This window comes from Pelobates fuscus, chromosome 6 (genome assembly GCF_036172605.1).
Source record: "Pelobates fuscus isolate aPelFus1 chromosome 6, aPelFus1.pri, whole genome shotgun sequence".
In the NCBI taxonomy this organism is placed as follows: Eukaryota; Metazoa; Chordata; class Amphibia; order Anura; family Pelobatidae; genus Pelobates; species Pelobates fuscus.
Genome location: NC_086322.1, coordinates 3,390,005 through 3,534,183, shown reverse-complemented (window position 1 = coordinate 3,534,183; position 144,179 = coordinate 3,390,005). Strand labels below are relative to the sequence as shown.

At 47.8% G+C, this 144,179-nt stretch overlaps 1 protein-coding gene across 3 annotated transcripts; it reads right to left on the bottom strand.

Annotated features, from left to right (window-relative positions):
* Positions 1-40,875: 40,875 nt before the first annotated feature.
* On the bottom strand, positions 40,876-113,505 carry LOC134614088 (programmed cell death protein 4-like). 3 transcript variants are annotated; one of them, XM_063457509.1, is made up of 11 exons: positions 113,436-113,505; positions 97,165-97,438; positions 90,326-90,429; positions 89,738-89,851; positions 85,611-85,832; positions 75,524-75,621; positions 71,750-71,864; positions 44,286-44,393; positions 42,541-42,651; positions 42,314-42,453; positions 40,876-41,062 (listed from the first exon to the last, which is right to left on the bottom strand). In XM_063457509.1, exons 2-11 carry the CDS (start codon positions 97,430-97,432, stop codon positions 41,011-41,013), a joined length of 1,332 nt encoding a protein of 443 aa, XP_063313579.1. In that variant the 5' UTR covers positions 97,433-97,438; positions 113,436-113,505; the 3' UTR covers positions 40,876-41,010. The 3 variants fall into 3 exon arrangements, with proteins under 3 accessions (XP_063313579.1, XP_063313580.1, XP_063313581.1); XM_063457510.1 differs by having other exon boundaries at positions 90,332-90,429; XM_063457511.1 differs by lacking the exon at positions 85,611-85,832.
* Positions 113,506-144,179: the final 30,674 nt, after the last annotated feature.

Below are 144,179 nucleotides of genomic sequence, written 5' to 3'. Positions count from 1 at the left end.
TCAACCACTGCTGTCCTCCTTGCCCCCTCTCAACCATCCGCTACTCCGTCTCTTGCCTTGAGCAGTTCCCGCTCATCTGCCCACAGTCAGGTGTCTGTCAAGGACATGTTTGAGCGTAAGAAGCCAATGTCAGAAAGTCACCCCCTTGCCCAGCGTCTGACAGCTGGCTTATCTGAACTATTAGCCCGCCAGCTTTTACCATACAAGCTGATGGAGTCTGAGGCGTTCAAAAAAATTTGTAGCTATTGGGACACCGCAGTGGAAGGTACCCGGACGAAATTTATTTTCACAAAAGGCAATCCCCAACCTGTACTCGATTGTGCAAAAGGAAGTAATGGCATGTCTGGCACACAGTGTTGGGGCAAGGGTCCATCTGACCACTGATACCTGGTCTGCAAAGCATGATCAGGGCTGGTATATCACCTACACTGCGCATTGGGTAAACCTGCTGACGGCTGCCAAGCATGGAATGCGTGGCTCTGCAGAGGAGTTTGTGACACCGCCACGACTTTCAGGCAGGCCTGCTGCCACCTCCTCTACTCCTCCTCCATCCTCTTCCATAACCTCCTCGGCTGAGTCCTCTTCTGCTGCTGCGTCTTGCAGCACATCAACTGAACCCCCCCAGCTCCCCAGGTACTATTCCACATCCCGGATACGGCAGTGTCACGCCGTCTTGGGTTTGACTTGCTTGAAAGCAGAGTCACACCGGACAAGCACTCCTGTCCGCCCTGAACGCACAGTTGGAAAAGTGGCTGACTCCGCAGTAACTGGATATCGGCAAAGTGGTTTGTGACAACGGAACAAATTTGTTGGCGGCATTGAAGTTGGGCAAGTTGACACATGTGCTGTGCATGGCACATGTGTGTAATCTGATCGTACAACGCTTTGTGCATAAGTACACAGGCTTACAGGACGTCCTGAAGCAGGCCAGAAAGGTGTGTGGCCATTTCAGGCATTCCTACACGGCCATGGCGCACTTTGCAGATATCCAGCGGCGAAACCACATGCCAGTGAGGCGCTTGATTTGCGACAGCCCGACACGTTGGAATTCAACACTCCTAATGTTCGACCGCCTGCTCCAACAAGAAAAAGCCGTTAATGAATATTTGTATGACTCGGGTGCTAGGACAGCCTCTGGGGAGCTGGGAATTTTTTTGTCACGTTACTGGACGCTCATGCGCAATGCCTGTAGGCTCATGCGTCCTTTTGAAGAGGTGACAAACCTAGTCAGTCGCACCGAAGGCACCATCAGCGACATCATATCATTTGTTTTCTTCCTGGAGCGTGCCCTGCAAAGAGTGCTGGATCAGGCCGTAGATGAGCGTGAAGAGCAAGAGGAAGAGTTGTGGTCACCATCACCACCAGAAACAGCCTTATCAGCATCGCTTGCTGGACCTGCGGCAACGCTGGAAGAGGATTGTGAGGAAGAGGAGTCAGAGGAGGAATGTGGCTTTGAGGAGGAGGAGGAAGACCAAGCACAACAGGCATCCCAGGGTGCTCGTTGTCACCTATCTGGTACCCGTGGTGTTGTACGTGGCTGGGGGGAAGAACATACCTTCATTGAGATCACTGAGGAGGAGGAACGGGAAATGAGTAGCTCGGCATCCAACCTTGTGCAAATGGAGTCTTTCATGCTGTCGTGCCTGTTGAGGGACCCTCGTATAAAAAGGCTGAAGGATAACGACCTGTACTGGGTGTCCACGCTACTAGACCCCCGGTATAAGCAGAAAGTGGCTGAAATGTTACCAAAGTCGGAAAGGATGCAGCATTTGCAAAATAAATTAAAAAGTATGCTTTACACAGCGTATAAGGGTGATGTCACAGCACAACGGGAATCTAACAGGGGAAGAGGTGAAAGTAATCCTTCTCCTCCCACGCCGGCAAGGACAGGACGCTTTAAAGACGTGTTGTTGATGGAGGACATGCAGATCTTTTTAAGTCCTACGCATCGCCACAGCCCTTCGGGATCCACCATCAGAGAACGACTCGACCGACAGGTAGCAGACTACCTCGCCTTAACTGCAGATATCGACACTCTGAGGAGCGATGAACCCCTTGACTACTGGGTGTGCAGGCTTGACCTGTGGCCTGAGCTATCCCAATTTGCGATAGAACTTCCGGCCTGCCCCGCTTTAAGTGTCCTGTCAGAAAGGACCTTCAGTGCAGCAGGAGGTATTGTCACTGAGAAGAGAAGTCGCCTAGGTCAAAAAAGTCTAGATTACCTCACCTTTATTAAGATGAATGAGGGATGGATCCCGAAGGGACTGACAGTGGGCGATACATTCGACTAAAAAAGGCCTGATGAGATGAGCTGCCTTGGGCTAAAAATGGTCCACACGCTGCTGTATTTTAGCTCTGAATGCCGGTTGACTTGCGTGACTTATCCGCCACCAAATAGGGTTCAAGCCGCAATATTTTAGGGCACTTTCTGCCTGGGAAACAAACATCAATTTTTATGGCCGCTGCTACAGCAGCGGCTGCAACAATACCTAATTTTTCAGGCATGTGTACATGCCTAATTTTTCGGGCCTCTGGTGCTGCACTGTGGCTTCAAAAAACAAACCAAAAAAAAGGCACATAACAGGGATTAAACTGATAGGAATAGTACTACTTAACACACCACTCCTATCTGGTGGCACATTAGATTGCACGCGCAGTGCCCCAAATTTGAAGAAGAAGGACCGACCAAGCATCTTTTTCCATCTCCCGGTTCCTAAAATCAATGCCATATACACGTCCCCTGATAGGGCGCCAGCTCGTTATTCTCTTGGGCGCCAGCTCGTTATTCTCTTTTTCACTTCACTAGGGACACTTTACTGCACTATGGGCACTTAGACCCACTATTTGTCTTGCACAGTGTTATTCCTAGCCAGCATCTGTGATGGGAAATCAGGCAGTCCTCTAAACGTTTAGATTGAGCTTTAGCTTAGAACACCCTTGAAGGTGTTTAAGGAGATTAGGGCTAGTTTAGAGGATTCTTCTTAGACCTCTCTGAGTCTTTATAGCCCTTCTACCTATCCAGCATTTCTGGAAACTAGCTAAGAGAAAGGGTGTCTGTGTGTCTGTGATACATTTAACTTTATATCACCTTATTGACACTTTTTATGACAGCATCACTCCGGTCTCCATACTCTCTGCCTATACCCATCTATTTAGAGGGAATTTCCTTGCCCCTGGCAATATTATATAATAGGTAATAGTATTACCATTATTACACAATTAGCCACTAAAGGGGAATGAGTATAGTATCCCTTTGTTATTTATAAATGATACAATAAAGACTTTTGTCCATTACTCAATTTACTTTAACAAAAGGTACTAACCACGGTATTAGGAAGCATTACTCTACTTTCCCTTTCTCCCTCTATTATACACCTATGCTCACTAGGATTTGTAGGTATCACTTTATTATAGTTGTCTAACCTTTTCCTATGCCAGTTTTAGATCTCCTTCTTGGGAGATTTTTTCTTTTTTCAGTTTATTAGCATACCTGGGTACAAGCCCTTGGTGGGGCTGGCACCACCACCTGACCACATTTCCTCGTTTCTTCCACTCATACCGCTTTTTCCATCTTTGAAGGGGTTTGGCGAAACAAGGAAATAGTCCTCTACTCGTAACAGGGATTAAACTGATAAGAATAGTACTACTTAACACACCTTATAATAACGCAGAGAGAGGCAACGCAGAGAGAGGAGTCTGAAGAAGAGGAGTCAGAGGAGGAAGGTGGCTTTGAGGAGGTGGAAGACCAAACACAGCAGGCGTCCCAGGGGGCTTGTTGTCACCTTTCGGGGACCCTTGGTGTTGTACGTGGCTGGGTGGAGGAAGAGACCTTCAATGACATCAGTGAGGACAAGGAACGGACATGGCTAGCTTGGTATCCAATCTTGTGCAAATGGGGCGTTTTCGGTTGTGCAAATGGACTGTTTGCGGTTGTTTGCGGTGCGTTAAACGGGGAGTTTGGTCTGTCACTGTGAAGCGGGCGTAACCCTTACACTACCTGATCGATACAACATCATACAGTAGGTCCCCCCCTCATTATTTTTATGGCCCCCACCCACCGCTCACGGGTGGGGGCGGGCGGGAGGACAGTAGGTCCCCCCATTGTGATTTATGGCCCCCACCCACCGCGCAGGGGTGGGGGCCGAGGGGGAGGACAGTAGGTATATTGAATATTCCCCTGTATAACAATGTTTGGCATTTAGTGAATATTCCCTATTCTGCTCTGTGTCAGTGTGTATCAGGGTCTCTGAGGACAGGTGTGAATCAATATCTGCCAAGTGACCCTATGTAGGAGGAACAGTCCCTATTCTGCTCTGTGTCAGTGTGTACCAGGGTCTCTGAGGACAGGTGTCAATACATATCTGCCAAGTGACCCTATGTAGGGGAAACAGCCCCTATTCTGCTCTGTGTCAGTGTGTATCAGGAACTCTGAGGACAGGTGTCAATCCATATCTGCCAGGTGACCCTATGTAGGGGGAACAGTCCCTATTCTGCTCTGTGTCAGTGTGTATCAGGGTCCCTGAGGACAGGTGTCAATCCATATCTGCCAAGTGACCCTATGTAGGAGGAACAGTCCCTATTCTGCTCTGTGTCAGTGTGTATCAGGGTCTCTGAGGACAGGTGTCAATCCATATGTCAAGGTGTCAATATGTCATATGTCAGGTGTCAATCCATATCCATTGTGATTTAGGAATGTTAGGTGATTTATGCCCTTTATGGATTAAGACCAGACTCTGCATCAACTGTGTAATTTTCCATGGGAGTTTTGCCATGGATCCCCCTTCGGCATGCCACAGTCCAGGTGTTATTCCCTTTGAAACAACTTTTCCATCACTATTGTGGCCAGAAAGAGTCTCTGTGGGTTTTAAAATTTGCCTGCCCATTGAAGTCTATGGCGGTTCGCCCGGTTTGCGAACATTTGCGGAAGTTCGCGTTCGCCGTTCGGAAACCGAAAATTTTATGTTCGCAACATCACTAGCCCACGAATTGACATGTGAGGAAAAGTCTGGAGCCCAGATATGATGTTCCTTTCCAAGTACTGTTGACTACTGCCACATCCATAAAGCTAGAAGGAAAATCTACTTGGATTCATGCCAGTCACTGTAAATTGGTGCCTGATCCAGAATAAAGTTACCTTTCATATCGTTGTCTGCTATACTGACCTTGACCTTCCTTATTATCCCTGGGACTAAATTAACAGACCATTCAAACGACCCTACAATTTTTTTTTAGCTGGAACAGAACAAATTTTAACAGAACTCAGCTCAGGACAATTGACAATTACACCTGCTTTGCCAACACTAACAGGTCCTTCCCCAGCTGCAGACTGTCTCGTATCAGAAAAAATAATAGACATTTGTATAGTGGGGAACAGGGTTGACTATACCTAGGCAAAGACATGACTACTTTCAATGTGACATGGCTCCAAAATGTCTATTTCTTGTGGGTTCCTCAACAGCTCATGCATGAAAGAGTTGGATTGGGGAGACCGTGATGGAAAGACAGTGACTAAGGTATTGAGATGTTTGAAAGAGCGACCTGTGAATGTGAGTTCTAGTATGGTGGTGAATATGACTGACCGCAACACCTTTGCATATACTAACACTTCAGTAATACATGAAAGGCAGATATTGTTGTCATGCCAAATCTTAGGCATGTGGAGTGTGACGAGGAAAATGTGGAAGCTTTATGGGTAGATATCTGCTTGGGGCAAACAAAGGGAAATACGTTATTGGTTGGGATATGTTATAAACCACCAAATGTAAATATTAATGAGGAAGAACTGCTGTTAGAGCAAATTGGTAAAGCTGCAAATCGGGGTAACACGTTAATTATTGGAGATTTTAATTACCCGGACATAAATTGGGATAGAGGGACTAGTACTTCAGCTAGGGGAATCTGTTTTTTCAATGTGTTAAATGACACCTTTATGTCACAACTGGTACAAGCACCAACTAGAAAGGATGCTTGTCTGGATCTCGTTATAACAAACAATGTTAATCTTTTAACCAACATTCAAGTAGGGGAGCATTTGGGAAATAGTGATCACAATATGGTCACTTTTGAAATAAACTCAAAAAAGCAAAAGCACTTGGGGTATATTAAAACGTATAATTTTAAAAAAGCCAATTTTAATAAGATTAGGGCAGCTCTACAACATATCGACTGGCATAAACTCCTTAGTGATAAAAACACTGAGGAAAAATGGAAACTATTCAAACAAATATTAGAAAGGTACATTTCTCAGTATGTACCATTGGGTAATAAATATAAAAGAAACTAATTAAAACCAATGTGGCTTAGTAGAGAAGTAAAACAAGAGATTAAAAATAAGAAAAGGGCATTTAAAGCATTTAAATCGGACAAATCAGAGGCATCCTATATAAGATATAAGGAAGCCAATAACGCTTGCAAAAAGGCAATTAAAGGGGCTAAACTAGAAAATGAGAAATTGATAGCCAAAGAATGCAAAACCAACCCCCAATTTTTTTTCAAGTACATTAATTCTAAAAAAACAAAAAATGAAAGTGTAGGTACACTGAAAACAGAGATGGGTATGTTAGTCAATGAAGACCAGGAAAAGGCAGAAATTTTAAATAACTATTTTTCTTCAGTATATATTAATGAGGATCCTATGGCAAGAGATATGCAAATGATTGCTGCAACAAACTTGCAGATAACTTGTGATTGGATAACTCGAGACAAGGTGCTACAGCTATTAAAGAAAATTAATGTAAATAAAGCTCCGGGGCCTGACGGTATCCACCCACGAGTACTTAAGGAGCTAAGTGGGGAAATAAGTGAACCTCTGTATTTAATTTTTCAAGATTCTTTTGTTTCAGGTATTGTACCGGAGGATTGGAGGAAGGCAGATGTTGTTCCTATATTTAAAAAGGGTTCAAAATCCTTGCCTGGAAATTATAGACCAGTGAGCTTAACTTCTGTGACTGGGAAATTATTTGAACTGCTATTAAGTAATAATATTTAGGAATTCATTGGGAAGAACTGTGTTATTAGCAATAATCAGCATGGTTTTATGAAACAGAGGTCATGTCAAACTAACCTAATTGCATTCTACGAAGAAGTAAGCAGAAATATAGATCAGGGTGTTGCAGTGGATGTGATCTACTTGGATTTTGCCAAGGCATTTGATACGGTTCCTCACAATAGGTTAGTCTTCAAACTAAAAGAAATTGGTCTAGATGAATATTCTTGTTCTTGGGTAGAACATTGGCTTAAGGATAGAGTACAACGAGTTGTCATAAATGGTAAATTTTCAAGCTGGACAAAAGTGGTAAGTGGTGTCCCTCAGGGTTCTGTTTTGGGACCGCTTCTATTTAACATATTTATAAATGATCTTAAAATGGGCATTGAAAGCCATGTATCAGTGTTTGCAGATGACACAAAACTTTGTAAAGTAATAAAATGTGAGCAGGATATTGCCTTGCTGCAGAGGGATTTGGATAGATTGGGGGACTGGGCACTAAAATGGCAGATGAAGTTTAACGTAGAAAAATGCAAAGTTATGCACTTCGGGGTTAAGAATGCACAAGCAACTTACACCCTAAATGGTAGTGAACTAGGGATAACCACACACGAGAAGGATTTGGGAATTGTTATAGACAATAAATTAGGTAGCAATATGCAATGTCAATCTGCCATTGCTAAGGCCAGTAAGGTTTTGTCATGTATAAATAGGGGCATAAATTCTCGAGATGAAAATATAATATTGCCTCTTTATAAATCGCTGGTAAGACCACACCTTGAATATGCTGTGCAATTTTGGGCACCTGTTCTAAAGAAAGATATCATGGCACTAGAAAAAGTGCAGAGACAAGCTACAAAATTGATAAAAGGAATGGAGCATTTTCGTTATGAATAAAGGTTAAAAAATTTAAATCTCTTTAGTTTGGAAAAACAGCGCCTGAGAGGGGATATGATAACATTATATAAATATATTCGGGGCCAGTACAAACCATTATCTGGAAATCTATTCATAAACAGGGCTATACATAGGACACGAGGTCACACATTCAGGCTTGAAGAAAGGAGATTTCATCTAAGGCAAAGAAAAGGTTTTTTTACAGTAAGAGCAATACGGATATGGAATTCTTTGCCTGAAGAGGTGGTTTTGTCAGAGTCTATACAGATGTTTAAACTGCAATTGGATAAATACTTGCAAAAACATAACATACAGGGATATAATTTCTAATTAGTGGGGTAATAGCTGCTTGATCCAAGGAGACATCTGACTGCTATTTTGGGGTCAAGAAGGAATTTTTTCCTAGTTTGTTGCAAAATTGGAAGCGCTTCAGACTGAGTTTTTTGCCTTCTTTTGGATCAACAGTAAAAACAGATGTGAGGAAGGCTGAACTTGATGGACGCCAGTCTCTTTTCAGCTATGTAACTATGTAACTATGTAACTATGTAACTATGTAACTAATATTGGAGGAAGCCAAGGGCATCTGCTGACAATCTGGTCCGTCTGCCAGCTACATGTCAGAATGTTTCTACCAGAGCGGGCCTCATCCATGTGAGATATCAAATACTGTTCCCAGAAATACCTAAATGTAAGCCCTGTTCCAGACCAAAAAGTGAATGGCATGATACTTTGTTGGGGGCTACAGGAACAGCTACAGGGTTTCTAAATGCTATGGATCTAGAGGTAGTGAGACATAAAATAGCAGGTACAGACAGAGGTGTAGACAGTGCACTCAAGTTAGAAGCTCAATGGATGCCCTCCATATTTCTCCCTCAAGCCTATACCCCATCCTACAACAACTATTTAACATGAGTGTGTACGCAACCCAGAAAATATTAACCAGTCTCACCGAATACATTAAGTACACTGCTTGTAGTCTGCAATACATATACATGCTTCAGCAGAAAGACACTGCACAAATGAACTTCCTGAATCTAAAGGCTTCCTCTGCACATAATATGTTTGGTAAACGTATTAACCTGGATATGTGGCTTAGAATTGATGCTAACCAACAAAGCTGTACTGATACAAAGCTGTGAAAGAATGTACTTTGATTCCAAGGCTCAAGCTTGTAGATGGGTTTTGTGGCTCTGCTATATTAAAAATGGCTAACTTGGACCCAGGAAATGCTTAATGCTTAAAACGACACTTAAGACCATATATGTCTAGTTCCGGGAACAGATAGCCCCCACCTGAGCTGTCTCTCCTAAATCAGTCTGTTCTTTCTCTTTCCCGGAACCTGTTATATGTATGTATGACGTTTATCCCTATGTCTTATCTGTACTCCTTTCACCATTTACTCCCTTCCTCCTACTGTCCTATGAGAATTTGCACGTAAGCACTTCCTTTTTTTTTTTTTTATTAAATTCTTTATTTTTGATGTGCATGAGGGTAACAAGCGGTCTCGCTATGCCACAACAGGATAAGCGAGATGAGAATAAACAGTGAAGTTAACAATACAGGCATATTGACATGAATGCACACATTTTTTTATATGAAACAAGAGTGGTACACGTTTAAGTTTATCGAGTAATTTAAGAAACATTCTGAACCAGGAGCATGTGCGAGTTGAACACCGCCTGAACCTACGTGATTAGTGTTGCTAGGGCTGAACCAGTGTATGTATCCTCATTTTGTTAATATGTTGAAACAGGCCGGCGACAATTATGGCATATAGTGAAAATAATACTTGAAAAACATATAACAGTAAAAGCATGCTATGGTAGCAGGCGAAGCTTTGATTACACTTACAGCATGGGTGTGATTAGCCCAGGGTTTTTGGCACGTTGCTTAATATTATTCTATGGAGGCATGTGTTGGGGTTGCCCCAGGTAGGTAGGAGCTGCACTACGGTACAGGGTAGGTTAAACTGATATTTGCGTTGCTCTGTGGTTCGGTGCCTAGAGCGAGGGTGTTGAACCTTTGCAGTAAAACATGCGCCCAAAGTACAATAGCCTAAACCACGCTGTTATGGTTGTTTGGTAAGTTGGCAGCCAGTACACTATTACTTCTTGGGTTTGGTCTGAGGTTGGTGCTTTAGTGCCCCAATCTAGCGTTGTTTGACATTCTTTGTTGTGTCAGTGCAGAGTAAAAATTACACGCTTTGTGTATACATTTCAATAAAGGAATATACGGCTGTGTACGGTTAATACACGTGAGCTGTCAAATACACTGCACCTATTGTTAGATAGTAGGAACTAGCAAGTAAGCCAAACCAAACACGTCTGTTCAAAATGTCCTATATAGGCAACAAGCAGAGTGCGTAACTGAGACACATTATAGGGTTATAACACCCCAGAAACGCATGGAGGAACAATCACATACAATTGCACAAAATTAACAGACCTGAATATGCACGCCATAGATTGAATAAAGCATTGAGATGTCACTGTTAGATAGTACAGGTTACACAATATAACGTAAAGAGGAACATGCAGGTCTATGAGTGTTACTTGTGTTATGCGAGGTAGCTGCAGTGTGTGGAGGTACATGTGTTCACTAAGCAGTTTGAACTATCAGTGTAGGTGCTGAAATGTGTCTGCATGGGCGTCAGGTCATGCTGTGTGTTTCACTCTGTGACCTGTGCGTAGTGAGGTGCTGCAGGTTAGGGTTTGTTGTTCCGTGCCAGCGTGTGGATGTCTGCATGTGGAAGGAGTGTGCTCTGTTTTATTTTGTGCCGGTGAGACTGTGCGTGCAGGTAAGTATGTAGGGGATCGGTGGGGTAGTCCAACGTGTTGTGCTGGGGAGTATACCCCAGTTCATCCGATACCCTGGTTCGGAAGCCGGCATGTCCACGAGAGGCAGAGTCCAGGCAAGTCCTCCTCATAGCCCCGGGCCAATGCAGATTCCCGCTGATGGAGGTAGCAAGATGTTTCTCGCTCGTAGGAGGCAGCGGTTTCTCCTGGATGGGGTCGGTTGCGGGTCCGGTTAGGATGGCGTCTTCCGCGGTGACAATTATGCCGTGTCGGAGGTCTCGGTTTCTGATTTTCCTCACCGGTGTGCTTCCGCTTGAGTAGGCCCTCCATGTACAGCTGTGTGTCCGTGTGATGAAAAATGTCCATATGGGTCCCGCTCTTTTTCCGCCTCGCTTTTCTCTGTTCGCTACAGGTAAGCTCTATCAGTAGCTTCGTAGGGATGGCAGTTGCCTGGTCCCAGGAGCTGTCTGTCATGGTGGCTAGATGCTGCGGCAAGGCTCCCTCTGTGCGCGGCCTTACTTTGCTCATTAGGTTAGCACGTGGCTGGTCTACGGCGGCCATCTTGAGGGGAGCTGCCCGGGAACCGCTCCACGGCAGGGCGGCTGTTCGGACCCCGCTCAGTGTAGTAGGAGCTGCTTGTGGGGACCGGGATAACCCCCACCGGTCCAGAGGGGGGGGGGAGACAGCGAGTCGCCGGTCGGAGACCTTGGAGAGCGGCCGTCTCGTCCCAGCTCAAGCTCCATCAGGCCTCAGGCTTTTGTCGGGTTACTTCAAGTCCAAACAGGTCGTGTGTGCTATCCCCGTGTGCACCAGCAGCTGGGGAGCAATGTGGTTGCCAATGTGTGTCAGTGGCTGCTTTTGGCTTTCAGTTGGCACCGATTTTCCGAGTTCTGATGCGGGAGCTCAGACAGAGTGTGTCTGATCCGAGTGTGTCTGATCCCAGCACTTACTTTTTAATGTATAAAAACACATACTAATAAAACGAGAGAGGCTTGTTTTGATAACCAACACGTGTCTGGTGTCTAATTCACGCTTCTACAAGTGCACTTGTAACAATTTGGGTTCCTCTGAATATAACAAAGATCAAATTGATATAACACTGCCTACAGTATTAAACAAGACGATTTGATGTGTAAATTCCTTGTGCTTCCAGTTATCTTTGGTCCACCCCTTTATCCTGCCCAGTATTGGACACCTACGTTTTCAGGGGATCCAATTGACACCAAGAATGTTACCCACCATAGTTCCCATGTGTATGTGATTGGACAGTGTCCCCTGGTCTGATAGAAATGTATATGGAATATAAAATATGATGAAAAAAATTTAAATATAACCACACTTTTTCTAACTTTGACCCCGAAATTCTGTTACCCATCTACAACCGCCAAAAAACACCCATGCTAAATAGTTTCTAAAATTTTGTCCTGAGTTTAGAAATGCCCAATGTTAGCATGTTCTTAGCTTTGTTTTTGGAAAGTTATAGAGCTATAAGTACAAGTAGGACTTTGCTATTTCCAAACCTTTTTTTTTTTTTAAATTAATGAAAGTTACATTGTAACCCTGATATCTGTCAGGAATCCCCGAATAACCCTTCACATGTATATATTTTTTTTAAAAGAAGACAGCCCAAGGTATTAAACTTGGGGTATTTTGACTCTTTTCATGCAACCATTTTACCACCAATCTATGCCAAATTAAAAAAAATATATATGTTTTATGATTTTTTGACAAACATAGCAATTTAAGAATACATATACGGAGAACTTTGAGGGTTACTGCCAAAGAACACCCCAATATGTGTTCAGCAACATCTCCTGAGTACAGTGATACCCCCCATGTATAAGTCTGTTGGGTTCTCTGGGGGCTCCTTATTTGGAGGGTGCGCATTCCAGTTTTCCAACTTGGAGTTTTCACAGCCGGACATCATGCACCCAGGTCCTATTTGGGACATTTTTGAAGTCGGCCAATGTAATATACCCCCCCATCAAACCATATATTTTTAAAAAGTAGACACCCTAGGATATTTCAAATGGTAGTATTTAAACACGTTCCATGCACTAATTCTACCACCAGTCTTAATCAACCTTTTGGGTAGTCATTTTTTTGTGTTATTTTTCACACACACTGTACTTTAGGCATGGATTCTCAGCTCCTGTTATGTGTTACTGACAAAGAACACCCCAATATGTGTTCAGCAACATCTCCTGAGTACAACAGTGCCCCCAATGTACAGGTTTTATGTGTTTTTGCAAACTTGCAGGGGTCAAATGTAGGGCTTTCTCCTTTTCCTGATGAAAGTCCCAAATGTGGACTGAAACGTTGGTCATTTTTTAACATGGAATATTATTAAAGTCTATAACTTTTAACCTTCGAAAAAAACGTGAGTGCTGGTCATCCTTCTACTTCATCTATATATATATTTAAGGCTGGGTCTGTAGTTGTGGGAGGGGCTTGAATCCCCTTTAAAAGGGCTGCCAATCCTCTCCCACTTTACTGTTGTTGGTCTGGCGAGTTGAAAAGGGTTACTTCTGGTCAAGTCACCGTCTTGTTTGTTTCTTACCGGCTTTCCCTCGTGGTCCTGGTTCCTGGCTCCTGTTTATCCACTTACCTGACCGCTCACCAAACGCTACAAACCCGCTGCCTCCTCCAGCTTCCTCGGAGCCCAGTCTCGTTACGGCTCAGGGTATCAACCGTAAGTCTGACCCTTACAGTAAGGCCGCGGTGGCATCCGTTACATGTAGGGGTCTATTCATGTTTTCTTACATTCGTATGGTTATAAGCATTTGCATGGTGCTAGGCACTTTTCGTTTCGTTTCGTTTCCTCGCATTTCGTTTGTGCGTTTAGTCAGTCACCTACTTCATACAGACCTTCCTATATTGTGTGTCGGTGTGAAACAGGCGAACGATGGTGGTGAAGGCATACATTCTGTTCGTAGAATTCTCCCCATCGTCAGACGTGTACTGAATTCCTTTAGTTCACGAATTTAGTCGATTGCTCATTTTGTTTCATATGCCCCTACTGGTTACACAGGTTATTACAGGTCTACACATACTTGATATAATTTGTTGCTATTTAGATTGCTGACTTGGGCTATATCATCATGTTCATTTTAGCTGACATTTGTCATCATGATGTTGTTCCCACAGGTTCGCTGCAGGAAGATTAAGCTTAAGAATTGTGACAGCTTTGTCAAAACTTGGCTTTATTAGGTTGGTAATTTGGTTCAAGGTTGGCTTAATTAAAAACGCCTTTTGATAAGGCATTAACATCTCACATTCCTTTAGGTGCCTTGGTCACACAAGACTGTAGCATTTATACAAGCACTACCATTCCGTATCAGCCTCTGTCAATGTCACTCTTTGCCTCTAGGTTTGTGGTATTTATTATTTCCTTTATTATTATTTGGGCCCATGATCTGGCCCACTCACATATCAATACGCACAGATACTTATCACATTTTATCTGTAGGTCGCAGCACGTATCTACTGCCACCCTATTTTCCCAATAATTCTGCAAAGAATCTTTTCCTGACTCAAACTTTATCAGGTACGATTTTCACAATCCCGTACCTTTTCCTATTAACAGATTAGTACCGGCAATTAAAGATTTAGGTGTCCAACTAGGTTCTGTTTTCTGGTCTTAATCCCTAAGCTAGTGCTCCCGTGAGGCCAACACCCATCCTCATACTCAGAGATATACCCCCCTCGGCCCAAAACATAGTTATTCGCCTCGCATGGTCACCTAGAGGGCCTCCAATGTCACTCCCATACTATCTTATGCTTAAGTTACCACCGAGAGGCCAACACCCCGCCACAACTTTTCGGTAGCCTCAAATTCCCCTCGGGCAAACGCATAGTTAGTGCCTTTCATTCCGCTTGGCAACTCGTAGAGACTCATCTGTCACGTTGTGATAGTATAATTCTTCGCCACTTGGCATCTAGCTAGCCAGCCAGTACCAGATCACATTGTCTCACTCATGGTAATTACAGTGCATGTATATATTTTCAGTATGTCTCAAGTTCCTGAAGTACCTGAGGAGCTGTCCCTTCCCATCACCCCCGCTAGATCTGGTACCCCTGCCCAAGGAGCTGATGTGACTAGTCCATCTTCCCTGAGGTCATGGACTATCCCAAGCCTCAAAGCAAAACTACGAAGAAGATGTATTCCTTTCCCAGCTACTGCTAGGAAAGCAGAGTTGTTCAGACTACTAAATACTAATACTGACAACTCTGATGCAGGGGAAAGGCCTAGTGGGTCTCTAGATGCCGGCTCTTCATGCCATGATGACTTCATTAATGTCTTCCATTGGAACTATTAGTGATAGACTGGAGAAATTGGAAGCAGTTTGTTCTTCCCAGGTGCCTGCAGGCCCGGGTTATTCCTGATGCCGCAGGAGCAGCTATCACGCACGGTAATTCTCTTACCACATTGAAGGTCCTTGAGAACATCAACCCACCGCACATGGTCCCAGCTCATCTCAAAAAGGACATTCTGGAAGGCAAGGACGTTAACCTGGTGTAACGGACCGTTTCACTTACAAGAGGATAAAACCCAGTTTAGGCGATAATCCCCTTTTCCATAGACCAGCAGCTACTATAAGCACCAATTTCCCGAACTCCCAAACTGCACGGATTCACCAACTCTCGAACAGCAGACACACGAACCCTGGAAGCAGCCGAACAGGAAAAGCAATACGAACAGCTTACACTCCTGGCAATCGGCATACAGTCCCCTTCCCCCAAGAAAGAGACAACACTTCAGCTTCAGGGTTAAGCAGGAACTGAGGACTGGCTCATCCAGCCTGGCTTTTATTTCCAACTCACACATACAGGCCACACCCAGGGGGAGGCATAAAAGAACCAATGACATAGATGTTACCTCCCACACATCCCCTCCCCTTAGTGTGACACATAATCCCATTATGCATACAGTTTAAAATATACTTTTACACAACTTTCCTAACTCTAAAACCATACATCACATTCACATAAAAATACATATCCACAATCAATCCATTCAGGGGAACAACATATTAAAAAATGGCATGGATCAGACCAGGGGTTCAAAAGTTAGTAAAGTATCTTTTCAAACCCCTAGCTTCCCAGCTCAGACTGTTTTTTACAGAGCCTGCTCTGTGCTGGAGAAGTAATCTAAGTAATCTCCAGCACAGAGACAGACTCCATTAACCACATGGTTACAGAAAGACATAAAACACTTTAAAATACAGAAAGTTACTTTTTAACCATAACACACAGACATTTCACATATCCCCAGATAGCTGGGATCGGAGCGCACAAAACTACCGAATAGCGCGCAGATTCTATTCACACAGTACAATTGCCATGGAGCTAAAGTCTTTCCCATAGTCTTTCATTATATGAATAGGCTCCATGGTATAGCTATCTGGGTTAACACATTCACATAAAGTCTGGTCCATAGTCCAAAGGTAAGAGGCAGGCAAGCAGCCCCCTCCAAGGACACGTGGCGAGGTCGGTTTCGCCACACTTCTCCCCTTTTCCAAATAGACTAACAGGGTATCTGACCTCCTGCCGGTCAGTGCCCTGGTTAGTCCAGCAGCCCACCCACAAAACAGAAACAGCAGTACAGCCCACCCACAATAAACGGTTACTACACCTGGGTAAGGGAGAATCTGGTCCATGTCCAGGTGCCTTACCACGGCTGGGTGAGAGACTGGTAGGCTGCCTTGGTGGGTTGCTGAGGGGGCAGAGACTCTGTCCTGGTGCCCGCACTACCACGGGAGTAGTCTGGTTGGAGCCTGGTTGCTGGAGACTGACTGTCTCCCCTTTAGGTGCATAGCTCGGCTGCCGGAGGGAGAGACCGACTGTCTCCCCTTTGGATACACCGTTCTGTGGCTGGGGGACAGGACCGACCGTCCCTACCCCTGGTGCTGTAAGTGCAGAGACTACGGTCCCATCTGCACAGTTGTGGGGCTTAACATCTCCCCTTGGTGGGTTAGGCTGCCGTTGGAGAGAGGGTGTAACAAGCTCCTCTCTCTGGACGGTGAACTGCCGCTGGGGAGAGGGGTTAACAGGCTCCTCTCCCTGCCACTCTCTCTGCTGGTGGAAAGGGAGACCAGCTGTCTCCCCTTTCATTCTCTTGCCCTGCTGCTGGGGTGCGAGACTGACTGTCTCTGCTCCCTGCAGGACACGCTGCCGCTGGGGAGGATGGACGACACCATCAGCTCCCTGGGGTACACACTGCCGCTGGGGAGGGAGGACGGCACCATCAGCTCCCTGGGGTACACACTGCCGCTTGGGAGGAAGGACAGCACCTTCTGCTCCCTGGGTTACACACTGCCGCTGGGGAGGAAGGACTGCACCTTCTGCTCCCTGGGACACACACTGCCGCTGGGGAGGACGGACGACACCATCAGCTCCCTGGGTTACACACTGCCGCTGGGGAGGAAGGACTGCACCTTCTGCTCCCTGGGACACACACTGCCGCTGGGGAGGACGGACGACACCATCAGCTCCCTGGGGTACACACTGCCACTGGGGAGGAAGGACTACACCTTCTGCTCCCTGGGGTACACACTGCCGCTGGGGAGGAAGGACTACACCTTCTGCTCCCTGGGGTACACACTGCCGCTGGGGAGGAAGGACTGTACCTTCTGCTCCCTGGGACACACACAGCCGCTGGGGAGGAAGGACGGTACCTTCTGCTCCCTGGGGTACACACTGCCGCTGGGGAGGAAGGACGGCACCTTCTGCTCCCTGGGTTACACACTGCCGCTGGGTAGGATGGACGACACCATCAGCTCCCTGGTGTACACACTGCCGCTGGGGAGGAAGGGCTGCACCTTCAGCTCCCTGGGATTCCTTTTTGGCCAAATCTACTAGGGATTGCAGGTACTCTCCTACTAGTTTCCTGGCGAGCTGCACGGCTCTCTCCGGGGGGTTGGGTCCATAGCCAGACAGCACCTCATTGACCTCTCTGTCAAACTCCTCCTGAGTGTAGTCATATGCCATGCTTGCTCTGCTGAAGTTGATTCTTTTGTAGATAGGGTCGCTGTACGGGTACTAGCGTTGCCCTCAATTTGTAATCCACGGAAATGGTGTTTCCTGTAGCTGTCCTTCTGGCTGTAGGAACGATCCCGCCGCTTGCCACCAATTGTAACGGACCGTTTCACTTACAAGAGGATAAAACCCAGTTTAGGCGATAATCCCCTTTTCCATAGACCAGCAGCTACTATAAGCACCAATTTCCCGAACTCCCAAACTGCACGGATTCACCAACTCTCGAACAGCAGACACACGAACCCTGGAAGCAGCCGAACAGGAAAAGCAATACGAACAGCATACACTCCTGGCAATCGGCATACAGTCCCCTTCCCACAAGAAAGAGACAACACTTCAGCTTCAGGGTTAAGCAGGAACTGAGGACTGGCTCATCCCGCCTGGCTTTTATTTCCAACTCACACATACAGGCCACACCCAGGGGGAGGCATAAAAGAACCAATGACATAGATGTTACCTCCCACACATCCCCTCCCCTTAGTGTGACACATAATCCCATTATGCATACAGTTTAAAATATACTTTTACACAACTTTCCTAACTCTAAAACCATACATCACATTCACATAAAAATACATATCCACAATCAATCCATTCAGGGGAACAACATATTAAAAAATGGCATGGATCAGACCAGGGGTTCAAAAGTTAGTAAAGTATCTTTTAAAACCCCTGGCTTTCCAGCTCAGACTGTGTTTTACAGAGCCTTCTCTGTGCTGGAGAAGTAATCTAATTATCTTCAGCACAGAGACAGACTCCATTAACCACATGGTTACAGAAAGACATAAAACACTTTAAAATACAGAAAGTTACTTTTTATCCATAACACACAGACATTTCACATATCCCCAGATAGCTGGGATCGGAGCGCACAAAACTACCGAATAGCGCGCAGATCCTATTCACACAGTACAATTGCCATGGAGCTAAAGTCTTTCCCATAGTCTTTCATTATATGAATAGGCTCCATGGTATAGCTATCTGGGTTAACACATTCACATAAAGTCTGGTCCATAGTCCAAAGGTAAGAGGCAGGCAAGAAGCCCCCTCCAAGGACACGTGGCGAGGTCGGTTTCGCCACACCTGGTCTCGCTCCTCATTGCCTCCCAGGATGTTCTTGAGAACAGGACATTTGCATATGGGGACATTTCTGTGGTACTGAGGGCAAACAAGAAACTATCCATAAATTAATTAGTGTTGGGTTTTGGGATTTATAGGGATGTATATTACTTGGTATATCCTGAGAAAAGAGAAGAATTTGACGTTTATATGCACAAGCTGGTGGATCTGGGGCACAAATGCAATGGTACTGCCTTTTATGACTACCACCGTTCCTTCTCTGCAAACGTGGCTGCAGCTCTGACTCGGTTCAATTACAGCATTAATTGGAGTAAGCTGGACACCGAGTTATTCTGCAGACACTTTGCAGGCCTCAGGAATCCGGCTTGTGCATCCACAGCGCACAGTACAAACTTTTGCCCTAATACAGCAAAAGTTGAGCAGGGCCACTCTGTCCCAAACTCGGCAAGACCAACCAGAATCCTGAAGGATAAGCTGGGTAGGGACATTGTCTTCCTGGGCAAATCACAAATTTGCAACAATTTTAATGCGGGCACTTGTGGTTTTAGTTCATGTAGATTGTTACACGTGTGTACTCTTTGTTTCCGGGCTCATGCTAAATCCATGTGTCCGAATAAAATTTGCCTAAACCAAACCACACTTGCACCAACGTCACGTGATTGGCCGCGCTGTTATAACACCACCCCTCACATCACTTGGTTAAATTTCTCACCGAAGGGTTGTATGAGGGGTATCATACACTTGCCATCTGGAGCACTGGAATGTAACAATTTAGAAACTGCTTTAACAGACCCAGAGTTAGTGAGTGCTCTCATAAGGATTGAACTAGAACAGGGTTTTTTGTTAGGGCCATTTCTTTCCCCACCTTTTACTTGATGGAGAACTAACCCCATAGGGGTCGTCACGGTGAAAACTTCACATTAACCCAAACTGATCATAGATTTATCAGCACCACATTCCTCCACTATTCACAGCCTTAATTCCCTCATACCCTCCGAAGAATTGTCCTTACAATATCCCACTATCGACAATGCCATTTGGGACATTTTGGTGGCCGGGACAGGAGCATTGCTCAGTAAAACGGACATGGTCAACGCTTTTAAACTACTTCCCATTCACCCTTCACAGTGGCATCTGCACGGCATTAAGTGCCAAGTGCTTTATTTTTTTCTCCCGGCTCACTTTTGGCTCCAAGAGCAGCCCAAAAATATTTGATATTTTTGCGGAAACTTTGAGTTGGTTATTGCTTAATGTGTGCAGATGTCCATCCATAATTACTATTTAGATGATTTTCTCACGATTGTAAACAACGCACTACCCCCTAGCAGCCCTAAACACATGTTGGCTCTCTGAGTCTCTGGCTATACCAGTCTCCCCACAAAAAACCTTAGGAGGTCCATATATGATTATGCATTTCCTGGGGATTCAACTAGACTCGATTAACATGCCAGCTAGCCTTTCCCAGGATGAGACTGAGCGCACCCTATCAAGCAGTGAGTTGTACTTCAATCGCTGCTGGGGTCGCTCAATTTTGGCATGAGGATCATTCCACAGGGTAGATCCTTCATTTCCATTTACTTTCTTTATTCCCGAAACTCACTTCAGACGAATTACGTAATTTTATTCTAACTGTATTTTGATATTAATACATATATATCAAAATACACTTAGAATGAAATTATATATATATCTATGTATATTGCCTTAACGACCGTACTACTAAAAAACGGTTGTTAAGGACCGTGGACATACCGAGTACGACTGCGGCAAAAAAGGAGCCCTGGACTTACCTGGAACGGCGATCTGCGGCGATTACAGTCGAGGGGGGCAATGCCGGAGACCCCAGCGGTCCTCCTGCAGCAGCTTCGGCCACCCCGGCACTCCAGGGCCATGTGATCACCATGATCACATCGCCGCAATAAGAGTCTAGGAGCTGCCATCAGGGGGACTGTCTGAGCTGCTAAAAAGTAAAAAAAATATATATATATTACACATATATCTCAAAACACAATCATAAAAAATAAAATAAAAATCATAGATATGCATTATATATGTAGAATATATTATAAAATGCTTTAATTATAATATATTATACATATATAGGAAAGTGTGTGTGTGTGTGTGTGTGTGTGTGTATATATATATATATATGGAAAAAAAACATTTGTAGTCGGTTAATTAGTGACTGTGACAATACCATATGATTGGTTAAAGTCGGTGAGGTGTGCCGGAACCGACGTAGGGGGTTGGCCTGTAAAAAAGAGGGCCCCCCCAAAGGTATTGTGTGAATATGAGAGGGTGCGGTGGGTGGGGTGAACAGCAGACGTCATGGCAAAGGTAAGGAGAGAGGAGTAGCGTTTTATAGGAACGCTAACTCCTCCCACAAATACAGGCCTACGGCCTTAAACTTGTGGTCGGTTAATTAGTGACTGTGACAATACCATATGATTGGTTAAAGTCGGTTAGGTGTGCCGGAACAGACGTAGGGGGTAATCCTGTAAAAAAGAGGGCAAAAAAGTTTGCAGAGAAACACACTTTATTCTTAACATGATTATGATACAAGGTTCTTAAATGCTTGTCTTAACTCTGGGTGTGGTATGTATCTGTGGTATATGGCAGATTCCCAACGCCCTCGTTTCTTAATTATGTGAACTGGCGTATTGGTACTGGATGCGGCTGATGCGGCCCCTATCCTGAATGAATGTCCCGAATGAGATGCGGGGTCCCAGCCTAATTTGATGCACAGTGTACGAATGTAAAACATGAACTTGGTAGTAGTTAGGGCATTGCCTAGAAGTGTAAAAAGTGGAGAGTGGCTGGGATTATCTTTGATCTTTGCTAAGTAAGTGTCTAGGACTTTAACCGGGCACCAGTTATTTCCAGTCGCGTAGAAGGGTATTTCTACCGGATGGCCTGTTTGTCTGGTCTTTGAATGTCGGAGCGGCAGGATGTAATGGTCATTTACCTTTTTTTAAATCCTCTTTGGTGAGACATAATTAAATGTCTGATAGTGTTGCAATCGTGAATTCTCTAGGCCTTAGGAACCTATAAAATGCTATATACATAGTGTTTTTTATAACAAGGTTTGTGCAAGGTTCAAACTGCATTGTGTCCAGTAAGTCAGATAATGCCCAGAATTTCTCCCCATCTATGGGTAGACGTTTGTTTGTAGTCTGATGATGAAGTTTATTTATGCCTTTTAATATATTTTTATCGGGTAAGTACTGAGGAAAGGAGTATGGTTTGGAATGGCGGTCAAGGCGTGGGGCTGTATGCCAGACAGGTAAAGTTTAATCATATTGTATGAGAGTTTGAGTTGAAGGTGGCAAAAAGCAGCAAATGCGACCATGGTTTGAACTGAATAGTCGTGTAAGTCAAATTCTACTGAGAACCTTTGGAAGACGGTCATGGCTCTGTCGTATGTTCTCTTGGTATCTGCGGATAAGACTACCTGAGCCAATTCGTAACTGTGTGCCAAAACCTGGGCTAATCCAGGATTAACTTGTCGAAATCCGGGGTCTGGGTTGGGTATTTGTCAGCAGTTGGGTGGAGGGGAGACTTGACTGCATTGTGTCAGAATCCAGAGTGATGCCTAGGAAGTCGATTCTGGTGGTGGGTTCAGTTGTTTTGTCCAGAGATAGAGGGACGCCTAATGTTGTAAATAGTGCTAGTGCTCTTTAGACTGATCTGAGTGCAATTGCTAAATTCTACCAACAAGAAGTCGTCTAAATGATGTATCACCGTGGGGCACCTAGCGATATTGAGGAGGATCCAACAGAGAGTCTCAGCAAATGTGTCGAATATTTTTGGGCTATTTTGGGCCCCGAAAGTAAGCCTAGTCGCAAAATAATATTTCTCTCTCCACTTGACCCCGTGAACATGCCATAATGAAGGATGAATGTGTAATAACTTAAAGGCATTGGTGATATCGGTCTTACTGAGCCATGCGGCTTTACCTGCCCTCAAGATTGCTTGTATGGCATTATCCACGGTGGCATAGTGAAGAGAGAATTTGGTAGAATGAATGAGGGAGTTTAGGCTTGGGTTTGCGGACGAGTGAGGAGCAGACAGATCGATGATTAGACGTTTTTTATTGGAATATTTACTGGTGGCTATCCCGATCGGATTTGTGCGCCAGGAGGTGAAGGGGGGGAGGGAGGAAAATGGGCCTATCATGAAGCCTTTTTGGATTTCTTTACTGATTAGTTTGTCTACTGTTTGTGGATCATTCCTAGCTGAAAGGAGGTTGGGACATTCTAATGTGCCTGCGGGGAGTGACACCAAGCCGGTGTGAAAACCTTCAGAGAACCCAAGTAATAAGTGTTGTGCTATTTGGTGCCCCATAATTCTTAATATTAAAAGAAAAACAATATGGATGCTGGTGAGCTTGGCCTGGACATTACGTAATGCTGTTTCAACACAGGTCAAAGGAATTTTGTATTTGGATTTCGGAATGCATGCGATGTTACATGCCATTCATAAATAAAGAATTTTATTAAAATAAAAAAGTAAAATAAAAAATAAGGAATTTAGATAATGTAGCTATATAAAAACACAAAATGCTCGATGGGGGGCTAGTTTCATGGAATTTATGAAGAGGCTTGTCATATGGGCTGATATCAATTATTGTGTATATAAGACTGCTCTTTTGTATTTTGGCTTCTGCGCAAGCCTTCAAGTTGTATTGTTCTTGCCTTGCCTATCGAGTGCAAAAATAAAGAATAAAAAAAAAAAAAGGAACTTTGTATTTTGTAACCTTAAGAAGTAAACAGGAGGAATACTTATCTACAGTTTAATTTGTGAGCTGTAGGTGTACAAGGGTAACGGGAACAATGGTTTATTACTCAATGGGATTTTACAATCCGAGATACTTAAACTCACAGAGCTCCAAAGGGGTATACAAACTATGCAATTGTTTGTGCATTAACATCACAGGCAATCCAGAGTGTTTGTCAGCCATACAAACCCAAAGTCTGAGGTCGCTTCCATATTTTCAGGATATTAGAACTTAAATGAATCTATTGGAATCATGCATGATATACAAACGCAAACTAAATGTGTGATTGCTACAGTAATGTCTAAAACTGCATCCTTGACTGATTCAGGGGTAAAAGGCAATATAGATATACTAATATAATTAGATTCAATTTTTCTTTGTAAAGATGAATGTATCAATCAGTTATTCATACAGGTTAGATGGATACAGTATATAGACATATTGCATGATGATTAATATAACCAACCCTGTTTCAATTAAAGAATATACATAACCAAAGACAGATATTTAACGTAATTTGAAATATCCCCATATAGGTGAATTAAAGGTCAATTCATTTCTTTAACCAGGTCATCAATGATCTAATTCAGGTCTTCATCCCTAGGGAAATAGAGCCATCTATTGATGAAAGTCCCTAAGGGCCACATTAATAATTAAATATTAAGATACGCCCATAACCAATCAAAAGCCAGATTTAAGTCCCAGGTACCGCCCATTTACAAACAAGGGGCAGGAACTGAGAAGGGGGAAATAATGGTTAAATAGGGAGAAAAATAAGAGAGAAAAAAATATCTTCAGATCATCTTAAAAAAGATCAAAGAGGGCTAAGAAAGGAGGAGATTGACTGAGGGCAATAGACTGAGTTACAGACCAGAGCACCCAGAGAGGAGAATCCCAAATTGAATGCCTTCACCCTAGACTCTTGGTAATGTATAAAGGTTTCTCTTTACTTTATATTAAATAAACTGGACGATTGAATGCCCTATGTGTCTATATTGTGAACTGATCCCTATCGATAGAACAGTTATCTCATTCTACCTGCAGCCTGAGTCCGATATAACTTCCCAAGTCGGAACCTTCTTCATTCCTTCATTAGAAGTAGATCAGTTCAATATATATATATTGTTACGGACCGTTTCAGCAGACAAGGGGTTAAAATCCGTTTAGGCGATAATCACAGACAGGCACAGCTACTGTAAAATCACCAAAACTCACGAATTGGATATAAGTGAATGCACCAAACTCCCGAACTGCATACAAGGGAATAAGGTAGCACTCCAAACTCCCGAACTGGAACCTCACGAATAGCTGCTAGCAGACGAACAGGAAAAGCTCCCAAGCGGCTTACACTCCTGGCAGTCAGTCCCTATCAGCATACAGTGAATCCCCCCAAGAATGAGACAAGGCTCCGTGTTGAGGGTCAAGCAGTGGTCTGTTTATTGAGGGCTACCTGCCCCTGTATTTATGCAGGTCTCCCACCTGGTGGACACTCCCCTAGGGGACCAGATGGAAGACTGTAACAACGAACAGACAAGTACCAATTACAGACATACAGCAGTAAAACATCCCCACAATGCATCCTGGCTTCCTCCTCTCTGCCCTGGAGAAGTAATTCAATTATCTCCCAGGACAAAGGCAAAACTCCATTACACACGTGGGGACACAAAGACAGACGATCACTTTAAAATAAATAAAGACACATTTTATACATAAAACACAGACATGTAACATATCCCCAGATAGCTCAGGTCTGAGTGCACATTATTAGATGGATGGCACTCAGACCACACGAATACAGATTAATTGCCATGGAGTTAGAGTCTTTAATTACACGAATTGGCTCCATGGCAGGCTATCTGGGTTAACATTCACATAAAATAAACTACCGAATTTCCCTGCATTCACCAAATCCATACGAATTAGAACCAGGGGCTGGAGGTTCAGCGGTGCCTGCACGTAAAAGTGTCCGATTTTGGTGCATGAAAGCCGGGCAGAAAAGCGCTGGCTGCCCGGGGAGCTCCAGAACACCGCCATCTAGTGGCCGCTAAGTGTAACCACGGCCACCCAGTAACAATCAATTAAGCTGCGGTTAACCGCAGCTTCAGGGAGGTAAATTGGCAGCACACTCCAGCTTCTGGGTGGCCAATTAACAGCGCCGGCCGGCTTCCCACGGCTCTGGGGAGGCTGAAAAACGGCTGTTTGTTCGGTAGATAGAATCTACCGAACGGCTGTGCAGAAAGGGAAAAATAAATCTTTCTGCACAGTAAAATTAACCATTTAGCTGCCGTTCCATAATCCAAAGGCAGCAGGCGGGCAACCAGGCTCCTCCAATGCAATGTGGCGAGATTGGTCTCGTCACATATATACTAAGTGTAGCGGATTGTATTAAGGCGGTCCTCAGGAATTCGTATTGAAAATGAATTTGTATAATTGTTTCCCTGTATATCTGTAAAGTGTATGTAGCTTTCGTATGATTGTTCGGTAGTTTCATACGAATGAAACTACCAAACCATCAGACCACCCCAGTGAGAGGTGTGCGCCTCGTTAAGTGTTCACACTCTATAAACCGCAGCTTAATTGATACATTGTATGTGCCTGTGTGGTCGTCGTTCGGCATGCGAAACACGCGCGGCGGCCATCTTACGCACAGACATCTCAGCGGTGTTTGGTCGTCGAGTGTCTGGAACTCAAATCGGACATTCAAACAACCGAACACCGCTGAAACCTCCAGAGCTCCATAACTCCCGAATGGAGGGACTAGTCAGCCCCTCGTTAGGTAAAATCAATGTCCCGAACAAGGGAATTAATACGAATGGAAGATTAGCTGTGAATGGCAGGTATTTCTATGCATTTTAACTCCCGAACAGAGACCGACCGCAAGGCCAAAACACATGGAGCCTTTTTCGAATAGCACCTCGTGTGCGGTCGGTCAAATTACACCCTCCACCTAACTCCCGAAATTTTTTTGATATGTTAGTCACCCAGACCAGGGCTACCAGGGGGTACCCAAAGTAGTATTCTAACTGCTTGTTTTGGGGTACATCCAGAATTCGGGGAAAACTACAGTATGTTTAATGGGATTATGTGTCACACTGAGGGGAGGAGATGTTACATTATTGGCTACTGTACTAATTATTGTGAATTCCTCCCTTGCATAGGAGAATGCTTTAAAAGGAGGTTGTGTGGATTAAAAGTTAGTTCTGCTCCTGATGCTGTGTGTCGTCCAGTCATTGGGATCCGTATTGGGATATTCGTGGATTACCTTGCTTGCTGTGATTATTACTCTATGGTATTTTTATTACTTGTTCCTGAGCCTCACTGGGATCTTTAGTTTAGCTCTCCACTACATTGGTGGCAGCGGTGGGATCCAGACTCACAGAGGAACAAGTACCAATGGAGTACGGATGGAGATTGATTATTCTACGCTAAAACGCTCCACGCTAAAAGACCTCCTGGAAGCAAGGGGTATTCAAGCCAGCAATAAAACTAAAGCTGTTCTCATCGCTGAAGTTATGGCGGAATACCGAACAGATGGCGGTTCAGTTCCTGAACATAGTGATTCGGCGGAAAGACAAGAACAAATGGAGTTTCAAAGGCAGCTGCAATTTAGTTTGTCCTTTTATGGGGAGAATCCACCGGCAGAGATCATCTCCAGGACTATGACAGATGTCCAGGAGTTTGTACTGAGGCAAAGGATAACAGCAACCCCAGAACGCAGCTCAGCAGTAACCATGGTACAAGAGGGTAAGCCAAAAATAAGAAAGAGAGAAAAGGTAGAACCACAATGTCACAGTAACATGTGAAGTTGTAGAATCTATCTTATAAATAGCCTACCTCAGAGCTACAAGGTAGGGGGTAACCCAAACAATAATAAATACAACGAGGAGACCCTTGAAACAAGGGAATCCCAAAAAGTAGCTCTGAACACACAGAAAAAGCATATGTAGTACCAGATAAAGAAAGGAGAAATGGGGGTCACATATAAATGGGTATAGGGATGGAAAGGGTGGAAGGGAAAAGACGAAGGAGACCCTATCTTCACCCTCTACCACCCACAGCTTCCTATATAAGGGCTAATAACCCAAAATGATATATAAGGTGTCCCCACTAACATAAGACAGACAAGAAATCCTGTAGACAAGTATAAACAACCCTATGCCAGGTCCAGAGAAACCACACAGGGCTAAAACTGCCTGCCTAAAAATCCTTATCAATCTGGTAATCTAACTTATCCCAACATACTGACTAACTAAGTGCTACCTAATGTGAAGATAAAAAATAAATAGAGCAAGCATTTAAAATGTATGTAGAGGCAGAGGAAGATATAGATGCATTTCTCCAGGATTTTGAAAGACTGTGTGCCTTGCATAAAATCAGCTCGGAAGATTGGGTACCCATTTTAGCTGGGCGAACCGGGAGAGCAGCAGAAGCTTACCGTACTGTACCCGACAAAGAAATTTGTGACTACAGTCGGGTAAAAGAAATGATATTGGCTCTGTATGCAATCACACCAGAGGCATACCGAAGGCAGTTCAGGGAACTAAAGAAAGATTCACATGCAGAATGGGCTTGTAGACTACAACGGGCGGCCCTCGGATGGGTACAGGCCAAGAAAGCACGGTCCATGGAGGACATATTGCAAATGTTGCTGTTGGAACAATATTATTATGGGGTACCAGCAGATGTCCAGGAGTGGGTAAGGGACCGCAACCCTACATCCCTCACAGAGGTAGCTAGGAAAACAGATGACTACATGGATGCGCGCAGACAACAAAAACCTGTAGTCATTAAGACCGCTGTAAGACCCCTAGGGGGGGTCGAGCTACCCCACCAGCACAACAGCACCACCCCGACAACTACCACCCCCACCAACCGCTGCCCAACCGAGATTCCGCCAGCCTAGCTCTGTCCACTGCCAGAGGTGGGGACACTACAAGCGAGAATGTCCTCAACTACGAGACCGATCCACCTGGATCCGACCAGGACCACCACCACCACTGAGAGCAGCAGCCCACTATTACCAGGACGAGATCACGACACCCTATGGCTCGGCAGTTCCAATCACCACCGTGGAACAGTGGGAAGTGCTACACGAAGCAGATCCCTTACAGGCCAATGCAGATAACTGTCAGCATCACAGACAAACCGTATACCTGGAGGGCAAAGCTGTGCAAGGGCTCCGCGACTCAGGAGCCACTATAAGTCTGGTCAAAAGTCACCTAGTATCAGACAAAGCCAAGACCAGCAAGACTATAGCCATCAGGGTAGCCAGGGGAGCAGTATACCGGCTACCTACAGCAAGGGTTCACCTACATTGGGGAGTGGGTTCAGGGAATGTGGAAGTGGGGTTGATGCCGCAATTGCCCGCGGAAATTTTGCTGGGGAACGATCTGGGAAGGCTCACTTCTGCTTTTGAGCCCCAGACCCCAACCACAGGGGAAGCTCATCCCGTGGTCATCAGACAACAGGCCCGCACCCAGGACCACAACACACTACCGGAGGTTCAGGTAAGAGATCCTTCCCCTTCCTTAGACTGTGTTCCCTGGGCCCCCCCTAACGAATTTGCAGCAGAGGTGATAACTGACCCTACTTTACAAATATATAGGGACAATGTCGCAGCTGACCAACCCCGGGGGGGGAGGGCGAGAGATTTATCTGGGATAAACAGCTCTTATACAGAGAGTCCGACAAACAGATAGCCGGGTCCGACCCAATAGTTATGAGGCAGCTAGTGGTGCCGCAGCGGTACCGAGCGGAGTTGCTCCGAATAGCACACGATATTCCGCTATCCGGACATTTTGGGGTCAGTCGCACCAAATACCGACTGACCCAAAGTTTCTTCTGGACAGGAATCAGCCAGGAGGTCCGCAAGTATTGCAGTACTTGTGATACGTGCCAGAGGGTAGGGAAAAGGGGAGACCGGCGGAAGGCAAAACTGCACCCGCTACCCATAACTGAAGAACCTTTTAGTAGAATAGCAGTGGATTTAATAGGTCCCCTCCGGAAACCTAGCCCTTCTGGCAGGAAATATATTTTAACTGTTGTAGACTATGCCACTAGATATAAAGAGGCGGTGGCTTTGACCAATATCCACACAAACGGTGTCCGAGGCCCTCATGCAGATCTTATCCCAGATGGGGTTACCCAGGGAGATCATCTCGGATCAGGGTACTCAATTTACCGCGGAGGTCACCCAGCACCTCTGGAAGTTCTGTGACATTAAGCCTTTCATCAGTGCCCCTTACCATCCCCAGACTAATGGGCTCTGTGAATGGTTCAATGGTACATTGAAACAAATGCTCCGAACCTTCGCTGAGACCCACAGGGACTGGGAGCGATACCTACCCCACCTCCTCTTCGCTTATCCGGAGGTGCCGCAGGAGTCAACCGGGTTTTCCCCATTTGAATTGCAATTTGGGAGGAGAGTAAGAGGGCCTCTAGACCTTATTAGAGAGCATTGGGAGGGAGACCGGAGCGCAGACGGCACCCCTATCATACCATATGTGTTGGCATTCCGAGACCGCCTAGAAGCATTGACTAAGACAGTAAAGGAAAACCTTCAAGCGGCTCAGACCCGCCAGCGCACATAGTATGATCGGGGCACCAGGGAGCTTCCAGGTTGGGCAGAAAGTTTTAATTTTAAAACCTGTCCGACATGATAAGTTACAGGCCGCCTGGCAGGGCCCTTATAGAGTGGTGGAACAGAGATGTGACACCACTTATATAATTGGCCCCTGCGCAGGAACTGGAGGGCGACGCATGCTCCATGTGAACATGATGAAGCCCTACCAGGAACGCTCAGAGGAGATGACCGCTATATGTGCGCCCAACTCTGACATGTTTGACAGCCTTCCTCTCCCCAACCTGCTGGGGGACGGTCAGCTGTCTGGGGATTTAGGAGAAGTTGCGCTGGGAGACCGGCTGAGCCCCCAGGAGCGTATCGAGGCACAGCAACTGCTAAAAGAGAAGCAAGATACCTTCTCTAACGTACCTGGATAAACTCCTCTGGCCACTCACCGGGTGGAAACCCCAGGACAACTACCCATGCGCCAGACCCCCTACCGCATCCCTGCAGCGGTGCGGGAGAATATGCGCAAGGAGCTCGACAAGATGCTCCAACTAGGGGTGATTGAGCCATCGGACAGCCCCTGGGCTTCCCCAATAGTCTCGTACCTAAGCGGGACGGTACGACCCGCTTCTGCGTGGACTACCGTAGGTTGAACGAGAAAACAGTGTCCGACGCCTATCCTATGCCCAGGATAGACGAACTGCTAGACCGGATGGCCAGGGGCCAATACCTCACTACTATTGACTTGTGTAAGTGGTATTGACAGATTCCTTGGGCCCGGACGCCATCCCTAAGTCAGCCTTTGTCACCCCATTCGGCTTGTACCAATTTAAGGTTATGCCGTTTGGGATGAAAAATGCCCCGGCTACCTTCCAGCGGATGGTGGACCGACTCCTAGATGGGTTCCAGGACTACACCTGAGCATATCTAGATGATATTGCCTGTAATGGATCGACGGGCACCCGGACTGAGTAGCTCCGTTGATGGACGCTCCTAGTGCTTCCCGAGGGCTACAAGTACTCCACCAGACACCATAAGCACCGCAGACCCCACGAACCGCCGCAGCTTGGTTGGGGTCTCGCCGTCTCCTGCCTACCCTAGATCTACGACAAGGCTCCAGGGGGTAAACCTCTCCTCCAAGATAGTGAAGCAGGAACATGCTCTTACAAGAGCTTAGTGTAGATTACAGCAAGGGAATATGCAGAGCATAGCAATCCCTTGTAGCAGATTCCCCCAATAAGAGACGACATTTCAAATTGAGGGTGAAGAAAAACTGTTTTTTATTACGGTCTTGCACATACAGGACCGCCCACAGGGAGGTATAAAATAACCAAGAAAATAACAGTTACAACCCACAGTAAAGTCCTTCCCTCTGCCTGTGATACAATTATCTTACACAATGGGAAATCTAATTATCACAGGCAGAGAAATACAGTTTTTACAAATATACTATAACTTTAAAACTATACATCACATTCACATAAATTACATATTCACAATCAATCCATTCAGGGGAACAACATATTAAAAAAATGGCACGAATCAGACCAGGGGTTCAAAAGTTAGCAAAAGTATTAATAAAACCCACTGCCAGCATGGCTTTCCGGACCAAACCAGTTTCACAAGAGTCCTCTATCCTGGAGACAATGGAGAGGTAATCCAATTATATCCAGGGATAAAGGCCGTTCGGCATACGAACCACGTGCGGCGGCCATCTTACGCAAGAAAATCTCAGAAGTGTTTGGTCGTTGAGTGTCTGGAACTCAAATCGGACACTCAAACAACCAAACACCACTGAGACCTCCAGAGCTCCATAACTCCCGAACGGAGAGACTAGTCAGCCCCTAGTTCGGTAAAATCAATGTCCCAAACAAGGGAATTAATACGAATGGAAGATTAGCTGTGAATGGCAGGTATTTCTATGCATTTTAACTCCCGAACAGAGACCGACCGCAAGGCCAAAACACATGGAGCCTTTTTCGGATACCACCTCGTGTGCGGTCGGTCAAATTACACCCTCCACCTAACTCCCGAACCCCTGGTCCGATCTAGATGAATTTTGGATATGTTAGTCACCCAGATCAAGGCTACCAGGGGGTACCCAAAGTAGTATTCTAACTGCTTGTTTTGGGGTACATCCAGAATTCGGGGAAAACTACAGTATGTTTAATGGGATTATGTGTCACACTGAGGGGAGGAGATGTATGGGAGGTAACTTTTACATTATTGGATACTGTATTGATTAATGTGAATCCCTCCCTTGCATGGGAGAATGCTTTAAAAGGAAGTTGTGTGGATTAAAAGTTAGTTCTGCTCCTGATGCTGTGTGTCGTCCAGCCATTGGGATCTGTATGGGGATATTCGTGGATTACCTTGCTTGCTGGGATTATTGTTCTATGGTATTTTATTACTTGTTCCTGAGCCTCACTGGGATCTTTAGTGGAGTTAACCTGTGAAAGACCAGCTCTCCGCTACACTTAGGCTATCAGAAACCTTATATAAACGTACTGTAGTTAAACTGATGGTATATACTTGGCAGGGTTGGTTGATATTTAACTAATTAATAAAATGACAATCGTATCATTAACGCAAGGGGTATCATATGAATAATTCTGTATACTGGTAACACGATTAGCAACACGATTAACATGAATAAGTCAATTAACTATTTAGCCGAACGGCGGGAATAGCCGAAATGAAACGAATAAACAAATGAAATAGTTAGCAGAAATTCGTATGTTTGTAAAGAGTAAGTGATGAATAATAAAGGTTGAACGGCGGAAATAGCCCGAACTCTGCTATTCCCGCCGATTACCTGGCGTTCGGTAGTTGTGATTTTTTTACGACGGTGCTGCTTGACGGGAAGGCAGCAAAGGAATAACGGGACCGGAAGTGTGCTGACAGGAACCGGATGTCCGGCTAGATGAGGAGAGGTGAACAGCAGACGTCACAGCAAAGGTAAGGAGAGAGGAGTAGTGTTTTATAGGAACGCTAACTCCTCCCACAAATACAGGCCTACGGGCTTAAACTTATAAAAAAACAAATAAAAACGCTAACTTTGGCCAGCGTTTGTGGCTAAGTGGCTACTACAAAAGACTGAAAATATCACATTTTGAATACCGTGGTTTTTCTACTTTTACAAATGGTATGCCAGGATGGGGTTAATTTTCATTCCTCGGCTGCTATATGGTCTCAAAGGCAACATAGGCCCAGCAAAACAATCTGGCAAATTTCAATGTGCAAACATGGAAAAGGAGAAAGCCCTACATTTGACCCTGTAAGTTTGCAAAAACTCATAAAACCTGTACATTGGGGGCACTGTTTTACTCAGATGTTGCTGAACATATATTGGGGTGCTCTTTGTCAGTAACACATAAGAGGAGATGAGAATCCATGCCTAAAGTACAATGTGTGTGGAAAATAACACGAAAAAATTACTACCCAAAAGGTTGATTAAGACTGGTGGTAGAATTAGTGCATGGAAAGTTAAAATACCACCATTTGAAATATCCTAGGGTGTCTAATTTTCAAAAATATATGGTTTGATGGAGGTAAATTACATTGGCAGGCTTCAAAAATGTCCCAAATAGGACATGGGTGCATAGAAACATAGAATGTGACGGCAGATAAGAACCATTCGGTCCATCTAGTCTGCCCAATTTTCTAAATACTTTCATTAGTCCCTGGCCTTATCTTATAGTTAGGATAGCCTTATGCCTAACCCATGCATACCTTAACTCCTTTACTGTGTTAACCTCTACCACTTCAGCTGGAAGGCTATTCCATGCATCCACTACCCTCTCAGTAAAGTAATACTTCCTGGTATGATTTTTAAACCTTTGTCCCTCTAATTTAAGACTATGTCCTCTTGTTGTGGTAGTTTTTCTTCTTTTAAATATAGTCTCCTCCTTTACTGTGTTGATTCCCTGTGGCAGACCCCCCTGCCTCTGGATTATTATTTGAGACTGTTTTGTCTGTTTGTTCGCCAGTCCCTGCTTGTTCGTGTGTTTCCCTGGTTGCATTCCCTAAAAGACAAACTGACTACCGAATGGCAGGCCACCCAGCAGGGAAGTGTGCTGCTTGTTAACCTTTTTGACCTTTTTAACACTGGTTAACCGCAGCCACTTCCAACTCCCGAACGGTCGGCTGGGTGGTCGTCATTCGTATGAACGAACACGTGGCGGCGGCCATCTTGGACAATCATATGCCCAGCGGTGTTCGTCAACCACCACATGGAACTAATTTCAGACACTGTTTCCCACAAACACCACACTGGACATCACAACCACCGCAGAGTCCGCAACTGCCGTACCTTAACTGGAATCTCGCCGTCTTCCTTCCACCCTGGATCAACATCTGACATCCAGGACCGTGTGGGGAAGACATCTCCTCCAGTAGAGCGGAACAGAAACAGCTCTTAAAAGAGCTAAGTGATTAGAACCCAGGGGAGCATATAGAGGATAGCAATCCTCAGTATGATTATAGCAGTTCCCCTCCAATCACAAGACAAGACTACGTGTTGAGGGTCAAGTAGGAACTCTAGGTTTAATGGGGCACACTGCCCTTTTATACAAGTTTTACAACAAAGGTGACGCCCAGGTGGACCTAGTTGGGCACTGGGACACAAGATTAACAAGCCAATAGAAACAGAGTAACAATGAACAACACGCCCACATACATTACACAATACCTCCCCTCGGCCTGTGATACCATTAAAGTAGATAATACAATAACCCAATTATCCAAAGGCAGAAAAACACACATTTTTCCACAAAGTACAGGAAACACCCCAAAACACAACATATCCCCATATACATCCCCTGATAGCCCTGATCTGGGTGAACAACATATCCAAAAATCACCCAGATCAGAAGAGGGGTTCAGGAAATTCCTGGAAGTCTCTTTTGACCGACCGCACACATGATCTCAGTTCCAGAGAATCAGGGCCTGCGGCCGGACTAGTTCGTTAGTTTGCAAACGAACAAATATACGAACAAACTACAGAACGGAGTCAATCTTACCTTGGAACTTGTTCCCTTCATCCAGATAAATGATGTTACCGAACAGTGCTCTTCTAAGCTGAATAGAAACGAACGCAGGCGATGATGGAAGTCCAGTGGTGTTCGGGAGTTTCTGTATCCGATTTTAGTTCCAGGAGATTCATGCCCAAACACCGCTGCCTGCATTCATGCAAACAAGAGGGCCGCCACCTCGTGGTTGTTCATAGGAATCGCGCACACGCAGACGAACAATTAGAACACTGCAGTGAGAAATGTTCCAAGTTGTTAATAGGTGTTAACAAGCTCCAGGGTGGTCTCTGTTCGTGCGGTTGTTTGGTAAATGAACCATATAGTACCAATTGCACGAAAAGAGCCTGTTTAAAGTATATTAACCAGTTCTATTGCAGGGGCCATAGTCACAAGGTAAAATGCTGGTCATTAGTCCTCTCCAAAAACCAGTGGCGAAGTTGCTTTCGTCACAATTGTCATTTTAGCCATTTCCTCAACTAGTAGATTATCTAACTCTTCTATTTGTCCTGGGGGCCTATAAATCACACCTACACAAATTACTGTGTGATTACCAAATTTGAACGTAACCCAAACGGACTCTAGGTTCGTCTCACTAACCTTTATTAGGCTAGATTTTATGCTATCCTTCACATACAGGGCCACCCCTCCCCCTTTCTTGCCATCCCTGTCTTTTCTATATAAAGAGTACCCTGGTATTGCTATGTCCCAGTCATTTTTCTCATTATACCATGTCTCAGTAACAGCGACTAAATCTACACTATCAGTTGCCATTATTGCCACAAGTTCATGGATCTTATTCCCTAAACTGCGAGCATTTGTAGACATGACTCTAAGCTTATCATTTTTTAACACACTTGCTACAGGCACCTTCTGTCCTTGTTTTGGGGGGCAATTGGATTGATGTTTTATCACCCTTTTGCCCCCCCCCCTCCTAGTTTAAATACATCCTAGCAGGGGCGGACTGACCAGTCGGGCACTTCGGACATGGTCCGAGGGCCCGGCTGGGAGGGGGGCCCGCCGCCAGAGCCGCCATCAGGGGGCCCGGCGGCAGGGCCGGATTGCCCCACCGCGGCCTCGGCATCTGCGCATGTAAGTGCCACCGGGTGGCCGGTCCGGTGGCACACTGAAGGGGCCGGGTACATGCTGGAGCCGCCGGGCCGGGTGGCAGTCTCGCCGGTCCGGCGGCACTCCTGTCAGGCTGTCAGTAACGCTGAGGACGGAAGGAGGGGAGGAGCATGTCTCTCTCACATGCTCCTTTGCGGTTCCCACAATTCCCAGCACAGGATGTGGGAACCGCAAAGGAGCATGTGAGAGAGACATGCTCCTCCCCTCCTTCCGTCCTCAGCGTTACTGACAGCCTGACAGGAGTGCCGCCGGACCGGCGAGGCTGCCACCCGGCCCGGCGGCTCCAGCATGTACCCGGCCCCTTCAGTCTTCTCTTGGTAAATGGGAGGGGGAAAAATAAAACAGAGAGGGGGAAAAGATAGAGGCAGGGGAAGAAACAGACAGTGGGAAAATAGAGAGACAGGCGGAGGGGAAGGAAAGAGACAGAGGGGGGGAGAGAGTGACACAGGGAAAGGAGGGAGAAATAGACAGGGGGGAGAGTGAGACACAGGGGGAGAAAGAAGGGGAATAGAGAGATGGTGGAGGGGGGAGAAAGAGACAGAGGGGAAGAGAGATGTGGGGTAGGGAGAGACACAGGGAAAGGGGGGAGAAAGAGACAGGGGACGAGAGATGTGGGGTAGAGAGAGACACAGGGAAATGGGGGAGAAAAAGACAGGGGATGAGAGATGTGGGGTAGAGAGAGCCACAGGGAAAGGGGGGAGAAAGAGACAGAGGGGAAGAGATATGTGGGGTAGAGAGAGACACAGGGAAAGGGGGAGAAAGAGACAGGGGACGAGAGATGTGGGGTAGAGAGAGACACAGGGAAAGGGGGGAGAAAGAGACAGGGGACGAGAGATGTGGGGTAGAGAGAGACACAGGGAAAGGGGGAGAAAGAGACAGAGGGGACGAGAGATGTGGGGTAGAGAGAGACACAGGGAAAGGGGGAGAAAGATAGAGGGGATGAGAGATGTGGGGTAGAGAGAGACACAGGGAAAGGGGGGGAGAAAGAGACAGAGGGGACGAGAGATGTGGGGTAGAGAGAGACACAGGGAAAGGGAGGAGAAAGAGACAGAGGGGACTAGAGATGTGGGGTAGAGAGAGACACAGGGAAAGGGGGGAGAAAGAGACAGAGGGGACGAGAGACACAGGGAGAAAGGAGAGAGACCCACAAGGGGAGGGGGAGAAAGAGGCAGAGGGGGAAGAGAGACTGGGAAGGAGAGGGGAGACATGGACACAGAGGAGCAGTGAGGGGGAGAAAGAAACATACAGAGGGACTGGGGGAGACAAAAAGGCACACAGTAGGGCTGTATATATAATTGGTGGATCGCCCCAGCCGATCTCTCTCCCCGGTCTGCAGGCACCGTGCGGGCAGCTGGCAGGGAGGGAAGAAGTGAGGACCCGGGAGCTTAGCCTGCAGCTTCTCTGGGTCCTTCTCACGCAAGCACAGAGCGTTGCCGCAGTTACCACGGCAATGCTCCGGCTCTCGCAAGAGTGAACTCTAGCCCTGGAGCTACGGGCTAGAGTTCACTCTCAACACTGCGACCACCAGGGATTCCTGGTGGTCGTAGTAGTGAGAGTGAACTCTAGCCCCATACAAACACTGCCCCCCACACACACACCATACACATTCACTCACTGCCCCCCATACACACACACTGTCCCCACACACACCCTACACATTTACACACATTGCCTCACACACACACATACACAGACCCCCATACACAGCCCCCCATACTAACATTGCCACACACACCCTATATGTTCACACACACACACACTGCACCCCTCACACATTGCACCACTGCTCCTATACCCTACTACAGCCCCATATCCCAGCAGACCCCAGGTAAGTTTTCAAACTGTTCTTAAACGGTTTGACTACTTACTCTGGGAGGGGGTCCTGGCCCTCCTGGCACCATAACCACTACACAGAGCAGCAGTGGTTATTGTGCATGGATTATTTCTTTAAATAATCTACAAGTGCCCCCGTAGCCAGCCAGCCAGACCACAAGCCAACCAAGCCACCAGTTAGCCAGCCCACAGGCCAGCCAGGCCAGCAGCCAGCCACAGGCCAGTAGCCAGCCCACAGACTTACAACAAGCCACAGGCTTACAGCCAGCAAGCCCACAGCCTGCCGGCAGTAGCCAGCAAGCCCACAGCCTGCCGGCAGTAGCCAGCAAGCCCACAGCCTGCCGGGAAGCCACAGCCTGCCAGCCGCAGCCAGCAAGCCCACAGCCTTCCAGCAACAGTAATTAAGGTAGGAGGAGCCAACTTGGCCTAGGTATCAGCAAGCTATGTTGTGTTGCTATATTGTAAATAGAAACCACAGGCTTACAGCCAGCAAGCCCACAGCCTGCCGGCAGTAGCCAGCAAGCCCACAGCCTGCCGGCAGTAGCCAGCAAGCCCACAGCCTGCCGGCAGTAGCCAGCAAGCCCACAGCCTGCCGGGAAGCCACAGCCTGCCAGCCGCAGCCAGCAAGCCCACAGCCTTCCAGCAACAGTAATTAAGGTAGGAGGAGCCAACTTGGCCTAGGTATCAGCAAGCTATGTTGTGTTGCTATATTGTAAATAGGAACCAGAGTGTTGGAGAGACCCCCCTCCAGGCCCCCATTAGACTCCATTGTAGTCTCTAATGGGGCTCGAGTAGATTCTTTCTAACACTCTCTAAATAACACTGAGATAGCCTCTGCTAGAAAGACCCCCCCTCCATGGCCCATTACCCCTCAATTGTAGTCTCTACTGGGGCCTTGAGGGGATTATTGCACTTTTGTTCCTTGTGTCTAAAGATTGTGTAGGGTGTGGCTGGAGGCGGGACAAGGGTGGGGCTTGCTACGGAGCATGGGTGGGGCCTGTAAGGGGGCCCTTGATTTATTTTGCCCGTGGGCCCTGAGGGTTCTCAGTCCGCCCCTGCATCCTAGCAAAACCTCTGAACTGCTCACTGAGAACATTTGTTCCCTTTTGAGAAAGATGCAAACCATCTTTTTTGTACAGTTTATTTCCATTCCAAACAGAGCTACCATGAGCAATAAAGCCAAATCCTTGCTCCCGACACCATTCACCAAGCCACAAGTTAAAGTCCCTAATACCCATCCGCCTGTCGTTCTGAGTGTTATGCACAGGCAGAACTTCAGAGAATGACAGTGTGGAAGCAACCTGCCGTATATCATTGGCAAAAACACTAAAAACTTCCTTAACCTCTGAAACCTCATTGCAAGCCAAATCATTTGTCCCTAGATGGACAAGTACATCCAATTCCCCTTCCTGCTTTGCTCGCTTAACAATATTACAAAGCAGCTGTGAAAATTCCAAGTTGAGAAACTGGAATGCGTACCCTCCAAATAAGGTCTTTTAGGCCCCAGAGAACCAGACACACATACAAATGGGAGGTATCACTGTATTCGGGAGATGTCGCTGAACACATATTGGGGTGTTCTTTGGCAGTAACCCTCAAAGTTGTCTGTACATGTATTCTTAAATTGCTATGTGTGTCAAAAAAATCACCAATTATTATTATTATTTTTTTTAATTTGGTATAGATTGGTGGTAAAATGGCTGCATGAAAAGAGTCAAAATACCCTGAGTTTAATACCTTAGGTTGTCTTCTTCTATAAAATATATACATGTGAAGGGTTATTCAGGGGTTCCTGACCGATATCAGTGTTACAATGTAACTTGCATTAAGTTTGAAAAAAATTGGTTTGGAAATATATACTTGTATAAATATATACTTGTACTTATAGCCCTATAACTTTCCAAAAAAAGCTAAGAACATGTTAACATTGGGCATTTCTAAACTAAGGACAAAATGTTTAAACTATTTAGCACGGGTGTTTTTTGGCAGTTGTAGATGCGGAACAGATTTTGGGGGTCAAAGTTTGAAAAAGTGCATTTAAAAAAAAAATTTCCATCATATTTTATAAAAATGTTTTATAGTAAATTATATGATGAAAGTAATGGTATCTTTAGAAAGACCATTTAATGGCGAGAAAAACAGTATATAATATGTGTGGGTACAGTAAATGAGTAAGAGGAAAATTACAGCTAAACACAAACACCGCAGAAATGTAAAAAGAGCCCGGGTCCATAACGGTAAGAAAATTTAAAAACGGTGTGTTTATATGGGAATACGATACTTAAGGTACTCCCTTTTAGGTTCCCTTAGCACACCATTAAGTCCCTTCTTGGGACTGAGCTTTGTTTTGGTTAAATTCTGACGATGCCAGCAAAGAGGCAGATTGGGGGCGAAGCCAGTGACTGATCCGCACGGTGCTGGAAATAAGGTAAGTTTTCTTAGCTTTTACATCGGTTGAAGCCACTTAAATGGTGTTTATAACACGTTTGTGTTCCTCTGAAGTTTTAAGGGTTAATTCAGCAATTCATTGTCGGAATCAGCGTGGTTTTACGACAGACAGATCATGCTAAACGAACTTAATTGTGCTCTATGAAGAAGTTAATAGAGACTAGCGCATGATGATCCAGTAGATGTGATCGAATTGGATTTTCCTAAGGCATTCGATATGGTTCCACACAAAAGGTTATGGTACAAAATTAAAAGCAAGTGGGTAAGATAAAAAGATGTTTTATCAGATTCTGTACAGGTTTTTAAACAGAACATTCAAGCAGAATGGAAGCAGTACATTTTATTTTAGATATATTTCACAACAGCGATTAGTATAGATGAACCCTGCTTCGCCGGTTCATTGGACAGTTCGCTGGATAATCTGACCAATTTTGTCACTCCTTGATGAGTCCTCCATCTCCCTCGCTCACAAAACGTTTGCGGCCTCTATGGAAAAGAATGAAAGAGAGAAAGTGTAAAATTTTGTGAACCAGACACATTCTGACCCAGGAGTCGTTACCCTTCAACACAGACACAAACGGTCAACAATGATGCAGATGTTGTGAACCAGTCAGCCCCGGGTAGATGCATTTATAAACTGTCTCTCACTGCAGACAAGTGAGTCAGCTGTCCCTTCAATGAAGATACTATGAGCTTATTACCCCCTTTTACCTTTTGACTATGGCCCCTGTGACTTATCTTGTTCTAAGGCACTATTTCTGCCTATTGGGATTGTGGACAATGGCTCTTTAAACTCTCAAAGTAGTTGAAGTCGCACTTCGGATACAAGTCATCAAAGCGGCCGCCATTCGACATTCGAACACGTGGCTGCGGCCATCTGTGTTTTGTCGTTGAGTTCATGGAACTCAAATCGGACACGTGATGTCACAAACGCCGCTGAAACTTTACCTTCTCTGGGACTTCGACAGGAGTCGAACGCTGTTCGACAATTCGAACGGCACTTCAACATGAACTTTGTGCACGAACAGCACCCGTTCATGCATTTGAAGTGAACTTAGCCATTGGAAATAGACCGGCCCCACAGCCTAATTTCCTAGAACTATTTTGGGCATGAAATCATGCGTGCGGTCGGTCAAAAAGAGACTAAAATTGTGTACACTGTATGGGAGTATCTGAATGTAAACCTCTGTTTTGATTGGTTTGTATGTTTTGTATTCGGTGCACAAGTAGGTCCACCTGGGCGTCACCTTTGCTGTAAAAACTGTATAAAAACTCAAGCTGTTCAATAAACCTTCAGACCTTCTTACCCTCAACTCGCAGCCTCATCTCGTGTTGTAGGGTACTGCTATATCACACTGGGGATTGCTATACTCTGTATACTCCCCTGGATGCTAATCCCTAGCTCTTCTAAGAGGTGTTCCTGCTTTGCTCTCTGAAGGAATAGAGGTTCACTCACTGGAGCCTGGTCGTAGGTCCAGGGTGGGTAGGAGACAGCAAGACCCCAACCAAGCTGTGTTAGTTCGTGGGGTCTGCAGTGCTTATGGTGTCTGTTGCGGTGCTGATGGTCCTTGGTAAGCACGAGGAGCATCGATTGACGGAGGGTCCGTCACAGATACCATGAGCTAATTCTCCTCTGACATGGATAGCATGAGCTAATTACCCTCGCACAAGGATACCAGGAGCTAATTACCCTCTGACAATTACCCTCTTTTACCCTTTCTGATCGACAAACATTACCTGCCAGGACACTCGTCTCTCAGGTGCTGTGTGATCACTCCTTCCTTATAACACAGATCAACCAATTTCTCCATTACACTTTGAGCCAACGGCACATCCAGACTGAGATCAGGGAGCTCATTGTACACTCTCTGGAAACCCTGCACACAGACAACATAGAAACTAAGTACTCACACGCTAAGCACCTACATCTAGACACGCCATCAGCACAGAACATGAAACATTACCCGGTTCATTTGGTCCAATGTAATGAGGCCACTTTCCCACAGAGCTTTCAACAATTTCACAGCCATGAGAACGTGTCCCTCAGCAGAGCCTTCGAGAACCAGCACCACCGCCTGGAAACAGAACAGTAAGGGTGGGGGATGTCTCCATTCCACTACTCTCCCCCCACCCCATTCCACTGCTCTACACCCTTTGTCTCCATTCCACTACTCTCCCCCCACCCCATTCTACTGCTCTACCCACTCTGTCTCCATTCCACTAGTCTCCCCCATCTCCATTCCACTGTTCTCCCCCCACCGTCTCCATTCCACTGTTCTCCCCCCCACCGTCTCCATTCCACTGTTCTCCCCCCCACCGTCTCCATTCCACTGTTCTCCCCCCCCACCGTCTCCATTCCACTGTTCTCCCCCCCCACCGTCTCCATTCCACTGTTCTCCCCCCCACCGTCTCCATTCCACTGTTCTCCCCCCCCCAACGTCTCCATTCCACTGTTCTCCCCCCCCAACGTCTCCATTCCACTGTTCTCCCCCCCAACGTCTCCATTCCACTGTTCTCCCCCCCAACGTCTCCATTCCACTGTTCTCCACCCCCCACCGTCTCCATTCCACTGTTTCCCCCCCACCGTCTCCATTCCACTGTTTCACCCCCACCGTCTCCATTCCACTGTTTCACCCCCACCGTCTCCATTCCACTGTTCTCCCCCCGTCTCCATTCCACTGTTCTCCCCCCGCCTCCATTCCACTGTTTCCCCCCCACCGTCTCCATTCCACTGTTCCCCCCACCGTCTCCATTCCACTGTCCCCCCCCACCGCCTCCATTCCACTGTTCTCCCCCGCCTCCATTCCACTGTTCTCCCCCGCCTCCATTCCACTGTTCTCCCCCGCCTCCATTCCACTGTTCTCCCCCCCGCCTCCATTCCACTGTTCTCCCCCCGCCGTCTCCATTCCACTGTTCTCCCCCCACCGTCTCCATTCCACTGTTCTCCCCCCGCCGTCTCCATTCCACTGTTCTCCCCCCGCCGTCTCCATTCCACTGTTCTCCCCCCGCCGTCTCCATTCCACTGTTCTCCCCCCGCCGTCTCCATTCCACTGTTCTCCCCCCGCCGTCTCCATTCCACTGTTCTCCAGCTTAAGGTCCGTTCCATCACTCAAGCCCTGCTTAACCTGTTACATCACTCAAACCCTGCTTAACCTGTTACATCACTCAAACCCTGCTTAACCTCTGTTACATCACTCAAATCCTGCTTAACCTCTGTTACATCACTCAAACCCTGCTTAACCGCTGTTACATCACTCAAACCCTGCTTAACCTCTGTTACATCACTCAAACCCTGCTTAACCTCAGTTACATCACTCAAACCCTGCTTAACCTCCGTTACATTACCTGAACCCTGCTTAACCTCCGTTACATTACTCCCCCCTGCCCAGCCTTTATTATGTTGCTCCCTTCCGCTCAGCCTCCATTATATAACTCCAAACCATGCATAACGTCCGTTACAGTACAATCCCTTGCTCAGCCTCCGTTACAGTACACCCCCCCTGCTCAGCCTCCGTTACAGTACACTCCCCCCTGCTCAGCCTCCATTACAGTACACTCCCCCCTGCTCAGCCTCCATTACAGTACACTCCCCCCTGCTCAGCCTCCATTACAGTACACTCCCCCCTGCTCAGCCTCCATTACAGTACACTCCCCCCGCTCAGCCTCCATGCCCTGCTGTAGAAGGATTGATATCAGTAGTCCATGTTACCTCATAGACAAGCTCATGATGGAAATGAGGAACTTCAAGCTCTCGCAGACAACGCTCGGCCTCACACACCTGGCCAGAGATTAGAAACTCCTGCAGGAGTAGGTTCATCTGCAGAAAATACACAAATTTGACCAACTAATGTCTCTATCCAAGAGGTGCTGAGGGAAGTACCCAAAGATTAAAATATTATTCAGACCTATATTTATACTATATGTCCGAAAAACTGCACACATGTTGCACATATCATGGAGATATGATGAGTCCTCCATCTCCCTCGCTCACAAAACGTTTGCGGCCTCTATGGAAAAGAATGAACTATACTAGTATAGTCAGAATCAAGCAGAAGTCAGAGTAGACCAGAACCGAACAGAAATTAGGGCAGACCATGTGACGGTAGTCACCATCACTGGAGATTGAAGACAGACACCATTTTCCTCTTGTTTTTTTCACCCTGTGCCCATTATTGGTGCAGGGTATGTTGAATGTATTGCTCCCCTTTTTCCTGCCCTATTGTTTCCCCAGCAGGGCGTCTTCCCAGGGACACTGCCAGACCAGTTTAACCCCTTAAGGACCAAACTTCTGGAATAAAAGGGAATCATGACATGTCACACACGTCATGTGTCCTTAAGGGGTTAAACTGGCTGCTCTGTCCCTCCTCAATCTCCCATCAGCCCTTACTATTGTCTGACCCCACACTTCCTTATACTATAGTGCTCTATGTAACCTATTGGATGTAAATGAGGCTGTTGGAGGCTTAAAATATGTGTGATATGTCTATTAAATTTAATTAACCTTCACTGAGTGTCATCTGGTGTTTGGGGACAGGGATATTATCTGCTGATAAAAAGGATATCCAGATCTCTAAACACAGTAGACTGGTCCAGGGTGGAAAAGGCCCTCAGTGATCCCAGTCAAGCCTCAGCGACTGGGTCTGAAGTGCTCCAAGATCCCTGATAGCTACAAGGAAGAAGACTTGGCGGAGGTACTCGGTTGGAGTAATGCAGCTCTGTCACAATTGGTGGCAGCTGTAGGATGGCTTCCTAGCGATTGGGGGACCTCTGCATGCCTTCTGGAATTTGACAAGATGGATAGAGCTAGCACCTGTGCAGCACCCCCATCCGAGCAGGAGTTTCAACAGAGGCTACAAGCTTTTGTCCCAGTATCAGGGGCGTATTAGCCGCGAGGCAAACAAGGCATTTGCCTTGGGCGGCATTTTCCAGGGGGCAGCAAAAAACGCCGCCCCCAAATGCCCAAGGCAAATGTCTTGTTAGCCTTGCGGCTAACAGACATGCTGGGCTGGTTGCTGGGCGGGCGGCCAGCGAGGGAGCTCTTCCCCTGAGCTCTCTGCTCAGCTCCCTCGCGCGCCGCCCGCAGAGTGAGACTGAGAGCCGGAATATGACGTCATATTCCGGCTCCGCCTCCCAGCCTCACTCTGCGGGCGGCGCGCGAGGGAGCTGAGCAGAGAGCTCAGGGGAAGAGCTCCCTCGCCGGCCGCCCAGCCTGCCCGCCAGTGCCGTCCTGCAGCCACTGGACCACCAGGGAATGGGAGAACCCCCCCCCCCCCAGCATTCCCAAAGGTAGGGGGGGGGGGGGAGTAAAAAAAAAAATGTGTTAATGTGAGTGTGTGTGTGTGTGTGTCTCTGACTGTGTGTGTCTGTTAGTGAGTGTGTGTGTCTGTTAGTGTGTGTGTGTGTGTTAGTATGTGTGTGTCTGTTAGTGTGTGTGTCTGTGACTGTGTGTGTTAGTGTGTGTGTGTCTGTTAGTGTGTCTGTGACTGTGTGTGTTAGTGTGTGTTAGTGTGTGTGTCTGTTAGTGTGTGTGTCTGACTGTGTGTGTCTGACTGTGTGTGTCTGTTAGTGTGTGTCCGACTGTGTGTGTTTGTTAGTGTGTGTCTCACTGTGTGTGTCTGTTAGTGTGTGTGTGTGTCCGACTGTGTGTGTTTGTTAGTGTGTGTGTCCGACTGTGTGTGTTTGTTAGTGTGTGTGTGTCAGACTGTGTTTGTTAGTGTGTGTCCGACTGTGTGTGTTTGTTAGTGTGTGTCCGACTGTGTGTGTTTGTTAGTGTGTGTGTCCGACTGTGTGTGTCCGACTGTGTGTGTCTGTTAGCTAGTGTATGCGTATCTGTCAGTGAATGTGTGTGTATTTAGAAGGCGGGGCAGGGGGGAAGGGTTGGGGGGGGGTGGCGCGCGCGCAGGGGGGGGGGGTCTACGTTTTGTCCTGCCTAGGGCAGCACAAAACCAAGATACACCACTGCCCAGTATGATGGCTTTTTCTTGACAGAGGGTGAACTTGACCGGCGGGACACGATCAGACAGGAACGCTGGAACAATATCCTTGAGGAGAGAACCCTTCCCAACCATTATGCAATATTTTTGGGATCAAGTTGATTTTTAACAACCCATTCACAAGAAAGGTTATAGGGAGGGGTCGGGCAACTATAGGCCCGTAAGCCTTACTTCAGTAGTGGGGAAAGTAATGGAAACCATGTTAAAGGATAGGATTGTTGAACATCTAACATGGATTTCAAGATCAGAGACAACATGGGTTTACTTCAGGGAGATCATGCCAAACTAATCTTATTGATTTTTTTGATTGGGTAACTAAAATTATAGATCAGGGTGGTGCAGTAGACATTGCTTACCTAGATTTTAGTACGGCTTTTGTTGCACATGGAAGGCTTATCAATAAACTGCAATCTTTAACCCCTTAACGACGAGTGACGGACCTCAGGGGAGAGCCTTAACGACGAGTGACGGACCTTGTCCGTCACGCGTTACAATTAATCCCAGATCGCCGCGATTGCGGCGATCGCGGGGTTAATGGTGCTCCGGTCTGCCTCTGTATTAGAGGCAGACCGGGAGCACCCGATCGGGCTGCCCCAGCACCGGTCCTCGCTCTGACAGGCTGTCAGAGCGAGTACATGTGCTCAGTATACTCACCTTCCGCCTCCCTGCACTTCCGGGTTCTGTGTGAAAAACGAGGGTGAGAAGGTTGTTTTTAAAAACAAACAACAACAAAACAAAAAAAGGTTGTTTTTTTTTGTTGTTGTTTGTTTTTAAAAACAACTTTCTCACCCTAGTTTTTACATTTAAATAATTTAAACGGACTCATCACCCTTATAACATCACTCCCATACTTTTGAATCCTAATTTTTAAAAGTGTTTTTAAAAATTGTCTCTGATTGGCCAATTACACTTTTGGCGCAATTTTCAAATTAACATAGCCCTATTTAAACAACCCCTGCCAGGTTACTACTTTTATCCCATTCTGAAGAAGCCACTTATGGTGAAACGCGTTTATGGTTATTAATTCTGTATTTTATTGTGTATTTTAGATCAATAAAAGTTTTTTGGCTACTTTATTGTACCAATCCTCTTTTTATTGCACTCTCTATGCACTTTAAACTTTGTTTTACCTATTCCTGGCATTTTAACCTTTCCTGGTTACTTTGACTTCCACTGGCAGTACTCCAAGAAATCCTAGGTGGGGATCATACCACCAGCGCCTATCCATAGAGCAGTACCTCTGCTCTATCTTTGTGAGTATTATTTTATTTCCTCTACTACTCTCTTAACCTATCACAATTGAGAGCACTATTGCTGCTTTTTATTTTTCTATATTGGAGCCTTGGATCACCAGACGGTGCTGACGGACGTATCGCCGCTACAAATCCTATAAGCGGGGATTATACCGCTGTACGCTATCCACACCAGAGCTGGCCATAGCTCCCTCAAATGTGAGTTTTTTACCTCTTCTTATCTGCACACTGAACCACATCAAAATTGAGAGCACTATTGTCGCTTTCTGTCTTTCTTTTCCAAGTTCTGGACTACCAGACGGTGTTGACGGAGACCCCCTCCCTACATATCCCATAAGTGGGGATTATACCGCTGTACGCAATCCACACCAGAGCTGGCCATAGCTCCCTCAAATGTGAGTTTTTTACCTCTTCTTATCTGCACACTGAACCACATCAAAATTGAGAGCACTATTGTCGCTTTCTGTCTTTCTTTTCCAAGTTCTGGACTACCAGACGGTGTTGACGGAGACCCCCTCCCTACATATCCCATAAGCGGGGATTATACCGCTGTACGCTATCCACACCAGAGCTGGCCATAGCTCCCTCAAATGTGAGTTCTCTACATTTTGTTACCTATCACACCCTGAACTTTCATACTATACCATTAGTCGCCTCTACCTCTCTTGTATTTACATATACGGAACGGTCTACACTAGACGCATCCACAGAGGAACTCTATCAAGTATCCTAGACCATCTATTGGCACCCTATCAATACTATACTGGACTATCTACCCTTATTTGGCGCAGCCCTTCCATATCTTTTTGTATCTATCCACCGAAGGACACGAGGGGTTTTCCTTCATTTGGGTTGCTGCCTACCTTGACTAATTTTGTGATTACTAGCGCTGAATTCTTTTTGTGTTTATAAATAGCCTGTGGTGTCTACTTTATATAAATATATACTTTTGTGTGGCAATTTTGTTTTCTTTTATGGCTATTAAGCTTACAAGACAAACATACCAAATTCTAAAATCGCTCCACATTAAAAGTTTATTTTACTCCTTGTGCTTTGTGACCTGTAACTACCAAAAAAACCTGAAAATCCCAGACACATTATATATTCTGTAAATCAGAACAAATAAATGAATTTATTTTTGATTACTTTCCATTTTTTTGCATTTTTCTATAATAAATAAGCATTTATATATATATATATATATAAGTTACATCAAATTAAAGCCCTCTCTGTCCTTTAAAAAATGATATATGTGTCAGTGCAATAAATTAGTAAATTGCAAATTGCAGTTGAACACAAACAACAAAAAATGTGAGCCGAGCAGAGCAGACGTGCCTGGCTGGAGCTCCTGCGACTGGCAGCAGATTTCGGGGCAAAAACCCCTACTACCCGCATTATCCAAGCGACAAACAGCAATAATCGAGACCGGGGGACGCTGCACTACACGGTGATACCCCACATAACCCCCCCGGAACCTGAACAGACCAGCCCGAGGCTTGCGGCCTACGCTTGAACGAGCCGAGGTGGGACGGCCGCTCACCCGGTTCCGTGCCAGCAGCAGCAACAACTAACCCGAGCCTCCCCCCCTTCCTCTGGACCGGCGGGGGTTATCCCGGTCCCCACTGATCAGCTCCACGCATCCCGCCTACCTAACGCGACAACCTCCACTGGGACACCAACCACGCGGTTCCTCTCAAAATGGCGGACGAGTCTCCTAACTTTGAGCTCCGGAGGCAGCATGAAGCGCCAGCTGGATGCACAGCACTCGAGCAAACAAAGCTACGACTAGACGTAATCTTTGCCCGTTTCTGGGCGCAACTAGAGGCCCGAAGCAAAGCAGTAACCCAACGCAGCAAAAGCGGAAGAGGGAGGAGCGGAGAGCCACCCTCGGGCACAAACACCCGCCAAGCGGAAACATACCCAGCACTGAGCCCACTTGAGCCGAGAGCCGCCAGGGTTAATCTCCCCAAGCATCACCCACGGAGATGGAAGATTCGCTGCAAGCAGCGACAAACCAGGCGACACAGCCAAACCCCGCCGGAGAAAGACCTGGCCTCAGTTGTGAGTATGTGGGTCCCTGGGACATTGATGCAGGCCCTCACCACAACCCGGGGCTGGAGGGTTGCCACACTTAACTCCCTCCATGGACTGTCCTCCAGTCATACCAGCGAGCTTCCAAGCCTTGGAAGTGGCTGAATCTGTACATAGCCGCTCTGATCCGGGACATGACTCACCCAGGGCGACCAAGGACTTCAGAGCTTACTCACTGTGCCCCAATTTAAGTTTGAACCCTGTCCCTCGACACCAGGCACTACTGAATAGAAGTCATACCTGTTGTTTAATATGTGCGATCTATTATATATGACCTATAACAGTCTAGCAATAAGATGTAATTACTTAAAAATGCCATTGCCTGTTAACTGAGCGCCTTTATCCAGTTTATATGCTTTATAGGAATTACTAAAATTGAAGCCTCCATCATAGTCTATACAAGGTTTTGACTCATCAACTACGTTTAAGCTATGTTATCAAGCATACCATTAGTCCCTAGGCAAAGTTTATACCCCTTACTCTAGCACTCACTAACAAAGCAAAGCATGAATACTGATATATTCATAAAAACAAAATTGTGCAAAGACGAATGAATACCCCACTGTAACTAATGTATGAATAGCATGAGGATTGCCTTTGGGGTACCCCATGCAATGTTTGTTATTCCAAATGCACTGCAAAAATAAAAAATCTAAAAAACAAAAAAAATGCAGAAAAAGCCGTTGTCATTAAGTGCAAGACAAGCTTCTGTCCTTAAGGGGTTAAGTTTGGATTCCAATATTGTCGAATGGGTGAGGCAGTGGCTGAGTGACAGGCAACAGAGGGTTGTAGTCAATGGAGTATATTCGAAGCTTGGGCTTGTCACCAGTAGGGTACCTCAGGGACCTGTATTTGGACCCATTCTCTTTAATATTTTTATTAGTGATATTGCAGGAGGTCTTGATGGTAAGGTGTGTCTTTTTGCTGATGATACTAAGATATGTAACAGGGTGTCACGACTAGTTAGGTGGTCCAGCACGCAGAAACTATGTAAACATATACATAAGTAAGAAAAGGAAAATAACAGGATAGAGCGTAAACCGGACCTTAGAATGGCCGGACTAATACGCTAGAGACAGAGAATGGTCAACGGAAAGCCGAGGTCAAGGAAGCCAGAAAATACTCAATACCGATAAAACAAGCCAAGTCAGGGAAACCAGAGATCAGAATAACCAGGGAAACGCCAAGGATCAGGATACCAGGAAATCAGAAACACAGAATCAGCACTTTCAGGAAACCAGGAAACTGAAACCACGACAGGGCAAAGTACTGGGGTGAATTAGGGGTCTAAATAGACCCCAAATAGACCTCTGACCCCAGAACGTGCGTGTGCGTTGACGTCGTGACGTCACGCACACGTTAGTATAATTCTCGGGGGCGGGGCTATCCATAGACGCGACCACGTGGTCGGCGCCATATTGGATTCGGGCGTTGTAGCGGAATGCAGTGAGCCTGTCCTGCAAAATGCCTGTGTGACTGTGTTCGTATATGTTTTCCCTATGTTGAAATTGCTATTCGTTTGTGTATTATGTGAATTGTATGGTATTCGGTAGTTTCCATCCGTACTATATACTTATGGAAACTACCGAACGGAGGGACCACCCCAGAGAGAAGTGTGCCAGCTATTAACGTTCACATTCTTTCCAACCGCAAGTTAACCGGCTCATTAACATTGTATCTGGGTGGCCGCCATTCGGCATGCGTACACGTGGCGGCGGCCATCTTACGCATGAAAATCCCAGCGGTGTTTGGTCGTCGAGTGCCTGGAACTCAAATCGGACACTCAAACAACCAAACACCGCTGAGACCTCCAGAGCTCCGTAACTGCCGAACGGAGAAACATAACGAATCCCCATTCGGTAGTAATAAAGTACCGAATGAGGGAATCACTATCCAGGTGAATGTAAATGTGGATGGCAATTATAAATGTCTGTTTTAACTGCCGAACGGAGACCGACCGCAGGGCCCATTCTCATGGAACCCTTTTCGGATACCAACTCGTGTGCGGTCGGTCAAACTTCACCTGCCTGTAACTACCGAACCCCTGGTCCGATCTGGGTGAATTTTGGATATTATATTCACCCAGATCAGGGCTACCTAGCGGTACCCTGATATTAAGGATATGTGATGGTTTAGGGGTACATCCAAGTTTGGGGTAAAGTACTGTACAACTTAAGGGGATTATGACTCACTCTGAGGGGAGGAGATGTGTGGGAGGTAACAAGAATGGTATTGGTTACTGTCCTAATTACTGTAGTTCCCTCCCTTGCATGGGAGCAGGCTTTATAAGAAACCTTGGAATAAACGATTGTCAGTTCTACTCCTGAAACTGTGTGTCGTCCAGTTATTGGGAGTGTTGTGGGGATTTCGCTGTACCTTTTTACCTGCTGGAAACTCTGCTGTGGATTTACTAATGACTTGTTCCTGAGCCTTCCTTGGATCTAAAGTGGAGAATAGCTGCGAGAAATCAGCTCTCCGCTACAGGCGTGATGCCCGGAAGAACTACGTGCGCGGTTCCCGGCTCGCCGACGAGCAGGTAAGCTCGTGTAATCGGTGCGGTCGTGCCGGTCGGGCACGACCATGAGGCTCGGCGGGCCGGTGACCGCAACACAGGGTTGATGTTCCAGGAGGGATAAGCCAAATGGCTAATGATTTAGGTAAACTAGAAAAATGGTCAGAGTTGTGGCAACTGACATTTAACCCCTTAAGGACACATGACATGTGTGACATGTCATGATTACCTTTTATTTCACAAGTTTGGTCCTTAAGGGGTTAATGTGGATAAGTGCAAGATAATGCATCTTGGACGTAAAAACCCAAGGGCAAAGTACAGAATATTTGATAGAGTCCTAACCTCAACATCTGAGAAAAGGGATTTAGGGGTGATTATTTCTGATGACTTAAAGGTAGGCAGACAATGTAATAGAGCAGCAGGAAATGCTAGCAGAATGCTTGGTTGTATAGGGAGAGGTATTAGCAGTAGAAAGAGGGAAGTGCTCATGCCATTGTACAGAACACTGGTGAGACCTCACTTGGAGTATTGTACGCAGTACTGGAGACCGTATCTCCAGAAGGATATTGATACTTTAGAGAGAGTTCAGAGAAGGGCTACTAAACTGGTTCATGGATTGCAAGATAAAACTTACAATGAAAGGTTAAAGGAACTTAACATGTATAGTTTAGAGCAGTGGTTCTCAAACCAGTCCTCAAGACCCACCAACAGTCCAGGTTTTGTTAGTATCCCCATTGGAATAAAACAAAAAGGGAAATACATAAATCCTGGACTGTTGGTGGGCCATGAGGACTGGTTTGAGAACCACTCGCTTAGAGGAAAGACTAGACAGGGGGGATATGATAGAAACATTGAAATACATAAAGGGAATCAACACAGTAAAGGAGGAGACTATATTTAAAAGAAGAAAAACTACCACAACAAGAGGACAGTCTTAAATTAGAGGGGCAACGTTTTAAAATAATATCAGGAAGTATTACTTTACTGAGAGGGTAGTGGATGCATGGAATAGCCTTCCAGCTGAAGTGGTAGAGGTTAACACAGTAAAGGAGTTTAAGCATGCGTGGGATAGGCATAAGGCTATCCTAACTATAAGATAAGGCCAGGGACTAATGAAAGTATTTAGAAAACTGGGCAGACTAGATGGGCCGAATGGTTCTTATCTGCCGTCACATTCTATGTTTCTATGTTTATTTGGATGATGTAGTTATCCACAGTGCAGACTGCTTGACGCTATCCGTCTAGAAGGACGGTGGTTAGCTTAAATACCTTTAGCAACTCAGGTCTAGCTATTTTAAGGGCTGTGCTGAATGGGTGATGCAAGCCATCCATGAAACCATTAACCAGCTGTCTAACCTGACTATCTGAGATTCTTCCACCCGAGGTGTAAACGGGCAAAGAATTTTCTAACTGACTCCCCCTTCTCTTGGATAAGATCTCTGAATTGGGATGAAAGGTCGGTGAGCCTGGTCTGTGCCCATTTCTCTAAGGCTTTAATGTAAGGTTCACCAGAATCATATTGTCTCACAAACCATTCTCGGTCTCCGTTATGTGGGGCAGCTTGTAAAATCCCCTTTTCAACATCAGTAGTATCTTAGATTATGCCGGCCATGACTGGACCTGCTTTAGCATGGACCAGAAATTAAAAAAAAAACAAGTACAAAGTGTAGCGGACTAGCCCCTGTATAGGAGTCTGCCTCGGTTTCCTGGAGGGGGCTTGTGACGAGACTGTGGCGAAACCAACCTCGCCACTGTGAGTTGGAGAAGCCTGGTTGCCCGCCTGCTCCCTTTAGACTATGGACCAGACTTGAAAAAGGTTTATTTTCCCTGCAGAAAGGCTTATTCGTGCCTTCTGCCAGGGTGTTCGGTAGATTTTATCTACCGAACAAACTACCGTACGAGGGACCACCTAGGAGACGGAGTGTGCCGTCAATTGACCGCCCAGAAGCTACGGTTAACCGCAGCTTAATTGACAAACGCTGGGTGGCCTTTGTTCGTCAAACGAACACGTGGCGGCGGCCATCTTAGCTCCCGAGCAGCGGTGTTTTGCCGTTGACTGTCTGGAACTAAAATCGGACACTCGACTAAGCAAACACCGCTGAGACCTCCAGACTTCCGTGGATTTGTGCCACAACTACCGAACGAGCCGCCGTTCGGTAGAAAGACTAATGTTCACATGGGGAATCTAACGAACCCAAGGAAACCCACGGATGGCAAGCCGTTCGGGACTTTTTAATACATTAACAGAGACCGACCGCAAGGCCAAACCTTATGGAACTATTTTCGGTTACTTTGCCTGTGCGGTCGGTCAATACTTTAAAGTCCCATAACTCCCTTTATCCGAATGGGCTGATTTTCACATATGTTTCTCCAGACTAGGGCTATCTGGAGATACTGGATGTACCCCAAGTATTTAGGGTACATCCAAGACTTGGGTAAAACTATGTACATGCTAATTGTGTTAACAGATAAGGTAGGGGGAGGAGATGTGTGGGTTGTACCTTAAACTGGATTGGTGTATTGTAAACCCTCCCTTGCATGGGAGAATCCCATATAAGCCTGTTGTGTGAATAAATCAGTGTTGTTGCTGTTTAACCCTGAAAGTGAAGTGTTGTCTCATTCTTTGGGAGAATTTGACTGTATGCCGATTGCCAGGAGTGTAAGCTGTTCGTATTGCTTTTCCTGTTCGGCTGCTTCCAGGGTTCGTGTGTCTCTTGTTCGGGATTTGGGGATTGTAATGGACCGTTTCAGCAGAAAAGGGTAAAAATCTGTTTAGGCGATAATCCCCTTTTCTCAGAAAGCTACTGCAGAACATCAAAACTCACGAATTTGGATATAGGTGAATGCATCCAACTCCCGAACGGCATACAAGGGAATAAGGTAGCACTCCAAACTGGAACCTCACGAATAGCTGCTAGCAGACGAATAGGAAAAGCATACATCAGCTTACACTCCTAGCAATCAATCTCCAACAGCATACAGTGAATCCCCCCAAGGACGAGACAAGGCACCCGTGTTGAGGGTCAAGCAGTGGTCTGTTTATTGAGGGCTACCTGCCCCTGTATTTATGCAGGTCTCCCACCTGGTGGACACTCCCCTAGGGGACCAAATGGAAGACTGAAACAGCAGACAGACATGTATCATTTTCGTACACACAGCCACAATACTTTCCCACAATGCATCCTGGTTTCCTCCTCTCTGTCCTGGAGATAATTAATGAAGTAATTAAATTATCTCCCAGGACAAAGGCCAGACTCCATTATGCACGTGGTGACACAGAAACAGACTATCACTTTAAAATACATACGGACACATTTCATACACAAAACACAGACATGTTACATATCCCCAGATAGCTCAGGTCTGGGTGCACATTATTAGGTGAATGGCACCCAGACCACACAAATACATTTTAATTGCCATGGAGCCAAAGTCTTTAATTCCACGAACAGGCTCCATGGCAGGCTATCTGGGTTACTACAGTTCACATAGATTGTGATACAAATTCAAAGTCCTGAATAAGAACCAGGGGGCTGGAGGCTCAGCGGTGCCTGCACGCAAAAGTGTCCGCTTATAGTGCAGGAAAGCCGGGCAGACAAGCGCTGGCTGCCCGGGGAGCTCCAGAACACCGCCATCGTGTGGCGGCTAGTTGTAACCGCGACCACCCAGTAACAATCAATTAAGCTGCGGTTAACCGCGGCTTCAGGGAGGTCAATAGGAGGCACACGCCAGCTTCTGGGTGGCCCATTAACAACGCCGGCCGGCTTCCCACGGCTCTGGGGAGGCTGAAAAGAAGCTGATTGTTCGGTAGATAGAATCTACCGAACGGCTGGGCAGAAAGGGAAAAATAAACCTTTCTGCACCGTAAAATTAACCCTTTAGCTGCCGGTCCATAGTCCAGAGGCAGCAGGCGGGCAACCAGGCTCCTCCAATACAATGTGGTGAGATTGGTTTCGTCACATCGATTCGTACAGTTTGGAGTTCGGGAGGTTGGTGATTGCAGTAGCTGCTGGTCTATCTGGAAGGGGATTATCGCCTAAATGTTTTTTATCCTCTTGTGAGTGAAACGGTCCGTTACAGAGATCAATCTCGCCACTGTGCCATGGAGGAGCCTGGTTGCCCGCCTGCTGCCTTTAGACTATGGCCCCATGTTGAAATGCTTGATTTTCCCCTGCAAAGACATGAAAGCCAGGTCATTCGGTGCTTGCCCTGTTTGAGCGGTGATACCCCAGATAGCTATGCCATGGAGCCCATTCGTATAATGAAAGACTATGGGAAAGACTTTGGCTCCATGGCAATTGAACTGTATGTGTGTGATCTGAGCGCCATTCAGTAATAATGTGTGCTCAGACCTAAGCTATCTGGGGATATGTTGCATGTCTGTATTTTATGTAATAAATTTAACCTTGTGTATTTTATTGTATTTTACTGTATTTTTACTGCCATGTGCTTAATGGAGTTTTGCCTCTGTCCTTGGAGATAATTGGATTACTTCCCAATTTTACCACATGACAGGAGGCTTCATATTTTGCATAAACTCTCTTTACTAACTCCACATAGCAGTAAAGAAAAAAGTGAAAACATTAACCAATCAAAAAATAGAAGGAGGTATAGTATTCACAGAGATGAGGCTCCTCCCCCTCTTTCTTTACTGCTCCATCAGCAGACAGGTCAGAGTTTCAGGCTCTTCCCTTTATTTATATTGTATTTTCTATTTTATATGCTATTTTTCTATTTCCTTATTCTGTTTTTTTCTTCTGGGAATCTCTCCCTCCTATCCTGGGGGGTTACCCCCTTTCATTTTACGTTTATTTTATGTTTATTTTCTTATGTGTCTTATGTCAGACTTGCTGGGGGGTATTTCCCTTTATTTCCCCTCAGGGTCCCTCCGTTTTTATTCCCCTTCGTTTTCGCTGGCTTCCCAGCTTGCTTTCCCCTCAGGGTAACGCTCACCCTGTCCCTAATACTCCCTTGCGGCTCACCAGCTGCATTCTGTTTTTGCCGACACGCCGGGAAATCTTTTTTCCCGACGGCCATCTTGGATCTCGCGTCTCGCGTCTCGCGAGATTCGCGGCCGCCATTTTGGGAGTCCCACGATCTCCGCAGTGCCGGCCTGCAGATCACACACATACCAGTCGATATCTTTTCAGCTGCTTCTATTTGTTGCTCAGGCAGGGGTCACAGGCGTTTTTCCTGTAAGGATAAAGAGGCTGCTGGCCTTTTTCTCAGTGGTGAGTCCACTGTTATTATTACTATTCCTACTTACTTACTGGGTGGATTTTGTGCCACCTTCTATTCCAACAGGGTGAAGCCCTTAATGCACTGCTGCCGTCAGGTGGATTTCGTGCCACCTATATATATGTATATGTTAAAGGGGCATTCCAACCCCATATTGATATCACATTAAAGGACCACTCTAGGCACCCAGACGACTTCAGCTTAATGAAGTGGTCTGGGTGCCAGGTACCTCTAGGATTAACCCTTTTTTTTATAAACATAGCAGTTTCAGAGAAACTGCTATGTTTATAATGAGGGTTAATCCAGCCTCCAAATCCTCTAGTGGCTGTCTCACTGACAGCCGCTAGAGGCGCTTGCGTGATTCTCACTGTGAAAATCACAGTGAGAGCACGCAAGCGTCCATAGGAAAGCATTATGAATGCTTTCCTATGCGACCGGCTGAATGCGAGCGCGGCTCCTGCCGCGCATGCGCATTCAGCCGATGGCGTCGCGATCAAGATGGAGAGGAGGAGGAAAGCTCCCCGCCCGGCGCTGGAAAAAGAGGTAAGTTTAACCCCTTCCTCTCTCCAGAGCCCGGCGGGAGGGGGTCCCTGAGGGTGGGGGCACCCTCAGGGTACTCTAGTGCCAGGAAAACGAGTATGTTTTCCTGGCACTAGAGTGGTCCTTTAAGGTGGATTTCGTGCCATCCTCACAGATATACATACATATATTTCTGGGTGCGGCCCAGCAAGAAAAACCCAACTTACCCTGCTGGGGTTTCTGGTACTGTTACTTGTACCTACACTACCTCACACCCTGCTGGGGTGTTGTTATTACCAATTTTATTATTACTATTGAGTGCATATTATAATCAACTGACCCCTAGCCCATCTACCCTGTGCCAACACCATAACCACTATGGAAGCATCCCAAACCCCTGCGGACTTCCAGTCTATGATTGCAGAAGCCATCTCCGCCTCTATGGAGAAAGCGCTGTCAAGAGTTATGTCGGCATCTACCGACAAACCCAAAAAAGCCACGCTCACACAACCTCAAGACGAGGACTCTGAGGCCTCAGAGTCACACGTACTGGCGGACCCACGCCCCGCCAAACGTCACTGGAAAGGTGAGAAAGCGGGCGATACACCAGCCAAGGGTAAGGCACCCAAACGCCATAGACCAGCCCCACCCACACCTGCCCACTACTCCTTGGATGAGGGGGAAGAACACACGCACTCTATGGCCGTGTTGGACGAGTGGCAAGCCGCGGACTCTGATCCGCAAGATGACAATTGGGACTCGGACTCCGGCTCCCATACGGGCCTCTTACGAGGAACCTTCCTGGATCACAGTCAGTTACCAGACAACCTCGCACCTACCCAGGAAGACGATGCCATCCTAGACCCCACAGGGCAACGTCTGTTTGACCCTCGCAATATCCGCCACCCACGCTCCGGGGACTGGACACCCCCCGACCACCTCTCCCAATTTATGCTGGCTTCGCAAACCACTTGATAAAACGGTGCGCAACCGCCTACGCTCGGAATGTCCACGTCCCTCGCTTCCCGACCATGTAACTCAAACCCCAGAGTTTGACCAGGTGATGAACACCTTTATGTCCCGGGGTGGCCGCGACCCTCGACGGGGCGTGGAGAAGGGATTCCACAGGGTCCAAGACAAGCTGCTGGACGCCATCGGCCCGCTCTCCCGCATATTATACCTGGCAGATGATGCTTTCACTAGAGCCGATCAATTTGACTCTAGCATGGTCAAGGAATGGGCACACGACATCAGAGAATTGGCACAAAGGTGCTTCTGTTTCGTTGGCAATACCAACGTAGCCCTCTCCTCTGAGAGGCGCAAGGCAGCTTTACTCCGTATTGACGGAAAACTGGTGGAGTTGGGCACCAAGGAACTGGGACCGTTGGCACAGGGCAAACTATTTGGGGAACCCTTCTTAAAAGAGCTGAACAAGCATGTCAATATTTTTACGTCGCTGAATAAGGCTCAGACATCCATGAAGCGAGTCTTCAGAGGTCGACCCAGTCGGGGTGTTTTTGGACGGGCTGGCCGCTACAGGGGCCGCGCAGCCAGCCGATTCTGGCCTTCTGGCCCCCGGTCACACAGACCACAACCCTTCTACCCAGAAGTGGGCTTCAGACAACCCTTCTCCTATACCCGAGGAGCAGACCGAGGCAGAGGACCTCGTAACCGTGGCAGAGCACGCTTCCCCACAGGTAAGCAACATCATACCTCTCGTTTCACTTTCTCCTTATACCTCAGGCCGTATTGCTCTGTCTTTTCAGAAATGGATAACCATCTCCACGGACGCATGGATCCTCCAGACAGTTCGGGGCTACGTCATCGACTTCGTAGAACCCCCTTACCAGCTCATTCCTCCGCATCCCATTCAATGCTCCCAGGAGGACCGCCGCCTGATCGACGGCGAACTACGAGAGCTCCAAACGAAAGGGGCGATAGAACCGGCTCACGAAGGACAGGGTTTCTTCAGCAACATTTTCCTAGTAAAGAAGAAATCTGGAGAGTTTCGTCCGGTTATAAATTTGAAGGGACTCCACGCTTTTGTAACATACAGGCACTTCAAGATGGAGGGCATCCATCTTCTGAGAGATCTTCTACAAGACAGGGACTGGTTTACGAGGCTAGACCTCAAGGACGCTTACCTGTCGGTCCCCGTCCACGCATCTTGCCGTCAATTCCTCAGATTCCTATGGCAAAACCAACCCTGGCAGTTCACATGCCTCCCTTTCGGCCTCAGGTCAGCACCGTGGTGCTTCACCAAACTTATCAAACCAGTTGTATCATGTCTACGAACTCAAGGAATTCGGTGCATTATCTACCTGGACGACCTGCTTCTGTTCTCCTCAGACAGGAACAGTCTAACACAACACACACGATATACCATTCAACTCCTGACGTCCCTAGGCTTCGTGGTAAATTACCAAAAATCGGAACTATCCCAACCCAGACGATACAATTCCTGGGCTTCGAGATAGACTCCAGGACCAGCACCTTACGACTCCCGATCTCGAAGATCACAGCCATCAAGAAGGAACTACGCAGGGTCATCCGCTGCCACACCATCCCCCTCCGCAACCTAGCTCGGATCGTGGGCCTAATGTCCGCATCGATTCAGGCAATCGTCCCATGCCCACTACACTACAGGGCGATGCAACACCTCAAGGCCTCCTTCCTCCGCCAGAACCCTTCATACGACCAGAACATTCCGGTAACGGAAGAAATCAAGGAAGAACTCGGATGGTGGTTGGACAGCATGGAGGCCTGGAACGGCCGAGACATCTTCGGGAATTCTCCCGACATCGTTCTGGAATCAGACGCCAGCCTTTGGGGCTGGGGCGCCACAGGCGAGGGCGGATCGACAGGAGGTACTTGGACTTCACAAGAAACCAACCTCCACATAAACTGCTTAGAACTCCTGGGGGGGTCGTTTGCGATCCGCAGCTTGGCGAGAGACCGCACGGACTGCTGCATCCTCCTCCGGATGGACAACGTCTCCGCGGTCCGCTACATCAATCGCCTGGGAGGAGCACGATCCAGGCTTCTGTCAAATATCACGAAGGACATCTTCGAATTTTGTATACCCCGGAGAATCTCCCTGATGGCAGAATACCTCCCGGGAGACACGAACCTGACGGCGGACTGGTTCTCACGCCACTGGCAGGACAGCAGCGACTAGAGACTGGACCCAACGATCTTGCAACGTCTTTCGGCCAGGAGGGGTCCCCTCCACCTAGACTTCTTTGCTTCACGCAACAACAGGCAGACAGACGAGTACTTCAGCTGGCTCCCAGATCCAGGGAGCAAGGCAGTAGATGCGTTTCTCCAACCTTGGCCACCCACGGGGGCGTATGCCTTCCCCCCCATTCGCCATGGCGGCAAGGACGATGCAATACCTGAAGACACAACGCGGATCCCTGCTCCTCATCTCACCTTTATGGCCGGGTCAACCATGGTTTCCGGATCTTCTAGCAGCATCCTACCAGGATCCTCTCCTCATACCGTCCTACCCGACACTCCTTACGGATCCAAAAGTGAACCAACACCCGCTCAACCTGGAAGACCGTCTCACACTGATGGCTTGGACACTTTCAGGGGAGCCTGGCAAACCGAAGGCTTATCGCAAACGTCTCGAGATCTCCTATGGGACTCATGGGCACCAGGAACCAGACGATGTTATTTATCAGCATGGAACTCCTGGTCTACTTGGTGCAGTGAACGGAATTTCGATCCCTTTACGGCACCTATAACAGCCATCTTGAATTTCCTCTCTCACCTTTTTGCCAAGGGTCGATCTTATCGATCCCTCAACGTCATACGCTCCGCAATTTCGGCAGCCCACGTCCCGACCCAGGGGATCCCCGTTGGAAAAGACCCACTGGTATGCCGCCTTCTCAGAGGCATCAGACTACAGAGACCTCCAAGACCTAAATATTCCCGACTATGGGACGTCGAGATCGTTCTACAATTCATTAGGGACTGGCCGGACAACGACAGACTCTCGCTCCGACAACTATCAGCTAAACTGACACTTCTACTTTGTTTGGTCTCGTTCCGCAGAGTCGCGGACGTACGAGCATTCGACATCGATGCCTTCTTGGTCTCCCCGGAGGGAGTTACCTTCCAAATTTCACGCCGTACGAAGTCCGATTCCACATCAGTTTTCTACCCCTTTTCCCCTACAGAACCACTTCTCTGCGTGGTGTCCACCCTGCATCGGTGCGTAGAAGTCACATCTCGATTGCGGGTCTCACCTTCGGGCCAACTCTTGGTGTCCTACGTTAGACCACATGTACCAGTCTCTACCACCACCCTGGCCAGGTGGGTAAGATGGATTCCATCTCTGGCGGGCGTAGAGGAGACCTTCGGAGCCCACTCCGTCCGGGGTGCGGCGGCCTCATCAGCTTTCGCCGCAGGCGCGTCCCTGGCAGACATCCTACGAGCCGCAGATTGGTCACGAGAATCAACCTTTCGGACCTTCTACTTCCGCCCGAACCCGGGGGCAGCCACGTCTCTCCTGTTTCAGCGTTAAAAATGCAAAATATGAAGCCTCCTGTCATGTGGTAAAATTGAAGATTATGCTAGCGCTAGTGTACTTATAATCTTAATTTTAATAATGACAGGAGGCGAGTATTTTCCCACCCTCCACACCCTCGAGGAAGGAGATCCTATGTAAGTATATCTATACTCTGAAGGATGAGATCTCATGTAAGTATACCTATACTCTGTATACTCCCTCTGTCTCTGTCTCCTTACTCAGCTAATTTAATCGGACTTGTACCTTGTTTAGATACAGCCTTGTTTACTAAGCACCGTCATACTTAGACTAGTTTAAATTTTTTAGTGGAATCTGTGTTGGGTTTATTACATCACTGCAACCAGTTGCCAGACCGGTTCCTAACCTTTTTCACGCTCTTTTCCAGCATAACTTCAAGACGTTACAGCTTACGCTCAGGATGGACATGTTTTGGGCCTTCCTTCAGCTGCCAGGACTTCGTACTTGAGAAAGTCACCCGTTGGTGCATGTTTGGACCATCCTCTAACTTCTAGGACTTCGCACTTTGGAAAGTCACCCGTTGGTGCATGTTTCAAGACCTTTTCCGTTTCTTTAAAATATTTTATGTGTATTTGATGTCGCTTTGAAAGAGGGGGAGGAGCCTCATCACTGTGAATACTATACCTCCTACTATTTTTTGATTGGTTAATGTTTTCACTTTTTTCTTTACTGCTATGTGGAGTTAGTAAAGAGAGTTTATGCAAAATACTCGCCTCCTGTCATTAAAATTAAGATTATAAGTACACTAGCGCTAGCATAATCTTCAATTATCTCCAGGATAGAAGACTCTGTGGAACTGGTTTTGGGCAGAAAAGCCATGCTTCATTTGGTCACAAAGGACTACGATCTATCTTTTGAACCACTGGACCAATTTGTAGGATTTTGACGTATGTTTGTATTTGGAGTATGCTGATTCTGAAAATGTAAGTTTTATGTGAATGTGATGCATACTTTTATGTTATGAATAATGTGGGAAAACTGTATTTCTCTGCCTGTGATAATTACATTACCCATTGTGTAAGGTAATTGTATCACAGGCAGAGGGGAGGATTTTGTGTGGGAGTGTCTGAGTGTATTGTACGTGTTTATTGGTTGTTTTCCAAAACCCTTTGGGTGGTACTAATGTGTATACAAGAACAATAAACCCACAGCTCTGTCTGTTCCTGCTTGACCCTCAAAACGGAGCCTTGTCTCGTTCTTGGGGGGATTTATTGTATGCTGATCCAGTTTGACTGCTAGGAGTGTAAACCTATTCATATGTTTTTTCCTATTCAGCTGCTTACAGCATTCTCATGGTTCCGGTTCAGCTATTTACGGCTACTAAACTGGTTCATGGATTGCAGGATCAAACTTACCAGGAAAGGTTAAAGGATCTTAACATGTATAGCTTGGTGGAAAGACGAGACAGGGGGGATATGATAGAAACATTTAAATACATAAAGGGAATCAACACAGTAAAGGGGGAGACTATATTTAAAAGAAGAAAAACTACAACAACCAGAGGACATAGTCTTAAATTAGAGGGACAAAGGTTTAAAAATAATATCAGGAAGTATTACTTTACTGAGAGGGTAGTGGATGCATGGAATAGCCCTCCAGCTGAAGTGGTAGAGGTTAACACAGTAAAGGAGTTTAAGCATGCGTGGGATAGGCATAAGGCTATCCTAGCTATAAGATAAGGCCAGGGACTAATGAAAGTATTTATAATACTGGGCAGACTAGATGGGCCGAATGGTTCTTATCTGCCGTCACATTCTGTGTTTCTATATTCACATGCTTCTCCGGTTCGCTGTATTGGTGTCTACAGTAGCTGTGCCTGTGTCTCTGGAAGGGAAGATCTACTAAACAGCGGTTTAACCCTTTTATGCCTGGGGGTGCCGTTACAGGGCTGCTTGCTCGCCTCCTGCCCAGTGATTATGGACCCCAGAAAGATGGGACCCTTTAAACACCATGGCTGGGCTTAATGGGATTTTTGTATGGCACTACTGGCCCTTTAAGAACCAGCCAAGGGCATATAATGTAATATTGCAGAGACTTCTGACAATATAAATTATGCAGCACAGGACATTGAGCTGTCTACCAAAATTCGTGTATTTTAAAATGCTTTTGTGTTATGCTATTCCATGTATTCACAATGTATGCAGCATTCATACTGATTGTTCGGTAAAATCACTCCGTTTACTATACAAGTGAAACTACCGAACAATCAGACCACCCCAGGGATAAGTGTGACTCTCATTACCGTTTGCAACAATGTTGCAAACCCCTAATTGACAATCGGTACTTTGTTCTATGGGTGGCTGCCATTCGGGAGTTTTACACGTGGCGGCGGCCATCTTAATCTCCCGAACAACAGTGTTTTGCTGTGGCGGAACCCACCTCGCCACTGGACATTGGAGGGGCCTGGCTGCCTGCCTCTTACCTGCTGACTATGGCCCCTGGAAAATTGGTACACTTAAAGATTTATATTTGGGCATATTGTACTGTATATTGCTGCTACTGGCCCTTTTAACAGCATCTATGGACACATTGGGACTTTTGGGACTACTGTCCCTTTAAGACTGTGAAGCATGTTCTAGTGTGCTGCCTGTAATATTGTATATGTATTCATGTGTTAAGTTTAGCCTGGGTGATATGTATGCAGCATTCATCTGATTGTTCGGTAGAATCACTCCATTCATTATATTGAGTGAAACTACCGAACAACCAGACCACCCAGGATTAAGTGTGCCTCCAATTACAGTTTGCAACAATGTTGCAAACGGGTAATTGGCAATCAGTGTAATGTAGTCTTTGTCCTCTGGGTGGCCGCCATTCGGGAAACAAACACGTGGCGGCGGCCATCTTAAACTACCGAACAGCGGTGTTTTGCCGTCGAGTGTCTGGAACTAAAATCGGACACTTGACTAGGCAAACACCGCTGAGACCTCCATACTTCCAGAAATTCGTATAGAAACCACCGAATGACCCGCCGTTCGGTAGAAAGAACCCCACAAACAAGGGAATTCATTCAAACCCTCTCCAGGCTCTATAACACAGGCAATTCGCCTGTTTTCATTCCCTTGTTTGTGACCGACCGCAGGGCCAAAATGCATGGAACTGTTTTCGGATACTTTACCCATGCGGTCGGTCAAATCTTTGGAACCCCATATCTCACGAACCATTCATCCGAATTACTTGAATTTTGGATATGTTGTCCCCCTGAATAAGGGCTATCCAGCGATGCTGGATTTAAAGGTGTACCCCCGGGTTTTGGGGTACATCCAGAACTTGGCTGAAAAAGTGTACCGGATAATTGAGTTTAATGTTATCTGAGGGGAGGGGATGTGTGGGCTGAACCATGTATGTGATTGGTTATTTTATGCCTCCCCCTGGGTGTGGCCTGTATGTGGATTAGTGTAATAAAAGCCAGGCTGGATGAGCCAGTCCAGAGTTCCTGTTTTAACCTCAAAGTGATGTGTCGTCTCATTATTGGGGGAAGGATTTATTGTATGCTGTTCCAGTTGACTGCTAGGAGTACAAGCCTATTCGTATGGTTCCTATTCAATGGTCTACAGCATTCATATGCTTGGGAGAATTTAAAAGGTTTCTCGGATTCGGTGATTGTGGTGTCTGCCAGAGTGCTTGGAGTCCTCAGGAAGCACTAGGAGCATCCATTAACGGAGGTACTCAGTCGGGGTGCCAGGTGATCCGTTACATTTGCCATTGAGTGTCTGGAACTAAAATCGGACACTCGACTAGGCAAACACCGCTGAGACCTCCAGACTTCCATAAATTCGTGCCGAAACTACCGAACGAGCAGCCGTTCGGTAGAAAGACTAATGCAAACACGGGGAGTCACACGAACACCAGTATAGCCATGGATGGCAAACATTTCGTGACTTTTATTCCGCGAACGGAGACCAACCGCAAGGCCAAAACTTATGGAACTATTTTCGGATACTGTTGCCTGTGCGGTCGGTCAATAACTCCCGAACCCCTGGTCCGATCTGGGTGATTTTTAAGTATGTTACTCACCCAGATCAGGGCTATCAGGGGCCCCCCTATTTAGGAGTGTGCCCTATGTATTTGGGGTACATCCAGGAACTGGGGAAATACTGTACAAGGATCAAGTGTCATGCTGAGGGGAGGAGATGTGTGGGAGGTAACATGTATTTGATTATTAAACCTCAGTTCAGTTCTACTTCACCCTCAATTTGGAGTGTCGTCTCTTATTAGGGGAATCTGCTACATGCTTGTCATGCTCCCTTGCTAAATCACTACTAAGCTCTTGTAAGAGCTTGTTCCTGCCTTGCTCTCTGGAGGAGTCTACAGTGGTTATGGTGTCAGCTGGAGTGCTTGGAGCCCTCAGGAAGCGCTAGGAGCATCCTTCAACGGAGGTACCCAATCGGGGTGCCAGGTGATCCGTTACAGCAAGTGTTTAGAAAATTGGGCAGACTAGATGGGCCGAATGGTTCTGATGTGCCGTCACATTCTATGTTTCTATTTGAGGATGCAATTCTTGGGAGAGCAGCCCCTGGTGGAAAGTAAGTTTGAATTAGAGGAGCTGGTCCAGAAAGAATTGTGGTTGGATGATTCGTACCGGGTTTTAAGGTGATATGCAGTCCTGCAGTACCCATTTCTAGCAGATGACGACCCTCCAGAGAGTTAGGGATATGATGGAAGATATGTGACGGTGGGGATGGAAGACAGACACTATATGTCGTTCCCCAGATTCCTCTTGATCACCCTGTGTCCATTATTGGTGCAGGTTATATTGAATGTATTGATTGTCTGTGCTTCTCCCCCTCCCCCTTTTTTCTGTCCTATTATTCTCCAGCAGGGCGTTGTGCCAGGGACACTGCCAGACCAGTTTATTCTGGCTGCTTTGTCCCTCCTCAATCTCCCATCAGTCCTTGCTATTGTCTGACCCCACCCTTCCTTGTACTATAGTGCTCTATGCACCCTATTGGATGTAAATGAGGCTGTTGGGGGCCTAAATATGTGTGCTATGTCTATTAAAGATAGTTGCTGTTTTTAATTTTCACCAAGTGTCGTCACCAAGTGTTGGCTGTTCTAGTGAAAACTGCTTATGGAAAGTGTGTCCAGGGCTCTTAAACAGTAGCCTGGTACAGGGTTAAAGAGGCCCTCAGTGATCCCAGTCAAGCCTCTGAGACTAGGTCTGAAGTGCTCCAGGGCCCCTGATAGCTACGAGGAAACAGACTTGGCGGAGGTACTCTGTTGGACTACTGTAGCTCCATTGTTACATAGAAACATAGAATGTGACGGCAGATAAGAACCATTTAGTTACAAACTGCTATTTGTAACTGGCCCTTTAAATGGAAAATTGCCCTGCTTCCCTGGATTGTGGAGAAGCCTGTTTGCCAGCCTCCTTCCTCATGACTATGACCCCTGGGAGATTGTGCCCCTGAAAACTTATTAACTTTTATTGGGTGTGTATGGCCCTTTAAGAACCGTCTGGGGACATATTGTGACTTTGGTGAACAATGCCCCTTTAAGACTATGTCCCCAGACCTGTAAAATAACTTGTTCCTGGCTTTCCCCCACTTGGTTCAGTAAATAGGGCTTACTGAACCAAGTACCACACAGGCGGACCACCCAGAAGTTAAAGTGTGCAGGCAATTTACCTCCCAGGCTGTGAGGTTACTGCAGGTTAATTGTCGACCGCTGGGTGGCCGCCATTCGACAGTCGAACACGTGGCGGCAGCCATCTTTGTTCATTCGAACGCGGTCAGCGGTGTATGCTAAAGATTCTGTGGAACTAAAATCGGATGCGCAAATACAGGAACACCGCTGACCCTTACCTTCTTCCATACGGAACTTGCAGCTCCAGAGACTAAGTCCCGTTCGAAGATGTTTTTCGGCATGAAATTGACCGACCGCACAGCCCAAATCTATGGAACTGTTTTGGGCAGGAAATTGTGCTTGCGGTCGGTCATAAAGGACTTCCAGCTAACTTTTGATCCGCTGGAGGGATTTGGCTGATTTTGGAAGTGTTTATGTTTGATGTATGATTAAATATGTAATTTTTATGGAGATTGAATGTATGGTTTTAAAGTTACAGTGTGTGTGTAAAAACTGTATTTTTACTGTATGTAATAATTATGTTAACTGCTTATCTGAGGGGAGGGGATGTGTGGGTTGTACTATTACTTGATTGGTTATTTTATGCCTCCCCCTGGGTGTGTCCTGTATGTGCACAACCGTAATAAAAACCAGGCTGGGTGTGCCAGCACCTCAGACCTCTTCTGACCCTCTAACTTGCAGGCTTGACTCATGTTTGTAGGGGACAGCTATAATCACTACAGGGATTGCTATGCTCTTCATACTCCCTTAGCTACTGAGCTCTTGTAAGAGCTCTTGTTCCTGATCCTGCTTCGCTCTACAGAAGGAAGAGGCTCGCCTATTGGAACCTGGAGCCTGGTCGTAGGTCCAGGGCGCAGAGCAGACGGCGAGATACCAGCCCAGCAGCGGTGGTTCATGGAGTCTGCAGTACTTATGGTGGCTACGCAGTAGTTATGGTGTCTACGGTGCTGATGATCCTTTGGTGAGCGCTAGGAGCATCCTTTCTACGGTCCAACTTCCAGCCAGCCTGGAGGCAACCGTAACATTTGGTGGCAGCAGTGGGATGGCGTCCTAGCGCAAGGAGCAGCACCCCAACAGCACTGGTATCGTATGAGAGTATTGAGGGCAACGCTAGCCACTGAGCAGTGTCCCTACCTACAGCAACATGGAGCTAGCAAGACCCTGGACAGCAGCCAGTGAATTGCAAATCCGCCGGACACAGTGCTGGGAGGGTGCTGATTTTCTGAAGGTAGTAAAGGAGCGGCTGGTCTTGTATGGCCCAAACCCTTCAAATGAGTTGGTCCATGAAGTGATGCGCCAGTTGAGTGCTGACAACGAAGCAGCACGAGCCTTTGAGCGCCAACTGTGGAGTTTGAGGAAACAGACTTGGCGGAGGTACTCTGTTGGACCTCCATTGTTACAAACTGCTATTTTAAATGGAAAATTGCCCTCCTTCCCTGGATTGTGGAGAAGCCTATTTGCCAGCATCCTTCCTCATGACTATGGCCCCTGGAAGATTGTGCCCCTGAAAACTGATGAACTTTTATTGGGTGTGTATGGCCCTTTAAGAACCGTCTGGGGACATATTGTGACTTTGGTGAACCATGCCCCTTTAAGACTATGTCCCAGACCTGTAAAATAACTTGGGAGACACGGAGTCGAGCAGCCGTCGGGGAGACACGGAGTCGAGCAGCCGTCGGGGAGACACGGAGTCGAGCAGCCGTCGGGGAGACACGGAGTCGAGCAGCCGTCGGGGAGACACGGAGTCGAGCAGCCGTCGGGGAGACACGGAGTCGAGCAGCCGTCGGGGAGACACGGAGTCGAGCAGCCGTCGGGGAGACACGGAGTCGAGCAGCCGTCGGGGAGACACGGAGTCGAGCAGCCGTCGGGGAGACACGGAGTCGAGCAGCCGTCGGGGAGACACGGAGTCGAGCAGCCGTCGGGGAGACACGGAGTCGAGCAGCCGTCGGGGAGACACGGAGTCGAGCAGCCGTCGGGGAGACACGGAGTCGAGCAGCCGTCGGGGAGACACGGAGTCGAGCAGCCGTCGGGGAGACACGGAGTCGAGCAGCCGTCGGGGAGACACGGAGTCGAGCAGCCGTCGGGGAGACACGGAGTCGAGCAGCCGTCGGGGAGACACGGAGTCGAGCAGCCGTCGGGGAGACACGGAGTCGAGCAGCCGTCGGGGAGACACGGAGTCGAGCAGCCGTCGGGGAGACACGGAGTCGAGCAGCCGTCGGGGAGACACGGAGTCGAGCAGCCGTCGGGGAGACACGGAGTCGAGCAGCCGTCGGGGAGACACGGAGTCGAGCAGCCGTCGGGGAGACACGGAGTCGAGCAGCCGTCGGGGAGACACGGAGTCGAGCAGCCGTCGGGGAGACACGGAGTCGAGCAGCCGTCGGGGAGACACGGAGTCGAGCAGCCGTCGGGGAGACACGGAGTCGAGCAGCCGTCGGGGAGACACGGAGTCGAGCAGCCGTCGGGGAGACACGGAGTCGAGCAGCCGTCGGGGAGACACGGAGTCGAGCAGCCGTCGGGGAGACACGGAGTCGAGCAGCCGTCGGGGAGACACGGAGTCGAGCAGCCGTCGGGGAGACACGGAGTCGAGCAGCCGTCGGGGAGAAACGGAGTCGAGCAGCCGTCGGGGAGAAACGGAGTCGAGCAGCCGTCGGGGAGAAACGGAGTCGAGCAGCCGTCGGGGAGAAACGGAGTCGAGCAGCCGTCGGGGAGAAACGGAGTCGAGCAGCCGTCGGGGAGAAACGGAGTCGAGCAGCCGTCGGGGAGAAACGGAGTCGAGCAGCCGTCGGGGAGAAACGGAGTCGAGCAGCCGTCGGGGAGAAACGGAGTCGAGCAGCCGTCGGGGAGAAACGGAGTCGAGCAGCCGTCGGGGAGAAACGGAGTCGAGCAGCCGTCGGGGAGAAACGGAGTCGAGCAGCCGTCGGGGAGAAACGGAGTCGAGCAGCCGTCGGGGAGAAACGGAATCGAGCAGCCGTCGGGGAGAAACGGAATCGAGCAGCCGTTGGGGAGAAACGGAATCGAGCAGAAGTCGGAATGGACCTAGTCAGAATTGAACAGATACTGAAGTGATCAGAAATGGATTAAAATAAACGAGGGGATTGTAGTACTGTTGCATTAGGATATAATGTGTTGATTTCTGCAGTGTTTTACCATGGTAAAATATGAGATAGTTCACGTGAATATTAATTAATTTTGTAAGTGTTTTTAGATTAAAAGCTCCTCATTACCTGGTGATTACTAAAGCTTGGGGTTCGGCATTATCTGTACAGTAATGGCAGACACATTCTCCAGTTGGTCAATTAACCCTGAAAACATAATACTGTGATTGGACAAGGTTTCTTAGAAGCATTGCCCTGGGCTGTTAGTGCAGTGCCCAGCTGGAAACCCTTCAATGATACAAAGTATCAATGTGTTTAATGATACAGATACCTCTTTAATTAGATGTTTGACCGGTCGCTGACCACCTCCAACTCCCCAGACATTGTCCAGTCGGATAATTTCACGTTTGATTCTTAGTAACACTGCAGCACGGTCAACAGCAGCTCTAGGAAAATATTAAAAGACGGAGAGGGTGTGAGCAAGACAGAATGAGGAGACAGAGAGACGGACAGTGAGAGAGAACGGAGACAGAGAGACGGACAGTGAGAGAGAACGGAGACAGGGAGACGGACAGTGAGAGAGAACGGAGACAGAGAGACGGACAGTGAGAGAGAACGGAGACAGAGAGACGGACAGTGAGAGAGAACGGAGACAGAGAGACGGACAGTGAGAGAGAACGGAGACAGAGAGACAGACAGTGAGAGAGAACGGAGACAGAGAGACAGACAGTGAGAGAGAACGGAGACAGAGAGAACGGAGACAGAGAGAACGGAGACAGAGAGAACGGAGACAGAGAGACGGACAGTGAAAGAGAACAGAGACAGAGAGACGGACAGTGAGGGAGAACGGAGACAGAGAGACGGACAGTGCGAGAGAACGGAGACAGAGAGACGGACAGTGCGAGAGAACGGAGACGGACAGTGAGAGACAGAGAGAATGGGGATACAGAGAGAGAGAGAGAGAGAGAGAGAGAGAGAGAGAGAGAGAGAGAATGGGGATACAGAGAGAGAGAGAGAGAGAGATAATGGGGATACAGAGAGAGAGAGAGAGAGAGAGAGAGAGAGAGAGGGTATACACAGAGAGAGAGAGAGAGAGAGAGAGAGAGAGAGAGAATGGGGATACAGAGAGAGAGAATGGGGATACAGAGAGACAGTGAGAGAGAATGGGGATACAGAGAGACAGTGAGAGAGAATGGGGATACAGAGAGACAGTGAGAGAGTGTAACAAAACGCCTTTTGTCACTGGATGGTTTGGTGACAAGCGGCCCTTTTCCCATGGCTGTTGGAGGAGCCTGATTGCCAGCCTCCTTCCGCATGACTATGGCCCCTGGGAGATTGGACCCATCAAAAACATTATTCAGCTATACCGGATAATATTTCACTACTTCTGGCCCTTTAAACACTATGGGGGAGGATTGGTACCTTTTTATATGGCACTTCGGATCCAGCCGAAGTGGCCGCCATTCGACAAAGGAACACGTGGCGGCGGCCATTTTAAATTAGTCGAACGCGGTCAGCGGTGTGTGCTAGTAAATCCATGGAACTAAAATCGGCTACACAAATGCACGAACACCGCTGACTCTTACCGTCTCCTCCACTTCGACACTTCGGCTAAAGTCGAAGTGCGTTCGACAATTCGAACGCCATATTACACTGTGCTATTTGCACGAACGGGGCCCGTTGGTGCATTCGAATGGGACTTAGTAGTTTTTCTGAGTGAACTGCCTTTAACAATCGGAAATAGACCGGCCACACAGCCCAAATCTATGGAACGGTTTTGAGCAAGAAAATGTGCTTGCGGTTGGTCATAAAGGACTTCCGTCTAACTTTTTATGTACTGGAGGGATTTGTATGATTTTTGGGTATGTTTATATTTAAAGTATGCTGATTCGGAATATGTATGTTTTATGTGAATATGATGCATATTTTTAAAGTTATAGTATATGTATAAAAAGTATTTTTCCTGCCTGTGATAAATTACATTAACCCATTGTGTTCAGTAATTATATCACAGGCAGAGGTGGGGGGGAGTTGTATGTTTGTGCTGGGTGTGTTTTACGGTTTGCCTGTATATGATTGGTTGTACTGTGTCCCACCCTGTGGGATGTCCCCTTGCATGGGGACTTGCATAAAAGCCAGTGTGTGGCCATTAAAAGTTCAGATCATCTTGGACCTACATGAAGTTTCGGCTCATGTTTGGGGGATTGGAGAACTACACTCTGGGGATTGCTATAATCACTATACTCCCCAGGGTATGATCACTAAGCTCTGCTAAGAGCTGGTTCTTGTTCCTGCTCTCTGGAATTCGGAGAGGTTGACCTACTGGAAGCTGAACCCTGGTCTTGGGTCCAGAGTGGGTGGAGACGGAGAGACCGTGAGAGACAGTGAGAGACAGTGAGAGAGAATGGTGATACAGAGAGACAGAGAGAATGGGGATACAGAGAGACAGAGAGAGAGAGAGAGAGAGAGAGAGAGTGGGGATACAGAGAGAGAGTGGATACAGTGAGACAGACAGAGAATGGGGATACAGAGAGACAGAGAGAATGGGGACACAGAGAGACAGTGAGAGACAGTGAGAGAGAATGGGGATACAGAGAGACAGAGAGAGAATGGGGATACAGAGAGACAGAGAGAATGGGGATACAGAGAGACAGAGAGAGAGAGAGTGGGGATACAGAGAGATAGTGGATACAGTGAGACAGACAGAGAATGGGGATACAGAGAGACAGAGAGAATGGGGACACAGAGAGACAGTGAGAGAGAATGGGGATGCAGAGAGAGAGGGGATACAGAGAGACAGAGAGAATGGGGATGCAGAGAGAGAGGGGATACAGAGAGACAGAGAGAGAATGGGGATACAGACAGAGAGAGAGAGAGAGAGAGAGAGAGAGAGTGGGGATACAGAGAGAGAGTGGATACAGTGAGACAGACAGAGAGAATGGGGACAGAGAGAGACAGACAGTGAGATAGAATGGGGACAGAGAGAGACAGACAGTGAGATAGAATGGGGACAGAGAGAGAGAGAGAATGGGAATACAGAGAGAGAGAGAATGGGAATACAGAGAGAGAGAGAGAGAGAGAGAGAGAGAGAGAGAGAGAGAGAGAGAGAGATAATGGGTATACAGAGAGAGACCGTGATAGAGAATGGGGATACAGAGGAGGAGATACTGACTGGGGGGATGGGGAGATACTGGTTGGGGGGATGGGGAGATACTGGTTGGGTGGATATAGAGGAGGAGATACAGAATGGGGATACATAGGAGGAGATACTGGTTGGGGGAATGGGGAGGAGGAGATACAGAGTGGAGGGATATAGAGGAGGAGATACTGGTTCGGGGATGGGGAGGAGGAGATACAGAGTGGGGGATATAGAGGAGGAGGAGATACAGAGTGGGGGATAAAGAGGAGGAGATATTGGTTGGGGGGATATAGGAGGAGATACTGGTTGGGGCGATATAGAGGAGGAGATACTGGTTGGGGCGATAGGAGAGAGGAGATTCAGAGTGGGGGATATAGAGGAGGAGATACTGGTTGGGGGTGGGGAGGAGGAGATACAGAGGGGGCGGATATAGGAGGAGGAGGAGGAGATACAGAGGGAGCGGATATAGAGGAGGAGATACTGGCTAGGGGGGGATATATAGAGGAGGAGATACTGGTTGGGTGAATGGGGAGGAGGGGATACAGAGGAGGAGATACTGGGGGGATGGGGAGATACAGAGCAAGGGGATATAGAGGAGGAGATGCTGGTTGGGGGGATGAGGAGGAGGAGATACTGGTTGGGGGGATATGGAGGAGGACATACAGAGTGGGTGGATATAGAGGAGGAGATACTGGTTAGGGTGATGGGGAGGAGGACATACAGAGTGGGGTGATGGGGAGGAGGACATACAGAGTGGGGGGATATAGAGGAGGAGATACTGGTTGGGGTGATGGGGAGGTAGGATATTCAGGTTGGGGTGATGGGGAGGAGGATATACAGAGTGGGGGGATATAGAGGAGGCGATACTGGTTGGGGGATTTCACGGATTGGGTAACAGGAAGATATTCACAGTGGTTGGTTTAAAGAGGAGATACATAGAAACAGCATTATTTGATCTCCAATTACCTCGCATGATCACAGTCCACCCGTCCCTTGTATCGGTCGAGGAAGTTAAGTGGAAGAGCGTGATCGGCAACAGCCCGAGCGATAAACTGTCCGAGCATCTGGGTAATGAGAAAGAGAACAGAACTCACTGTGATGAGCTATATCTGTCAGGATCTTGCCACCTTAGAAGAATCTAACTGCCAGGAAAGCAATGGTAATGCAAGCACAGCTATTTGATATGTTAAACACCAATATGTGTCATTGATAATGTGAGATTAGACAGTCCTACACTGTGTCATTGATAACGTGAGATTGCAGTCCTACACTGTGACACTGATAATGTGAGATTACAGTCCCACACTGTGTCACTGATAATGTGAGATTACAGTCCCACACTGTGTCACTGATAATGTGAGATTACAGTCCCACACTGTGTCACTGATAATGTGAGATTACAGTCCCTCACTGTGTCATTGATGTGAGATTACAGTCCCACACTGTGTCACTGATAATGTGAGATTACAGTCCCACACTGGGTCACTGATAATGTGAGATTACAGTCCCACACTGTGTCACTGATAATGTGAGATTACAGTCCCTCACTGTGTCACTGATAATGTGAGATTACAGTCCCTCACTGTGTCATTGATGTGAGATTACAGTCCCACACTGTGTCACTGATAATGTGAGATTACAGTCCCACACTGTGTCATTGATAATGTGAGATTACAGTCCCTCACTGTGTCATTGATGTGAGATTAGACAGTCCTACACGGTGTCATTGATAATGTGAGATTACAGTCCCACACTGTGTCACTGATAATGTGAGATTGCAGTCCCACACTGTCATTGATAATGTGAGATTACAGTCCCACACTGTGTCACTGATAATGTGAGATTACAGTCCTACACTGTGTCATTGATAACGTGAGATTGCAGTCCCACACGGTGTCATTGATGTGAGATTAGACAGTCCCACACTGTGTCACTGATAATGTGAGATTACAGTCCCACACTGTGACACTGATAATGTGAGATTGCAGTCCCACACTGTCATTGATAATGTGAGATTACAGTCCCACACTGTGTCACTGATAATGTGAGATTACAGTCCTACACTGTGTCATTGATAATGTGAGATTACAGTCCCTCACTGTGTCATTGATGTGAGATTAGACAGTCCCACACTGTGTCACTGATAATGTGAGATTACAGTCCCACACTGTGACACTGATAATGTGAGATTGCAGTCCCACACTGTCATTGATAATGTGAGATTACAGTCCCACACTGTGTCACTGATAATGTGAGATTACAGTCCTACACTGTGTCATTGATAACGTGAGATTGCAGTCCCACACGGTGTCACTGATAATGTGAGATTACAGTCCCACACTGTGTCACTGATAATGTGAGATTACAGTCCCACACTGTGTCACTGATAATGTGAGATTACAGTCCCACACTGTGACACTGATAATGTGAGATTACAGTCCCACACTGTGTCACTGATAATGTGAGATTACAGTCCCTCACTGTGTCATTGATAATGTGAGATTAAAGTCCCTCACTGTGTCATTGATGTGAGATTAGACAGTCCTACACGGTGTCATTGATAATGTGAGATTACAGTCCCACACTGTGTATTTGATAACGTGAGATTGCAGTCCTACACTGTGTCATTGATAATGTGAGATTACAGTCCCACACTGTGCCACTGATAATGTGAGATTACAGTCCCACACTGTGTATTTGATAACGTGAGATTGCAGTCCTACACTGTGTCATTGATAATGTGAGATTACAGTCCCACACTGTGTCATTGATAATGTGAGATTGCAGTCCCACACTGTGTCATTGATAATGTGAGATTACAGTCCCACACTGTGTCACTGATAATGTGAGATTACAGTCCCACACTGTGTCACTGATAATGTGAGATTACAGTCCCACACTGTGTCACTGATAATGTGAGATTACAGTCCCACACTGTGACATTGCTAATATGAGATTAGACAGTCCTACACTGTGACACTGATAATATGAGATTAGACAGTCCCACACGGTGTCATTGATAATGTGAGATTACAGTCCCATACTGTGCCATAAATATGAGATTAGACAGTCCCACACTGTGACTTTGATAATGTGAGATTAGACAGTCTTATACTATGTGTCATTGTTAATATCTTGCACTTATCCACATTAAATGTCAGTTGCCCCAACTCTGACCATTTTTCTAGTTTACCTAAATCATTTGCCATTTGGCTTATCCCTCCTGGAACATCAACCCTGTTACATATCTTAGTATCATCAGCAAAAAGACACACCTTACCATCAAGACCTTCTGCAATATCACTAATAAAAATATTAAAGAGAATGGGTCCAAGTACAGATCCCTGGGGTACCCCACTGGTGACAAGCCCAAGCTTCGAATATACTCCATTGACTACAACCCTCTGTTGCCTGTCACTCAGCCACTGCCTCACCCATTCAACAATATTGGAATCCAAACTCAAAGATTGCAGTTTATTGATAAGCCTTCTATGTGCAACAGTGTCAAAAGCCTTACTGAAATCGAGGTAAGCAATGTCTACTGCACCACCCTGATCTATAATTCTAGTTACCCAATCAAAAAAAATCAATAAGATTAGTTTGGCATGATCTCCCTGAAGTAAACCCATGTTGTCTCTGATCTTGAAATCCATGTGATTTTAGATGTTCAACAATCCTATCCTAACAGAAAATAAAATAAAGGATAGACCTTTATCCTCTTCTACATACAGTGACTTGCGGAAGTATTCACCCCCTTGTCTTTTTACCTATTTTGTTACATCACAGCCTTAAGTTCAATGTTTTATTAATCTGAATTTTATGTGATGGATCAGAACACAATAGTCTAAGTTGGTGAAGTGAAATGAGAAAAAACTATACAAAAACAATTTTTTAGAAATAGAAAACAGAAAATTGGCATGTGCGTATGTATTCACCCCCTTTGTTATGAAGCCCATAAAAAGCTCTGCTGCTACCAATTACCTTCAGAAGTCACATAATTAGCGAAATGATGTCCACCTGTGTGCACTCTGAGTGTCACATGATCTGTCATTACATATACACACCTTTTGTGAAAGGCCCCAGAGGCTGCAACACCTAAGCAAGAGACACCACTAACCAAACACTGCCACGAAGACCAAGGAACTCTCCAAACAAGTAAGATGTACAAGTCAGGGTTAGGTTATAAAAAAAAAATATCCAAGAGCACCATCAAATCTATCATAACCTGCCAAGAGACGGCCGCCCACCAAAACTCACAGACCGGGCAAGGAGGGCATTAATCAGAGAGGCAGCACAGAGACCTAAGGTAACCCTGGAGGAGCTGCAGAGTTCCACAGCAGAGACCGGAGTATCTGTACATAGGACGACAATAAGCCGTACGCTCCATAGAGTTGGGCTTTATGGCAGAGTGGCCATACTGCCCAACGGATACTGTACTGTAACGGATCGACGGGCACCCCGACTGGGCACCTCCGTTGATGGATGCTCCTAATGCTTCCTGAGGACTCCAAGCACTGCAGCAGACACCATAACCACTGTAGACTCCTCCAGAGAGCAAGGCAGGAACAAGCTCTTACAAGAGCTTAGTAGTGATTTAGCAAGGGAGTATGACAAGCATAGCAATCCCTTGTAGCAGATTCCCCCAATAAGAGACGGCAACCCAAATTGAGGGTGAAGTAGAATTGACAGAGCTGTGGGTTTATTGTTCTTATATACACATTAGTACCACCCACAGGGTTTTGTAAAACAACCAATAAACAGGTACAATACACTCCCACACAAAATTCTCCCCTCTGCCTGTGATACAATTACCTTACACAATGGGTTAATATAATTATCACAGGCAGGAAAATACACAGTTTTACACAATATTCATAACTTTAAAAGTATACATCACATTCACATACTTACATTTTCAGGATCCGCATACTCCAAATACAAACATACGTCAAAATCATCCACATTGGTCCAGTGGTTCAAAAGATAGATCGTAGTCCTTTGTGACCAAATGAAGCATGGCTTTTCTGCCCAAAACCGGTTCCACAGAGTCTTCTATCCTGGAGATAATTGGGAAGTAATCCAATTATCTCCAAGGACAGAGGCAAAACTCCATTAGCCACATGTGACGAGACCAATCTCGCCACTGTGCATTGGAGGAGCCTGGTTGCCCGCCTGCTGCCTTTTGACTATGGACCGGCATTTAAATACTTTATTTTCCTATGCAGAAAGGTCTATTCATGTATTTCTGCCCGGGCTAGAGAGGAGGGAGTGTGATGTCATTGTGGGAGTGTTTATCTGTGTTGTATGTTTTGATTGGATGTTCCACCAAACCCTGTGGGTGGTACTAATGTATAAGAATGTGTATATAAGGCCAATAAAGTCACAGCTCAGTCTGTTCCTGCTTGACCCTCAACACGGAGCCTTGTCTCGTTCTTGGGTGGATTTATGGTATTCTGTTCCAGTTCGACTGCTAGGAGTGTAAACTATTCGTTTGGTTTTTCCTATTCGGCTGTTTACGGCATTCATATGGTTTCCTGTTCCGCGGATTGGTGTCTTTGGTAGCTGCCTATATATCTGGAAGGGGAATATCTACTAAACAGCTTTTAACCCTTTTTATGCCTGGGGGTGCCGTTACAATTGGTGGCAAGCGGCGGGATCGTTCCTACAGCCAGAAGGACAGCTACAGAACACCATTTCTTTGGATTTACAATTTGAGGGCAACGCATGTCTGAGTACAACGACCCTGACAGCACCAGGATGGAACCAGCAGTGGAGTACAGCTACTCTAGGAGAGAGTTTGATAATATGATGGGACTGCGGCTGAAGTTCTTCGGACCCAATCCAGCTGAGAAATACGTGCAGTCCATGAGGAACCTAGTGTTCAAGAATCTGCAATACCGGGCAGAAAGAGAAGGTCAGCTGGCACGTTGGGAGGAACTCCAGCGGCAGGTACTGCAGGGAATAGTCTCCATTCTCCAGCGGCAGTGTGATCTGCAGGGAATTGGGAGCCCAGTCTCCAGTCCCCAGCGGCAGTGTGATCTGCAGGGAATTGGGAGCCCAGTCTCCAGTCCCCAGCGGCAGTGTGATCTGCAGGGAATTGGGAGCCCAGTCTCCATTCCCCAGCGGCAGTGGGATCTGCAGGGAATTGGGAGCCCAGTCTCCATTCCCCAGCGGCAGTGGGATCTGCAGGGAATTGGGAGCCCAGTCTCCAGTCCCCAGCGGCAGTGTGATCTGCAGGGAATTGGGAGCCCAGTCTCCATTCCCCAGCGGCAGTGGGATCTGCAGGGAATTGGGAGCCCAGTCTCCAGTCCCCAGCGGCAGTGGGATCTGCAGGGAATTGGGAGCCCAGTCTCCATTCCCCAGCGGCAGTGTGATCTGCAGTGCATACTTTTTCCACCTGCACTGTGAATGTTTACATGGTGTGTTCAATAAAAACATGGCAACATTTCATTCTTTGTGTGTTATTAGTTTAAGCAGACTGTGATTGTCTATTGTTGTGACTTAGATGATGATCAGATCACATTTTATGACCAATTTGTGCAGAAATCCATATCATTCCAAAGGGTTCACATACCTTTTCTTGCAACTGTAATTCTGCCCGGGCGTTCTATCTACCGAACAAACAGCAGTCTATTGGACTCCCATGAGTCGCGGTTAGCTGGCACGCGCCGTTAATTGGCCGCCCAGAAGCCGCCGAGCGCCGCCAATTGACCACTCAGTAGCTGCGGTTAACCATTTTGAAAAAGCCCTAGTGGCGAAACGCGTAAATGGTTTTATTATTGTGTATTTTATATAATTAAAGATTGCTTTGGCTACTATTTGTGCCAACTATCTTTTTACACACTTTTTTAATTGTACCTGGCATTATATCAATTTTATCATGTACTTACAAGCTTATCCGAGGTGGGGATCATACCACCAACGCTGTTACCATAGTGCAGAAACATTTTCATTTTTTTTTTATTAACGGTTATACCTTATCAAACAGTGAGCACTATTAGCTGTTTTTATATATCCCTCTCCTGAGAGCCGGACATCATTCCATATATCCCATAAGCTGTACGCCTGTTATACCTGAGCTGGCTATTCATTTAAATGTGAGTGGAATATATTTATCTTTTTATCACATATATTGTCCCTTACACTCTGTACGATTGGTCTCTTATCTTTTGTCTTCCATATAATGAGAACAATCGGACTACTTTAAACAGAGAGGAGACCCCTTCATCAAAAGCACCTTAATTAAAGACATTTATTGCCACAGCACAACTTCTAATCATTTTGGACTATTTTATATACAATACCAACTATTCTCTTTATATGTTTTATAATATCTGTAGTCCACATTGATATATTTTGACGCACTGCATTACTGTTGTTTTTGTCTTCCATTTCCATTATAGAGGGTTACCCTCTGCTATGCCGCTGCCCATCTACTTTTTATTATTAGCGCTAACCTCCTTTATCTTTTTACATCCTATTTCCTCAACTAGTAGATTATCTAACTCTTCAATTTGTCCTGGGGGCCTATAAATCACACCTACACGAGTTACTGTGTGATTACCAAATTCTAACGTAACCCAAACGGACTCTATGTTCGCCTCACTAACCTTTATTAGGCTAGATTTTATGCTTTCACATACAGGGCCACCCCTCCCCCTTTCTTGCCTTCCCTGTCTTTTCTATATAAAGAGTACCCTGGTATTGCTATGTCCCAGTCATTTTTCTCATTATACCATGTCTCAGTAACAGCGGCGTTTCGCCGCAAGGGCTTCTTCAAGTAGATAATAATAGAAAAGAGGGACACACCTGACACACAATGGTTTATATATTATTATCTACTTGAAGAAGCCCTTGCGGCGAAACACGTTTAGATATTTTATTACTTTACAATAAAGAAATAATTTTGGCATGAAACATTTTATAGCCATTTTCTTTCCTTTTTCACCCTGACTATACACATATTGTCCACCTGACGAGAAGCCTAAAGAATCCTTAGGTGGGGATGATACCACCCAAGCGCCTACATTGAGCAGTACAAGCCTGCTCTATATACTGTGAGTAGTATATTTATTCTCTTTTTATACCTTTTAATTACTATACAGAGAGCACTATATACTTTATTTTATCTCCCTGGGTCGAATAATACCAACTTGGACGTTGAATCTGAGCCAGATACTCGCCAATCAATATTACTCCGCATATCCTTGAGTGGGGATTATTCCACTTCACGTGCGTTATATCAGAGCTAGGTTCTAGCTCTGAAAAGTGTGAGTAAGACTACTTTTATTTTATTTTATTTACCACTTTATTCATCTATATACTGTGCCATTGGAGTTCCTCTTGTTTTTTTCTTCACATATTACCTCACTGGATTGCAAGTACCCATTTGTGAAGACACACCCCATTTTACGCCTCAGGATCCCTGTTCTTATACACGGCATCTACCATTATGGACTTATGATAAGTGCTTTGGACTATTGCCAATTATCCATTTATATTTCATTTAACATTCGATATTACATTTTATTATTTTATATTATTTATTATATACACTCTTATATGTTTTACTGTATATTTTAGGCACAACCTTATTTTGTTCTGTTTTGCAGCAGTTCCAGTCTGAGTTTGTTTACCAGATAATTTACAAATCTCAGACTTCAAAAATACAATCTCCTGCCGCAAAATAGAGAACTGTCTACAGATTAGACAACAACCAAACCTCCAAAAAGTGGAACGTGAAACAAATGCATAACAACTATTACACTGAACCAAGTCTGCCATTCCAATGAGGTGAATAATTTAAATCAAACACATCTTAAATTTTTGTATTTATCCTCCTGAATACCTCAGATTACCTCCAGTTTATCTCCAGACTATATTACGATACTAATAAGGTTATACTCTAAAGTAAGAATTTTATAGCTCCCTTCTGTCTGTGTCACCCTGCAGTGGGAGGGACAGACTCCGTATCCCATAGCTCCTTCTATCTGTGTCACCCTGCAGTAGGAGGGACAGACTCCGTGTCCCATAGCTCCTTCTGTCTGTGTCACCCTGCAGTGGGAGGGACTGACTGTGTCCCATAGCTCCTTCTGTCTGTGTCACCCAGCAGTGGGAGGGACTGACTGTGTCCCATAGCTCCTTCTGTCTGTGTCACCCTGCAGTGGGAGGGACTGACTGTGTCCCATAGCTCCTTCTGTCTGTGTCACCCTGCAGTGGGAGGGACAGACTGTGTGTCCCATAGCTCCTTCTGTGTGTGTCACCCTGCAGTGGGAGGGACAGACTGTGTCCCATAGCTCACTCTGTCTGTGTCACCCTGCAGTGGGAGGGACTGACTGTGTCCCATAGCTCACTCTGTCTGTGTCACCCTGCAGTGGGAGGGACAGACTCTGTGTCCCATAGCTCCTTCTGTCTGTGTCACCCTGCAGTGGGAGGGACAGACTCCGTGTCCCATAGCTCCTTCTGTCTGTGTCACCCTGCAGTGGGAGGGACAGACTCCGTGTCCCATAGCTCCTTCTGTCTGTGTCACCCTGCAGTGGGAGTGACAGACTCTGTGTCCCATAGCTCCTTCTGTCTGTGTCACCCTGCAGTGGGAGGGACAGACTCCGTGTCCCATAGCTCCTTCTTTCTATGTCACCCTGCAGTGGGAGGGACAGACTCTGTGTCCCATAGCTCCTTCTGTCTGTGTCACCCTGCAGTGGGAGGGACAGACTCCGTGTCCCATAGCTCCCTTCTGTCTGTGTCACCCTGCAGTGGGAGGGACAGACTCCGTATCCCACACCTCCCTCTGTCTGTGTCACCCTGCAGTGGGAGGGACAGACTCCGTGTCCCATAGCTCCCTCTGTCTGTGTCACCCTGCAGTGGGAGGGACAGACTCCGTATCCCATACCTCCCTCTGTCTGTGTCACCCTGCAGTGGGAGTGACAGACTCTGTGTCCCATAGCTCCTTCTTTCTATGTCACCCTGCAGTGGGAGGGACAGACTCTGTGTCCCATAGCTCCTTCTGTCTGTGTCACCCTGCAGTGGGAGGGACAGACTCCGTGTCCCATAGCTCCCTTCTGTCTGTGTCACCCTGCAGTGGGAGGGACAGACTCCGTATCCCATACCTCCCTCTGTCTGTGTCACCCTGCAGTGGGAGGGACAGACTCCGTGTCCCATGGCGCCTTCTGTCTGTGTCACCCTGCAGTGGGAGGGACAGACTCCGTGTCCCATAGCTCCTTCTGTCTGTGTCACCCTGCAGTGGGAGGGACAGACTCAGTGTCCCATAGCTCCTTCTGTCTGTGTCACCCTGCAGTGGGATGGACAGACTCTGTGTCCCATAGCTCCCTCTGTCTGTGTCACCCTGCAGTGGGAGGGACAGACTCCGTATCCCATACCTCCCTCTGTCTGTGTCACCCTGCAGTGGGAGGGACAGACTCCGTGTCCCATAGCTCCTTCTTTCTATGTCACCCTGCAGTGGGAGGGACAGACTCTGTGTCCCATAGCTCCTTCTGTCTGTGTCACCCTGCAGTGGGAGGGACAGACTCCGTGTCCCATAGCTCCCTTCTGTCTGTGTCACCCTGCAGTGGGAGGGACAGACTCCGTATCCCATACCTCCCTCTGTCTGTGTCACCCTGCAGTGGGAGGGACAGACTCCGTGTCCCATAGCTCCCTCTGTCTGTGTCACCCTGCAGTGGGAGGGACAGACTCCGTGTCCCATGGCGCCTTCTGTCTGTGTCACCCTGCAGTGGGAGGGACAGACTCCGTGTCCCATAGCTCCTTCTGTCTGTGTCACCCTGCAGTGGGAGGGACAGACTCCGTGTCCCAAAGCTCCTTCTGTCTGTGTCACCCTACAGTGGGAGGGACAGACTGTGTCCCATAGCTCCTTCTGTCTGTGTCACCCTGCAGTGGGAGGGACAGACTGTGTGTCCCATAGCTCCCTTCTGTCTGTGTCACCCTGCAGTGGGAGGGACAGACTCTGTGTCCCATAGCTCCCTTCTGTCTGTGTCACCCTGCAGTGGGAGGGACACTCCTGTCTGTGAAAGGTCAGGTTTATAGAGGGTGAGAATCATACCTGTGGGGCCTCAGGTGTGTCCAATATAAGATCTGGAAGCTCAGACAGCATTCTATCGAAGGCTTCAGCAATATGCTCTTCAGAAAGCACCTTCCCCACCAGATCTGAAAGGAGACGGGAGGTCAGCTCTCGATGACTGGCCTTTCCTTCCAATGCCAAGGACACGGCGACCCGGGGTACCCCAGAGCTCTGCTTTCCCAAATTCAGCTCTTTTAGTAAAGCCTAGCAGAAGAACATGACATTTATTAAACACCAAATGTTTCCTCTATGCTGTACAGAGATTGTGAAATAAAATGTATAACAAGCATCCTATAATCATACCTACGAAGTGTCCCTGTTTAAGAGGGACAGTCCCTATTTGGGGTCTAAATCCCGCTGTCCCTCTTTTCTAGGAGTGTGTGTCTGAGTGTATAACAGAGCTCCACAGCAATAATACTCCCAGTAATGTGTCTGAGTGTATAACAGAGCTCCACGGCAAAAATACTCCCAGTAATGTATCTGAGTGTATAACAGAGCCCCACAGCAATAATACTTCCAGTAATGTGTCTGAGTGTATAACAGAGCTCCACAGTAATAATACTCCCAGTAATGTGTCTGTGTGTATAACAGAGCTCCACAGCAATAATACTCCCAGTAATGTGTCTGAGGGTATAACAGAGCTCTACAGCGATAATACTCCCAGTAATGTGCCTGAGTGTATAACAGAGCCCCACAGCAATAATACTCCCAGTAATGTGTCTGAGTGTATAACAGAGCCCCACAGCAATAATACTCCCAGTAATGTGTCCGAGTGTATAACAGAGCTCCACAGCAATAATACTCCCAGTAATGTGTCTGAGGGTATAACAGAGCACACAGCAATAATACTCCCAGTAATGTGTCTGAGTGTATAACAGAGCTCTACAGCAATAATACTCCCAGTAATGTGTCTGAGTGTATAACAGAACTCCACAGCTATAATACTCCCAGTAATGTGTCTGAGTGTATAACAGAGCCCCACAGCAATAATACTCCCAGTAATGTGTCTGAGTGTATAACAGAACTCCACAGCTATAATACTCCCAGTAATGTGTCTGTGTGTATAACAGAGCTCCACAGCAATAATACTCCCAGTAATGTGTCTGAGTGTATAACAGAGCTCCACAGCAATAATACTCCCAGTAATGTGTCTGAGTGTATAACAGAGCTCCACAGCAATAATACTCCCAGTAATGTGTCTGAGTGTATAACAGAGCTCCACAGCAATAATACTCCCAGTAATGTGTCTGAGTGTATAACAGAGCTCCACAGCAATAATACTCCCAGTAATGTGTCTGAGTGTATAACAGAGCCCCACAGCAATAATACTCCCAGTAATGTGTCTGTGTGTATAACAGAGCTCCACAGCAATAATACTCCCAGTAATGTGTCTGAGTGTATAACAGAGCCCCACAGTAATAATACTCCCAGTAATGTGTCTGAGTGTATAACAGAGCCCCACAGCAATAATACTCCCAGTAATGTGTCTGAGTGTATAACAGAGCCCCACAGCAATAATACTCCCAGTAATGTGTCTGAGTGTATAACAGAGCTCCACAGCAATAATACTCCCAGTAATGTGCCTGAGTGTGTAACAGAGCCCCACAGCAATAATACTCCCAGTAATGTGTCTGAGTGTATAACAGAGCTCACAGCAATAATACTCCCAGTAATGTGTCTGAGTGTATAACAGAGCCCCACAGCAATAATACTCCCAGTAATGTGTCTGAGTGTATAACAGAGCTCCACAGTAATAATACTCCCAGTAATGTGTCTGGGTGTATAACAGAGCTCCACAGTAATAATACTCCCAGTAATGTGTCTGAGTGTATAACAGAGCTCCACAGTAATAATACTCCCAGTAATGTGTCTGGGTGTATAACAGAGCTCCACAGTAATAATACTCCCAGTAATGTGTCACAGAGCTCCACAGCAATAATACTCCCAGTAATGTGTCTGAGTGTATAACAGAGCCCCACAGCAATAATACTCCCAGTAATGTGTCTGTGTGTATAACAGAGCCCCACAGCAATAATACTCCCAGTAATGTGTCACAGAGCTCCACAGCAATAATACTCCCAGTAACGTGTCTGAGTGTATAACAGAGCTCCACAGTAATAATACTCCCAGTAATGTGTCTGAGTGTATAACAGAGCCCCACAGCAATAATACTCCCAGTAATGTGTCTGAGTGTATAACAGAGCCCCACAGCAATAATACTCCCAGTAATGTGTCTGCGTGTATAACAGAGCTCCACAGCAATAATACTCCCAGTAATGTGTCTGAATGTATAACAGAGCTCCACAGCAATAATACTCCCAGTAATGTGTCTGCGTGTATAACAGAGCTCCACAGCAATAATACTCCCAGTAATGTGTCTGCGTGTATAACAGAGCTCCACAGCAATAATACTCCCAGTAATGTGTCTGAGTGTATAACAGAGCTCCACAGCAATAATACTCCCAGTAATGTGTCTGCGTGTATAACAGAGCTCCACAGCAATAATACTCCCAGTAATGTGTCTGAGTGTATAACAGAGCTCCACAGCAATAATACTCCCAGTAATGTGTCTGAGTGTATAACAGAGCTCCACAGCAATAATACTCCCAGTAATGTGTCTGAGTGTACATCAAAGCTCCCCAGCAATAATACTCCCAGTAATGTATCCGAGTGTACATCAAAGCTCCCCAGCAATAATACTCCCAGTGATGTGTCTGAGTGTATAACAGAGCTCCACAGTAATAATACTCCCAGTAATGTGTCTGAGTGCATAACAGAGCTCCACATCAATAATACTCCCAGTAATGTGTCTGCGTGTATAACAGAGCTCCACAGCAATAATACTCCCAGTAATGTGTCTGAGTGTATAACAGAGCTCCACAGCAATAATACTCCCAGTAATGTGTCTGCGTGTATAACAGAGCTCCACAGCAATAATACTCCCAGTAATGTGTCTGAGTGTATAACAGAGCTCCACAGCAATAATACTCCCAGTAATGTGTCTGTGTGTATACCAGAGCCCCACAGCAATAATACTCCCAGTAATGTGTCTGAGCGTATAACAGAGCTCCACAGCAATAATACTCCCAGTAATGTGCCTGAGTGTATAACAGAGCTCCACAGCAATAATACTCCCTGTAATGTGTCTGTGTATAACAGAGCTCCACAGTAATAATACTCCCAGTAATGTGTCTGAGTGTATAACAGAGCCCCACAGCAATAATACTCCCAGTAATGTGTCTGAGTGTATAACAGAGCTCCACAGCAATAATACTCCCAGTAATGTGTGAGTGTATAACAGAGCTCCACAGCAATAATACTCCCAGTAATGTGTGAGTGTATAACAGAGCCCCACAGCAATAATACTCCCAGTAATGTGTCTGAGTGTATAACAGAGCTCCGCAGTAATAATACTCCCAGTAATGTGTCTGTGTGTATACCAGAGCCCCACAGCAATAATACTCCCAGTAATGTGTCTGAGTGTATAACAGAGCTCCACAGCAATGATACTCCCAGTAATGTGTCTGAGTGTATACCAGAGCCCCACAGCAATAATACTCCCAGTAATGTGTCTGAGTGTATAACAGAGCTCCACAGCAATGATACTCCCAGTAATGTGTCTGAGTGTATAACAGAGCTCCCCAGCAATAATACTCCCAGTAATGTGTCTTAGTGTATAACAGAGCTCCACAGTAATAATACTCCCAGTAATGTGTCTGAGTGCATAACAGAGCTCCACATCAATAATACTCCCAGTAATGTGTCTGAGCGTATAACAGAGCCCCACAGCAATAATACTCCCAGTAATGTGTCTGAGTGTATAACAGAGCTCCACAGCAATAATACTCCCAGTAATGTGTCTGAGCGTATAACAGAGCCCCACAGCAATAATACTCCCAGTAATGTGTCTGAGTGTATAACAGAGCTCCACAGCAATAATACTCCCAGTAATGTGTCTGAGTGTATAACAGAGCTCCACAGTAATAATACTCCCAGTAATGTGTCTGAGTGTATAACAGAGCTCCACAGTAATAATACTCTCAGTAATGAGTCTGAGTGACCTCCACTGTATTAATATACTGAGAGAGCGCTATACACTCATTACTTACTATAACCTCCTCTGTGTCTCCGTGCTCGAAGTATTCTCGAACCATTGGTTGTACGTTGTGCTGTAGGCCGACCTCGTCGAGTTCAGGTACCACCTTGTGATATACGGTTTTGCCCTGTGTGTCAGATATAAGAGGCAGAGTGTGTACCTACATCATCATACGCTGGAGAGACAGCTGACGGTATGTTTAGAATTCTATTAACACTGTAACGCTATGTATAGAGAGAATAACTCACACAATACAAGGTCAGCGAGTACCAACACTAAAGGGGGGATTTCTCATAATGATCTGAAAGCTGACCTTTAAATCCCATCATTATTTTAATCGGATTTATTAAAGTGATCTAAAAAGTGACAGTTTGCTTTATTATAAATGTCACCAGTGTTCTCAGAAGTGCAAAACGTTTATAGGAGGAAGAAAACGCTACAATTCATAAAACTGTTGTGCTGGAAAAAAAATGGTGTATGTAGAAAAATGATGGTTAAGATGCAAATATAACCAAATAGACGGGAAAACAGACATTGAAAACACTGACAAAAACATGCAAAATAAATAAATAAACAAAAGACTGAGTGTTCCCTGAAATACTATTACCTGGGCAGATTCATCATAATTGGGGTCTTGTACGTCTGGCTCTTGGTAAGTGTACACCTGACCGAGAGCCCCCCACACTCCCTTACCTCCAGCACCACCTGTGAAAAAATGTAAAAAAACAAGAGACATGTTGTATAGCGGCCCTTTTTAATACTCACTCTGGACTAAACCATTCAGCAAAACAAACAAATACTACAACAGCCGAGCGCCGCAAAACCTAAACCTAACCCATTCTAGAGCAGCTCAGCACTGCAACACCTACACCTAACCCATTCTAGAGCAGCTCAGCGCCGCAAAACCTACACCTAACCCATTCTAGAGCAGCTCAGCGCCGCAACACCTACACCTAACCCATTCTAGAGCAGCTCAGCGCCGCAAAACCTACACCTAACCCATTCTAGAGCAGCTCAGCGCCGCAAAACCTACACCTAACCCATTCTAGAGCAGCTCAGCGCTGCAACACCTACACCTAACCCATTCTAGAGCAGCTCAGCACTGCAAAACCTACACCTAACCCATTCTAGAGCAGCTCAGCGCTGCAACACCTACACCTAACCCATTCTAGAGCAGCTCAGCGCTGCAAAACCTACAGCTAACCCATTCTAGAGCAGCTCAGCACTGCAACACCTACAGCTAACCCATTCTAGAGCAGCTCAGCACTGCAAAACCTACACCTAACCCATTCTAGAGCAGCTCAGCACTGCAACACCTACACCTAACCCATTCTAGAGCAGCTCAGCACTGCAACACCTACACCTAACCCATTCTAGAACAGCCCAGCGCCGCAAAACCTACACCTAACCCATTCTAGAGCAGCTCAGCACTGCAAAACCTACACCTAACCCATTCTAGAGCAGCTCAGCACTGCAACACCTACACCTAACCCATTCTAGAGCAGCCCAGCACCATAAAACCTACACCTAACCCATTCTAGAGCAGCTCAGCGCTGCAAAACCTACAGCTAACCCATTCTTGAGCAGCTCAGCACTGCAAAACCTACACCTAACCCATTCTAGAGCAGCTCAGCGCCGCAAAACCTACACCTAACCCATTCTAGAGCAGCTCAGCGCCGCAAAACCTACACCTAACCCATTCTAGAGCAGCTCAGCGCCGCAAAACCTACACCTAACCCATTCTAGAGCAGCTCAGCGCCGCAAAACCTACACCTAACCCATTCTAGAGCAGCTCAGCGCTGCAAAACCTACAGCTAACCCATTCTAGAGCAGCTCAGCACTGCAACACCTACAGCTAACCCATTCTTGAGCAGCTCAGCACTGCAACACCTAAACCTAACCCATTCTAGAGCAGCTCAGCACTGCAACACCTACACCAAACCCATTCTAGAGCAGCTCAGCACTGCAACACCTACACCTAACCCATTCTAGAACAGCCCAGCGCCGCAAAACCTACACCTAACCCATTCTAGAGCAGCTCAGCACTGCAACACCTACAGCTAACCCATTCTAGAGCAGCTCAGCACTGCAACACCTACAGCTAACCCATTCTAGAGCAGCGCAGCGCCGCAAAACCTACACCTAACCCATTCTAGAGCAGCTCAGCACTGCAACACCTACAGCTAACCCATTCTAGAGCAGCTCAGCGCTGCAACACCTACAGCTAACCCATTCTAGAGCAGCTCAGCACTGCAAAACCTACACCTAACCCATTCTAGAGCAGCTCAGCACTGCAACACCTACACCTAACCCATTCTAGAGCAGCTCAGCACTGCAACACCTACACCTAACCCATTCTAGAACAGCCCAGCGCCGCAAAACCTACACCTAACCCATTCTAGAGCAGCCCAGCACCATAAAACCTTCACCTAACCCATTCTAGAGCAGCTCAGCACTGCAACACCTACAGCTAACCCATTCTAGAGCAGCTCAGCACTGCAACACCTACACCTAACCCATTCTAGAGCAGCTCAGCACTGCAACACCTACACCTAACCCATTCTAGAGCAGATTAGCACTGCAACACCTACACCTAACCCATTCTAGAACAGCCCAGCGCCGCAAAACCTACACCTAACCCATTCTAGAGCAGCTCAGCGCCGTAAAACTTACACCTAACCCATTCTAGAGCAGCTCAGCGCTGCAACACCTACACCTAACCCATTCTAGAGCAGCTCAGCGCTGCAACACCTACAGCTAACCCATTCTAGAGCAGCGCAGCGCCGCAAAACCTACACCTTACCCATTCTAGAGCAGCTCAGCACTGCAAAACCTACACCTAACCCATTCTAGAGCAGCTCAGCACTGCAACACCTACAGCTAACCCATTCTAGAGCAGCTCAGCGCTGCAACACCTACAGCTAACCCATTCTAGAGCAGCGCAGCGCCGCAAAACCTACACCTAACCCATTCTAGAGCAGCTCAGCACTGCAAAACCTACACCTAACCCATTCTAGAGCAGCTCAGCACTGCAACACCTACAGCTAACCCATTCTAGAGCAGCGCCGCGCCGCAAAACCTACACCTAACCCATTCTAGAGCAGCTCAGCACTGCAAAACCTACACCTAACCCATTCTAGAGCAGCTCAGCGCCGCAAAACCTACACCTAACCCATTCTAGAGCAGCTCAGCACTGCAACACCTACAGCTAACCCATTCTAGAGCAGCTCAGCGCGGCAACACCTACAGCTAACCCATTCTAGAGCAGCTCAGCGCTGCAAAACCTACAGCTAACCCATTCTAGAGCAGCTCAGCACTGCAACACCTACACCTAACCCATTCTAGAGCAGCTCAGCACTGCAACACCTACACCTAACCCATTCTAGAACAGCCCAGCGCCGCAAAACCTACACCTAACCCATTCTAGAGCAGCCCAGCACCATAAAACCTTCACCTAACCCATTCTAGAGCAGCTCAGCACTGCAACACCTACAGCTAACCCATTCTAGAGCAGCTCAGCACTGCAACACCTACACCTAACCCATTCTAGAGCAGCTCAGCACTGCAACACCTACACCTAACCCATTCTAGAGCAGATTAGCACTGCAACACCTACACCTAACCCATTCTAGAACAGCCCAGCGCCGCAAAACCTACACCTAACCCATTCTAGAGCAGCTCAGCGCCGTAAAACTTACACCTAACCCATTCTAGAGCAGCTCAGCGCTGCAACACCTACACCTAACCCATTCTAGAGCAGCTCAGCGCTGCAACACCTACAGCTAACCCATTCTAGAGCAGCGCAGCGCCGCAAAACCTACACCTAACCCATTCTAGAGCAGCTCAGCACTGCAAAACCTACACCTAACCCATTCTAGAGCAGCTCAGCACTGCAACACCTACAGCTAACCCATTCTAGAGCAGCTCAGCGCTGCAACACCTACAGCTAACCCATTCTAGAGCAGCTCAGCGCTGCAAAACCTACACCTAACCCATTCTAGAGCAGCTCAGCACTGCAACACCTACACCTAACCCATTCTAGAGCAGCTCAGCACTGCAACACCTACACCTAACCCATTCTAGAGCAGCTCAGCGCTGCAACACCTACACCTAACCCATTCTAGAGCAGCTCAGCACTGCAACACCTACACCTAACCCATTCTAGAACAGCCCAGCGCCGCAAAACCTACACCTAACCCATTCTAGAGCAGCCCAGCACCATAAAACCTTCACCTAACCCATTCTAGAGCAGCTCAGCACTGAAACACCTATAGCTAACCCATTCTAGAGCAGCTCAGCACTGCAACACCTACACCTAACCCATTCTAGAGCAGCTCAGCACTGCAACACCTACACCTAACCCATTCTAGAGCAGATTAGCACTGCAACACCTACACCTAACCCATTCTAGAACAGCCCAGCACTGCAACACCTACACCTAACCCATTCTAGAGCAGCTCAGCGCCGTAAAACTTACACCTAACCCATTCTAGAGCAGCTCAGCGCTGCAACACCTACACCTAACCCATTCTAGAGCAGCTCAGCGCTGCAACACCAACAGCTAACCCATTCTAGAGCAGCGCAGCGCCGCAAAACCTACACCTAACCCATTCTAGAGCAGCTCAGCACTGCAAAACCTAAACCTAACCCATTCTAGAGCAGCTCAGCACTGCAACACCTACAGCTAACCCATTCTAGAGCAGCTCAGCGCTGCAACACCTACAGCTAACCCATTCTAGAGCAGCGCAGCGCCGCAAAACCTACACCTAACCCATTCTAGAGCAGCTCAGCACTGCAAAACCTACACCTAACCCATTCTAGAGCAGCTCAGCACTGCAACACCTACAGCTAACCCATTCTAGAGCAGCGCCGCGCCGCAAAACCTACACCTAACCCATTCTAGAGCAGCTCAGCACTGCAAAACCTACACCTAACCCATTCTAGAGCAGCTCAGCGCCGCAAAACCTACACCTAACCCATTCTAGAGCAGCTCAGCGCTGCAACACCTACAGCTAACCCATTCTAGAGCAGCTCAGCGCTGCAACACCTACAGCTAACCCATTCTAGAGCAGCTCAGCACTGCAAAACCTACAGCTAACCCATTCTAGAGCAGCTCAGCGCCGCAAAACCTACACCTAACCCATTCTAGAGCAGCTCAGCGCCGCAAAACCTACACCTAACCCATTCTAGAGCAGCTCAGCACTGCAACACCTACAGCTAACCCATTCTAGAGCAGCTCAGCGCTGCAACACCTACAGCTAACCCATTCTAGAGCAGCTCAGCACTGCAAAACCTACACCTGACCCATTCTAGAGCAGCTCAGCGCCGCAAAACCTACACCTAACCCATTCTAGAGCAGCTCAGCACTGCAACACCTACACCTAACCCATTCTAGAGCAGCTCAGCACTGCAACACCTACACCTAACCCATTCTAGAGCAGCTCAGCACTGCAACACCTACACCTAACCCATTCTAGAACAGCTCAGCGCTGCAACACCTACACCTAACCCATTCTAGAGCAGCTCAGCACTGCAAAACCTTCACCTAACCCATTCAAGAGCAGCCCAGTGATGCAAAACCTACACCTAACCTATTCGATAGCAGCTCAGCGCCGCAAAATCTAAACCTTACCTATTCTAGAGCAGCCCGGAGCAGAAAAACCTACACCTTACCCATTCTAGAGCAGCTAAGCACTGCAACACCTACAGCTAACCCATTCTAGAGCAGCCCAGCACCATAAAACCTTCTCCTAACCCATTCTAGAGCAGCTCAGCGCCGCAAAACCTTCACCTAACTCATTCTAGAGCAGCCCAGCGCCGCAAAACCTACACCTAACCCATTCTAGAGCAGCTCAGCACCATAAAACCTACACCTAACCCATTCTAGAGCAGCGCAGCGCCGCAAAACCTACACCTAACCCATTCTAGAGCAGCTCAGCGCCGCAAAACCTAATCCTAACCCATTTAAGCCCATGACTGCAATACCTTCACCTAATTTATTCTAGAGCAGCCCAGTGGTGGAAAAGTACACCTAACCCATTCTAGAGTACCTCAGTGCTGGAGAGCTTACACCTAACATATTCTAGAGCGGCTCAGCACTGTAAAATGTTACCTAACCCATTCAAGAGCAGCCCAGTGATGCAAAACCTATACCTAATCTATTCGAGAGCAGCTCAGCGCCGCAAAATCTAAACCTTACCTATTCTAGAGCAGCCCGGAGCAGAAAAACCTACACCTTACCCATTCTAGAGCAGCTCAGCACTGCAAAACCTACAGCTAACCCATTCTAGAGCAGCCCAGCACCATAAAACCTTCTCCTAACCCATTCTAGAGCAGCTCAGCGCCGCAAAACCTACACCTAACCCATTCTAGAGCAGCTCAGCGCCGCAAAACCTACACCTAACCCATTCTAGAGCAGCCCAGCACCATAAAACCTTCACCTAACCCATTCTACAGCAGCTCAGCGCCACAAAACCTTCACCCCTAACCCATTCTAGAGCAGCTCAGCACTGCTAAACCTACACCTAACCCATTGTAGAGCAGCTCAGCGCTGCAAAACCTTCACTTAACCCATTCTAGAGCAGCTCCGCACTGCTAAACCTACACCTAACCCATTCTAGAGCAGCTCAGCGCCGCAAAACCTTCACCTTCACCTAAATATTTAAAAGAAGAAAAACTACCACAACAAGAGGACATAGTCTTAAATTAGAGGGACAAAGGTTTAAAAATAATATCAGGAAGTATTACTTTACTGAGAGGGTAGTGGATGCATGGAATCGCCTTCCAGCTGAAGTGGTAGAGGTTAACACAGTAAAGGAGTTTAAGCATGCGTGGGATAGGCATAAGGCTATCCTAACTATAAGATAAGGCCAGGGACTAAAGAAAGTATTTAGAAAACTGGGCAGACTAGATGGGCCGAATGGTTCTTATCTGCCGTCACATTCTATGTTTCTAACCCATTCTAGAGCAGCTCAGCGCCACAAAACCTATAGCTAACCCATTCTAGAGCAGCTCAGCGCCGCTAAACATCCACCTAACCCATACCCATTCTAGAACAGCCTAGTGCTACAAATCTTGCAACTAACCTGTTCTAAGGAATGATCTGCAATTCATCTTCCTACCCTATTGTAGACCGGCACTTGGCTGAAATGTTTACCTTCTAGATCAGCCGCTTGCAGAAGCCTCTCTAATGCCTTAGCGGCTCACCATAAGATCTTTTATGACCATCAACCTTCCATTTTACCCCAGGCAGCCATCATGCATTCCTTGAGTGCTACAGAAAGGAGTGCAGATGTAGCACTTCTACACTAACCCTCACTTTCTCCTATGTACTGGGAATGTGGCCAAATCCTCAGCACTGGGAAACCCAAGAGTAGATTCCATACCCAGTGCATGTGGTCAAGTCTCCAGTAACCAGTAACCACTTTTCCTGTTTCTTACCTTTCTTAGGAAGACCTCTTCCCTTGCCCATGCGAGATTTTCTGTCATGGCTCTTCCCTTGAGGAATGGGAGTTTCTGCAATAGTTTCTGTGCTCTCGGAGTCACGTGATGAGGTCCGGCGAACACGGTATTTGGCTTTGGCCTTCACTTTAGCTTCATGGAGTGCCTTTTCTTGGGGAGTCCAGTCGCGAGACACCTCCTCTTCACTCATTTCCTCCTCATCGAGAGCACCATCCTCACCTGGACCCATCACAGCAGAGTTTGACATAGGACCCTATTGATAACCAGATAAAGTAGCCATTCAGTATGTGAAGTAGTAGAAGAACACATATATAGACCCAGCCACGTACTTTAGTAGATAAATTCAGATGCTCCCTAGAGTATACTTACACCTTGCAGGCGGACCAAAGCTGAGACCCACATTGTGTCCCCAGAGGATATAATCCCCATGTGATATTTATGGTAGACATCCATGCCATAGATGATGTAGTATTCTACAATATAACCAATACGATAGCTGACCAGCTAGTGCTGAATAATTGGAATGCGGAAATATCACATCAAGTTTCACCAACAAGTGGTAAGAGCAGTGTGTAACGTGACGCCATGTTTATAAAGATCGCAATAACGGCAGTCCTGCCACCGCATCAATGTGTGGGTTGTCACCAGGGATGTGTCTACCGCAAGGCAAACAAGGCAAAAAACACCGCCCCCAAATGCCCAGGCAAATACCTTGTTTGCCTCGTTTTATGGGAGCCCAAGAGCTGGCCACCTTTGGGCTCCCCCGGGACAGGCAGCCTCTTGTTTTATGGGTGGGCGGCGAGGGAGCCCCCTGAGCTCTCTCTGATCAGCTACCTTGCGTGACCCGCCGGAATATGAGGGAGCTGAGCAGAGAGCTCAGGAGAAAGTGCTCCCTTACCGCCCGCCCGCCTGCATGTCCGTCCACCTCCCTGCCCGGCAGCCCCATTGGACCCCAGGAGAAAGCAGAGGGGACGATACCTGCCTGGAAGGAGCGCTGCAGAGGAATAGGCAGAGGGGACGATACCTGCCTGGAAGAAGGGCTGCAGAGGAATAGGCAGAGGGGACTATACCTTCCTGGAAGGAAAGCTGCAGAGGAATAGGCAGAGGGGACAATACCTGCCTGGAAGAAGAGCTGCAGAGGAATAGGCAGAGGGGACGATACCTGCCTGGAAGGAGAGCTGCAGAGGAATAGGCAGAGGGGACGATACCTGCCTGGAAGGAGAGCTACAGAGGAATAGGCAGTGGGGACGATAGCTGCCTGGAAGGAGAGCTGCAGGGGAATAGGCAGAGGGGACGATAGCTGCCTGGAAGGAGGGCTACAGAGGAATAGGCAGAGGGGACGATACCTGCCTGGAAGGAGAGCTACAGAGGAATAGGCAGTGGGGACGATACCTGCCTGGAAGAAGGGCTGCAGAGGAATAGGCAGAGGGGACGATACCTGCCTGGAAGAAGGGCTGCAGAGGAATAGGCAGAGGGGACGATAGCTGCCTGGAAGGAGAGCTGCAGATGAATAGGCAGAGGGGACGATAGCTGCCTGGAAGGAGGGCTACAGAGGAATAGGCAGAGGGGACGATACCTGCTTGGAAGGAGAGCTACAGAGGAATAGGCAGTGGGGACGATACCTGCCTGGAAGAAGGGCTGCAGAGGAATAGGCAGAGGGGACGATACCTGCCTGGAAGAAGGTCTGCAGAGGAATAGGCAGAGGGGACGATACCTGCCTGGAAGGAGGGCTGCAGGGGAATAGGCAGAGAGGACGATACCTGCCTGGAAGGAGAGCTGCAGATGAATAGGCAGAGGGGACGATAGCTGCCTGGAAGGAAAGCTACAGAGGAATAGGCAGTGGGGACGATACCTGCCTGGAAGAAGGGCTGCAGAGGAATAGGCAGAGGGGACGATACCTGCCTGGAAGGAGGGCTGCAGAGGAATAGGCAGAGGGGACGGTACCTGCCTGGAAGAAGGGCTGCAGAGGAATAGACAGACGGGACGATACCTGCCTGGAAGGAGAGCTACAGAGGAATAGGCAGAGGGAACGATACCTGCCTGGAAGAAGGGCTGCAGAGAAATAGGTAGAGTATTCCCTGCCTGGAAGAAGTGCTGCAGAGGAATAGGCAGAGGGGACGATACCTGCCTGGAAGGAGAGCTGCAGAGGAATAGGCAGAGGGGACAATACCTGCCTGGAAGGAGAGCTGCAGAGGAATAGGCAGAGGGGACGATACCTGCCTGGAAGAAGGGCTGCAGAGGAATAGACAGAGGGGACGATACCTGCCTGGAAGGAGAGCTGCAGAGGGGACGATACCTGCCTGGAAGGAGAGCTGCAGAGGGGACGATACCTGCCTGGAAGAAGGGCTGCAGAGAAATAGGCAGAGGGGACAACACCTGCCTGGAAGAAGGGCTGCAGAGGAATCATCAGAGGGGACGACGATACCTGCCTGGAAGGAGAGCTACAGAGGAATAGGCAGAGGGAACGATATCTGCCTGGAAGAAGGGCTGCAGAGAAATAGGCAGAGGGGACGATACCTGCCTGGAAGAAGGGCTGCAGAGGAATAGGCAGATGGGACGATACCAGGCTGGAAGAAGGGCTGCAGAGGAATAGGCAGAGGGGACGATACCTGCCTGGAAGGAGAGCTGCAGAGGAATAGGCAGATGGGACGATACAAGGCTGGAAGAAGGGCTGCAGAGGAATAGGCAGAGGGGACGATACCTGCCTGGAAGAAGGGCTGCAGAGGAATAGGCAGAGTAGACGATACCTGCCTGGAAGAAGGGCTGCAGAGGAATAGGCAGAGGGGACGATACCTGCCTGGAAGAAGGGCTGCAGAGGAATAGGCAGAGGGGACGATACCTGCCTTGAAGGAGAGCTGCGGAGGAATAGGCAGAGGGGACGATACCTGCCTGGAAGAAGGGCTGCAGAGGAATAGGCAGAGGGGACGGTACCTGCCTGGAAGAAGGGCTGCAGAGGAATAGACAGACGGGACGATATCTGCCTGGAAGAAGGGCTGCAGAGGAATAGGCAGAGGGGATGATACCTGCCTGGAAGAAGGGCTGCAGAGGAATAGGCAGAGGGAACGATACCTGCCTGGAAGGAGAGCTACAGAGGAATAGGCAGAGGGAACGATACCTGCCTGGAAGAAGGGCTGCAGAGAAATAGGTAGAGTATTCCCTGCCTGGAAGAAGGGCTGCAGAGGAATAGGCAGAGGGGATGATACCTGCCTGGAAGGAGAGCTACAGAGGAATAGGCAGAGGGGACGATACCTGCCTGGAAGGAGGGCTGCAGAGGAATAGGCAGAGGGGACGATACCTGCCTGGAAGAAGGGCTGCAGAGGAATAGGCAGAGTGGACGATACCTGCCTGGAAGAAGGGCTGCAGAGGAATAGGCAGAGGGGACGATACCTGCCTGGAAGGAGAGCTGCAGCGGAATAGGCAGAGGGGATGATACCTGCCTGGAAGGAGAGCTACAGAGGAATAGGCAGAGGGGACGATACCTGCCTGGAAGGAGGGCTGCAGCGGAATAGGCAGAGGGGATGATACCTGCCTGGAAGGAGAGCTGCAGAGGAATAGGCAGAGAGGACGATACCTGCCTGGAAGAAGGGCTGCAGAGGAATAGGCAGAGGGGACAATACCTGCCTGGAAGGAGGGCTGCAGCGGAATAGGCAGAGGGGACAATACCTGCCTGGAAGGAGGGCTGCAGTGGAATAGGCAGAGGGGACGATACCTGCCTGGAAGAAGGGCTGCAGAGGAATAGGCAGAGTGGACGATACCTGCCTGGAAGAAGGGCTGCAGAGGAATAGGCAGAGGGGACGATACCTGCCTGGAAGGAGGGCTGCAGCGGAATAGGCAGAGGGGATGATACCTGCCTGGAAGGAGAGCTACAGAGGAATAGGCAGAGGGGACAATACCTGCCTGGAAGGAGGGCTGCAGAGGAATAGGCAGAGGGGACGATACCTGCCTGGAAGGAGAGCTGCAGAGGAATAGGCAGAGGGGACAATACCTGCCTGGAAGGAGAGCTGCAGAGGAATAGGCAGAGTGGACGATACCTGCCTGGAAGAAGGGCTGCAGAGGAATAGGCAGAGTGGACGATACCTGCCTGGAAGAAGGGCTGCAGAGGAATAGGCAGAGGGGACGATACCTGCCTGGAAGGAGGGCTGCAGCGGAATAGGCAGAGGGGATGATACCTGCCTGGAAGGAGAGCTACAGAGGAATAGGCAGAGGGGACAATACCTGCCTGGAAGGAGGGCTGCAGAGGAATAGGCAGAGGGGACGATACCTGCCTGGAAGGAGAGCTGCAGAGGAATAGGCAGAGGGGACAATACCTGCCTGGAAGGAGAGCTGCAGGGGAATAGGCAGAGGGGACGATACCTGCCTGGAAGAAGGGCTGCAGCGGAATAGGCAGAGGGGACGATACCTGCCTGGAAGGAGGGCTGCAGCGGAATAGGCAGAGTGGACGATACCTGCCTGGAAGAAGGGCTGCAGAGGAATAGGCAGAGGGGATGATAACTGCCTGGAAGGAGAGCTACAGAGGAATAGGCAGAGGGGACGATACCTGCCTGGAAGGAGGGCTGCAGCGGAATAGGCAGAGGGGATGATACCTGCCTGGAAGGAGAGCTGCAGAGGAATAGGCAGAGGGGACGATACCTGCCTGGAAGGAGGGCTGCAGCGGAATAGGCAGAGGGGATGATACCTGCCTGGAAGGAGAGCTGCAGAGGAATAGGCAGAGAGGACGATACCTGCCTGGAAGAAGGGCTGCAGAGGAATAGGCAGAGGGGACAATACCTGCCTGGAAGGAGGGCTGCAGCGGAATAGGCAGAGGGGACAATACCTGCCTGGAAGGAGGGCTGCAGTGGAATAGGCAGAGGGGACGATACCTGCCTGGAAGAAGGGCTGCAGAGGAATAGGCAGAGTGGACGATACCTGCCTGGAAGAAGGGCTGCAGAGGAATAGGCAGAGGGGACGATACCTGCCTGGAAGGAGGGCTGCAGCGGAATAGGCAGAGGGGATGATACCTGCCTGGAAGGAGAGCTACAGAGGAATAGGCAGAGGGGACAATACCTGCCTGGAAGGAGGGCTGCAGAGGAATAGGCAGAGGGGACGATACCTGCCTGGAAGGAGAGCTGCAGAGGAATAGGCAGAGGGGACAATACCTGCCTGGAAGGAGAGCTGCAGAGGAATAGGCAGAGTGGACGATACCTGCCTGGAAGAAGGGCTGCAGAGGAATAGGCAGAGTGGACGATACCTGCCTGGAAGAAGGGCTGCAGAGGAATAGGCAGAGGGGACGATACCTGCCTGGAAGGAGGGCTGCAGCGGAATAGGCAGAGGGGATGATACCTGCCTGGAAGGAGAGCTACAGAGGAATAGGCAGAGGGGACAATACCTGCCTGGAAGGAGGGCTGCAGAGGAATAGGCAGAGGGGACAATACCTGCCTGGAAGGAGAGCTGCAGGGGAATAGGCAGAGGGGACGATACCTGCCTGGAAGAAGGGCTGCAGCGGAATAGGCAGAGGGGACGATACCTGCCTGGAAGGAGGGCTGCAGCGGAATAGGCAGAGTGGACGATACCTGCCTGGAAGAAGGGCTGCAGAGGAATAGGCAGAGGGGATGATACCTGCCTGGAAGGAGAGCTGCAGAGGAATAGGCAGAGGGGACGATACCTGCCTGGAAGGAGAGCTGCAGGGGAATAGGCAGAGGGGACGGTACCTGCCTGGAAGGAGAGCTGCAGAGGAATAGGCAGAGGAGACGATACCTGCCTGGAAGAAGGGCTGCAGAGGAATAGGCAGAGAGGACGATACCTGCCTAGAAGGAGAGCTGCAGAGGAATAGGCAGAGGGGACGATACCTGCCTGGAAGGAGAGCTGCAGGGGAATAGGCAGAGGGGACGGTACCTGCCTGGAAGGAGAGCTGCAGAGGAATAGGCAGAGGAGACGATACCTGCCTGGAAGAAGGGCTGCAGAGGAATAGGCAGAGGGGATGATACCTGCCTGGAAGGAGGGCTGCAGCGGAATAGGCAGAGGGGACAATACCTGCCTGGAAGGAGAGCTGCAGCGGAATAGGAAGTGTCATGGTAGTCGATAGAGATCAATATGCAGTTACAGACTTGGTGGAATAAAACAAAGTACAGGCAAGGATAAATCAGAGACAAGGTAAGACAAGTAAAAGGTTGGTTCAGGCAGCACAGGATCATAAATGTAGAACAAGCCAGATGTCGGCTATCAGATAAGCAGACAGGAACAGGGAACAACGTGATAGGAGTCAGGAGCACAGCATACTGAGCACAGGTAGAAGGTCTGAGCAGGATTGTATAGGAGAGGGGATGGAGCACAGCATACTGAGCACAGGTAGAAGGTCTGAGCAGGATTGTATAGGAGAGGGGATGGAGCCCAGCATACTGAGCACAGGTAGAAGGTCTGAGCAGGATTGTATAGGAGAGGGGATGGAGCACAGCATACTGAGCACAGGTAGAAGGTCTGAGCAGGATTGTATAGGAGAGGGGATGGAGCACAGCATACTGAGCACAGGTAGAAGGTCTGAGCAGGATTGTATAGGAGAGGGGATGGAGCACAGCATACTGAGCACAGGTAGAAGGTCTGAGCAGGATTATATAGGAGAGGGGATGGAGCACAGCATACTGAGCACAGGTAGAAGGTCTGAGCAGGATTGTATAGGAGAGGGGATGGAGCCCAGCATACTGAGCACAGGTAGAAGGTCTGAGCAGGATTGTATAGGAGAGGGGATGGAGCCCAGCATACTGAGCACAGGTAGAAGGTCTGAGCAGGATTGTATAGGAGAGGGGATGGAGCACAGCATACTGAGCACAGGTAGAAGGTCTGAGCAGGATTGTATAGGAGAGGGGATGGAGCACAGCATACTGAGCACAGGTAGAAGGTCTGAGCAGGATTGTATAGGAGAGGGGATGGAGCACAGCATACTGAGCACAGGTAGAAGGTCTGAGCAGGATTGTATAGGAGAGGGGATGGAGCACAGCATACTGAGCACAGGTAGAAGGTCTGAGCAGGATTGTATAGGAGAGGGGATGGAGCACAGCATACTGAGCACAGGTAGAAGGTCTGAGCAGGATTATATAGGAGAGGGGATGGAGCACAGCATACTGAGCACAGGTAGAAGGTCTGAGCAGGATTGTATAGGAGAGGGGATGGAGCACAGCATACTGAGCACAGGTAGAAGGTCTGAGCAGGATTGTATAGGAGAGGGGATGGAGCCCAGCATACTGAGCACAGGTAGAAGGTCTGAGCAGGATTGTATAGGAGAGGGGATGGAGCACAGCATACTGAGCACAGGTAGAAGGTCTGAGCAGGATTGTATAGGAGAGGGGATGGAGCACAGCATACTGAGCACAGGTAGAAGGTCTGAGCAGGATTGTATAGGAGAGGGGATGGAGCACAGCATACTGAGCACAGGTAGAAGGTCTGAGCAGGATTGTATAGGAGAGGGGATGGAGCACAGCATACTGAGCACAGGTAGAAGGTCTGAGCAGGATTGTATAGGAGAGGGGATGGAGCACAGCATACTGAGCACAGGTAGAAGGTCTGAGCAGGATTGTATAGGAGAGGGGATGGAGCACAGCATACTGAGCACAGGTAGAAGGTCTGAGCAGGATTGTATAGGAGAGGGGATGGAGCACAGCATACTGAGCACAGGTAGAAGGTCTGAGCAGGATTGTATAGGAGAGGGGATGGAGCACAGCATACTGAGCACAGGTAGAAGGTCTGAGCAGGATTGTATAGGAGAGGGGATGGAGCCCAGCATACTGAGCACAGGTAGAAGGTCTGAGCAGGATTGTATAGGAGAGGGGATGGAGCACATCTCACAGATTTTCTACCCGTCTCTTGGGACATCCTTCTCGAAAATGCTTACTTCCCCTTAAGAAGCTTAGGTTCTGGTGCATGCTGGGAAGTCGCCGTCGATGCAGCATGTACCTGTGCAGCGTGGAGAGAAGTGAAAGAGGCAAGTGTCAGATCGGGAGGAGGAGTCCATGGCCGGTCTGGGGGCTGACAGGCAAAGAGGACAATACCTGCCTGGAAGGAGAGCTGCAGCCTGGTTGGGTGGAAAAGCTCCAGAGAGACCCCAGTAAAGCATCAGCGGCTTGGGTTGAAGTGTAGAAATTGGTAAAAACCATATTCTACATAAAATTAATTTATCCATGACACGGTATTACTTATCATAACAGATTGAACTTATCCAGATGGAAGTAAACTTGTTTTCTCACAGATAATTATCAGGATTTACAGATTTTGCCACCTGGTAGAAAATGGTTGTCTGCACGTTCACAAATTTTCACTTGTACATATTGAGTTTTAGTCCATAATTCTTAAATTTCCATAAGACTAAGTAATTGTTTCCTCAATGTTCCTCGTGAATTCACCCCGAGATAAGCGCGTGCTCAAGTAGGTTGTCTACTAACGTCTGATTCATTGAGGTCTGACGAACCGCTTGTAATGGAAAAATAATGAACGCTGTCCTGGTCTACATACTCCGCAGCACTTTACTAGTATAGTAAAGGATATTTAGAGGTGAAAACAAGCTTACAATCTATGAGGATTTTAAGTAGGTGGATATAGATTGGTAAGTGTCTTGCTCAGGAACACTTACTGGTGAGGTGGTCTGACCAGATTTCGAACCTGGGTTTTCCAGTTCTATGGCTCTGACCAGCCTGTAAAAATGATTTTAGCAGAATGGATGCTCTACATACACTTTTATTCCCTTTTGTTCGGCTGTCCGTACACCCCCGTTCGTTTACCGAACCAACTCTGTGTGATCCCCTTGTTCGCACCTTTTAATTACCGACCACCCCTGGCTGTTAACAACAAATTGGTTATTAGTGGAAGTGTTTTCCCTGTGTGGCCACCATTCGTATAACGGAATGCACATGTTCAAACATTTTGTCTCCCGAACGTGGGCAGCGGTACATGGTTGTCGACAGCGTGGAACTATTTTCGCATACACGGCCCTGCGAACACGTGGCACTAGTACCGCTGCCCATACAACTTCCCGAACAGTTATGATACGAATGCTCCCCCTGTTCGGTAGTTTCTGCCTCCCGAACGGCGTTCTCCTAGCAGCCAGGGGATGGAGTCATCAGTGTTTGTGCAAAAAACATCCGAAAGATGACCGGTCATTGCCTTGTTTTCTCTAGAACTGTTTTGGGGCATCACCTTGTGGCCGACCAGTCAAAACTTTATTCGATTAGCGTTTCCGTACCACCGAAGGGATCCGAGTGATATTTCAGCAAAGGATGCGCTCAGATCCAAGCCATTGGGTGATATGACTTTCGTGGGGTTCTGAAGTTATTAAGATGTATTTTTGGGGTATTTTAAAATATTGTATATTTTTCTGTACCTGAGAGATAATTAAGTTATAGCTATTTCTCACGCAATTATCTCTAAGGCATAGAGGATCCTGGGAAGAAAAGCCCTGTATTCTTGTATGGGAAACCCCATGTAGGGGTCTGTGCATTAAAGCCATGTGTGGCCAAAATAGAATCAGTTGACTCCCAGAACTATGTGTCGTCTAGTTGCTGGGGGGGGGGGGGGGGGGGGGGAGGGTCTTGGATTATTATACGGCTTCTTTCAGCTTCGAGGAAGGAATAGCGGAGATACCTATGCTGGGTATTGGAGCTCCGTTACAATGATTACTGGTCAATCAATGACCAACCACCACAAAGAAACCTCCACATATTCTGATGTCATCTCGTTTCTTTTTCCGCAGAGAAGTGGGGGGAGCACAATATAAAATTACACTGAGATGGTACAGGATAAGATAGCGTGCATCACAGTAAGCGCTGGTTATGGTAGTCCATATCACAGTCAGGGTTAGTTATTTTAGTGGAAGTCACAGTCAGGATTAGGTATGGTAGTTGGCCACAGTAAAAGACATATATGATATTCTGTAACGGTTAGTTATGGTAGTCCGTGTCACAGTCAGGGTTTGTTATGGTAGTCCAAGTCAGGGTTAATTATGGTAGTCTGTGTCACAGTAAAGGCTAGTTATGGTAGTATGTGTCCTAGTAAGGGCTAGTTATGATAGCATGTATCGCAGTAAGGGCTAGTTATGATAGCATGTATCGCAGTAAGGGCTAGTTATGATAGCATGTATCGCAGTAAGGGCTAGTTATGGTAGTATGTGTCCTAGTAAGGGCTAGTTATGGTAGTATGTGTCCTAGTAAGGGCTAGTTATGGTAGTATGTGTCCTAGTAAGGGCTAGTTATGGTAGTATGTGTCCTAGTAAGGGCTAGTTATGGTAGTATGTGTCCTAGTAAGGGCTAGTTATGGTAGTATGTGTCCTAGTAAGGGCTAGTTATGGTAGTATGTGTCCTAGTAAGGGCTAGTTATGGTAGTATGTGTCCTAGTAAGGGCTAGTTATGGTAGTATGTGTCCTAGTAAGGGCTAGTTATGGTAGTATGTGTCCTAGTAAGGGCTAGTTATGGTAGTATGTGTCCTAGTTATGATAGTATGTATCGCAGTAAGGGCTAGTTATGATAGTATGTATCGCAGTAAGGGCTAGTTATGGTAGTATGTGTCCTAGTAAGGGCTAGTTATGGTAGTATGTGTCCTAGTAAGGGCTAGTTATGGTAGTATGTATCGCAGTAAGGGCTAGTTATGATAGTATGTATCGCAGTAAGGGCTAGTTATGGTAGTATGTGTCCTAGTAAGGGCTAGTTATGGTAGTATGTGTCCTAGTAAGGGCTAGTTATGGTAGTATGTGTCCTAGTAAGGGCTAGTTACGGTAGTATGTGTCCTAGTAAGGGCTAGTTATGGTAGTATGTATCGCAGTAAGGGCTAGTTATGATAGTATGTATCGCAGTAAGGGCTAGTTATGATAGTATGTATCACAGTAAGGGCTAGTTATGATAGTATGTATCACAGTAAGGGCTAGTTATGATAGTATGTATCGCAGTAAGGGCTAGTTATGATAGTATGTATCGCAGTAAGGGCTAGTTATGGTAGTATGTGTCACAGTAAGGGCTAGTTATGATAGTATGTATCGCAGTAAGGGCTAGTTATGATAGTATGTATTGCAGTAAGGGCTAGTTATGATAGTATGTATCGCAGTAAGGGCTAGTTATGATAGTATGTATCACAGTAAGGGCTAGTTATGATAGTATGTATCGCAGTAAGGGCTAGTTATGATAGTATGTATTGCAGTAAGGGCTAGTTATGATAGTATGTATCACAGTAAGGGCTAGTTATGATAGTATGTGTCACAATAAGGGCTAGTTATGATAGTATGTATCGCAGTAAGGGCTAGTTATGATAGTATGTATCGCAGTAAGGGCTAGTTATGATAGTATGTATCACAGTAAGGGCTAGTTATGATAGTATGTATCGCAGTAAGGGCTAGTTATGATAGTATGTATCGCAGTAAGGGCTAGTTATGATAGTGTGACGAACTGAGCCTCGTCACGTGTTCTTGGAGGGGCCTGTTAGCCAGCCTCCTGCCTCAGGACTATGGGCCATGCAAAAAGGCTCATAAAAGACCTTTTTCATGCCTTTTTGCTATTCTGTTCGGTATATTGCCACCGTCTCCTATTCTAACATTGACCCGTTCGACTACCGAACAACCGCATGAACCAGAGACCACCTGGGAGCTTGTTAACACCTGTTAATACCCTGGAACGGTTCTCACCGCAATGTTCTAATTGTTCATCTGGGTGGCAGCAATTCCTATGGACAACCACGAGGTGGTGGCCATCTTGTTCGAATGAACGCAGGCAGCGATGTTTGGGCATGAATCTCATGGAACTGAAATCGGATACAGAAACTCCCGAACATCGCTGGACTTCCATCATTGCCTGCGTTCAGTTCTATACACATTACAAGGGCACTGTTCGGTGAAATCATTTGTCTGTATGAAGGGAACAAGCTCCAGGCTAAGACTATTGACTCTGTTCTGTAGTTTGTTCGTTTTCCAAACTACCGAACTAGACCGACCGCAAGCCCTGATTCTCTGGAACTGTTTTGGGCATGGGACCATGCATGTGGTCGGTAGGTCAAAAATTTCCATGAAATTCCTGAACCCCTGACCTGATCTGGGCGATATTTTGGATATGTTGGTCACAGAGATCAGGGCTATCAGGCAATGTAACTTTGTGGGGATTTTGTGTGTTTTAAGGTACGTTTGGGGTGTTTGGAAAATGTGTGTTTTTTGTGTTTGAGATAATGGAGTTTAGTATAGTGCTTAACTCAATTATCTCCCAGGCACAGAGGAGGGATTTACCTATTTTGTATGGTAGTGTCCTGGACCTGAGAGCCAATGTGACTGTGTATTTGTTTCTACTGTGGTTTACTCTCAGGTCCAGGTGGGAGTGCCCCTTGCATGGGGACAGTCATAAAAGGCCAGTTGTGGCTACCATTAAACAGATTTGTTTTACCCCTTCATGAAGTCTAGGCTCATGTTTGGGGGATTGGAGAGCTATATTCACTCTGGGGATTGCTATAATCACTATACTCCCTTGGATCACAACACTTGCTCTTATAAGAGCAGCCGGCTTCGCTCTCTAGAGTAGGAGAGGTCTATCCACTGGAAGCTGGATCCTGCTGGACAGCGAGACCCCAACCAAGTAGCAGCGGTTTGTGGGGTTTACGGTGGTTATGGGGTTCCAGTGCAGTGCTTATGGTGTTCGCAAGTACTAGGAAGCAGCAATTGACGGAGGTACCCGGCGGTCCGTCACAGTATGTATCACAGTAAGGACTAGTTATGATAGTATGTATCACAGTAAGGACTAGTTATGATAGAAGGACTAGTTATGAAAGTATGTGTCACAGTAAGGATTAGTTATAATAGTACGTGTCACAGCAAGGGCTAGTTATGATAGTATGTGTCACAACAAGGCTAGTTATGATAGTATGTGTCACAGTAACGGCTAGTTATGATAGTATGTGTCACAGTAACGGCTAGTTATGATAGTATGTGTCACAGTAAGGGCTAGTTATGATAGTCTGTGTCACAGTAAGGGCTAGTTATGATAGTCTGTGTCACAGTAAGGGCTAGTTATGATAGTCTGTGTCACAGTAAGGGCTAGTTATGATAGTCTGTGTCACAGTAAGGGCTAGTTATGGTAGTCTGTGTCACAGGAAGGGCTAGTTATGGTAGTCTGTGTCACAGGAAGGGCTAGTTATGGTAGTCTGTGTCACAGGAAGGGCTAGTTATGGTAGTCTGTGTCACAGGAAGGGCTAGTTATGGTAGTCTGTGTCACAGGAAGGACTAGTTATGGTAGTCTGTGTCACAGGAAGGGCTAGTTATGGTAGTCTGTGTCACAGGAAGGGCTAGTTATGGTAGTCTGTGTCACAGGAAGGGCTAGTTATGGTAGTCTGTGTCACAGGAAGGGCTAGTTATGGTAGTCTGTGTCACAGGAAGGGCTAGTTATGGTAGTCTGTGTCACAGGAAGGGCTAGTTATGGTAGTCTGTGTCACAGGAAGGGCTAGTTATGGTAGTCTGTGTCACAGGAAGGGCTAGTTATGGTAGTCTGTGTCACAGGAAGGGCTAGTTATGGTAGACTGTCACAGGAGGGGCTAGTTATGGTAGACTGTCACAGGAAGGGCTAGTTATGGTAGACTGTGTCACAGGAAGGGCTAGTTATGGTAGTCTGTGTCACAGGAAGGGCTAGTTATGGTAGTCTGTGTCACAGGAAGGGCTAGTTATGGTAGTCTGTGTCACAGGAAGGGCTAGTTATGGTAGTCTGTGTCACAGGAAGGGCTAGTTATGGTAGTCTGTGTCACAGGAAGGGCTAGTTATGGTAGTCTGTGTCACAGTAAGGGCTAGTTATGGTAGTCTGTGTCACAGTAAGGGCTAGTTATGGTAGTCTGTGTCACAGTAAGGGCTAGTTATGATAGTACGTGTCACAGTAAGAGCTAGTTATGATAGTATGTGTCACAGTAACGGCTAGTTATGATAGTACGTGTCACAGTAAGAGCTAGTTATGATAGTATGTGTCACAGTAACGGCTAGTTATGATAGTATGTGTCACAGTAAGGGCTAGTTATGATAGTATGTGTCACAGTAAGGGCTAGTTATGATAGTATGTGTCACAGTAAGAGCTAGTTATGATAGTACGTGTCACAGTAAGAGCTAGTTATGATAGTATGTGTCACAGTAAGGGCTAGTTATGATAGTATGTGTCACAGTAAGGGCTAGTTATGATAGTATGTGTCACAGTAAAGGCTAGTTATGATAGTATCTGTCACAGTAAGGGCTAGTTATGATAGTATGTGTCACAGTAAGGGCTAGTTATGATAGTATGTGTCACAGTAAGGGCTAGTTATGATAGTACGTGTCACAGTAAGAGCTAGTTATGATAGTATGTGTCACAGTAAGGGCTAGTTATGATAGTATGTGTCACAGTAAGGGCTAGTTATGATAGTATGTGTCACAGTAAGGGCTAGTTATGGTAGTATGTGTCACAATAAGGGCTAGTTATGATAGTATGTGTCACAGTAAGGGCTAGTTATGGTAGTACGTGTACATTAAGTATTACAAAAAGAAACTAAATTAAACGTGTTTTGTACACCGTGTATATACTCAAAGGGATTTTAGATACTGTGTCACAGTAAGGGTTAAAGGAACAGCTTAGCACACTAACGATTTATTAGTGGCACAAAAAGGGTTAATTAGCAGTACAGCATGGCACGGTAAGGGTTAATTAGTATAGTACAGCCTGGCATGGTAAGGGTTAATTAGTATAGTACAGCTTGGCACAGTAAGGGTTAATAAGCAGTACAGCTTGGCACGGTAAGGGTTAATTATTAGTACAGCCTGGCACGGTAAGGGTTAATTAGAAGTACAGCCTGGCACGGTAAGGGTTAATTAGAAGTACAGCCTGGCACGGTAAGGGTTAATTATTAGTACAGCCTGGCACGGTAAGGGTTAATTAGAAGTACAGCCTGGCACGGTAAGGGTTAATTAGAAGTACAGCCTGGCACGGTAAGGGTTAATTAGAAGTACAGCCTGGCACGGTAAGGGTTAATAAGCAGTACAGCCTGGCTTGGTAAGGGTTAATTAGAAGTACAGCCTGGCACGGTAAGGGTTAATAAGCAGTACAGCCTGGCACGGTAAGGGTTAATTAGACGTACAGCCTGGCACGGTAAGGGTTAATTAGAAGTACAGCCTGGCACGGTAAGGGTTAATTAGAAGTACAGCCTGGCACGGTAAGGGTTAATAAGCAGTACAGCCTGGCACGGTAAGGGTTAATAAGCAGTACAGCCTGGCTTGGTAAGGGTTAATTAGAAGTACAGCCTGGCACGGTAAGGGTTAATAAGCAGTACAGCCTGGCACGGTAAGGGTTAATTAGAAGTACAGCCTGGCACGGTAAGGGTTAATTAGAAGTACAGCCTGGCACGGTAAGGGTTAATAAGCAGTACAGCCTGGCACGGTAAGGGTTAATTAGAAGTACAGCCTGGCACGGTAAGGGTTAATTAGAAGTACAGCCTGGCACGGTAAGGGTTAATAAGCAGTACAGCCTGGCACGGTAAGGTCAGGAAGCGCTCGAGTTCCACGTTGAGTGAGATTACAAGTTAGAGAGCTCTAGCACACGCCTCTCTCTAACATATGGTATGATTTCAATGGGCTGCACGTGCTATATAGGTTCCCAAAACACATGCACTCACACACACTGACACACAATATGACAATCACCGCACTCCACGGACACACAGTGAGCAGCAAGGAGTATGTATACAGCACGCATACACATAACACACCATTGTACAGCGCTACGGAATCTGATGGTGCTATATAAATATTAAAATAATAATAGCATGCAGCGAGCACAGAGTATAAACAGCACACATGCACACAGAACAGGAAATGTTCAAACAGTATACACACACACACACACAACATGCACACTTTAAACACAAAATTAAGCACTCAGTACATACATCAGGCACAGAGAATTCACAATATCCACGTCAACGATTACAAAGTATACAATCATTCACCCAAATCCGCCACGCACACAGTATACACACCGCGCAAACACAGTATACACACACACACCATGCAGTATAAACACACCATGCATGCCGTATATATACACACACCATACATGCATTACACACACACAGTATACACACACACCATGCAAACATTATACAAACACACACCATGCATCCAGTATACACACACTATACATGCATTACACACACTGCATGCAGTGTTTATATACACACACCATGCATCCAGTATACACACACTATACATGCATTACACACACCATGCATGCATTATATACACACAAACACCTTCTGACCTCAAACTCCTGTACTGTTGTTCCACAATTGGGGCTCTGCACACTGTATCAGCCTGCTCTGAGATTCTCTACAGGAAGTGAGGTTACAGGAAAGTCTGGAGATTGTAACCACCTCCTCCATTAACCCCTCTCTACCCACAGCCTGCAGGTCCCTCCATTAACCCCTCTCTACCCACAGCCTGCAGATCCCTCCATTAACCCCTCTCTACCCACAGCCTGCAGATCCCTCCATTAACCCCTCTCTACCCAGAGCCTGCAGATCCCTCCATTAACCCCTCTCTACCCACAGCCTGCAGGTCCCTCCATTAACCCCTCTCTACCCACAGCCTGCAGATCCCTCCACTAACCCCTCTCTACCCACAGCTTGCAGATCCCTCCATTAACCCCTCTCTACCCACAGCCTGCAGATCCCTCCATTAACCCCTCTCTACCCACAGCCTGCAGGTCCCTCCATTAACCCCTCTCTACCCACAGCCTGCAGGTCCCTCCATTAACCCCTCTCTACCCACAGCCTGCAGATCCCTCCATTAACCCCTCTCTACCCACAGCCTGCAGATCCCTCCATTAACCCCTCTCTACCCACAGCCTGCAGGTCCCAACATTAACCCCTCTCTACCCACAGCCTGCAGATCCCTCCATTAACCCCTCTCTACCCACAGCCTGCAGATCCCTCCAATAACCCCTCTCTACCCACAGCCTGCAGATCCCTCCATTAACCCCTCTCTACCCACAGCCTGCAGGTCCCTCCATTAACCCCTCTCTACCCACAGCCTGCAGGTCCCTCCATTAACCCCTCTCCACCCACAGCCTGCAGATCCCTCCATTAACCCCTCTCTACCCACAGCCTGCAGGTCCCTCCATTAACCCCTCTCTACCCACAGCCTGCAGATCCCTCCATTAACCCCTCTCTACCCACAGCCTGCAGGTCCCTCCATTAACCCCTCTCTACCCACAGCCTGCAGGTCCCTCCATTAACCCCTCTCTACCCACAGCCTGCAGGTCCCTCCATTAACCCCTCTCTACCCACAGCCTGCAGATCCCTCCATTAACCCCTCTCTACCCACAGCCTGCAGGTCCCTCCATTAACCCCTCTCTACCCACAGCCTGCAGGTCCCTCCATTAACCCCTCTCTACCCACAGCCTGCAGGTCCCTCCATTAACCCCTCTCTACCCACAGCCTGCAGGTCCCTCCATTAACCCCTCTCTACCCACAGCCTGCAGATCCCTCCATTAACCCCTCTCTACCCACAGCCTGCAGATCCCTCCATTAACCCCTTTCTACCCACAGCCTGCAGGTCCCTCCATTAACCCCTCTCTACCCACAGCCTGCAGGTCCCTCCATTAACCCCTCTCTACCCACAGCCTGCAGATCCCTCCATTAACCCCTCTCTACCCACAGCCTGCAGGTCCCTCCATTAACCCCTCTCTACCCACAGCCTGCAGGTCCCTCCATTAACCCCTCTCCACCCACAGCCTGCAGATCCCTCCATTAACCCCTCTCTACCCACAGCCTGCAGGTCCCTCCATTAACCCCTCTCCACCCACAGCCTGCAGGTCCCTCCATTAACCCCTCTCTACCCACAGCCTGCAGGTCCCTCCATTAACCCCTCTCCACCCACAGCCTGCAGGTCCCTCCATTAACCCCTCTCCACCCACAGCCTGCAGATCCCTCCATTAACCCCTCTCTACCCACAGCCTGCAGGTCCCTCCATTAACCCCTCTCTACCCACAGCCTGCAGGTCCCTCCATTAACCCCTCTCTACCCACAGCCTGCAGGTCCCTCCATTAACCCCTCTCTACCCACAGCCTGCAGGTCCCTCCATTAACCCCTCTCTACCCACAGCCTGCAGATCCCTCCATTAACCCATCTCTACCCACAGCCTGCAGGTCCCTCCATTAACCCCTCTCTACCCACAGCCTGCAGGTCCCTCCATTAACCCCTCTCTACCCACAGCCTGCAGGTCCCTCCATTAACCCCTCTCTACCCACAGCCTGCAGGTCCCTCCATTAACCCCTCTCTACCCACAGCCTGCAGGTCCCTCCATTAACCCCTCTCTACCCACAGCCTGCAGATCCCTCCATTAACCCCTCTCTACCCACAGCCTGCAGATCCCTCCATTAACCCCTCTCTACCCACAGCCTGCAGGTCCCTCCATTAACCCCTCTCTACCCACAGCCTGCAGGTCCCTCCATTAATCCCTCTCTACCCACAGCCTGCAGATCCCTCCATTAACCCCTCTCTACCCACAGCCTGCAGATCCCTCCATTAACCCCTCTCTACCCACAGCCTGCAGGTCCCTCCATTAACCCCTCTCTACCCACAGCCAGCAGATCCCTCCATTAACCCCTCTCTACCCACAGCCAGCAGATCCCTCCATTAACCCCTCTCTACCCACAGCCAGCCGATCCCTCCATTAACCCCTCTCTACCCACAGCCTGCAGGTCCCTCCATTAACCCCTCTCTACCCACAGCCTGCAGATCCCTCCATTAACCCCTCTCTACCCACAGCCTGCAGGTCCCTCCATTAACCCCTCTCTACCCACAGCCAGCAGATCCCTCCATTAACCCCTCTCTACCCACAGCCAGCAGATCCCTCCATTAACCCCTCTCTACCCACAGCCAGCAGATCCCTCCATTAACCCCTCTCTACCCACAGCCTGCAGGTCCCTCCATTAACCCCTCTCTACCCACAGCCTGCAGATCCCTCCATTAACCCCTCTCTACCCACAGCCTGCAGGTCCCTCCATTAACCCCTCTCTACCCACAGCCAGCAGATCCCTCCATTAACCCCTCTCTACCCACAGCCAGCAGATCCCTCCATTAACCCCTCTCTACCCACAGCCAGCAGATCCCTCCATTAACCCCTCTCTACCCACAGCCTGCAGGTCCCTCCATTAACCCCTCTCTACCCACAGCCTGCAGATCCCTCCATTAACCCCTCTCTACCCACAGCCAGCAGATCCCTCCATTAACCCCTCTCTACCCACAGCCAGCAGATCCCTCCATTAACCCCTCTCTACCCACAGCCAGCAGATCCCTCCATTAACCCCTCTCTACCCACAGCCTGCAGGTCCCTCCATTAACCCCTCTCTACCCAGAGCCTGCAGGTCCCTCCATTAACCTCTCTCTACCCACAAAAGAAGTGCCTTAAAACCCATCTCTTTAGGGAAGCTCATGGCCTCCCAGAGTAACCTCTACCTAACGTACCTGTCTCTCACTCTCTCCTAAAGGGCAGCACTCTACTCTCTCCTCCAGCTCTGCTTCACTCCCACCTTGTTTGATTGCTATCCCCTGTCCTAATGTGTCTTATTCCCCACCTGCTATAGACTGTAAGCTCGTTTGAACAGGGCCCTCTTCAACCTATCGTTCCTGCAAGTTTATTTGTAATTGTCCTATTTATAGTCACATCCCCCCTCTCATAATATTGTAAAGTGCTACGGAATCTGTTGGCGCTATATAAATGGCAATAATAATAATTAAACTGTTAATAGCTCCTGACAGATTCCTCTCTTTCAACGTCATTAGTTAATACTATCCTTACCTTTTGTGATACTATACCCCACTACTGTGGTGAAATCTCAGTAAAAATAAATTTACTAGGAGAAGATTGCCACGTGGTATGTGTACTTGCATATGTTGATGTATCAGTTAGTCAGTTACACGTAGCTAAGATACAATCAGTAGTGTAAGGAGCATGTGTAGGAATACAGGATATACGACTATTTCCCCTCCTCCATTGTGCTGGGCAAGCCATGTGGTCAAACAGGAATTTAGTCTCTATTCAGTTGATTAGATAAGAGTATGTGTAGGTTGAACTGATTATGGGAGGAGCTACATGCCTATATAAGGGACCTACACTGTATGATCAGGACTCAGACTTTGCTGTTTTTTGGTGACATTAGTCCCTCTGAGTCCCGATCGGTGAATCGAATAAAGAATCTGTTCCTTCCTGAAGAAACCTGTGTCCATCTCTCTGTGCTTGGCTTCCGTCAGTTTCTCCGGTATCACTACCTCTAGCATGTAAACTCACTGAGCAGGGCCCTTAATCCCTCTGTTACTGTGTCACTATACCCCACTCCCTCTAACATGTAAACTCACTGAGCAGGCCCTCAATCCCTCTGTTACTGTGTCACTATACCCCACCCCCTCTAACATGTAAACTCATTGAGCAGTGCCCTCAATCCCTCTGTTACTGTGTCACTATACCCCACTCCCTCTAACATGTAAGCTCACTGAGCAGGGCCTCAATCCCTCTGTTACTGTGTCACTATACCCCACTCCCTCTAGCATGTAAACTCACTGAGCAGGGCCCTCAATCCCTCTGTTACTGTCACTATACCCCACTCCCTCTAACATGTAAACTCACTGAGCAGGACCTCAATCCCTCTGTTACTGTGTCACTATACCCCACTGCCTCTAACATGTAAACTCACTGAGCAGGGCCCTCAATCCCTCTGTTACTGTCACTATACCCCACTCCCTCTAACATGTAAACTCACTGAGCAGGCCCTCAATCCCTCTGTTACTGTGTCACTATACCCCACTGCCTCTAACATGTAAACTCACTGAGCAGGCCCTCAATCCCTCTGTTACTGTGTCACTATACCCCACTCCCTCTAACATGTAAACTCACTGAGCAGGGCCCCCAATCCCTCTGTTACTGTGTCACTATACCCCACTCCCTCTAACATGTAAGCTCACTGAGCAGGGCCTCAATCCCTCTGTTACTGTCACTTTACCCCACTCCCTCTAACATGTAAGGTCACTGAGCAGGCCCTCAATCCCTCTGTTACTGTGTCACTATACCCCACTCCCTCTAGCATGTAACCTCACTGAGCAGGCCCTCAATCCCTCTGTTACTGTGTCACTATACCCCACTCCCTCTAACATGTAAACTCACTGAGCAGGGCCCTCAATCCCTCTGTTACTGTGTCACTATACCCCACTCCCTCTAACATGTAAACTCACTGAGCAGGACCCTCAATCCCTCTGTTACTGTGTCACTATACCCCACTCCCTCTAACATGTAAACTCACTGAGCAGGGCCTCAATCCCTCTGTTACTGTGTCACTATACCCCACCCCCTCTAACATGTAACCTCACTGAGCAGGCCCTTAATCCCTCTGTTACTGTGTCACTATACCCCACTCCCTCTAACATGTAAACTCACTGAGCAGGGCCCTTAATCCCTCTGTTACTATGTCACTATACCCCAATCCCTCTAACATGTAAACTCACTGAGCAGGCCCTCAATCCCTCTGTTACTGTGTCACTATACCCCACTCCCTCTAACATGTAAACTCACTGAGCAGGCCCTTAATCCCTCTGTTACTGTGTCACTATACCCCAATCCCTCTAACATGTAAACTCACTGAGCAGGCCCTCAATCCCTCTGTTACTGTGTCACTATACCCCACTCCCTCTAACATGTAAACTCACTGAGCAGGGCCTCAATCCCTCTGTTACTGTGTCACTATACCCCACTCCCTCTAACATGTAAACTCACTGAGCAGGCCCTCAATCCCTCTGTTACTGTGTCACTATACCCCACTCCCTCTAACATGTAAACTCACTGAGCAGGGCCCTCAATCCCTCTGTTACTGTATCACTATACCCCACTCCCTCTAACATGTAAACTCACTGAGCAGGCCCTCAATCCCTCTGTTACTGTGTCACTATACCCCACTCCCTCTAACATGTAAACTCACTGAGCAGGGCCCTCAATCCCTCTGATACTGTGTCACTATACCCCACTCCCTCTAACATGTAAACTCACTGAGCAGGGCCCTCAATCCCTGTTACTGTGTCACTATACCCCACTCCCTCTAGCATGTAAACTCACTGAGCAGGGCCCTCAATCCCTCTGATACTGTGTCACTATACCCCACTCCCTCTAACATGTAAACTCACTGAGCAGGGCCCTCAATCCCTCTGTTACTGTGTCACTATACCCCACTCCCTCTAACATGTAAACTCACTGAGCAGGGTCCTCAATCCCTCTGTTACTGTGTCACTATACCCCACTCCCTCTAACATGTAAACTCACTGAGCAGGGCCCTCAATCCCTCTGTTACTGTGTCACTATACCCCACTCCCTCTAACATGTAAACTCACTGAGCAGGGCCCTCAATGCCTCTGTTACTGTGTCACTATACCCCACTCCCTCTAACATGTAAACTCACTGAGCAGGGCCTCAACCGCTCTGCTACTGTGTCACTATACCCTACTCCCTCTAACATGTAAACTCACTGAGCAGGCCCTTAATCCCTCTGTTACTGTGTCACTATACCCCCACTCCCTCTAACATGTAAACTCACTGAGCAGGCCCTCAATCCCTCTGTTACTGTGTCACTATACCCCACTCCCTCTAACATGCAAACTCACTGAGCAGGCCCTCAATCCCTCTGTTACTGTGTCACTATACCCCACTCCCTCTAACATGTAAACTCACTGAGCAGGCCCTCAATCCCTCTGTTACTGTGTCACTATACCCCACTCCCTCTAACATGTAAACTCACTGAGCAGGCCCTCAATCCCTCTGTTACTGTGTCACTATACCCCACTCCCTCTAACATGCAAACTCACTGAGCAGGCCCTCAATCCCTCTGTTACTGTGTCACTATAACCCCCACTCCCTCTAACATGTAAGCTCACTGAGCAGGCCCTCAATCCCTCTGTTACTGTCACTACACCCCACTCCCTCTAACATGTAAACTCACTGAGCAGGCCCCAATCCCTCTGTTACTGTGTCACTATACCCCACTCACTATGTATAGGGCCCTTAATCCCTCTGTTACTGTGTCACTATACCCCACTCTCTCTAACATGTAAACTCACTGAGCAGGGCCCTCAATCCCTCTGTTACTGTGTCACTATACCCCACTCCCTCTAACATGTAAACTCACTGAGCAGGCCCTCAATCCCTCTGTTACTGTGTCACTATACCCCACTCCCTCTAACATGTAAACTCACTGAGCAGGCCCTCAATCCCTCTGTTACTGTGTCACTATACCCCACTCCCTCTAACATGCAAACTCACTGAGCAGGAGCAGGCCCTCAATCCCTCTGTTACTGTGTCACTATACCCCACTCCCTCTAACATGTAAACTCACTGAGCAGGCCCTCAATCCCTCTGTTACTGTGTCACTATACCCCACTCCCTCTAACATGTAAACTCACTGAGCAGGCCCCCAATCCCTCTGTTACTGTGTCACTATACCCCACTCCCTCTAACATGTAAGCTCACTGAGCAGGCTCTCAATCTCTCTGTTACTATGTCACTATACCCCACTCCCTCTAACATGTAAACTCACTGAGCAGGCCCTCAATCCCTCTGTTACTGTGTCAGTATACCCCACTCCCTCTAACATGTAAACTTACTGAGCAGGCCCCCAATCCCTCTGTTACTGTGTCACTATACCCCACTCCCTCTAACATGTAAACTCACTGAGCAGGGCCTCAATCCCTCTGTTACTGTGTCACTATAACCCCCACTCCCTCTAACATGTAAACTTACTGAGCAGGGCCCTCAATCCCTCTGTTACTGTGTCACTATACCCCACTCCCTCTAGCATGTAAACTCACTGAGCAGGGCCCTTAATCCCTCTGTTACTGTGTCACTATACCCCAATCCCTCTAGCATGTAAACTCACTGAGCAGGGCCTCAACCGCTCTGCTACTGTGTCACTATACCCCACTCCCTCTAACATGTAAGCTCACTGAGCAGGGCCTCAACCGCTCTGTTACTGTGTCACTATACCCCACTCCCTCTAACATGTAAACTCACTGAGCAGGCCCTCAATCCCTCTGTTACTGTGTCACTATACCCCACTCCCTCTAACATGTAAGCTCACTGAGCAGGGCCTCAACCGCTCTGTTACTGTGTCACTATACCCCACTCCCTCTAACATGTAAACTCACTGTGCAGGCCCTAAATCCCTCTGTTACTGTGTCACTATACCCCACTCCCTCTAACATGTAAACTCACTGAGCAGGCCCTCAATCCCTCTGTTACTGTGTCACTATACCCCACTCCCTCTAACATGTAAACTCACTGAGCAGGCCCTCAATCCCTCTGTTACTGTGTCACTATACCCCACTCCCTCTAACATGCAAACTCACTGAGCAGGGCCCTCAATCCCTCTGTTACTGTGTCAGTATACCCCACTCCCTCTAACATGTAAACTCACTGAGCAGGGCCTCAATCCCTCTGTTACTGTGTCACTATAACCCCCACTCCCTCTAGCATGTAAGCTCACTGAGCAGGGCCTCAATCCCTCTGTTACTGTGTCACTATACCCCACTCCCTCTAACATGTAAACTCACTGAGCAAGGCCCTCAATCCCTTTGTTACTGTGTCACTATAACCCAATCCCTCTAACATGTAAGCTCATTGAGCGGAGCCCTCAATCCCTCTGTTACTGTGTCACTATACCCCACTCCCTCTAACATGTAAACTCACTGAGCAGGCCCTCAATCCCTCTGTTACTGTGTCACTATACCCCACTCCCTCTAGCATGTAAGCTCACTGAGCAGGGCCCTCAATCCCTCTGTTACTGTGTCACTATACCCCACTCCCTCTAACATGTAAACTCACTGAGCAGGCCCTCAATCCCTCTGTTACTGTGTCACTATACCCCACTCCCTCTAGATTGTAAACTCTCTGAGCAGGGCCCTCAATCCCTCTGTTACTGTGTCACTATACCCCACTCCCTCTAACATGTAAACTCACTGAGCAGGGCCCTCAATCCCTGTTACTGTGTCACTATACCCTACTCACACTAACATGTACACTCACTGAGCAGGGCCCTCAATCCCTCTGTTACTGTGTCACTATACCCCACTCCCTCTAACATGTAAACTCACTGAGCAGGGCCTCAATCCCTCTGTTACTGTGTCACTATACCCCAATCCCTCTAGCATGTGAACTCACTGAGCAGGGCCCTCAATTCCTCTGTTACTGTGTCACTATACCCCACTCCCTCTAACATGTAAACTCACTGAGCAGGGCCTCAATCCCTCTGTTACTGTGTCACTATGCCCCACTCCCTCTAACATGTAAACTCACTGAGCAGGGCCCTCAATCCCTCTGTTACTGTGTCATTATACCCCACTCCCTCTAACATGTAAACTCACTGAGCAGGGCCTCAATCCCTCTGTTACTGTCACTATACTCCACTCCCTCTAACATGTAAGCTCACTGAGCAGGCCCTCAATCTCTCTGTTACTGTGTCACTATATCCCACTCCTTCTAACATGTAAACTCACTGAGCAGGGCCCTCAATCCCTCTGTTACTGTGTCATTATACCCCACTCCCTCTAACATGTAAACTCACTGAGCAGGGCCCTCAATCCCTCTGTTACTGTCACTATACCCCACTCCCTCTAACATGTAAACTCACTGAGCAGGGCCCTCAATCCCTGTTACTGTGTCACTATACCCTACTCACACTAACATGTACACTCACTGAGCAGGGCCCTCAATCCCTCTGTTACTGTGTCACTATACCCCACTCCCTCTAACATGTAAACTCACTGAGCAGGGCCTCAATCCCTCTGTTACTGTGTCACTATACCCCAATCCCTCTAGCATGTGAACTCACTGAGCAGGGCCCTCAATCCCTCTGTTACTGTGTCACTATACCCCACTCCCTCTAACATGTAAGCTCATTGAGCAGGCCCTCAATTCCTCTGTTACTGTGTCACTATACCCCACTCCCTCTAACATGTAAACTCACTGAGCAGGGCCTCAATCCCTCTTGTGGCGAAACCAACTTCGCCACTGTGGGCTGGAGAAGCCTGGCTGCTAGCCTCCTGCCCTGCGACTATGGCCCTGGACATATTGTACTATAAAAACCTATATTTGGGCAGGTATAATGTATATTGCTGCTACCGGCCCTTTAACCCCTTAAGGACACATGACATGTGTGACACGTCATGATTCCCTTTTATTCCAGAAGTTTGGTCCTTAAGGGGTTAAAAACATCTAGGAACAGATTGGGACTTTTGGGACTACTGTCCCTTTAAGGCCGGGAAGCATATTCTAGTGTACTGCCTGTAATATTGTATATGTATTCATGTGTTAAGTTTAACCTGGGTGATATATATGCAGCATTCATCTGATTGTTCGGTAGAATCACTCCATTCATTGTATTGAGGAAACTACCGAACAACCAGACCACCCAGGAATAAGTGTGCCTCCAATTACCGTTTGCAACAATGTTGCAAACAGGTAATTGGCAATCCATGTAATGTGTTCTGTGTCCTCTGGGTGGCCGCCATTCAGGAAACAACCACGTGGCGGCAGCCATCTTTAACTACCGAACAGCGGTGTTTTGCCGTCGAGTGTCTGGAACTGAAATCGGACACTTGACTAGGCAAGCACCGCTGAGACCTCCAGACTTCCAGGATTTCGTGGGGAAACTACCGAACGGGCCGCCGTTCGGTAGAAAGAAACGTACGAACTAGGGGATTCATACGAACTCCCCTTAGTCTCTATAACACCAGTAATTCGTATGTTTCATTCACCTGTTTGTGACCGACCGCAGGGCCAAAATGCATGGAACTGTTTTCGGATACTTTACCCATGCGGTCGGTCAATACTTTAAAGTCCCATAACTCCTGAACCGTTTATCCGAATGGGCTGGTTTTAACATATGTTGTTCCTCCAGACTAGGGCTATCTGGAGACATTGGATTTGTGGATGTACCCCAAGTATTTAGGGTACATCCAAAACTTGGGTAAAAATATGTCCCTGTTAATTGTGTTAACAGATATGGTGGAGGGAGGAGATGTGTGGGTTGTACCTTAAACTGGATTGGTGTATTGTAAACCCCTCCCTTGCATTTGAGAATCTCATATAAGCCTGTGTGTGAATAAATCAAGTTGTTGCTGTTTAACCCTGAAGCTGGAGTGTGTCTCTTTCTTGGGGGGAAAGGGGACTGTATGCCGACTGCCAGGAGTGTAAGCTGTTCATATTGCTTTTCCTGTTCGGCTGCTTCCAGGGTTAGTGTGTCTGCTGTTCGAGAGTTGGTGAATCCGTGCAGTTTGGGAGTTCGGGAAGTTGGTGCTTATGGTAGCTGCTGGTCCATCTAAAGGGGATTATCACCTAAACGGATTTTTCCCCGTCCATGCTGAAACGGTCCGTTACACCTCTGTTACTGTGTCACTATGCCCCACTCCCTCTAACATGTAAACTCACTGAGCAGGGCCCTCAATCCCTCTGTTACTGTGTCACTATACCCCACTCCCTCTAACATGTAAACTCACTGAGCAGGGACCTCAATCCCTCTGTTACTGTCACTATACTCCACTCCCTCTAACATGTAAGCTCACTGAGCAGGCCCTCAATCTCTCTGTTACTGTGTCACTATACCCCACTCCTTCTAACATGTAAACTCACTGAGCAGGGCCCTCAATCCCTCTGTTACTGTGTCATTATACCCCACTCCCTCTAACATGTAAACTCACTGAGCAGGGCCTCAGTCCCTCTGTTACTGTCACTATACTCCACTCCCTCTAACATGTAAGCTCACTGAGCAGGCCCTCAATCTCTCTGTTACTGTGTCACTATACCCCACTCCCTCTAACATGTAAACTCACTGAGCAGGGCCTCAATCCCTCTGTTACTGTGTCACTATACCCCACTCCCTCTAACATGTAAACTCACTGAGCAGGGCCTCAATCCCTCTGTTACTGTGTCACTATGCCCCACTCCTTCTAACATGTAAACTCACTGAGCAGGGCCCTCAATCCCTCTGTTACTGTGTCATTATACCCCACTCCCTCTAACATGTAAACTCACTGAGCAGGGCCTCAATCCCTCTGTTACTGTCACTATACTCCACTCCCTCTAACATGTAAGCTCACTGAGCAGGCCCTCAATCTCTGTTACTGTGTCACTATACCCCACTCCCTCTAACATGTAAACTCACTGAGCAGGGCCTCAACCGCTCTGTTACTGTGTCACTATACCCCACTCCCTCTAACATGTAAACTCACTGTGCAGGCCCTCAATCCCTCTGTTACTGTGTCACTATACCCCACTCCCTCTAACATGTAAACTCACTGAGCAGGCCCTCAATCCCTCTGTTACTGTGTCACTATACCCCACTCCCTCTAACATGTAAACTCACTGAGCAGGCCCTCAATCCCTCTGTTACTGTGTCACTATACCCCACTCCCTCTAACATGCAAACTCACTGAGCAGGGCCCTCAATCCCTCTGTTACTGTGTCAGTATACCCCACTCCCTCTAACATGTAAACTCACTGAGCAGGGCCTCAATCCCTCTGTTACTGTGTCACTATAACCCCCACTCCCTCTAGCATGTAAGCTCACTGAGCAGGGCCTCAATCCCTCTGTTACTGTGTCACTATACCCCACTCCCTCTAACATGTAAACTCACTGAGCAGGGCCCTCAATCCCTTTGTTACTGTGTCACTATGCCCCACTCCTTCTAACATGTAAACTCACTGAGCAGGGCCCTCAATCCCTCTGTTACTGTGTCATTATACCCCACTCCCTCTAACATGTAAACTCACTGAGCAGGGCCTCAATCCCTCTGTTACTGTCACTATACTCCACTCCCTCTAACATGTAAGCTCACTGAGCAGGCCCTCAATCTCTGTTACTGTGTCACTATACCCCACTCCCTCTAACATGTAAACTCACTGAGCAGGGCCTCAACCGCTCTGTTACTGTGTCACTATACCCCACTCCCTCTAACATGTAAACTCACTGTGCAGGCCCTCAATCCCTCTGTTACTGTGTCACTATACCCCACTCCCTCTAACATGTAAACTCACTGAGCAGGCCCTCAATCCCTCTGTTACTGTGTCACTATACCCCACTCCCTCTAACATGTAAACTCACTGAGCAGGGCCTCAATCCCTCTGTTACTGTGTCACTATACCCCACTCCCTCTAACATGCAAACTCACTGAGCAGGGCCCTCAATCCCTCTGTTACTGTGTCAGTATACCCCACTCCCTCTAACATGTAAACTCACTGAGCAGGGCCTCAATCCCTCTGTTACTGTGTCACTATACCCCACTCCCTCTAACATGTAAACTCACTGAGCAGGGCCTCAATCCCTCTGTTACTGTGTCACTATACCCCACTCCCTCTAACATGTAAGCTCATTGAGCAGGCCCTCAATTCTTCTGTTACTGTGTCACTATACCCCACTCCCTCTAACATGTAAACTCACTGAGCAGGGCCTCAATCCCTCTGTTACTGTGTCACTATGCCCCACTCCCTCTAACATGTAAACTCACTGAGCAGGGCCCTCAATCCCTCTGTTACTGTGTCACTATGCCCCACTCCCTCTAACATGTAAACTCACTGAGCAGGGCCTCAATCGCTCTGTTACTGTCACTATACCCCACTCCCTCTAACATGTAAACTCACTGAGCAGGGCCTCAATCCCTCTGTTACTGTGTCACTATGCCCCACTCCCTCTAACATGTAAACTCACTGAGCAGGGCCCTCAATCCCTCTGTTACTGTGTCATTATACCCCACTCCCTCTAACATGTAAACTCACTGAGCAGGGCCTCAATCCCTCTGTTACTGTCACTATACCCCACTCCCTCTAACATGTAAACTCACTGAGCAGGGCCCTCAATCCCTCTGTTACTGTGTCACTATACCCCACTCCCTATAGCATGTAAACTCACTGAGCAGGGCCTCAATCCCTCTGTTACTGTGTCACTATACCCCACTCCCTCTAACATGTAAACTCACTGAGCAGGCCCTCAATCCCTCTGTTACTGTGTCACTATACCCCACTCCCTCTAACATGTAAACTCACTGAGCAGGCCCTCAATCCCTCTGTTACTGTGTCACTATACCCCACTCCCTCTAACATGTAAACTCACTGAGCAGGCCCTCTATCCCTCTGTTACTGTGTCACTATATCCCCACTCCCTCTAACATGTAAACTCACTGAGCAGGGCCCTCAATCCCTCTTTTACTGTGTCACTATACCCCACTCCCTCTAACATGTAAACTCACTGAGCAGGCCCTCAATCCCTCTGTTACTGTGTCACTATACCCCACTCCCTCTAACATGTAAACTCACTGAGCAGGCCCTCAATCCCTCTGTTACTGTGTCACTATGCCCCACTCCCTCTAACATGTAAACTCACTGAGCAGGGCCCTCAGTCCCCTCTGTTACTGTCACTATACCCCACTCCCTCTAGCATGTAAACTCACTGAGCAGGGCCCTCAATCCCTCTGTTACTGTGTCACTATACCCCACTCCCTCTAACAAGTAAACTCACCGAGCAGGGCCTCAATCCCTCTGTTACTGTGTCACTATACCCCACTCCCTCTAACAAGTAAACTCACTGAGCAGGGCCTCAATCCCTCTGTTACTGTGTCACTATACCCCACTCCCTCTAACATGTAAACTCACTGAGCAGGGCCCTCAGTCCCTCTGTTACTGTGTCACTATACCCCACTCCCTCTAACATGTAAACTCACTGAGCAGGGCCCTCAATCCCTCTGTTACTGTTTCACTATACCCCACTCCCTCTAACATGTAAACTCACTGAGCAGGGCCTCAATCCCTCTGTTACTGTGTCACTATACCCCACTCCCTCTAACATGTAAACTTACTGAGCAGGGCCCTCAATCCCTCTGTTACTGTCACTATACCCCACTCCCTCTAACATGTAAACTCACTGAGCAGGGCCCTCAATCCCTCTGTTACTGTGTCACTATACCCCACTCCCTCTAACATGTAAACTCACTGAGCAGGCCCTCAATCCCTCTGTTACTGTGTCACTATGCCCCACTCTCTCTAACATGTAAACTCACTGAGCAGGGCCCTCAGTCCCTCTGTTACTGTGTCACTATAACCCACTCCCTCTAACATGTAAACTCACTGAGCAGGGCCCTCAATCCCTCTGTTACTGTGTCACTATACCCCACTCCCTCTAACATGTAAACTCACTGAGCAGGCCCTCAATCCCTCTGTTACTGTGTAACTATGCCCCACTCCCTCTAACATGTAAACTCACTGAGCAGGGCCCTCAGTCCCTCTGTTACTGTGTCACTATAACCCACTCCCTCTAACATGTAAACTCACTGAGCAGGCCCTCAATCCCTCTGTTACTGTCACTATACCCCACTCCCTCTAACATGTAAACTCACTGAGCAGGGCCTCAATCCCTCTGTTACTGTGTCACTATACCCCACTACCTCTAACATGTAAGCTCACTGAGCAGGGCCCTCAATCCCTCTGTTACTGTGTCACTATACACCACTCCCTCTAACATGTAAACTCACTGAGCAGGGCCTCAATCCCTCTGTTACTGTGTCACTATACCCCACTCCCTCTAGCATGTAAACTCACTGAGCAGGGCCCTCAATCCCTCTGTTACTGTGTCACTATACCCCACTCCCTCTAACATGTAACCTCACTGAGCAGGGCCCTCAATCCCTCTGTTACTGTGTCACTATACCCCACTCCCTCTAGCATGTAAACTCACTAAGCAGGGCCTCAATCCCTCTGTTACTGTGTCACTATACCCCACTCCCTCTAACATGTAAACTCACTAAGCAGGGCCCTCAATCCCTCTGTTACTGTGTCACTATACCCCACTCCCTCTAACATGTAACCTCACTGAGCAGGGCCCTCAATACCTCTGTTACTGTGTCACTATACCCCACTCCCTCTAGCATGTAAACTCACTGAGCAGGGCCTCAATCCCTCTGTTACTGTGTCACTATACCCCACTCCCTCTAACATGTAAACTTTCTGAGCAGGCCCTCAATCCCTCTGTTACTGTGTCACTATACCCCACTCCCTCTAACATGTAAACTTACTGAGCAAAGCCCTCAATCCCTCTGTTACTGTTTCACTATACCCCACTCCCTCTAACATGTAAACTCACTGAGCAGGCCCTCAATCCCTCTGTTACTGTGTCACTATACCCCACTCCCTCTAACATGTAACCTCACTGAGCAGGGCCCTCAATCCCTCTGTTACTGTGTCACTATACCCCACTCCCTCTAACATGTAAACTCACTGAGCAGGCCCTCAATCCCTCTGTTACTGTGTCACTATACCCCACTCCCTCTAACATGTAACCTCACTGAGCAGGGCCCTCAATCCCTCTGTTACTGTGTCACTATACCCCACACCCTCTAACATGTAAACTCACTGAGCAGGAGCAGGCCCTCAATCCCTCTGTTACTGTGTCACTATACCCCACTCCCTCTAACATGTAACCTCACTGAGCAGGGCCCTCAATCCCTCTGTTACTGTGTCACTATACCCCACTCCCTCTAACATGTAAACTCACTGAGCAGGGCCCTCAATCCCTCTGTTACTGTGTCACTATACCCCACTCCCTCTAACATGTAAACTCACTGAGCAGGAGCAGGCCCTCAATCCCTCTGTTACTGTGTCACTATACCCCACTCCCTCTAACATGTAACCTCACTGAGCAGGGCCCTCAATCCCTCTGTTACTGTGTCACTATACCCCACTCCCTCTAACATGTAAACTCACTGAGCAGGGCCCTCAATCCCTCTGTTACTGTGTCACTATACCCCACTCCCTCTAGCATGTAAACTCACTGAGCAGGGCCTCAATCCCTCTGTTACTGTCACTATACCCCACTCCCTCTAGCATGTAAACTCACTGAGCAGGGCCTCAATCCCTCTGTTACTGTGTCACTATACCCCACTCCCTCTAACATGTAAACTCACTGAGCAGTGCCCTCAATCCCTCTGTTACTGTGTCACTATACCCCACTCCCTCTAACATGTAAACTCACTGAGCAGGGCCTCAATCCCTCTGTTACTGTGTCACTATACCCCACTCTCTCTAGCATGTAAACTCACTGAGCAGGGCCCTCAATCCCTCTGTTACTGTGTCACTATACCCCACTCCCTCTAACATGTAAACTCACTGAGCAGGGCCCTCAATCCCTCTGTTACTGTCACTATACCCCACTCCCTCTAACATGTAAACTCACTGAGCAGGGCCTCAATCCCTCTGTTACTGTCACTATACCCCACTCCCTCTAACATGTAAACTCACTGAGCAGGGCCCTCAATCCCTCTGTTACTGTCACTATACCCCACTCCCTCTAACATGTAAACTCACTGAGCAGGCCCTCAATCCCTCTGTCACTATACCCCACTCCCTCTAACATGTAAACTCACTGAGCAGGCCCTCAATCCCTCTGTTACTGTCACTATACCCCACTCCCTCTAGCATGTAAACTCACTGAGCAGGGCCTCAATCCCTCTGTTACTGTGTCACTTTACCCCACTCGCTCTAACATGTAAACTCACTGAGCAGGGCCTCAATCCCTCTGTTACTGTGTCACTATACCCCACTCCCTGTAACATGTAAACTCACTGAGCAGGCCCTCAATCCCTCTGTTACTGTGTCATTATACCCCACTCCCTCTAACATGTAAACTCACTGAGCAGGGACCTCAATCCCTCTGTTACTGTGTCACTATACCCCACTCCCTCTAACATGTAAACTCACCGAGCAGGGGCCACAATCCCTCTGTTACTGTGTCACTATACCCCACTCCCTCTAGCATGTAAACTCACTGAGCAGGGCCCTCAATCCCTCTGTTACTGTGTCATTATACCCAACTCCCTCTAACATGTAACCTCACTGAGCAGGCCCTCAATCCCTCTGTTACTGTGTCACTATACCCCACTCCCTCTAACATGTAAACTCACTGAGCAGGGCCCCCAATCCCTCTGTTACTGTGTCACTATACCCCACTCCCTCTAACATGTAAACTCACTGAGCAGGGCCCTCAATCCCTCTGTTACTGTGTCACTATACCCCACTCCCTCTAACATGTAAACTCACTGAACTGGGCCCTCAATCCCTCTGTTACTGTGTCACTATACCCCACTCCCTCTAACATGTAAACTCACTGAGCAGGGCCCTCAATCCCTCTGTTACTGTGTCACTATACCCCACTCCCTCTAACATGTAAGCTCACTGAGCCGGGCCCTCAATCCCTCTGTTACTGTCACTATACCCCACTCCCTCTAACATGTAAACTCACTGAGCAGGGCCCCCAATCCCTCTGTTACAGTCACTATACCCCACTCCCTCTAACATGTAAACTCACTGAGCAGGACCCTCAATCCCTCTGTTACTGTCACTATACCCCACTCCCTCTAACATGTAAACTCACTGAGCAGGGCCCTCAATCCCTCTGTTACTGTGTCACTATACCCCACTCCCTCTAACATGTAAACTCACTGAGCAGGACCCTCAATCCCTCTGTTACTGTCACTATACCCCACTCCCTCTAACATGTAACCTCACTGAGCAGGGCCCTCAATCCCTCTGTTACTGTGTCACTATACCCCACTCCCTCTAACATGTAAACTCACTGAGCAGGGCCCACAATCCCTCTGTTACTGTGTCACTATACCCCACTCCCTCTAACATGTAAACTCACTGAGCAGGACCCTCAATCCCTCTGTTACTGTCACTATACCCCACTCCCTCTAACATGTAAACTCACTGAGCAGGGCCTCAATCCCTCTGTTACTGTGTCACTATACCCCACTCCCTCTAACATGTAAGCTCTCTGAGCAGGGCCCTCAATCCCTCTGTTACTGTGTCACTATACCCCACTCCCTCTAACATGTAAACTCACTGAGCAGGGTCTCAATCCCTCTGTTACTGTGTCACTATACTCCACTCCCTCTAACATGTAAACTCACTGAGCAGGGCCCTCAATCCCTCTGTTACTGTGTCACTATACCCCACTCCCTCTAACATGTAAACTCACTGAGCAGGGCCTCAATCCCTCTGTTACTGTGTCACTATACCCCACTCCCTCTAACATGTAAACTCACTGAGCAGGCCCTCAATCCCTCTGTTACTGTGTCACTATACCCCACTCCCTCTAACATGCAAACTCACTGAGCAGGGCCCTCAATCCCTCTGTTACTGTGTCAGTATACCCCACTCCCTCTAACATGTAAACTCACTGAGCAGGGCCTCAATCCCTCTGTTACTGTGTCACTATAACCCCCACTCCCTCTAGCATGTAAGTTCACTGAGCAGGGCCTCAATCCCTCTGTTACTGTGTCACTATACCCCACTCCCTCTAACATGTAAACTCACTGAGCAGGGCCCTCAATCCCTTTGTTACTGTGTCACTATAACCCAATCCCTCTAACATGTAAGCTCATTGAGCGGAGCCCTCAATCCCTCTTTTACTGTGTCACTATACCCCACTCCCTCTAACATGTAAACTCACTGAGCAGGCCCTCAATCCCTCTGTTACTGTGTCACTATACCCCACTCCCTCTGGCATGTAAGCTCACTGAGCAGGGCCCTCAATCCCTCTGTTACTGTGTCACTATACCCCACTCCCTCTAACATGTACACTCACTGAGCAGGGCCCTCAATCCCTCTGTTACTGTGTCACTATACCCCACTCCCTCTAACATGTAAGCTCATTGAGCAGGCCCTCAATTCCTCTGTTACTGTGTCACTATACCCCACTCCCTCTAACATGTAAACTCACTGAGCAGGGCCTCAATCCCTCTGTTACTGTGTCACTATGCCCCACTCCCTCTAACATGTAAACTCACTGAGCAGGGCCCTCAATCCCTCTGTTACTGTGTCATTATACCCCACTCCCTCTAACATGTAAACTCACTGAGCAGGGACTCAATCCCTCTGTTACTGTCACTATACTCCACTCCCTCTAACATGTAAGCTCACTGAGCAGGCCCTCAATCTCTCTGTTACTGTGTCACTATACCCCACTCCTTCTAACATGTAAACTCACTGAGCAGGGCCCTCAATCCCTCTGTTACTGTGTCATTATACCCCACTCCCTCTAACATGTAAACTCACTGAGCAGGGCCTCAATCCCTCTGTTACTGTCACTATACTCCACTCCCTCTAACATGTAAGCTCACTGAGCAGGCCCTCAATCTCTCTGTTACTGTGTCACTATACCCCACTCCCTCTAACATGTAAACTCACTGAGCAGGGCCTCAATCCCTCTGTTACTGTGTCACTATACCCCACTCCCTCTAACATGTAAACTCACTGAGCAGGGCCTCAATCCCTCTGTTACTGTGTCACTATGCCCCACTCCTTCTAACATGTAAACTCACTGAGCAGGGCCCTCAATCCCTCTGTTACTGTGTCACTATACCCCACTCCCTATAGCATGTAAACTCACTGAGCAGGGCCTCAATCCCTCTGTTACTGTGTCACTATACCCCACTCCCTCTAACATGTAAACTCACTGAGCAGGCCCTCAATCCCTCTGTTACTGTGTCACTATACCCCACTCCCTCTAACATTTAAACTCACTGAGCAGGGCCCTCAATCCCTCTGTTACTGTGTCACTATACCCCACTCCCTCTAACATGTAAACTCACTGAGCAGGCCCTCTATCCCTCTGTTACTGTGTCACTATATCCCCACTCCCTCTAACATGTAAACTCACTGAGCAGGGCCCTCAATCCCTCTTTTACTGTGTCACTATACCCCACTCCCTCTAACATGTAAACTCACTGAGCAGGGTCCTCAATCCCTCTGTTACTGTGTCACTATACCCCACTCCCTCTAACATGTAAACTCACTGAGCAGGGCCTCAATCCCTCTGTTACTGTGTCACTATACCCCACTCCCTCTAACATGTAAACTCACTGAGCAGGCCCTCAATCCCTCTGTTACTGTGTCACTATACCCCACTCCCTCTAACATGTAAACTCACTGAGCAGGCCCTCAATCCCTCTGTTACTGTGTCACTATGCCCCACTCCCTCTAACATGTAAACTCACTGAGCAGGGCCCTCAGTCCCCTCTGTTACTGTCACTATACCCCACTCCCTCTAGCATGTAAACTCACTGAGCAGGGCCCTCAATCCCTCTGTTACTGTGTCACTATACCCCACTCCCTCTAACAAGTAAACTCACCGAGCAGGGCCTCAATCCCTCTGTTACTGTGTCACTATACCCCACTCCCTCTAACATGTAAACTCACTGAGCAGGGCCTCAATCCCTCTGTTACTGTGTCACTATACCCCACTCCCTCTAACATGTAAACTCACTGAGCAGGGCCCTCAGTCCCTCTGTTACTGTGTCACTATACCCCACTCCCTCTAACATGTAAACTCACTGAGCAGGGCCCTCAATCCCTCTGTTACTGTTTCACTATACCCCACTCCCTCTAACATGTAAACTCACTGAGCAGGGCCTCAATCCCTCTGTTACTGTGTCACTATACCCCACTCCCTCTAACATGTAAACTTACTGAGCAGGGCCCTCAATCCCTCTGTTACTATCACTATACTCCACTCCCTCTAACATGTAAACTCACTGAGCAGGGCCCTCAATCCCTCTGTTACTGTGTCACTATACCCCACTCCCTCTAACATGTAAACTCACTGAGCAGGCCCTCAATCCCTCTGTTACTCTGTCACTATGCCCCACTCCCTCTAACATGTAAACTCACTGAGCAGGGCCCTCAATCCCTCTGTTACTGTGTCACTATACCCCACTCCCTCTAACATGTAAACTCACTGAGCAGGCCCTCAATCCCTCTGTTACTGTGTCACTATGCCCCACTCCCTCTAACATGTAAACTCACTGAGCAGGGCCCTCAGTCCCTCTGTTACTGTGTCACTATAACCCACTCCCTCTAACATGTAAACTCACTGAGCAGGGCCCTCAATCCCTCTGTTACTGTCACTATACCCCACTCCCTCTAACATGTAAACTCACTGAGCAGGGCCCTCAATCCCTCTGTTACTGTTTCACTATACCCCACTCCCTCTAACATGTAAACTCACTGAGCAGGCCCTCAATCCCTCTGTTACTGTCACTATACCCCACTCCCTCTAACATGTAAACTCACTGAGCAGGGCCCTCAATCCCTCTGTTACTGTGTCACTATACCCCACTACCTCTAACATGTAAGCTCACTGAGCAGGGCCCTCAATCCCTCTGTTACTGTGTCACTATACCCCACTCCCTCTAACATGTAAACTCACTGAGCAGGGCCTCAATCCCTCTGTTACTGTGTCACTATACCCCACTCCCTCTAACATGTAAACTCACTGAGCAGGGCCTCAATCCCTCTGTTACTGTGTCACTATACCCCACTCCCTCTAACATGTAAACTCACTGAGCAGGGCCCTCAATCCCTCTGTTACTGTGTCACTATACCCCACTCCCTCTAACATGTAAACTCACTGAGCAGGGCCTCAATCCCTCTGTTACTGTGTCACTATACCCCACTCCCTCTAACATGTAAACTCACTGAGCAGGGCCTCAATCCCTCTGTTACTGTGTCACTATACCCCACTCCCTCTAACATGTAAGCTCATTGAGCGGAGCCCTCAATCCCTCTTTTACTGTGTCACTATACCCCACTCCCTCTAACATGTAAACTCACTGAGCAGGCCCTCAATCCCTCTGTTACTGTGTCACTATACCCCACTCCCTCTGGCATGTAAGCTCACTGAGCAGGGCCCTCAATCCCTCTGTTACTGTGTCACTATACCCCACTCCCTCTAACATGTACACTCACTGAGCAGGGCCCTCAATCCCTCTGTTACTGTGTCACTATACCCCACTCCCTCTAACATGTAAGCTCATTGAGCAGGCCCTCAATTCCTCTGTTACTGTGTCACTATACCCCACTCCCTCTAACATGTAAACTCACTGAGCAGGGCCTCAATCCCTCTGTTACTGTGTCACTATGCCCCACTCCCTCTAACATGTAAACTCACTGAGCAGGGCCCTCAATCCCTCTGTTACTGTGTCATTATACCCCACTCCCTCTAACATGTAAACTCACTGAGCAGGGACTCAATCCCTCTGTTACTGTCACTATACTCCACTCCCTCTAACATGTAAGCTCACTGAGCAGGCCCTCAATCTCTCTGTTACTGTGTCACTATACCCCACTCCTTCTAACATGTAAACTCACTGAGCAGGGCCCTCAATCCCTCTGTTACTGTGTCATTATACCCCACTCCCTCTAACATGTAAACTCACTGAGCAGGGCCTCAATCCCTCTGTTACTGTCACTATACTCCACTCCCTCTAACATGTAAGCTCACTGAGCAGGCCCTCAATCTCTCTGTTACTGTGTCACTATACCCCACTCCCTCTAACATGTAAACTCACTGAGCAGGGCCTCAATCCCTCTGTTACTGTGTCACTATACCCCACTCCCTCTAACATGTAAACTCACTGAGCAGGGCCTCAATCCCTCTGTTACTGTGTCACTATGCCCCACTCCTTCTAACATGTAAACTCACTGAGCAGGGCCCTCAATCCCTCTGTTACTGTGTCACTATACCCCACTCCCTATAGCATGTAAACTCACTGAGCAGGGCCTCAATCCCTCTGTTACTGTGTCACTATACCCCACTCCCTCTAACATGTAAACTCACTGAGCAGGCCCTCAATCCCTCTGTTACTGTGTCACTATACCCCACTCCCTCTAACATGTAAACTCACTGAGCAGGGCCCTCAATCCCTCTGTTACTGTGTCACTATACCCCACTCCCTCTAACATGTAAACTCACTGAGCAGGCCCTCTATCCCTCTGTTACTGTGTCACTATATCCCCACTCCCTCTAACATGTAAACTCACTGAGCAGGGCCCTCAATCCCTCTTTTACTGTGTCACTATACCCCACTCCCTCTAACATGTAAACTCACTGAGCAGGGTCCTCAATCCCTCTGTTACTGTGTCACTATACCCCACTCCCTCTAACATGTAAACTCACTGAGCAGGGCCTCAATCCCTCTGTTACTGTGTCACTATACCCCACTCCCTCTAACATGTAAACTCACTGAGCAGGCCCTCAATCCCTCTGTTACTGTGTCACTATACCCCACTCCCTCTAACATGTAAACTCACTGAGCAGGCCCTCAATCCCTCTGTTACTGTGTCACTATGCCCCACTCCCTCTAACATGTAAACTCACTGAGCAGGGCCCTCAGTCCCCTCTGTTACTGTCACTATACCCCACTCCCTCTAGCATGTAAACTCACTGAGCAGGGCCCTCAATCCCTCTGTTACTGTGTCACTATACCCCACTCCCTCTAACAAGTAAACTCACCGAGCAGGGCCTCAATCCCTCTGTTACTGTGTCACTATACCCCACTCCCTCTAACATGTAAACTCACTGAGCAGGGCCCTCAGTCCCTCTGTTACTGTGTCACTATACCCCACTCCCTCTAACATGTAAACTCACTGAGCAGGGCCCTCAATCCCTCTGTTACTGTTTCACTATACCCCACTCCCTCTAACATGTAAACTCACTGAGCAGGGCCTCAATCCCTCTGTTACTGTGTCACTATACCCCACTCCCTCTAACATGTAAACTTACTGAGCAGGGCCCTCAATCCCTCTGTTACTATCACTATACTCCACTCCCTCTAACATGTAAACTCACTGAGCAGGGCCCTCAATCCCTCTGTTACTGTGTCACTATACCCCACTCCCTCTAACATGTAAACTCACTGAGCAGGCCCTCAATCCCTCTGTTACTCTGTCACTATGCCCCACTCCCTCTAACATATAAACTCACTGAGCAGGGCCCTCAATCCCTCTGTTACTGTGTCACTATACCCCACTCCCTCTAACATGTAAACTCACTGAGCAGGCCCTCAATCCCTCTGTTACTGTGTCACTATGCCCCACTCCCTCTAACATGTAAACTCACTGAGCAGGGCCCTCAGTCCCTCTGTTACTGTGTCACTATAACCCACTCCCTCTAACATGTAAACTCACTGAGCAGGGCCCTCAATCCCTCTGTTACTGTCACTATACCCCACTCCCTCTAACATGTAAACTCACTGAGCAGGGCCCTCAATCCCTCTGTTACTGTTTCACTATACCCCACTCCCTCTAACATGTAAACTCACTGAGCAGGCCCTCAATCCCTCTGTTACTGTCACTATACCCCACTCCCTCTAACATGTAAACTCACTGAGCAGGGCCCTCAATCCCTCTGTTACTGTGTCACTATACCCCACTACCTCTAACATGTAAGCTCACTGAGCAGGGCCCTCAATCCCTCTGTTACTGTGTCACTATACCCCACTCCCTCTAACATGTAAACTCACTGAGCAGGGCCTCAATCCCTCTGTTACTGTGTCACTATACCCCACTCCCTCTAACATGTAAACTCACTGAGCAGGGCCTCAATCCCTCTGTTACTGTGTCACTATACCCCACTCCCTCTAACATGTAAACTCACTGAGCAGGGCCCTCAATCCCTCTGTTACTGTGTCACTATACCCCACTCCCTCTAACATGTAACCTCACTGAGCAGGGCCCTCAATCCCTCTGTTACTGTGTCACTATACCCCACTCCCTCTAGCATGTAAACTCACTAAGCAGGGCCTCAATCCCTCTGTTACTGTGTCACTATACCCCACTCCCTCTAACATGTAAACTCACTAAGCAGGGCCCTCAATCCCTCTGTTACTGTGTCACTATACCCCACTCCCTCTAACATGTAACCTCACTGAGCAGGGCCCTCAATCCCTCTGTTACTGTGTCACTATACCCCACTCCCTCTAGCATGTAAACTCACTGAGCAGGGCCTCAATCCCTCTGTTACTGTGTCACTATACCCCACTCCCTCTAACATGTAAACTTTCTGAGCAGGCCCTCAATCCCTCTGTTACTGTGTCACTATACCCCACTCCCTCTAACATGTAAACTTACTGAGCAGGGCCCTCAATCCCTCTGTTACTGTTTCACTATACCCCACTCCCTCTAACATGTAAACTCACTGAGCAGGCCCTCAATCCCTCTGTTACTGTGTCACTATACCCCACTCCCTCTAACATGTAACCTCACTGAGCAGGGCCCTCAATCCCTCTGTTACTGTGTCACTATACCCCACTCCCTCTAACATGTAACCTCACTGAGCAGGGCCCTCAATCGCTCTGTTACTGTGTCACTATACCCCACACCCTCTAACATGTAAACTCACTGAGCAGGAGCAGGCCCTCAATCCCTCTGTTACTGTGTCACTATACCCCACTCCCTCTAACATGTAACCTCACTGAGCAGGGCCCTCAATCCCTCTGTTACTGTGTCACTATACCCCACTCCCTCTAACATGTAAACTCACTGAGCAGGGCCCTCAATCCCTCTGTTACTGTGTCACTATACCTCACTCCCTCTAACATGTAAACTCACTGAGCAGGGCCCTCAATCCCTCTGTTACTGTGTCACTATACCCCACACCCTCTAACATGTAAACTCACTGAGCAGGAGCAGGCCCTCAATCCCTCTGTTACTGTGTCACTATACCCCACTCCCTCTAACATGTAACCTCACTGAGCAGGGCCCTCAATCCCTCTGTCACTGTGTCACTATACCCCACACCCTCTAACATGTAAACTCACTGAGCAGGAGCAGGCCCTCAATCCCTCTGTTACTGTGTCACTATACCCCACTCCCTCTAACATGTAAACTCACTGAGCAGGGCCCTCAATCCCTCTGTTACTGTGTCACTATACCTCACTCCCTCTAACATGTAAACTCACTGAGCAGGGCCCTCAATCCCTCTGTTACTGTGTCACTATACCCCACACCCTCTAACATGTAAACTCACTGAGCAGGAGCAGGCCCTCAATCCCTCTGTTACTGTGTCACTATACCCCACTCCCTCTAACATGTAACCTCACTGAGCAGGCCCTCAATCCCTCTGTTACTGTGTCACTATACCCCACTCCCTCTAACATGTAAACTCACTGAGCAGGGCCCTCAATCCCTCTGTTACTGTGTCACTATACCCCACTCCCTCTAACATGTAAACTCACTGAGCAGGGCCCTCAATCCCTCTGTTACTGTGTCACTATACCCCACTCCCTCTAACATGTAAACTCACTGAGCAGGGCCCTCAATCCCTCTGTTACTGTGTCACTATACCCCACTCCCTCTAGCATGTAAACTCACTGAGCAGGGCCTCAATCCCTCTGTTACTGTCACTATACCCCACTCCCTCTAACATGTAACCTCACTGAGCAGGCCCTCAATCCCTCTGTTACTGTGTCACTATACCCCACTCCCTCTAACATGTAAACTCACTGAGCAGGGCCCTCAATCCCTCTGTTACTGTGTCACTATACCCCACTCCCTCTAACATGTAAACTCACTGAGCAGGGCCCTCAATCCCTCTGTTACTGTGTCACTATACCCCACTCCCTCTAACATGTAAACTCACTGAGCAGGGCCCTCAATCCCTCTGTTACTGTGTCACTATACCCCACTCACTCTAGCATGTAAACTCACTGAGCAGGCCCTCAATCCCTCTGTTACTGTGTCACTATACCCCACTCCCTCTAACATGTAAACTCACTGAGCAGGGCCCTCAATCCCTCTGTTACTGTGTCACTATACCCCACTCCCTCTAACATGTAAACTCACTGAGCAGGCCCTCAATCCCTCTGTTACTGTGTCACTATACCCCACTCCCTCTAACATGTAAACTCACTGAGCAGGCCCTCTATCCCTCTGTTACTGTGTCACTATATCCCCACTCCCTCTAACATGTAAACTCACTGAGCAGGGCCCTCAATCCCTCTTTTACTGTGTCACTATACCCCACTCCCTCTAACATGTAAACTCACTGAGCAGGGTCCTCACTCCCTCTGTTACTGTGTCACTATACCCCACTCCCTCTAACATGTAAACTCACTGAGCAGGGCCTCAATCCCTCTGTTACTGTGTCACTATACCCCACTCCCTCTAACATGTAAACTCACTGAGCAGGCCCTCAATCCCTCTGTTACTGTGTCACTATGCCCCACTCCCTCTAACATGTAAACTCACTGAGCAGGGCCCTCAGTCCCCTCTGTTACTGTCACTATACCCCACTCCCTCTAGCATGTAAACTCACTGAGCAGGGCCCTCAATCCCTCTGTTACTGTGTCACTATACCCCACTCCCTCTAACAAGTAAACTCACCGAGCAGGGCCTCAATCCCTCTGTTACTGTGTCACTATACCCCACTCCCTCTAACATGTAAACTCACTGAGCAGGGCCTCAATCCCTCTGTTACTGTGTCACTATACCCCACTCCCTCTAACATGTAAACTCACTGAGCAGGGCCCTCAGTCCCTCTGTTACTGTGTCACTATACCCCACTCCCTCTAACATGTAAACTCACTGAGCAGGGCCCTCAATCCCTCTGTTACTGTTTCACTATACCCCACTCCCTCTAACATGTAAACTCACTGAGCAGGGCCTCAATCCCTCTGTTACTGTCACTATACCCCACTCCCTCTAACATGTAAACTCACTGAGCAGGGCCCTCAATCCCTCTGTTACTGTGTCACTATACCCCACTCCCTCTAACATGTAAACTCACTGAGCAGGCCCTCAACCCCTCTGTTACTGTGTCACTATGCCCCACTCCCTCTAACATGTAAACTCACTGAGCAGGGCCCTCAGTCCCTCTGTTACTGTGTCACTATAACCCACTCCCTCTAACATGTAAACTCACTGAGCAGGGCCCTCAATCCCTCTGTTACTGTGTCACTATACCCCACTCCCTCTAACATGTAAACTCACTGAGCAGGCCCTCAATCCCTCTGTTACTGTGTCACTATGCCCCACACCCTCTAACATGTAAACTCACTGAGCAGGGCCCTCAGTCCCTCTGTTACTGTGTCACTATAATCCACTCCCTCTAACATGTAAACTCACTGAGCAGGGCCCTCAATCCCTCTGTTACTGTCACTATACCCCACTCCCTCTAACATGTAAACTCACTGAGCAGGCCCTCAATCCCTCTGTTACTGTCACTATACCCCACTCCCTCTAACATGTAAACTCACTGAGCAGGGCCTCAATCCCTCTGTTACTGTGTCACTATACCCCACTCCCTCTAACATGTAAACTTACTGAGCAGGACCCTCAATCCCTCTGTTACTGTTTCACTATACCCCACTCCCTCTAACATGTAAACTCACTGAGCAGGCCCTCAATCCCTCTGTTACTGTCACTATACCCCACTCCCTCTAACATGTAAACTCACTGAGCAGGGCCCTCAATCCCTCTGTTACTGTGTCACTATACCCCACTACCTCTAACATGTAAGCTCACTGACCAGGGCCCTCAATCCCTCTGTTACTGTGTCACTATACCCCACTCCCTCTAACATGTAAACTCACTGAGCAGGGCCTCAATCCCTCTGTTATTGTGTCACTATACCCCACTCCCTCTAACATGTAAACTCACTGAGCAGGGCCTCAATCCCTCTGTTACTGTGTCACTATACCCCACTCCCTCTAACATGTAAACTCACTGAGCAGGGCCTCAATCCCTCTGTTACTGTGTCACTATACCCCACTCCCTCTAACATGTAAACTCACTGAGCAGGGCCCTCAATCCCTCTGTTACTGTGTCACTATACCCCACTCCCTCTAACATGTAACCTCACTGAGCAGGGCCCTAAATCCCTCTGTTACTGTGTCACTATACCCCACTCCCTCTAGCATGTAAACTCACTAAGCAGGGCCTCAATCCCTCTGTTACTGTGTCACTATACCCCACTCCCTCTAACATGTAAACTCACTGAGCAGGCCCTCAATCCCTCTGTTACTGTGTCACTATACCCCACTCCCTCTAACATGTAAACTCACTGAGCAGGGCCCTCAATCCCTCTGTTACTGTGTCACTATACCCCACTCCCTCTAACATGTAACCTCACTGAGCAGGGCCCTCAATCCCTCTGTTACTGTGTCACTATACCCCACTCCCTCTAACATGTAACCTCACTGAGCAGGGCCCTCAATCCCTCTGTTACTGTGTCACTATACCCCACACCCTCTGACATGTAAACTCACTGAGCAGGAGCAGGCCCTCAATCCCTCTGTTACTGTGTCACTATACCCCACTCCCTCTAACATGTAAACTCACTGAGCAGGGCCCTCAATCCCTCTGTTACTGTGTCACTATACCTCACTCCCTCTAACATGTAAACTCACTGAGCAGGGCCCTCAATCCCTCTGTTACTGTGTCACTATACCCCACACCCTCTAACATGTAAACTCACTGAGCAGGAGCAGGCCCTCAATCCCTCTGTTACTGTGTCACTATACCCCACTCCCTCTAACATGTAACCTCACTGAGCAGGCCCTCAATCCCTCTGTTACTGTGTCACTATACCCCACTCCCTCTAACATGCAAACTCACTGAGCAGGGCCCTCAATCCCTCTGTTACTGTGTCAGTATACCCCACTCCCTCTAACATGTAAACTCACTGAGCAGGGCCTCAATCCCTCTGTTACTGTGTCACTATAACCCCCACTCCCTCTAGCATGTAAGTTCACTGAGCAGGGCCTCAATCCCTCTGTTACTGTGTCACTATACCCCACTCCCTCTAACATGTAAACTCACTGAGCAGGGCCCTCAATCCCTTTGTTACTGTGTCACTATAACCCAATCCCTCTAACATGTAAGCTCATTGAGCGGAGCCCTCAATCCCTCTTTTACTGTGTCACTATACCCCACTCCCTCTAACATGTAAACTCACTGAGCAGGCCCTCAATCCCTCTGTTACTTTGTCACTATACCCCACTCCCTCTGGCATGTAAGCTCACTGAGCAGGGCCCTCAATCCCTCTGTTACTGTGTCACTATACCCCACTCCCTCTAACATGTACACTCACTGAGCAGGGCCCTCAATCCCTCTGTTACTGTGTCACTATACCCCACTCCCTCTAACATGT

Coding starts and splice junctions, on each gene's coding strand:
- LOC134614088 (XM_063457509.1), bottom strand. CDS start 97,432: ATGTCAAACTCTGCTGTGATGGGTCCAGGTGAGGATGGTGCTCTCGAT. Junction 75,622..85,610: donor ACACACCTGAGGCCCCACAG/GTATGATTCTCA, acceptor CTCATTACCCAG/ATGCTCGGACAGTTTATCGC. Junction 41,063..42,313: donor AGAGACGAGTGTCCTGGCAG/GTAATGTTTGTC, acceptor TCTTTTCCATAG/AGGCCGCAAACGTTTTGTGA.